General features: G+C 42.8%; 5 protein-coding genes across 14 annotated transcripts in view; 3 read left to right on the forward strand and 2 right to left on the reverse strand.

The window, feature by feature from the left end:
• Positions 1-2,949: 2,949 nt before the first annotated feature.
• Positions 2,950-16,804, forward strand: LOC111672164 (cortactin-binding protein 2; the record flags this gene model as incomplete). Its single annotated transcript, XM_023429492.1, has 13 exons — positions 2,950-3,045; positions 6,461-6,540; positions 7,943-8,029; positions 9,056-9,155; positions 9,268-9,444; positions 9,659-9,831; positions 10,216-10,394; positions 10,498-10,754; positions 10,910-11,101; positions 11,884-11,935; positions 12,122-12,221; positions 13,358-13,465; positions 15,172-16,804. Coding segments are annotated over 13 exons (1,964 nt in total), but the record flags the coding sequence as incomplete, so codon positions are not given.
• Positions 16,805-17,853: 1,049 nt separating this feature from the next.
• cftr (CF transmembrane conductance regulator) lies at positions 17,854-51,641 on the reverse strand. The gene is made up of 27 exons (XM_023429491.2): positions 51,303-51,641; positions 49,988-50,098; positions 46,943-47,054; positions 45,106-45,321; positions 44,231-44,320; positions 41,827-41,990; positions 41,499-41,624; positions 40,437-40,683; positions 40,226-40,318; positions 38,225-38,401; positions 37,925-38,116; positions 33,272-33,366; positions 32,049-32,135; positions 30,785-31,571; positions 30,521-30,649; positions 30,389-30,426; positions 29,178-29,464; positions 28,926-29,005; positions 28,657-28,807; positions 25,787-26,014; positions 24,851-24,951; positions 23,043-23,273; positions 21,950-22,105; positions 21,525-21,614; positions 21,062-21,234; positions 20,193-20,298; positions 17,854-19,767 (listed from the first exon to the last, which is right to left on the reverse strand). Exons 1-27 carry the CDS (start codon positions 51,353-51,355, stop codon positions 19,552-19,554), a joined length of 4,536 nt encoding a protein of 1,511 aa, XP_023285259.1. The 5' UTR covers positions 51,356-51,641; the 3' UTR covers positions 17,854-19,551.
• Positions 51,642-55,419: 3,778 nt separating this feature from the next.
• asz1 (ankyrin repeat, SAM and basic leucine zipper domain containing 1) lies at positions 55,420-78,343 on the forward strand. Of its 2 annotated transcripts, none has more exons than XM_087180171.1 (13): positions 55,420-55,527; positions 56,817-56,919; positions 57,482-57,604; positions 61,645-61,756; positions 67,284-67,395; positions 67,479-67,613; positions 67,764-67,876; positions 68,679-68,751; positions 69,295-69,351; positions 69,799-69,911; positions 73,187-73,328; positions 73,623-73,736; positions 77,962-78,343. In XM_087180171.1, the coding sequence occupies exons 1-13, from the start codon at positions 55,420-55,422 to the stop codon at positions 78,124-78,126; spliced, it is 1,470 nt and encodes a 489-aa protein (XP_087036297.1). In that variant the 3' UTR covers positions 78,127-78,343. The 2 variants fall into 2 exon arrangements, with proteins under 2 accessions (XP_087036297.1, XP_087036298.1); XM_087180172.1 differs by having other exon boundaries at positions 56,823-56,919; positions 73,226-73,328.
• A 1,938-nt stretch (positions 78,344-80,281) lies between these two features.
• On the forward strand, positions 80,282-94,586 carry wnt2 (wingless-type MMTV integration site family member 2). The gene is made up of 5 exons (XM_023429488.2): positions 80,282-80,765; positions 81,735-81,955; positions 86,152-86,429; positions 86,780-87,044; positions 92,547-94,586. The coding sequence occupies exons 1-5, from the start codon at positions 80,683-80,685 to the stop codon at positions 92,750-92,752; spliced, it is 1,053 nt and encodes a 350-aa protein (XP_023285256.1). The 5' UTR covers positions 80,282-80,682; the 3' UTR covers positions 92,753-94,586.
• The window catches only part of LOC111672158 (suppressor of tumorigenicity 7 protein homolog), a 49,990-nt gene continuing 43,445 nt past the window's right edge, over positions 94,399-100,943 (reverse strand). For 8 of the 9 annotated variants that reach the window (XM_023429484.2, XM_087180166.1, XM_087180165.1 and 5 more), the window contains 6 exons: positions 100,821-100,893; positions 100,035-100,137; positions 99,492-99,642; positions 99,294-99,386; positions 97,620-97,762; positions 94,399-95,089 (listed from right to left, as the gene is read on the reverse strand). In XM_023429484.2, coding sequence (XP_023285252.1) covers positions 94,994-95,089; positions 97,620-97,762; positions 99,294-99,386; positions 99,492-99,642; positions 100,035-100,137; positions 100,821-100,893 — 659 coding nt within the window. In that variant the 3' untranslated portion in view covers positions 94,399-94,993. The remainder of the gene's footprint in view (positions 95,090-97,619; positions 97,763-99,293; positions 99,387-99,491; positions 99,643-100,034; positions 100,138-100,820; positions 100,894-100,943) is intronic. The other variant, XM_087180164.1, reaches the window with a different exon arrangement.

Consider the following 100,943-nt stretch of genomic DNA (forward strand, 5'->3'; position numbering starts at 1 on the left):
TATGCCTTACTATACTATGACATTTTTATGCCTTACTATACTATGACGTTTTTATGCCTTACTATACTATGACTTTTTTGGACATTTTTGTGCCTTACTATAAAATGACGTTTTTATGCCTTACTATATTATGATGTTATTATGCCTTACTATACGATGACGTTTTTTGACATTTTTATGCCTTACTATACTATGACTTTTTATGCCTTACTATACTATGACTTTTTTTGACATTTTTATGCCTCACTATACTATGACGTTTTTATGCCTTACTATACTATGAATTTTTTTTGAAAATTTTTATGTCTTACTATATTATGTTTCACTTTTTATGCCTTACTATACTATGACGTTTTTATACCTTACTATACTATGACTTTTTTTTTTGACATTTTTAAGCCCAACTATACTATGACATTTTTATGCCTTACTATACTATGACGGATATTAACATTTTTATGTCTTACTATACTGTGACTTTAAGTCATCTGTCTTTGAGCCTGCCGCTGGACTGTCAGCCCCTCAGTTGAACTACCAAATTGCAGTTTCCCCAATGTTACCATCTCCAGAACAAAGATGACAAAGTTTTAATCTCTACTGTTCAACTTTTTCAAGTTCACTTGTTGTAGTTGTAACATTCTTCAAACAGTCATATTAACATAAAATCGTTTGAATAACCTGATCTGATCTGAGGCCTGTAGTGTGGTGCAACAAGTGTTCTAGATTTTAATGAAAATAAATGAAACAAACAGTTTTTTAAAACTTTTAATTTATTTACATTTTTCATAACATGAGAAAAACAGGCAAGAAACAAACAATTAACAAAAAGACAACAAAATGAACAGACAGGTCATGGGATGATCATCAAGTCAAGGCAAATTTGCCTAATTTGAAACAAAATATTTTACATTACATGCAATAATTATGAAAGATCTGTGTCATTGTGTCAACAAACGCACCATTTTCCCATTGTTTTTCTCCCAGTTCTTGATAGAGTAAGATATCTGTTTAGAAGATGTATGTGTTTCACACTATTAATAAAGAGGCCAGCAGTAGGACAGTTTTACTTTCTGCAAACATAGTCTTTAGGAGATAAGTATCATCTTTACTTACCCCGATCGGGAATATATCCAAGATAGAAGGATGTGAATGTTGTATTGATTTTAAAACCATTTTTATACCTTACTATACTATGACGTTTTTATGCCTTACTATAATATGACATTTTTTGACATTTTTATGGCTTACTATTATACTATGACGTTTTTATGCCTTACTATACTATGATATTTTTATGCCCTACTATACTATGACGTTTTTTCACATTTTTATGCCTTACTATACTATGACGTTTTTATGTCTTACTATACTATGACTTTTTGGGACATTTTTATGCCTTACTATTCTATGACGTTTTTATGCCTTACTATACTAGGACTTTTAATGCCTTACTATACTAGGACTTTTTTTGACATTTTTATGCCTTACTATACTATGACGTTTTTATGCCTTACTATACTATGACGTTTTTATGCCTTACTATACTATGAATTTTTTTTGAAAATGTTTATGTCTTACTATATTATGACTTTTTATGCCTTACTATACTATGACTTTTTTTTAACTTTTTTATGCCTTACTATACTATGACTTTTTATGCCTTACTATACTGTGACATTTTTATGCCTTACTATACTGTGACATTTTTATGCCTTACTATACTATGACGGATATTAACATTTTTATGTCTTACTATACTGTGACTTTAAGTCATCTGTCTTTGAGCCTGCCGCTGGACTATCAGCCTCTCAGTTGAACTACCAAATTGCAGTTTCCCCAATGTTACCATCTCCAGAACAAAGATGACAAAGTTTTAATCTCTACTGTTCAACTTTTTCAATTTCACTTGTTGTATACTGACGTTTTTATGCCTTACTATACTATGACTTTTTTTGACATTTTTATGCCTTACTATACTATGACGTTTTTATGCCTTACTATACTATGACTTTTTGGGACATTTTTATGCCTTACTATACTATGACGTTTTTATGCCTTACTATACTATGACTTTTTTTGAAATTTTTATGCCTTACTATGCTATGACTTTTTTAAAAATTTTTATGTCTTACTATACTATGACGTTTTTATGCCTTACTATACTATGACTTTTTATGCCTTACTATGCTATGACGTTTTTTGACATTTTTATGCCTTACTATACTATGACATTTTATGCCTTACTATACTATGACGTTTTTTGACATTTTTATGCCTTACTATACTATGACGTTTTTATGCCTTACTATACTATGACTTTTTTTGACATTTTTATGCCTTACTATACTATGACTTTTTTTGACATTTTTATGCCTGACTATACTATGACGTTTTTATACCTTACTATACTATGACATTTTTAGGCCCTACTATACTATGACGTTTTTATGCCTTACTATACTATGACTTTTTTTTGACATTTTTATGCCTTACTATACTATGACTTTTTATGCCTTACTATACTATGACGTTTTTATGCCTTACTATGCCATGACGTTTTTTGACATTTTTATGCCGTACTATACTATGACGTTTTTATGCCTTACTATACTATGACTTTTTTTGACATTTATATGCCTTGCTATACTATGACCATTTCAGGTGTAGTTCTGACAGCATGTGGACATTGATATGACCAAAATCACTCAATGCATAGACAGTATACTATTTTATATAAACTATAACAGCATCCTTTGATATTTCATAGTACTTGTTATGGTTTTTTTGTGTTTGTGTGAGTGTGTGAGTGTGCGTGTGTGTGTGTGTGTCTGTGTGTGTGTGTGTGTGTGTGTATGTGACCTTTGAACTAAATTACACTTTGTACAACAAGTGTGTGTGACCCAGTCTCTCTGTCCTAACGTGTCCCTTTCTCCTTCTTTGCTCCTCCAGGAGATACTGAGTGGTTGCCAGGTCAGGAGCTCCCTTTATCCCCCTGGGACCTGGTCAGAAAGCCCATCAGCCAGTGCATCACCATCCGCCTCAAAGGTACAAAATTGGCAACCCGTGTGTGTGTGTGTGTGTTCATTTTACAGCACTGAGCCAAACCCAGAATCAGAGCTACCATCACTGATGGAAAATGCCATTTGGTGGATGAAAGGGCCTTAACAAATCAGTTTGGATGCATTTGTAGCGTGGGCAGTCGAGTACCAGCCTCTGCCTACTGAGCCTCGCGGCATGACGGGAAATTCAGGCCAGGGCATCTCTACAGAAGAAGTATTTTGACTTAATAATGTTCTACATCTGAATCAATACATAATTGTTATTGATCATATTACAACAGCTATACCACTCTTGTGATATAGAGCAGGTCTGTCCTCAGGGTCAACATTTATTATATTATGGTATAATAAATAAATAAGTGAAATGCAGTTGAGGCTTAAAACATGTGCTGCAACAAAAACAGTGTCTCAAAAATAAAGTGCTGCACCAAAAAAATTATAAACTTCAAAATATATATATATATATATTTTATTTTTTTTGTCCACATGATTTAATGGCTGTGGAGGATTCGACTGTCACAACTGACTGACACGTAAAATCAGACTGACGTTGCTCCGTTCTGAGTTGGGGCCAGATTCCCTGTGGTTATTCTGATTTAGTTTTGTACAGTCAGCACCAGGCTGCTGTAAAATAGCCTAGTTAGCTAGTCCAGCTGTTGCAGTCACCTTCTTCTCTCCAATTTCTAGATACTGTCGGGGCCAAATATATCAGTTTATTGTTGTATTTTACTTTATTTTTAAATAATGCATAATTATATTATTGTATTAACTGTGCAAAATTGCAAAAAAAATTATATAATATGAAAATATATTATGAAAAATATTGCATATGGCAGGAGACCAGGTCGACCTGTGACTGCCAAACCAACATTAATGTGGAAGAGCAAAATAATGATCGTGTAATAACAGAATAATAACATTATTGGTAAAAAATGAATCCTGATGGGAAAAACATCTTCAAAACATGAATACAGGAGATTGTAATGTAGGAGTTCTGTAAGTTGACAACCTGCACAGCTGATACGCATCATGGCCGTAGATTTTGCTACCCACGAATAAAGAGGATGTTTCCGTTCCTAATCCGGTGTGGACAGCTCTGATGGGACAACAATGTCTCCAACCATGGGGAAACATTAAAACCATTAGCACATCAAATCAAATCATTGCAGCCACCGACTGCTATAATACACTGTAAGAATGATCTGTTATATGATATGATGGGTTTGAGTAATACTGGCACAGGAATGTTGAGTAGGTGTGTTTTTTTTTTAAATGATGAAATATCCAAACTGTGTCTAAATGAGAGTCATTTTTCTTAACCGGGGCCAGAAGACGACACAGCGCCAGAGCATTTTCTCACATAACAGTGTAAATGATTATGGATGAGTCACAGCCGCAGCCCTGAGCAGCAGACAGTCTCGGTCTACAGATATTGGAATAATCTTTCTTACTGTCGGCGGCTGCTTCTGTGTTGCTGCCTCCGTTCCTTCAATTGCTTTATCTACTGTATTTCTCGTCTCAGTGAGTGAGGTGGAAAGAAAAACAAGACTGAACAATAGTCTGGCAGCATGAAAATGAGGGTGAGCAGCAGCCAAGCTCTCCGTCTCCCTCCACCTCCTCCCTTCACTCCATCATCAATCAGTTTTCTCTCCTCCTGCCTCTGCCTCCGACTCGTTCTTACTCATTTTCTCTGCGTCTCAGCTTGTTTTCCCTCAGAAGACGTCTCATAAAGTGATCGAAGGTGCATCTCTATGCAGCCTGTGTGTGTTTGTGTATGTGTGTGTGTGTGAAGTCCTGACTCAAAGGTCCATATCGACCCTCCTGTCTATCCTCCCTGACGTCACTGTCGTTGGCGTCGAGCCAGGAAACATCCAGTGCTTCGGTTTTCACCCTTGGCTTGTTCAGCTGTCTAAAGTAACCTCGACTTTCACAAGAAGACACCTGTAAATATTCAAGTAATTCAATACTAACAATCGGAAAGATGGAGACAGTGTTCATAGTTAGTGCACAGCAGGTCAGCTGAACATGGAAAAATGATTAAAGGTCCCGTATCATATAAAGGTCTCTGTCCATGTGTAGTGTGATTATAGATCAGGTCTAACTTCTATATTAATACTGTGAAAGTATCAAAGCCTCAGTCCACAGAGAAATGCACACAGCCTGTATTCAGAAACTGAGCCTTAAAACCAGCCGTCAGGACTTCTGGAACTTTGTGATGTCACAACAAAGCAGTCACCAAGCCCCGCCCACCTGGACCCACCATCCAACCCTTGCAGGATTTAAATTCTCTGAGTGTTTTTACCTGAAATCTGAAAGGAGATGTAAAACTACACTGAGATGGTTTTTGGTTCTTAAAACCACAAATGTATCTTATGGATATCAAAGTGGAAATCAGGTGGACATAAAAAAAAATCAATATCTATCTACTCCAGTTAAAATGAAAATCAATAACTGCTTATAAACTCAACCAGGACTGTCATGGTATCACATTTCCACTACACGATTGTTGTGGCCAAAAGAATTCAGGATAACGATATTATTGTGATGTCTTTAGAAAATTTGATGATGATAATAATAATAATAATAATAATAATAATAGTAGTAGTAATAATAATAATAATAATGCTTTCAGTCAGATTCATCTTTAACTGTTTGATTAAAAAATGACGTGTAAAATAAAATGCTTAGTTACAGTTGCCAGAATGTGGTAAAATCTGGAGAGTTGACTGGGAAATAAAACGGTGGAGTATTCTGAGTGACAGGTTGACGTGCTTCAGCTCATGATGATGATGATGATGGCGGCGGCGGCGGCTGTCAACACTGTCGTAGGCGTGTGGTCTCGCATAGAAAACAATGGACGTTCCGACGCACATGAGACACCGCTGCTGTGTTTCCCTTTATACTTTATACTTGTCTCAAAAACAAGCAGAACTCTGGGAGTTTGACGTGTTTTCAGGAATCAGCGGGAAACTGTTCCCAGTGTCTGGACAATAAGATTAAACGTTATTTACATTTCAAGATGTTGGAAAATGTAGTTTACTTTAATGTATAAGTGATCAGATTAAAACCTTGTCACAGCTGTAATTCATCCTGCTCACTGATAGAAAGCATCAGCTGCTCAATGACACCGATCGCTCTGTTGGAATTAATTGTACGATATTAAGTCACTGCTTACATCTCCTATATTGTGAGCTGTTTTGAGAAGCGTCCGAGGACGTGCAGCTGTTGAGTGCCGCGCGCTCTGACCCTCTGGTGTGGAGGTGTGGTGTTTCTGGACGGTCGCACCACGAGGGCACCTTGAGGTTCGTCTTTCTGATGCGACTGTGGGTGTCGAAGCGTCTGGCGGCTGCTGACACCGAGCATGTAAAGCAGAGGATTTATTTCTGTGTGTCTTTTGACAGGTCTGTCTGAGGCGTGTCTCGATGAATTGGCTCTGGAGTCTCTCTTCCCCCTGCCGCTGCTGCACAACTACGTCCGCCTGGTACGATCACACACACACACACACACACACACACACACACACACACACACACACACAAACACAAAGGACTGCGAGGGATTGAAGGATTAGATGAGTAAGACGTTGAAAAACAGGGAGGAAACCAGAAGACTGCAGCAAAGAAGAGAGAGGAGGAGAGAGAGCGATGAGGTGATAGACAGATGAAAGGAAACGAGAGAGAGAGAGAGAGAGAGAGGATTAGAACGCTCACTACTCTCTAGCAGCTACACCGCCACCTGCTGGATGTGTCAGGTGGAGAAATGAGAAGAAAAGCTGAAGGAAAACAACCACAAATGTGTGTTTTTAAAAGAGTAAACACGATGACACACGTAGATAAAAAGTTATATCAATAACACCACACACTGAGACGCTGAGGGATCTCAGGGCTGAAACTGTAAACGTCTCAAATCCCACTTTTCAGGACGGATTCACGTTGTTGACAGAAAGATTGTGTCTGACGGTGAAATGTGTTTCACAGCTGAAGACTGCTGCTGTGGCAGGAAGTTTGTGCTGCAGCTGTTGTTTTATTAATGAATCCAGTTAATATTTAATATCCATTTAATATTTTCCATTTAATCTATTGAGATGTCACTAAATATACTTCACAAGTTAATGGAGCTGCGACAAAGTAGTCTTTAAAAAACGGATTAGTCTGATCCAAAAACCAAAAGCAGGAAATAAAGTCAGCAACAATTTGTGTTTGTGAAGCTGTGACCAATAACTTTGTAGCATCAGTGCCAATTTCTACAGAACAACTAATCAATTAATTAACTAATCATTGCGGGTTAGGACTGTGTTATCATGGCGTTAGCTAACCTGTTAAAGATACTATTTAGTATTGCCAATTAAGGGCTAATTTCTTCTTACATAATACCGCTCGTTACCTCCGCCAAGGAGATTATGTTTTCACTCGTGTCTATTTATTAAAAAGTACCGAACCGATCAGCATCAAACTCGTCAGAGGAGAAGGTCACGGTCCGCGGAGGAACCCATTACGCTTTGGGGCAGATTTTCTTCAGTGAAGTTTGGTGTATGTTGTTTGACACTGGCCTCGGCAGCGGTCTCATATAATCATCATATAATACTTTATTTCTTTTAAGTATTTAAATCATGCTTCTTGACCAGAGAGTACAGCAGTACATCATCTGTGCTGCGTAACCCCAGTTCTGAAAAGGTCAAAGGTCAAGGTGAGCGCAGTAAGTTTGTGATGATGTCAAACACTGAGGAAGTTCACAAGAAGGCGGAGCTTTTCGCTGTCACATTATTCTCATCATTCTCACTCTTATATGTCAGTTGATTTATTTATTCACCCACCTGTGTCTGTCTCTCTCTCTCTCTCTCTCTCTCTCTCTCTCTCTCTCTCTCTCTCTCTCCCTCTCTCCAGGTGGAACAGTATGGAAACCTCATCTTTCACGGGCTGGAGGGAAGCTGTCAGGAGTACATTGCCAACCTGGTTGCTCGCTGCATCAAGGTGAGTTCACCGCTGTACAAACACTGATCTGCTGATTTTGGGGGGGGAGACGCAGGTTGCTTACGATAGCTGACAGTTGATTGGTTTAAAGTTGTGTTGTTGTGGAGCCGTTACAGTCCAACGTCACACTGATGTCCAGTTGCGGCTGGGTTCAGTCGAGTAGAGGAATATTTCTCCACGTTGCATTGAGCCTTTTTTCTCTCCTCACTCGATGTAGTGAATTTAGAAACTGATTTTTGGAAATATTTTTATCAAGTGTTCCCAGGAAAATCCACCGCGAGCTTCCAAACTTGAAATCAAAGGCAAAAATAGCAGACCAGTGAGCGCTACGTTTATCCAATCAGGTGAAGTGGGTTTTTTTTCTCCGTCTCTGAGGTTTCTGAGATGAAGAAAGTTGGGAAGGAAAACTCCCCTGGACCCTCTTTAAAGAGAAGTTCAATTTACTGCTGTTGCACAGTGTGATGCAAGGAAACAGAAACTCCATGCAAATAGCAAAAACATTAGTCCATTATATCACTGGAACATGATGAAACATGCAGCTAAGACACTGCTCCGGTCCTGCTTCACTACACGGACGTTACAAGGATATCACCCTTTTTTACTTGTTGCTTTTTACACACGTGTGATGGATCATAATACCAGTGTATATACTGTGTACACTGTCGGGTTATCAGGTTCAGCTATTTAAAACCAGTGCTGCTAAAGTGATGATTCACCTGTTCATACATTATAACCTTCATGAAGGAGGATTTGTTGTATGAGACTGCGTTAGTTTTAAGCTAGGTGTTCCTAATAAAGTGACACCTGAGTGTAGAACCGTACAAGAAGCAAAGGAAAACGCTCTGCTGTCTTTACCAGCAGCAATCTGCCTGGAAAAGCCCTTCTGCTCATTCAAACTCTCATCTTGCTCCATTTCTCTCAGCGCACGGTAGTAGTAGTAGATTTCCTCTGTTTCCATGACAACGTGCTGCCTTCTTATCTCTCTGTCTTTTCACTCATCTCCCTTCCTCCTCCTCCATCTCTCAGTCCAAGCAGGAGGCAGGGGGGCTCGGCTGTGACGTGGTGAGGGTGGAGGTGGAGGAAAGCCTCACCAAAGAGCAGCTGCTGGAGACTTTCATCACCTGTGGTAAGAATACACACACACACACACACAGCAGCGGGATGTTTCTGTTGTGTCGTTTTAATCCAGAAGTTTGAATAATAATCTTCCCGTCGTCCCGCTCCTCTACCTGTGTCAGGTTTCCTGGTGCCGGCTGCGGGTCTGGGGGTCGGGGTGCCACCCGGTCACGCTGGCCGCTGTGTGGTGGTGCTCCTGGAGGGACTGGAGAAGGCTTCCTCTCTGACCGGCCTGCTGGGAGACCTCTGCCACAGTCTGGACAGCAGGGGCTCCGCTTCGCCGCTGGTCCTGAACACCGGTAAGACTGCAGCCCGAAACCTTTTGCTGTATGTACGGCTCCGTACCGTCATGTTCAGGCTGTATATACAGATATACAAGAACCGGACTCAGACGGTTCTTCTGCAACAGACGTGTGCTGCGAACAAGAGTCTCATCTAATGGAACCAGATAAATAGTTGACTAACAGACTAATAGAAGATTAATCATCATTTCACTATTCATTCATCGTTTAGGTCCCCACCATTTCTGCGAGGGCAGTTTCCTGATTGCCACGTTGTCGAAGCCCCGCCTCCAGGGATCCGAGCTCCGCCTCCAGCAGCACTTCCGCTGGGTGACTCTTCGCTGGGACCAGGAGCCGCTGCACGGCCTGCTGGGAAGGCACCTCCGCAGGAAGCTGCTACATAAGGTCAGTCGGGCGTTTTATCTGCCGCCGATGAGAGAGACGATGTTGAGAATCATTTTTTTAGTCCATGTTGTTTTCAAACCGTGAATGTCTTGATGTAGAAGATGTTATATCTATTTTAAGGACTGAAAGAAGAAGTTACAGCTGTTATGTATTTTATATTATTTCTCCGGGTTCATCCTTTCTTCAGTCTCTGTGAAAAGAATACGAATTAAAAAAAGATAGAAAGTATTTGCAACTTTGAAATGGAGCATTAACATTAACGAGAGGGGAAACTCGCAGAATACCTAACGAGCTGTTTGGTTTTATGTCGTCAGGCTGACGAGTTTTAATTGATCTCAGTGTTGTGAAATATTTCCTCCCTCCCTCTGCCCGTGTCTCCTCCAGATGGGGACTGGTGCGTGGACACCTGATGGCGTCGTGGAGCGCTCGGTGCTGTGGGTGAGCCAGGTTTGGCAGCAGCTCAATGCCTGTCTGTCCCGCCTCGGTACCCATGAGGCTTTGCTGGGCCCGCAGCTCTTCCTGTCTTGCCCTGTGGTGCCGAACAACGCGCAGGCAGTCGTCAGGTGTGTGGGTGTTTGTGTTGCTGCTAATGATGTATTAAACTACATGTTAGCATAGAATAAGGCTGATGTGTGTGTGTGTGTGTGTGTGTGTGTGTGTGTTCAGGTGGCTCGCTCGGCTCTGGAACGCCGTGGTCGTCCCCCGTGTGGAAGAAGCCATCATTTCCCGGGTAACAGCCAAGCGCTCCTCCTCCTCCTGTTCCTCCTCGAGCACTACCTCCTCTTCCTCCTCCTCCTCGTCATCGCAGCGACTGTCTCCTAGCAACTGTGGGCTGAGTGCCGGGCAGCAGGCTGTGGTGAAGGCAGCTCTCAGCATCCTGGTCAACAAGGCTGTTCTCCTGGGATGCCCTCTGCCTCGACACGGTGTGTGGGCGTCGCAGTCGATTCACGCGTTTCACCAGCTGCTGTTACAGTCAGGAATGAGTGACCATAGCAACAGGAGGGGGTGGGGGAGGGGGAGGGGGCAGATTTGATAGAAAAGATACTGATGTGTGTGTGTTTGTTTGTTTCCCACTCAGAAATTGACAGGTACCTGCTGGAGTTTCGTGGCGGGACCCTCCCTCTGTCAGCCGTCGGCTCCTATAAAGGAAACGGCGGCGGGGGAGGCAGGAAGGGGCGGGACGGCAGCAAGCTGAGACGATCCAACACCAGCCCCCGGAAGAAGGGAAGCCCCGCCTTAAACTGGAGCTGCGGCGGCTCCTTCAGAGAGGGTAAGATGGCTGCTCTGCCAGCACTGAGGAGCGGAGCGGCGTCCTTCAGATGACCTTAAATCACTCCGAACCTGTTGCTGCAAAGGAGACACTTGGTGATATTTCAAGATCAGTAACGGAGCAACTTTCAGGTGCCTTTGAATGGAGCAGGCTTTGTTCACCCGTAGTGAAAGTCCAGAGGTCTAGAAATGGTTTGTGTCAGTGTCCACAAGGTGACGCTGTTTAACAGGCTGAAACATTATTAATTACTTAGCAGCAATAGTGTTACATCAGATTTTGTATTTAAAACATGTAGAAACAGGAAACAAGACACTGCAGTTCTGCAGACCAGAGAGTCCAAACTAAATCCTCCATCAAACTCCCAGTGAGACGGAGAACGAGTCGACCACCAAATGTCAAAGTAACGGCGCTTTACTTCAGCATCTGTAACTGTAATGTAATCTCTTACACTTCACATCACCGCTCGGGATAATCCACAGATATCAGCGTGGACAGTTTACACCAGATTTTACCTTCCATGGAAAACAGTCCCTGATTGAAAGAAAGAAAAAAAGAAAGGTTTGTGGTTATCTTGAGTAACAGGGACGTTGTCTGTATAAAAGTCACGTCACTGTTTATGCATAAAATCAATGGTGTGACAGAATTACATTCACTTTCCTGCGGGTGGAGACAAGAATCTCAAACACTCTACAAATAAAGCCCACACTGTTAGATCTCAGCAGGAGAGAGGGTTTTGTGGTTTGAGTGATCCTGATCCTTTACGTTTGCTCTTGTGATTGCAGGGTCACTGTCCAACGCTGATGTCAGCTTCATCGCCAATGGCAAAGTCCAGAGGTTTGTGTTCTGTCCTTTTATTATTACTATAACGCAGTGTTGTTAGTAGCAGCGGTCACGCAGTCACACAAGCAGCACTCATGATGACGATGAGCACGTTAAGTTAAGCAGCTGGATTCATTAAAAGTGTGATGTAAGGTGAAATACGGCACTACGTCTGATCTTCTCGGGTCCGTGTGTTTTCAGGGAGCCCGTGGCTTTGTCCGTCTTCTCCGACGACGAGACGGATTTGATCAGAGAGCTGCAGACCATGTGCTCCAGCAGGTCCGAGCCGGACATCAGCAAGGTATCGTCACACTCTCCGACACGTGGACAGTGATGACAGCAGTGTGATACAGCCTTTTAAACCTTTAAAGATAAACACAGGATTCTCTCTTTCCCTCTATAAACCTTCATTAAGTGACTTTTTTAAAAACTAAACTACACAAATTTCCATGTTGTGATGTTATTATTATTATAAACCCATATAATTGTGGTACAGCAAATTAAATGGGAATAGATTCAGCACAAGTGAGCTGTACACACTTTGTAAGTTTTGTGTTTTGCTACATAGCTAACGTTAGCATTAACTTAGATTCAGCTGGGGCTAGCTGGTTAGTGTGCAAGCTTTAGTAGAAGGAAAGAAGTGATAGAAACGAGAGCTGATCATATTAGTGTTGCTGTCCCCTGCTGAGGACGATGAAAGAATAAAGTTTGATGTTGATACTCACACTGTCTCTTCTAGACTGGTAAGTGCACAGCTGTTAATGCTGCTTCTAGCTGTGTAGCAAAGAGCAAAACCTACAAATAGCTTCTTTAAAACGAAGGAAAAATAGAAAAAGATGGACCTGCGACTATCACTCTGTGTCATCCAGCAAAATACAGAATAAACGTCAGACGCCTCTCAGGTCTTAATTACACTGACAGCGTTTACGTCACATGTTTTGACTCATTCCTGCCTCTTTAATTCGTTGCTGTCATCCTTCCAAATATAGAGACCTTATGAGCGTCTGGGGTTTTACACTGGCATGGGAATGAGATTTCCCTTTAAGCAGCTCCTGTGCTGTTTGAGACGGAGGTCACACATATTCATCTGGCTGATTTTGGCCTCTGAGTTTTAAGCCACAAGATTTTTTTTTTTTCCACGTTGGGTGTGAGTCTTTAAAACCTGCACGAGTCCTGGTGGAAAACACTTGATCTGTTGGAGGTTTTTGAGGAATAGAAATACTTTCCTGACTAACCCCAAAAGATTCTGATTGGTATAAGCTCTGACCTTTAAAAACTGATTCCCTAATCTGAGACCGTAAACCATAACACCTTATCCACGGCCAGTAATGACAGCCCTCACCTGCTGTGAACTGACAGAAAACTGATGATGATTAAACTGTGTTTACTCACCTTCAGTCCAAGGTGTTCACCGCTGCTCTTGTTTACCTGCCACAGATCTCTCAGACCAAAGACGACCTGATCCTGTTCTCCAGCTCTCCCAGCAAAGTGTCGCCGTCCCACAAGGCCGAGCAGGAAACTGCCATCCAGCAGCGACCGCAGATGGTGAGAGCGCGGGGCGGGGTGGAGATCAATAACTGGAAGCTCAATGTCAAAATAAATATGAAAATAAAGTATGCCCTCTCCCCCAGCACACAACCATCTCAATGTGCAGAAGCTAAGTCAAAGGCAGCTTGACAGGCACACTTATCTGTAGCTACCTATAAGTACTCACCTGTCAGAGATCCCAGGATTACCCACAATGCATACATACAAACATCCGACAAACGCAGCCAGCCTTCGTCGATGGGATTCAGCCACGCCCACAAAAATGACAGAAGTGATGCATGTGTCGGCTGGACATCAAGCTAGCCTGCAGAGACAGTAACATACTGTGGCCACAAGAGGGCGGGAGAAGAAATAAATACTGAGAGCCATTCAAACAGTTCAGAGTATTTTAAATTCATTTAATTGATTTTTTTTTTTTAGTATTAATTCTTGAAACTGCATCTCTAAAAGCAATAAAACAAATGTACCCACACAGAAAGAAAACAAAACAAAAACACTTTCTACTAATCCCGTTTGTCATCATCACTCCACCGAGTGACCTCACTCGACCACAGACGGTGACTCAGATCTTAAAAGTGTGTGTGTGATTGTTTGGTGCAGCGTTTAATCATGTGTCTCCTGAGTGTTTGCTGTTACCTCACACATAATTGACCTGTGCAGTATTGGCAGTTTGAGGAAGCCGCTCTTCTCTACTGTGCATTACTGCAGGTTTGGTTGCAGCTGTAAGGTTTGTGCTTGATGTGCAGGAGCCTTTAAGCCTCTTTTAGCTCATTGTTTTGGTGTTGAGGGAATGATTCAGCCATTTTAAAATACCATCAGATGAATTTATGAATCGTTTAGATTGTAAATCTCAAATATGACTTTACCTTGGAAGGATGAAAATCACAGGACGTCGACCGTTAGAACAATGTTTCACCTGCAGGAGAATTATTTTATTTAGTGTTTTTCCTTTCTTATTCAAACCTGCACTTTGTGTTGTGTGTAGTGACCCCAGGATGAACTGAATGAGTGGAAAGCAAAGTTTAGTTTTCTTTGGAAGTTTCTTGTCAAACAAGCGTCTGAAACCTCCTCCGCCTCCTCCACCTCCCTCTGACGTCTGATTTGGAGAAGGTGGGGGTTAATCATCCAACCAGCCCAGGGTGATAAACATCTCAGAGAGCAGGAGTACAAATGATCAGCAGTACATCAAAAATATATCAAATGTACAAGTTAGAAAAAGGGAAACCTTAAATTGTTTCTTACAATGAATATATAAAACAATAGTCAATAGTGCAAATGTGATTTTAGGAGATCGGTACCGTCTAAATATCAAATATCCCGCTCTGATGGACCCTGAGAACTAGAATTGTCTCTCTTGAACTTGATCATCATTTAAAAAAGCAAACACATTCAAACTAAAACAAAAGCAAATGATAGAAAAAGTTCAGTAAATGATTAAAAAAAAAAATAAAGCTTGAGAGAGAAGTTTTCTAACCTGTCAGACACCTGGCCAATCACTGCGTAAAGTGGGCGTGGTCAGACGACGCATCTTCTGAGCTACTTCATTGATGTCAGTAGATCTGAGAAGACGACAAACATTTAAAATCTGGAACACGTATGTCTACAGCTACAGATCTAGAGCTGCTGATCTCACTTCCCCGTCCTTATGGTGCATAAAAAAAAAACTGGCTTCAACTCACCAAACTGTCCTTGTCGTCCCGCAGACCGCTGTCCGTCAGTCCAGCCGCAGCTCCAACCAGGCAGCCGTCCAGAGCAGCGACCGGCGCTCAGGCCCTCGCGCCAAATCGCAGCTCCCCGTCCCCAGCAGCAGGGGGCAGCAGACACGAGCGTCCACCGCTGCCACCAGCAGCAGCAGCAGCAGCAGCAGCAGCAGCCCCATCCGAACCCAGACGCCTCCCAGCCGCAGCAGAACCACAAACAGCAGCAGAACAAAGCAGGCTCCACCCAACAGCAGCAGCAGCAGCAGCAACTACAACTACTACCGCAACAACATCAACGACAACAACCAATCACAGGAGGACATCTGGATCCTCCACAGAGACCTGCATGAAAACAACAACAAGTAGAAATCTTCCTCTTCCTCCTCCTCCTCCTCCTCCCGATTCCGCTGTGAACCTCCCTCCATGATGTAAAGACTAGGTACCTGACGACCTTTGACTTTTAGTATTTGTACTTGTTATCCGTACTTGTTACACTGTACTACAGTTGTGTACTTGGGGACCATAGTTTTATTCTATTACAGTATTTGAAGTATTTGATCGTTCGGGAGATTAAGAAGAAGGTTTGGTAAGAATTTACATGGGGGGAGAAAATCCAACAGAAGGTAATGGAGCAGGTTACTTTACTGTTACCTTATTCCAGTGTTTCAACCTGCATATAATGGGACAGTATTCAGTCGACAAGACACAGTAAGAATTTACTGAAATAAGAGTTGAGATATAAAGTATTTGACTGGTGGAAACTGCCTCAAAAAACAGTCCTGGCACAGTATTTTTGTGTACTTTCAGTGAAATACTGTCCTTCTCCTGTGGTGTAAGGCCGGTGAACAGTAACTGAAAATACTTACAGGTGTTTCTTTTTAAGTGAGAAGTGTTTTCGGATCAAAGAAGAGAAACGAGCAGGTTTTTATTTTCTTTCTTTTGTTGTTTATTTTGTTTTTTTTGCTATTAAGTATCTTGAGATATTCAAGTGTTTTATCTTTAAATAGTTGCAAGGTTGGTTTAAATACTGTTGAAATTAATCAGGGTTTTACCAAATATATTTGTAAATAAGAATTAGTAAGTTTAAATGCTCTATAGATTGGTGTATGTGGTATGACGCTTGTACAGTGACGAAACCTTCAAGTAAAACTGCTGAAAACTAAACGAACAAAACAAGAAAAAAAGAAACTTGTACATAGTGTTTGTAAAGTGAGTTTGGTTCTGAACCCGTCACTTGTTTCAAAGTGACGGGGATGTGGCAATAAGTAATAGAACTGTATAAACACAGGATGTCCTCTTGTCAACTGTAAGCCATAATAAATATTTTAAATGCCCATCATTTCCCCCTGAGTCATGTTCAATTCACCCCAGCTGAGCCCTACAGTGTAATTCACACTTTCCTTTTCTTTTCTTTTGTTTTTGCTTTCCATTATCACTGTGTTTTTCCTGTGTTTTTATTTTTAAGGACAAGTTTTATTTTAAGCAGACAATGTTTATATAAATATATAAATATATCTATACATATGTACAGGAGAGATTTTAGTCAACCTATGATTTGGATCTGTACGATAGCTGTTTGAGGTTTAAAGAATTGTCTTTCAAGCACAAACATTAAAATGGCACTGTTAAAAATCCCCATCTGACTTATTCTGTTTTTATTTATTTATTTTAATTTTACTAAAACACAGCCGCCAAATAGGGATGTTTCTTTATCTTGCGTGCACAACGTTTGAGCCTTTGGGGCCTCCGTAGTTCCTGTTTTCACTCCCAGATTTATGCTCAACCTAATGCTCAGTTTTCTTTTTAATGTTTTCTGCGTTCCCACTTTTCTTTCAATCTATTCACACCGGTGTGTGTGATTCACGTTTAAAACATTTCAGACATTTCCCAGAATCTTTGTGGAAATTCTGGAACAGCAGTGACACAAAGGGAAAAACTACCATTGTAGCCATTGTGCTAACAATAGCTTTGCCTCAGTCACATACTAATAATAATTCTAAGAAGGCTCAGAGGATATATATATATATATATATATATATATATATATATATACACATATATATACACATATATAGTATACTACACTACTGTTCCACAATGCAATGCACAAAGGAAATCAAGGAGCTACTCACAGGTGGAAAATGAAAATAAATTACAGATGGTGGTGAGATTCTGACACGTATAAAGTAGATCTTGTTGGCAGCTGGTGTCGCTGGCAGAAACTGCTCTCTGCCTCCTATGATGAATTTCTTGCCGCGTCAACACCGCGCTTCAATTCTGACATCAGAACCCGATCAAAAATCAATCAAAGACATTTCCTGCTACCAAAACATTTGTGGACACACATGTCCAAATGTATGCAGACTCTCTTGTGCACACACTTCGGTCTGGATGTGTTGTTCATGGTTTGGGTTGGGCTGCAGTTATTAAGGGGAAATGACTGACTCCGATCACCTCCAACACCTTCGGGGAAGAACTGAGAAGATCAACTGAGAGCCAGGTCTCATCACCCAGTAACAAGTGTTGGACCTCAGGGAGGAAATCTTCTCTCCATGTCGTGTGTGTTGAAACAAAAGGTGGAATCAGTCACAAACGCCTCGTGAACAAAAACCAAATCATAAAACAGACTTTCCTGTAACGTGGTTGATGCTCACCGGCTTTTAACAAAGAAAGACAAACCCACAGTAAAATTCTCAAAATCTTTTACTGGAAATATAGTTGATTGAACAAATACATTTATACATTTTTTCAGGACATCTGCGTCCTTTTCCTATGTGTAAGAAACAGCATCGTTCTTAATTTACACTGTAAAAAAAAAAGAAGAAAAGAAATCTGTCGTCACAGTTATCACATCAAGGCATTTCTCCACGGTACCTTAATCTTCTGCATCACTGCTATACAAAACTATTATTCAGTAAGAAGGGAGCGACACTCTCTTCCCTCCAACCAAAGAAGAAAATATAACGATGTTACAGGTTTCCAGTTTCAGAGGGAAGCAACAGATGAGACAAAAAGAAGAAGAATTGCTAAATGTTTGTACAGCAGTGGCTCTGAAAAAATATAACTTTACTTCAAATAGAAAATTGTTTTGTTTTCTTCTTCTTCTCTCTGTAATTCATCAAGTAACAGAGGCGGAACAATGAAAGTAAAAAGAATCATTTGTCATCAAAGTAAATTCTACATCTACACTTCACTTCATGGAGGAAACAAAACAAAAACAAACTGTTGTACAACGTTCAGTCGTTGGACCGCTGAGTACCTCTGGGCGTCTCTAAAGTGCATACAGATAGAAAAATAAGGGTTTCTGAGTCATCACTCGTCAGGAGCTTCAGCCAACAGCGTCACTGTGTGTTGACAGCTGATCACTTCATATCTTATCAGAAATATTTAAATATTTTTTGCCCATTTTCATATTTTTTGATCCAGTTCTCATTAATCATTTATCCAATCCATATTTTATAAAAAATGTTTTTTAAACATTTATGCAAAAAAACAAAGCAATTGATGCAATTCATACTTTTTGAAAGCAAGTGGCCTCAGGAGAGAAGATGATGTTTGAGCGCTCGCAACAGCTGGTCCAGCACCAAAAGGCGCCGAAACCTACAAAGGTACTTGAAGTACTTCAACGACAAAGTGTCCGGTCGGTCGGGCTGAGGCCTCATGTTCAGGGTGTGTTGGTACGTGCTTCATTTTTACGTCGGTGGCACGTAACTTTTCCGCCATTTTGGTCCCCATTCACGTGGAGGATTTTATCTTCCACGCATCAGGAAATAAAAACTCTCCCTGCAGCACAAACACCTGCTGGTTTTACTATTAGTTTCTCTTATTTGGTGACAGATTTACACCAACAGCTTGGGATGGGGAGCCGACAGATTTCTGCAGCTGTCACACCGCCTGATTTTTAACGTTCAATTCAATCCCTTGACTTGTAGCTTTGTTGTACTGTGCTGATCAAGTTTCGCACACTTGTAATCTGAAGCTTTATCTCTGTAATCTCACACACCTGATTTTAGCATTCAAACATTCAAACCATTACAGACGTAATTCTTTTATTACGTGTGTGCAAAACTTCCTCTGTAAATAAATTAACCTCCTTCTGTGACAGCTGTATGTTAGAGAAGTTTCTATTTTGCACGTTACATCGTCTGTATATGCAAAGAACTGCATGTATTAGTCCTAATTATAGGTTTTGATTAACGAAATGTCGACTGTCAATATGATGGAAACCTGACTTCCTGTTTTTCTACACATTTCATTTTTAATTCAACTTCATTAGGATTTGGTGTTAGAAGTTTCAATGTCTCATCGTGGCTCAGAAACGTTTACTATCATCATCATCTCGTGTTCGTGCACGTGTGTGTGTGTGTTTGTGTGTCTGGCCGGTTAGAGTCGAGTGTCGTGGACATCGTCCTCAGCTTCCTCCGGCAGGGACGAGATCTTGGCGGTCTGCGGCGCCGCCCTCTTGCTGGAGTTGAGGCGGTGGAGTGTGGGGAAGAGGCGGAGCCTGTCTGCGGCGCTCATGGCCTGCTTCAGGTGGCTGGTCTCGTTCATGAGTTTCTGGATGGTGTCGTAGCTTTTCATGGAGCTGCCCTCGATCATCTGCATGGAAAGGAGGGAGGAGAACGTGGCTACAAGGTTTTGCTACATCGGGTTCAGGCTACAACCACCAGCCATCCGCACTCACACTCAGCTGATGTGTGTGTGCTACAGGAGGCACCAAGTTAAAATCTCTCTCTCTCTCTGGTCACAGTGACTTGCAAGTCAGTAGTAACACTGAGGTCACTTCCCTCATGTTATTGTCACACTATGTGCATTACTAACATCCAAACAAACACCTCAGCACACGTGTGCACACATGCTCCTGCACACATGCTCCTGCACACACCCACAATAAGGGAGAGTCAAACAGGGCAAAGCATTTTCATCAGCTCTGTCACCCCCGGGCGTTAAACTGTTGATAATAAAAAAAACTGTCCCGACTTTAATAGAGACTGAAAATCAGCACAAATGAATCCAGGACTCACCAGGAAGGACTGACACTCCAGCAGCGGCTCCACTCTGTGTTCTGACAGGATGACGGTGCAGCCGGAGAACGCCTGCTTCAGAGTCTTCCTCAGGACCTGTAACGTTCTGCTCAAACACACACACACACACACACACACACAGAACCATCTTCATCATCATCATCTTCATCATCATCATCAAAGGCCGTCTCTCTCCACTGCTATCACATTAGCTTAGCGTTCTGCTCCTGTTAAAGCTGACATGAAAGAGGAGGCAGCGCTGCCCTCAGGTTAAACTCGATTGCTCATTATAGGCTTCATTTACCATCATGACCCCCCAACCCCCCCCCCCCCTTCACATATGGCTACACACACACACACACACACACACACACACACACATATACAGCAGTTCAGAGTTACTGTAAGCACTCTAGATTGTCACCATATGCAGTGACAGGAACACTACACATGCTGGATTTGGGTGACTGATGCTGTGCAGTGATCTCACTTCACCGGACGCCACACACACACACACCCACACCCACACACACCCACACCCACACACACACACACACACACACACAGTGCAGTAGGAAGCTCCTCGCTTACAAACACTATTAAAGCTTCTGGTGTCTCACACAAAAAACGTCCACAGGGAGAAACAGACAAGCTTCATGGTGGCGAGGAAATGTGTTGTAGCTCATTGCTCAAATACAAACACCTACATTTACCCGACGCTGCAGGTGACATGAAATAGAAATAAGAGTGTAAACAGAGGCCTCATCTATCTGAGCCTGTCTGCAGCATTATCTTGTCTCACACACACACACACACACACACACACACACACACACACACACACACAGTGTTTCGGCGTCCATACTGACATGGGGTCGAGGTAGGCGGAGGGCTCGTCCAGCAGCAGGATGCGGGCCTTGCTGAGGATGGAGCGGGCGAGACACAGCAGCTGTTTGTGTCCGTTGCTCAACACGTTGCCGCCGTCCTCCAGCTGAAAGTCCAGCTTGTCGGGAAACTGCTCGATCACGGACTTCAGACCCACCTGAGGACACGCAGGACAGATTCTTGAGGACAGAGTCCGGCGATAAAGAGGCATTAAACTTCCTGCTGCTTCGTTTTAATAAGACGAGTCTGACCCTGCAGGACGTGGCTGGTGTCACAGCATCATATAAAATGCTTATTATACAGCAGAGCAGCAGGATGATGGTCCTGCCGTCAACTAGACAAACAATGAAAATAACCTGCGTGGTAAAAAAGTCTTCAACATCTTATTTCCCTGATATTCTAGCGGCATGAAAAGAGAAGGAACTGGAGAGGAAACTGGAGGCTCACCTCCTCGGCCACCCGCCACAGCTCCTCGTCGCTGTAACGTCCATGTGGGTCCAGGTTCATGCGGAACGTCCCCGTCAGTATAAAGACTCTCTGTTCGATAAGGAGAGAATCAGCAGACTGGGTTAGACAGGTTGCCTTAAATTAGCAACTAACTATTTTTTCGGGCATTTGATGCAATTTGATGTTTCACAGCTTCACAACCAACTGATGACGTTCATGTTTATTTGCTTTGGATATAAAAAAATTAAAAGAAAAGAACGGAGGTCTTAATAGACTGCCCCAGTTTCATCCAAAATGACACAGATTCAATTATAATTATATATATAGTTTTTGAATAACCCTTAATCTTAGGATGAGTGATCTCAGATTTAACTGCTCTGGTAACAACATAAACAAAGCGTTATCTGTCCAGACAGCGGATGTACCTGCGGCACCACCCCGAAGGCCTTCCTCCAGGTGTGCAGGGACACGGAGCTCCAGGAGACGCCGTCAATGGAGATTTCTCCATCCGTGGAGGCGAGGCGCAGCAGGGCGGAGAGCAGGGTGCTCTTCCCTGAACCCGTCCGACCCAGCAGACCCACCTGCACAGACACACCAACAGGACGCAGATATCTTAATCACCCACAGAGTATTGTATATGCTGCATGTACACACTGCTGCCTTGAGGTGTTCAGGAGTCTGTAAGTTCTCCATCCTCTTTGCTGCAGCCTCCAGGCAACTATTAGCCCATTTATCAGGAGGCCACAGAGCAGCTAATGGGACGGGGCTGAAGCACTGACACTTACCGAGCTCTGCTGGTCTCCAGGATTCATTATGCAGAGCTCATACTGACTATAATTACTGCCAGGAGCAGAGAGCAGAGAGCCGACAAGTTGTTTGGCCAGTAATGCCTGAGCTCCACTGCCCTAGACTCTGGCTCAAGGAATGTCAAATTTCAGATATTACAGATGTGAGTCTATTTGTTGCTGCTGTTTATAATAAGACCGTTCTTGCTCATTTAGTCATTGCAATCATTTGTTTTATTAACACAGCTCCCCTCGGGGTCTTGCTTATTTACCATTTGTTGATTGTTGTTGCCTCTGTTTGGCCCCAGAGAAAAATTTCATTTTTCTTCATTTGCACGTTGATAAATGACAGTAAACAAAAAACTTAATTACCTGCACAAATTCCTCTCATTTGTAACTTTAACTGCATTAACTGATTTTTTAAATAAGCAAAAAGACAAATATTATCAACAAACCGTTGCCTATTCACACATGCAGCAGGTAAAGAGCTGTTGTTGTTTTCATGTTCATTTGTATCGTATGTGACCTCTATGACCCTTTAATGTCGGCGCCCCCCCGCTGAGCCAAACACTGCTCTGATGTTTTAAGATCCAATAAAGCAGAGCTAACATACATCACTCTGCCATATTTCATTAAGATCCAGTCAAACACACACACACACACACACACACACACACACACACACACACACACACACACACACACACACACACACTCGTCACTCAGGACTTACGCTCTGCCCCCCCTCCACAGAGAAGGAGATGTCACTGAGGACGGCGCGTCCAGCCTTGGTGTATTTGACAGTGAGGCCCTGGACGTTCATCTGGCCGCGGTTGGGCCAACAGTCGTGGGCGTGGGGGTTGTCGATGACGAGGTCGGGGCTTCCTTTACCGCCGGATTTCCCCGGCAGCGGCTCCTCTGACGGCAGATCGATGAATTTGAACACCCGGTCCACCGAACGCATCTGAGAGGAGGGAGGGAGTTTTATGACATAAACCAGTCACAACTCTTCTACACCTGTAGACGACCTCTGCTCCTGGAGCGGGAGAATTAAATCAATCATCACTTACTGTTGCCGTCAGTATCCGGCTCTATGCTTTATTAAGATGGTTTCTCTTTGTACTAAACAACATGAAACCAGTTAGAAGAAAGGGGGAGAAGGATGAAGGATCTCTTGCTTCTTTAGCTGAATAAACAAAGTTAAAACCCACTGAAATATCAGAAATACATATTCTCATAAAGCTCAACACTGAATAAAAGTTTCAGGAAAGGAAAACTAAACCGAGTTTTTCTTCTTATTTTATCAGCTTCTCTTACCGTCGCTGGAAATGTTATCTTGTTGCTTTAATGATTTTCCTTCCCAGCTCACATTTGAATATCAGTCACACTGAAGAGCTCTGCCAACTCCCCCAAACACACACACACACACACACACACACACACCGTGTGTGTGTGTGTGTGTGTGCTGAACAAAATGTCCTGCACTGTGATAAGCTCTGTCAGCTTCACTAACCAACATGAAGGGAAAACAACCACAGGACGGGAACAAACAGGTTGAAAAGATGCCTCACGAGGTCTTCATGACTCTCTGAAGCACCTGCAGCTCGCCCTGCTCTTCCTTTGACCCTCTACAACAGCCTATGATGATGATGATGATGGGAAGAGGAGGTGATGCCACGTCGACTTCTGTTACTCAAAACAAGAAGAAAAATCAACCGGCGGACACTTTTTTAACCCAAGCACAGATGAGGAATCTGGTGACAGGAGGAGTCGCCTATCGACCATAAAATTAATGGTTAAACCGATTTAATTACTTAACATTTATGAAGGTCACTCTGATCGGATGGATTGGACACAAGGAAAAGAATTACAGGGTCGAGGTTTGGTGAAAAAACTTTTTCCATCACTTTAAAAGAAGCAGCTGGTGACATCCTGTCTGTCTGTATCCCCTCAAAAGACCAACGGTTGGATTAGCAGTGACAACACTACAGAGCGGGGGGGCGCGTTGGGTTTTCAGGTTATCTCAGCTGTTGCAGAGAAACGACTCACTGACCAACAGCAGAAAGTCTACAGATATTTTTCCAGCCAGATGTTATCAATAACTGCAGGTGCATCCTTTCCAAATAAACTACATAAATCGTATTCAGCGCCGCAGCACAAGCTCTCTAGACAAAGGCGTGCGGAGATCTCGTCTGAAAAGGCGGCGGTTGATGATTGGTGGCACTATGGTCTCCAATCATCCAGAGTGTAGGGGTGTGTGTGTGTGTGTGTGTGTGTGTGCAGGCAAACTTGAACAGGAAGTCAAAGAAATTAACAGATAAAATGGAGTGGTGTGGGAAAATCTGGGAAGGTTGAACGCCAGATGTGCAGAGCTGCAGACGCAGGTGCCACAAAACAAACTCATACATGTTCAGGTAGAACCTCTTCTAATGTGTGTGTGTGTGTGTGTGTGTATGTAACACTTCACACACACTCTCGACCGGCCACTGGCTGCACAGTATTTAGATGCGATGTGTGTGTGCGTCTGCGTGAAACACATACCAGTCCGTCTACCGTGATGCTGGTGATGACGGCCCATTGAAAAGTCCCCAGGATGAGCATGGCCAGGGCCACGATGATGCCAACCTCCCCTGGTTTGTCCTCTGTAGAGTACACACGCACACACACACACGCACACACACACACACAAACACACACACACACACACACACACACACACTAAGTCATTGGTATTGTCCAATCAAAGCTGCTCTCTCTGATGTCAGAGCGGCACTCAGGTGTTGCAGCTCGGCTCCTGGCTCTATTAGAATCTAATGAGCTGTGAAATGACCCTTTAATCTGCGCTCCACATAAACACAGGCTATGACGCAGCAACACGTGTTGAAGTGTGTGTGCGTGTACTTGTGTTTCCCATTCATTTAATCAAACAAACGCACGCTTCCTTTTTTGTACGTGATTTTATCCGGCCGCATTCCAACAGTTTTGATCAGACAAACTGTTCTGTAATGATCCTGGTATCTGACTCTGCACACTGTGACACGCAGATAACACTGAGGCTTCTCCACTTCACAAGCCCCAGTGGAAATAACAAGAAGTTCCTACTCACAGTGTCAGCTGCGCGACACTGGTTCGAAACCTCAACTGCAACAAAAACAAATGATGAAAAGATTCTCACGTCCAGTAGGAAGTGATCAGGAGACACCGGTAAGTGGAGCAACCAGATACCAGCCGAGCTCCTCCCAGACATCAGTCCTCAATATTATATATGCGATCCCTCGTATGAATAAGTTGTACTAATTTCTTTATTTATTTTTATTTTTATTTACCTTGTGCACACCGTGTCGTCTGTGCCGACTGATGACTCTTTTTTTTTTTACTGCAAACCAAATTTACCTGCAGGTGCAAATGAAGTAACCTAACTTATACTTTTAGGCTCAAACTCATTAAATCAGTTTTTCCAACCATCCCGTCACTCACGGTTGGTTCCCACGGCGATGAAGGCGGCAGCGCTGAAAAACAGGACGAAGATCATGTCGCAGCGGAAGAGGAACCAGCGCAGCGTCGTCAGGTAGTGGAACCAGGTGGCCGTGTGAGTGTTCAGCGCCTTGTGGAAGAGCATCTCGAAATAGGTCTGACGCCCAAACGCCCGAATGGTCCACAAGCCCTTGATGGAGATGATGAGGTGGGAGAAGATGGGGCTGCGAGCTGCAGGAGAGCACAGGAGAGAGGGCACATACAGTCTTTTAAAAAACAAAAAAAACAAAACAAAAAAAGGGTTTGACATTCTGCAAGTTGCTCAACAAAATATTAGTTTAGTCGGTCCTATCAATAAAGCAAATGAAGCGGCTCAGATTAGAGGTAATGAGAGGTCCGGTATGCGATGAAAGAAAAAGAACAAAAAGTAGAAGAAGCAGAACGTTTTCTTGTTACTGGGACAGACAACCTGCGTCAGACAGAAGCGAAGGGAAATGAGACAAAACCAATTTGGATGATTTTACTCAATCAATCATGGGATTTATAAGGAGGAAGGCAGATGAGGCATGACAGAAAATAAAGGATTGTTGGTAAAAAAAAAAGAAGAAGAAAAAGAAAAAATGTTGCTAATGAAGAGACTCTGAGGTTTTTGTCTGGAGCTCAATGAGCAGAGAGCAGCTCCATTCATTGCCCCCTGTGAACCTGCACGTAGTCCGAGGTCCTCCAGACAGGAAGCTGTTCTTATGTCGAGATGTGAGACTAAAGGGGGCGGAGCTTTTGCTGTCAGGGCGCCACAACTCTGGAACAACCTGCCCCCCGATTGGTTGAAAGGAATTGAGGAAGTAAGCATTTAAAGTTTGCATTCAGACAAGTCCCACTGCAGTATGTGTCCACAGCTCAAACTGTCCGATAGGTCGGGCGCGCTGTAAACACAGCCTGTTTAAGTAGCACGCTGTCTGTTGTACAGGCAATAGAGTCACAGGAATCCTGGTCAGATATCGACACAGATCTCTGAGTAACACAAACAGAACAATGGTGACAAAAAGCAAAATCATCCCGAATAAATACTTGAGTGACTAACACACATAACTTCCACTGCGTTTTCGTCCGACACGCTGCCACGTGACGTGAGCAGAGGGAGAGACACCAGGATGGGGACGGAGGAAATCCCGGCTCGGCTCATTTCTCTCTGACCCCGACGTGCTCTCAGCTGCTCCGGAAAGACCTCGCCACCGCCGTCACCCAAACACACATTCAAACGCCAGAACCAGAGGAGCAGAGCAGGATAGTGTTCGTCAGCAAGTCCAGTGACCCGCTTTTGTTTTTTTTTAAACTGGTGTGAAATGAGTTTAAATTGTATTAAAATAAATCTACATGCTCTAAAGTATATTGCTGTTTTTAAGTATCTTCTTGTGATGTATAAATATTTTCATGCACTGAAAAGGAGATCAAGTTACTTCACTGTTTTTGTCCAAAGCAACTTCTCAGTGAGTGTATTTACCTTTCATAACCACAACACCTGCATTATTCCCTATAAAAACAGCAGTTCAATTGTTCTCAGAGGGGAAAAGAAAAAGCGTTTCACGAGAGAGATGCTGACATGAAATGTTTTGGACGTCAGTTTCATCCAATTTCAGTTCACGCACCCGAATCATACAGAGCTGGAGATAGAAATATCTCCCAGACTTCTCTGTTTTCACGTCTAGTTGCCACTCGGTTCGTGAGAAAACGAGAACTAATACAATCTCTGTATTTATTGCATCTTATTTTTCAGTACTTCCCGTCTGTACGTAACAATATTTCCTAAATAAAATCAATGTCAACCTTCTGAAGCACAATGAACTTTTTTAGTTTAGTGTGTAACGCCTCTGCAAATGGACACAAAAAAAACATTTTATAATTTCTGTTACCAGCTTTGGCAAGAAAGAGAAAAAAAATATTGTAAATTAATTTTCAGACTTGTTAATAACTTGATGCTCTGTAAGACTTTGTGTCTGCAGGATACAAACACAGAGCGCTGGTGGAGGCGAATCTAATAAGAGTTAACTACATCCCCTAAAAGTAACACTGATCTCAGCAGTGAATAAAACCCCTGAGCATCTTATCACTTCACTGTTCAGCTTCGTTTCCTGTTCGGCAGATTTACTTCTGCAATAAAAGTTTTAAGATCAAAACAAGCCAAAACAAACTTTTTTAGAAACATCTTAATTCCTTTCACAGGGACACAAAACACGTGGTTAATTGGAGGATAAGATATTCTATTCACTCTGCCTCGCTTCCTTTACCAGCTCCCGCCCCTCTGAGGCAGTCCGTCCATCCTCTCCCTCAGCCCTTCCTCTTGTCATGTTTTTTGTTCTTCAGCGTGACCTTTTCCCCCGTTGGCCCTGGGCCGTCCACCATCTCCGTCTGCCGCTGGGCAGTTATGATGACTGTGGCGTTCGCTCCCCAGAGTCGCACTTCCTCTGTTCACTCTATCAGTTTTCATCATGTTTTCACTTGAACTCTTCCTGAATAGTTGTCATTTCATTACTGCCCCCCCCCCCCAACTCTCGCTGTCATTGTTTGATTTTTGCATTTAGAGACGAAATATATTCTGTGATCCCAACCTAAATTGGATTTCAAGAATATATATTATGTTTAAAATACAATTTTAAGCTGTTTTTGGAAGCTGTTTTATATATTTCACTAAATTTTGTTTGGATTTACATATTGCAAATGCACATTTTCCTTTTATATGAGAAGATCAGTCTCCCTAGTCTGTACTCTATGTCCCAGGCAAACAGATAAATAGATCTGTGCACCTGAACACACACTCTGATAAAACACATTCACATCCTGGTCACCTGGAAGTAAGTCACACTCCTGGCTCTCACCTTCAGCCTCCAGCAGTTTGAGTTGCTGTCCAGTTCGTAGGAAGTACTTCCTGAGGATGACAAAGATGACAGCCAATGGGATGGCAGCGATGAAGATGTACGGTCGCATGATGGACACCGTGAAGATGGCGCCCGAAACGATCAACGTCAGCTGGTGTGAAAGTAAAAATAAAAAGGTTAAAACACATTTAAAGAGCGAGTTTTTGTTGTTGGTCAGGTAAATACTATGCTGCGTAATGTTACGTCATCCATCGGTGCCGGTTAAATACCTGTATGAGGTCAAACAGCACCAGAGGCAGCATGTCATCTATGGTGGCCATGTCTTTGGTGAATCTGTTCATGATCCGACCTGGAAGCGGAAAAAATGACAACGTTAGTGCGACAGTGAACGTGGTTTAAACAGCTGTGGTTCTAACAAAAAATAAAATTAAATAAAAACAAAAATGGGTGAACACGAGCATTTATGATATTTACATTTTCCTCTAAAAGAAATACTGAGAAACTTAAAAAAGAAAAAGCACCCGTCTTCATCGTGTTGAGCACAGCCATGGGGGCTCGTAGCACGGCGCTAAGCATCTGCTCGTGCAGCCGTTTGGACACGGTGAGTAGCGTGTGCACAAGCGGGAGACCCCTGAAGAAGCCCAAGGCCAGCACGCTCTCCGACGTGGCCACGTAGATGTAGATGATGTAGTAAGCGCTGGTCGGCGTGACGATGACTGCCAGGTGGACGGGGGGCGACGAGGCGTTCGGGTGCTGCTCGCTGATGTAGTTGGGCGAGGAAGGGTTGGCGCCGTCCCTCCAGATGGTGCTGGTGGAATGAAACACAGACTAGATTTTTAGACTGGGAACAGAACAGAACACACTGGAGCCCTGACACTTAATAAAAGTATAAATAAGGTTAGAAATCTTGAATTTAACAAAACACAGGATGAATGATTGAGGAACACATGCAGAAATCTTTTTAGTTTATGATACTTTACACATAAAACGCAAATAAGGAATCTTCAACTCAGAAAGTCCAACATTCAAAAGCAAATTTGTAATTTACTTGAACATTTAAACCCTGTTTTAACATATGTTTCACATCTGTGACGTTCATATACTTACACAAATTGCATATTAGAGTCAGTTATAAGAGCCACTACAAAAGCATTGAACATATGATTCTACTAAAATGATCCTCATTAAACATCCTCATCTTGTGTGTTAAAAACTGCTTTAGCTAATAAATGATCATTTCTAGTATTTCTGCAGTGGGCAAATATTGCAACAGGCAGGGGAACAACAAAGCACCACTGTCTTCAGTTTTAGCCTCACTAACACACCTAACAGGGTTTTTGAGATTGTAGAAGAGCCGATCAGAAGAGGTGATCGTCCCAATAAATTACTTCAGAGACTTATTTTTTTTTAATTGATGCCTTGGTGTGTCCAGGTCTCAGTGAGGAAACAGATTTCACACCTTTCTTGTAAAATAGCTTACCCCCTATTTTTTTTCCTTTTTAAAAATGGTTGGCTTCATTTAATTGCTCACTTTTATTGAACATAATCATGATGGTAACTATTATCTTCTTGTCTGTGCTCTTAATGCCGGTGAGATCCGTCTATAAAAGGAATCTGGTTTTCCTTTCCTTTCCAACCACTGCCTGTTTTATTCCCTTTTTTTAAACTACATCCTTGTCTCTGTGCGAGTGAGTCTGAAGGAAGCACAGCAGCTTCCTTTGGTCACACTTACTCAGTAATGAGGAAAATACCAATGACTGAACCAGCAACCTGCAAAAAAAACACACAAACATTTATTGTTAATTAATTTTACATGACTTAAAAACAAGAGAAGAAAAAGACTTGACAGTGGTGGCAGTTTAACCTCGATGACGAAGACAAAGACGATGAAAATGAGGACGTAGACTAAGCTCTTGTTGGCGGTGATGTAGCGCAGGTAAGTGCTCCATGAGGTAGTTTCAAAGATGTTCTGACGTTCATCTGCGAAGCATTGCTGAGGAGAAACCCAGACACAGACACACGCAGCATCAGTTCTGATAAAATGTCCAGAAACCTTAACAGGAACATAAGAGGATCTTACTCGTGTGCTTCTAAATGAGCGTTGAAGAAGGTTCTCACAAACACCTACCTCCATGTCTTCTTCATCCACCTCCTCGCTAATGTCATAAACACTGTCCTTGGATAAGCGGCGGGCGTAGATGTCCAGCTCGGACACCAGGTCGCACTGCGGCGTGATGGACAGCTTCCTCCTGAAGGACGACTGTATCTGCTCTCGGCGCTCGTGGCCCTGAGCGTTGGTGATGAACGCCAGGACGGACTGGCGCCTCTGCCCGTTGAGATGCTGCAGCCCGTGGTGGTACAGGTTGCTCCTGGGGAGCACCTCCTCTACCTGATCGTCCTCAGGTACGACAGAGAACTTCCTCTCTGAAAGTTCGCGGACCCCGTCCTCTATCGTGGTGGACTGGGGCGTATTTGTCTGTTGCGAGTTCCCGATGAAGGAGAACTTGCGGGCGGCCGCCAGGGGATTGAGGATGAGGGACTGTTTGCGTTTTTCTGGGTAGCCATCGCCCACGGGATGGCTTTGAGAGCCAGAGTGGATTATGGGAGGCGGCTGCTGGCGAAACGACTGTCGGATCGGCTCTGGTCCTCGGAAGCCGGCGGTTTCGTCGATGGAGACCCTGCGGAGAGTTTCTGTGAGGATGGAGCTGCGTCGCTCCGCGTTCATGTTGTCGTAAGCCTCCAGGCCGAGGAGGAGGGAGCTGAAGTCGGGGCGCTGGGCCTGCAGCTCTGAGAAGGTGCCGTAGAAGTAGCAGTCGCCGTTGTGCAGCAGGAGGATTTTGTCCGCTCGCTTGAGATGCTCCAACTTGCTGGTGACCACAATCCGAGTCTTGGAGGCCATAAGTTTACAGATGCACCTGTGTAGGGATTCAGATAAATGGAGATATTCTTTTGTAAACCAAGCCAGACTATCAGAAAAAGGAGTAGCTGTTTATATAACAAGAACAAAGGAGAGCGAGGTGTCAGACCTTGAAAGAATGACCCACATTCAAATCTAACAAGCTACTGTCTGTTTATAACCATAACTGCAGTCAGGCACACCAGAACGCTCATTCAGCAGAGGGATTTTGGCGGCTTTTCCCCTTTGAAGGAATGCCAAAGTCAACACTTTAATATCATCAAAAGATACTTGTGTCTTTTCAGAAAAAAAAAAACAAAAAAAACAACATTTCCTGAGAATGTTACAGTGCGATGAAGCAGCCGTAACTCACCACAGGCGACCTGATTGTGGCTGAGACAACAAAAGAAACCTTGACCTTGAACTTAAACTTCAGCTCAACCACACCCACCCCACCACCCCCTCCACATGAAAGCCTCTCTGTTGGGATACACACTTCTCAAAGATCTCTTTCTCCGTCACGATGTCCAGGTGGGTGAAAGGTGCATCCAGCAGGTAGAGGTCGGCGTCTTTATACACGGCTCTGGGGTACAAAACACACACACACACACACACACACACACACACACACACACACATTCACAGTGAGTTAAGAGAGAAACATAGAGGAAAGGAAAACACTGGTGGGGGGTTAAGGTAAGAGAAAAACAGAATAATCAGAAAAAGATAAGAGAGGAAAACTGCACGGTGTAAATGAGGAAGTCAGATCCCTGCGCGGATAAATCAATACCCGTGAATATTCTCTGCAATGACGGAAGCCAAAACCCGATGAGTGGCTGCAAATTGATGCGAGGACACTAAAGCAATAAATAATGCACGTGAATACGAGGCGGCCTGACTGTAATCCACGCGGAGATTTAATGGAGTAATAAAGCCGAGCTTGAGGCCGTAGAAAGCACTCGTCATTTAAAAAGCCAGACAATAAAACACAGTTAGTTCAGTCAGACAGACACACAGATAAGAGCGATAGGTGATTGTTATCAGGTTATAATTACGTACAGCAGAGGCTCGGCTCTTTACAGCGCTGGGAACTAACACTGAAGCTCCGCCGGAGACAAATCAAATCCTACATATTTGTAAATAAAGATATTTTTATTGGCTTTCAGCGAATGGAGCCTCTTACTGTAGAAGTCGGTAGTACTGATAATATTGATAACAGTCATTTGTTTATGGCCCTGAAATTGAAATTCTCTATTTATTGATTTGTGAACCAAAGACATCTGATCATTGATAAAGGCTGGAGAAGTGAACACGTGTCGGTTTTTAAGAGAGAGAAGAAGAAAGAAAGTTGTTTGGTGAATTCTTCAGTCGGTTATTTTCCGTGAGGAGCTCCCTCTTTGATCCATGCACCGTGGAGCACCTGATATTTTGGCCCTTTGATTTCCCTCTTAAGAGGAATAAATGCCCATTTCTCAATTGAAACACAACACAACACAAGACTGTGGTGAAGAAACGGGAGATGTTGCTGTATTTGTCTTTTAAGAGCTCGGCATTGATCACAAGCGCGACTCCGGTATTTGACTTTTCTCTGAATCACGTCCTCTTTTTGTCCGTTGCAAAACAACACGGTTAAATAAAGCAGAGACAGTAATTATAACTAATCAGCAGAGGTGATCTGCAACGACAGACAGGGGGGTGGGGGGGTGAAACAGGAAGTACCTGGCTAGGCCGAGGCGAGCCCTTTGACCCCCGCTGAGCGTCACCCCTCCTTCGATGACGAGCGTCTTGTCTTTCTCAGGCAGCAAGGCGAAGTCCTAGAGAGGGAAACCAGGGGGTCAGTGGGGTAAACACACACACACACACACACACACGCACACACACGCATTTTATTGTCCGACAGTGCAGACGGTGAAACCAACTCTTCCATATCAGCCTCCACTGGCTTCACTGTGGTTGTCTATGGAGGTAAAACTGATCAGTTCTGCTTCTTCTTTCGGTTCCTATTTATTTCTTTTCTACATTTTTGGATTCTTTGCCCGCTGCACTGCCTCGGTACGTCAGTTAAATATGGAATAACCAGGGTGTCTGGCGTGCTACCGGTGAGCTAAATGGTGCAGTTACTGAAACTAGGTCAGTGGTTTGAAGACATACTGTAAACCTTTAACTGTATCCACTCACTGCTGATAACTCTGGAATGAAAACAACATCAACACTGGGCCACGAGGAGGAACGCTGACGGCTCTTAAGTGCGGAAGTTCAGCTGATGATAATGTTTTAAACCTTTATCTTATGTTTGCAATATGCAAGGCTGCAAAAGCTTTGTTTGTGTCTCCAGCTCCTGATGAGTTTTTAACCACTTGAATGGTGGAAATATTTTATTAGAACTTCCCCCTTTGCACTGTATGAGGGCTGGTTGTCCTTGCACAGTGTCCTTGTGTTGAGTTTTAACCTAAAAGAGACTCCAGCAAAAACTACTGCAGATCTTCTTTTCTTTTTTTTTTGTAGGAGTTTTATTCCATGAGGTGTTTGCGCAAATGTTTAGTTCATAGATGGAGTTTTGTGATCTAGTGACAGGCTGATTCTTTACAATGTGTTCTGGGTCAGGACGCTTGCAAGCGCTTTAAACAAATAACATTTTTACTGCTCTAACTCTTTATCTGCTAACATGCACAATAAATGTGTTATTTCACAGTTTAATGAAACTGTAACTGTATAAGAACTAAAAAATTGTTATTTTAATGGTAATTTATCTCAGCACTGTGTATCCAACCAAGTATAACACAGCACATTTTTTCTCTTTCTTTTCTCTCTGTTTCTCTCTCCCTCTCAATAAATCCAAATATATTTAAGTCAAATACAAAACTCTGCAACCCAAATATAAATCTATAGCAATAACGTTATATTATGTTATTTTCTTTGTCGTGCTTCAACCAAAATAAATAAATAAATAAAATAAAAACTACTCAGTATAACACCAAGACACCGTTTGTACACACACGACCTTTTACCTGGAAACCAGAGTCGTTTATGTTCAGATGATCACAGATCACAAAAGGCACAAACCACAGAGAGGAAAGAAAGGCGCATGAAGGATGTCACAAGTGGAGACACACAGTGTGTTTTTGGTGGCAGTTGATAATGACAAGAGACGCCCCACACCAATAAGGATGAAGTGACAGCACAAGTTTATCATCGTTAAAACTTCCTACCTTTTTAATTGTCAGCTTCCGCTGTCCTGACCGGAGCGGCGTAGGGGGATTCAAGTTAACAGGTTGTTTAACAGCTTGTAAAATAAGGCAGCACAGTAAAAAAAAAAAGACATGTTGTGTGTGTCGCTGTGAACAAAAAGCACCTGCCGGGTGCCAGCGGCTTCAGGAGGGAAGACCACCCATGGCAGTCTGTCTGGTGCTTTAGGGGGGCAACAATAGTGAGGAGTTACAGTCACAAGCCCTCGTCACTAACCGCCTCGTCTCTGTCTGGGCAAATCTGCTCCACCTGTCGCTCCCGTCTGTCAGGGTTGCCTTGGGGATTTTTTCCTACAGTAAAAGCGATTGAAGCGACTGGCGAGACAGAGGATTCATGTTTTCTGATTGGTGCTTTTAAAAGTTATTGGTAATTATCTTACGAAGTTATCCATTCATAACGAACCTTTAAATTCTTTTTCATTTTTGATCGCTTGAATATTCAGTTCTCACTTATATATCAGATCATATATAAATACATAAATAAATTTAGAAACTCAAGGTTTAAACCTGTCACTCTCAAACTGATTGACAGATTTTAAACAGAAAAAACTAAAAATACAACTAATAATCCTGTAAAAAAAAAAAAAAAAAGATTTTAATCTATTATGAGAGACAACCTTAAATGTATTTGATCAGATCGTGCCCTTAAATAAAAACCATTTACACTGGAAAATTGGTTTTCAAAATGGTGCTAATTAAACGCAGAAATAATTTTAAACTGCACCTGCTGTGATCTCAGACCAAGACAGAACAAGACGTGAGAAAATAGCACATTACAACCAACAATGCTCTGCCATCAACACTGTCGTTTCAGAGGCCGTTTGAACAGAAGCTCCAGAGGAGGAAATCGTCTCGTGTTTGTCGGCGTCGACACTCACAGAGCTCATAGGAAAACTTCATTTGCTCACAATGCTGCTTTTGTTATTTCAGTTTCATCGACGCCTCTCCTCAAAGACTAAATGGAGGCTGTTTTTTACACGGAGACGTCAATATCGCCCGTCAGCTTTGTTTGCTATGACAACATGTTGTGTTTTTGTCAAAACCACTGAGGCACTGTCAGTGTCACAGGAAATGGGACGTAGCGGTAAATAAATATGACAGCACGAGCTGCTGCTTTAATTTCAGTATACATAATACTAATAATGTGCATTTAAAATATCAACCATTTAAAAAAATGTCACTGTCATTTACACGTGTTTCAAGAATGGGATTTTGACCATTTTCATGTATTTGGCTATTACGTTACTCAGTGTTACATGTGTTTATATTCCCACAATAGATGAATGATTTCATTACAGGTCAAATGTGTCTAAGATGTCAACATTTCTGATACTGGGTCAAAAATCTATTTCTTTACATCATAAAACATTTATGTTATTTAGTATTATTTTTATGTGTACACTTGCTGAGCACTTTATTAGGAACACCTGCTTATTCGTTCAGTCAGTCCATTCAGGCAGCAGTGCGGTGCATGAAATCCTGCAGACAAGAGGTCAGCTGCTGATCTCCTGAGATTTTCATGCACAATAGTTTCTAGAGTTTTTACTCAGAATGGTGGGAAACACAAAAAAAAACTCAGACGGAAGCTCAGACGGAAACTCCTCGTTGATGAGGAGAATGCTCGGACTGGTTGGAGCTGACAGGAAGTCTGCAGTAACTCAGATAACCACCAACCAATCCATGGACCCAACCTGCTTCATGTGAATGACCAAAACTAATCAATAATCATTTGAATACTACAGCCTTTATAACTATTGTCGCCGACTATGTGCGTCCCCGTGTGGCCACAGTTTACCATCTTCTAATGTTTACTTCCAGCAGGACGATGCACCATGTCACAAAACAAAAGTCTGGTGTCAAGCTGGTTTTCACGCACGCGACGGTGAGTTCAGTGACCTTTAGTGACCTCCCCAGTCTCCAGATGTGAACCCAGTAGAACAGATCACCTGTGTGAGAAGTGATGTGATGCAGTCAAATCAACACGGAGCAGAATCTCCGAGGAAAGTTTCCAACATCTTGTGGAATCCATGACATTAGGTGTTCCTAATAAAGTGCTCAGGGGTTTCCCACAATAATAAACACCTTCACTTTAATATAAGCAGCATTTTTTTTTCTTTCATATCAACAATGTAAAACATATGCGATGATATAATTTTGTATTAAATCACAGGCCTGATCATCTACGCATATAGCTCGTCTGTGCTGCAACGTCCACCGCGGGGGGGGGGGGGGGGGGGGGGGGGACGACGACAACAAGCTCATATTCCATCCCAGTGAAATAACGTGAGATTTCCATGGCAACAGAGGAGACATTATTCTGCTGAGAGGCCGTCACTCAGCGCTGGGGCTCATAAGAGCGCCGAGTGCGTGTGTGCGCATCAGCATATGAGAAAGAATGTGTGAGCATGTGTGTCTTTGTGTGTGTGTGTGAGGGACATAATGGCTGTAAATGCGGACGGTGGAAACCTGAACCTCCTTGACGCTCTGCAGAGGCTCCGACAGAGCCGACCCAGGAAGCTGCCAAAGATGAATTTACTGCAGAAAATAAAACTGCTACGAAACGAAAAGTTCATCTGTAACTAAAGTAAGATTTTCTGACATTTATGTGTTTGAAGTTTCCTGAATATACTGGCTAAATTGCTTAGACGCTTAAATATGATAAAGCCATTGGATGTTAATTGTGCTAAGTTTATTATTGACTTCCAGACAGTGCATCCATTTAAACTCCAGCGGATATTTATTACTAATATTTATTATTGGAAACTGTATTTGTCGTTTATGCTGAATTGTATGTTTGTTTGTAGACACATTTCACATTTAAGCTCCTTTGAATAAAAGCCTCAAGGTCGTGCTAGCTTAGCGTTTAGAAATAACCTGGAAGTGTACCAACTTATCCCTCTCTGCTTCACCTATAATTGGTACAAAATAAAAATGGTTCGTTCCAGGAAACTTCTCAGGAGATTGGAAAAAAAGAAACGTTTGCAGACCTTTAAAATAAACCGTTGAAGCTGTTTCTTCTATAAATTATGTGGAGTTCTGAATAAACAGCAGGAGGATCTGCGCACTTACTGATGTGCAGAGGAAGGGAGAGAAAGAAAGAACGAACGATATGATAAAATGAACGCACCTCTTCCAGCTGGCAGGCTTTGATGATGGAGGTGTAGCGGTACTCGTCGTAGGTCAGGCCGAACAGGATGTTGTCACGGATCGTCCCCGGCATGATCCAGGAAGTCTGCGGTGAGAAGGAGATGCGACCGCTGTGTCTGATTTTACCCTCTGACGGCACCAACTCTCCGAGGATCATCATGAGCAGGGAACTCTGGAGGAAATTGGGGGGCGTTAATCTTGAGGCATTAAGCTGTTGCTCTCACATAGAGCAACCTGCGATGAGACCGAACCTCAACTAACTGGATGAGATGATTCCTACCTTCCCTGAGCCAGTGGATCCAGCCACCGCCAGCATCTTGCCCTTCTCCAGGTACAGGCTGATGTTTTTGAGGACAGGTGTGACGTAGAGGTTGGTGAAGAAGAGGCCGGCGTCGCCGTTCGGGTGTCCGTTCGCTTTGTTCTCCTGCTTGATCTTCTCGAACAGCTCACCGATGCCCTGCAGGGAAAGGTTAGAGGTTTTTTAGGTGTTTTTAGATGGCGGTTATACTGAACTATCTAAAGGCACATTGTTCTGTTTTTTTTATCAGATGTTCGATTAAAAATATCAACTGTTTATTAGAGAAGTTAAGTTGATATAAATTAGTGATCTGTGCTCAAACAGGTTACTGCATTTGAAAGTGAACAGCTCAGAATATGCTTCCAGTGACAATCGTCATTTCATAACGTTTCTCCCTAACATCAGCATTTGTTAATATTTTTTATGTTTTTAAGTTTTCACACACATCACACATCACGTAACGGCGGCGTCACAGCTGAGTGAGTGTGTCCGTCAAGACAGTGACATCAGTCCAAACTGCTCTGTGAGAAACAGGAGATTCTGCAAAGACAGAACCTTCACAATGGCCTTATTTCACCTCATCTGTCACCGTCTGTGTAAAGATTAACGGGTGACACATCTTGGAAAAAAAAAAAAAGGGGAACTCTGCTTGACTCCACGGCTTAATCATTGACCCCCGTGACATTTCATGGGTCAGCGTTCCTCTAATGCTGGGGCTTGCTGTGGTTTGTGTAGGTTTCGTCCGCGCGATTCTCATTCTAATGAGCTGACGTACATGCTGTCAGCAGTAAAGAAAAGGCAACACCCCCCCCATTCATCCGCGAGTGGCACATTCCAGGAAGAAGAGAAGGCAAGAGGAGAATCTGGGAATTAGGCGATGAACACAACTCTGAGTCTCAAAGGGAGATTCAGTGTTCCCAGCAAAGTTTGGTGACGACACCAGGGGTAATTAATTATGCAAAGTGATGGGGGCGCACGCACACACACACACAGTTGGATGTTGGTTTTCTCACGGTATTGGGTGGTCAATGAATCACACCTGTTAGACCAAGTTTACAGCCTCTGCCTATAGATAAGATTATACTACCCACTCCCAGTCATGATGGGAACTTAACATTTATACCTGTAATGCATGTGGTGGATTTAGGGTTTAGCTTCTTTAAACATGTCAGTAACACACACACACACACACACACACACACACACACACACACACACACACACAGTGAATGCACTACAGCCTGTTATCATCTAGAAATAAGAAAGTTTTTGTTTCCTCCCTCTGCTCTGTCTCGTGGTTTAGAAACAACTGATTATTGTTCTGCTCGGCTCTCCACTGTGTACACATCCATCTGCAACAAAAGCATCCATAAACCTTATCATTTCGGGATCATTACCTGGAACGATCTCACAAAACCGAGGACATTAATAATTAATCAGCATCAACAATTCTTCAGAGCGCAAGGTGTGTGAATGTCACAGATAAAAGCCAGTAAAACTTTTGCCTGTTGTCCACAGAGGCACAAAAACAAACAGTTATTTGACACAGCGATGGGTTTAAGTTTGTTTTAGTCACATGTTACGTAATCCAAAATAATCCTGAAAGTTGTCCAGGAATATTATTCAAAATCTAGAATTTTGTTTGGCTACTTGTTAAATAAATGTAATTTACTTTAATTTCCACTGATTCCCATTATGCCTAAACTTATTTACTTGATCTAGACAGTGTAATCAAAATACCAAATTTACTTGTGTTGTGCAGGAATAAAAAAATCCTGTGTCAGCTGTTAAAAAACAAAAGCTTTTTAATGGAGGAGATTTTGTGTTGAAGCATTTCATCATCAACCAGTTATCCCTCCTATAAAACAACACTTCCCCATCGTTTGACAGCACGTCACTAAATCAACGTTGTTTACACGTTAGATAAAGTTTATTTTCACCACATATCACTTTCAGTTCTGACACACAAGGACACGAACAAACCTCGTCCCAGGACGCAGACACATTGACCAGCTCCACTTCAGTCGTGGTCAGGTTGTACTCCAGCACTCTGTATTCTTCCTTCATCAAGAACTCCTGGGGAAACAAACAGAGGATCTCAACACCACGTGTCGATTTGGTGACGTAAAGGTATAAAAACTGATGCGGCGACTGACGACGCCCTTCAGGGCCCCACACCCCTCTCTGGACCCACCTCGATCTTCTGCACCAGTGCCAGCGTGTCGTACCACATCTGGATGGAGCCCGGCAGCTGGCGGGTCAACGTCATTCGCAGAACCATGCAGTAGGAGGCCGTGGTGAAGATCCGCCGCAGGATGATGCCTTTGCTGAGCGCGTGGGGCACGATGGCCGACACGATGACCAAGATGGCAGAGAAGAAGTACGAGGCGCTGTAGAAGTAACGCAGAGAGCCGATCTTCCTCGTCAGCGTCATCTCGTCCCTGAGGAGGGAGGGGAAAATGTTGAAGTAAATAAATATAATACTAGTCCAATAAAGCTCACAGTAGTTTCAGTTTATATTGAAGCTAGCGGAGGAACTTTCATGAACATCGCAACCGTGGTTACCAGTGCATCAGTTTTTCATGCTGCTATCTTCAGGTAAATGTGAAGTCTTGGTGTCTCTGTGTCAGCTCTGATACTAATCAACATTTTTTTCTTCACCATGACATCAAAACTCTTTCCCGTACATTTAATATACTTGCCAATTACAGTGATCCTGATCCTGGCACTGACGGGCGTCAGTGACGCCAGCGTGGTTCTGCAGGTTAAACCGCATGTTTTTAACATCTCTCTCTCACTTGTGGCACCAGGTCGACTCCATCTCTCTACAATCAAAGCCTTGCAGGTGTGATGTCGGCTGACTTCTCTGTGCTGCCTGCGTCTTTTTCCAGTTCAACTTATTACAGTATATCTACGACACATAATATACCGGACACGGAGTATAAAAAAGGATACCTGTAATATGATTAGGGGCCTCTATACTGTCTGTGAATTTATGAAAACAGATCTGGTTCAAATCTCCACGTTGCAAACAATGACACTAAAACTAAGCTGGGTTCCCTGAATCTGACACAAGTTGGTCCTAAACCTGCCGATACCTGACCTTAGGGTGTTTAAAATGATTAAAGAGCCTTTAAATCACAAAGAGTTTGAATGACCAGATGACACACTGCTGCAGTTGTGTGTGTGTGTGTGTGTTTGTGTGTGTGTGTGTGTGTGTGTGTGTGTGTGTGTGTGTGTGTGTGTGGTGTCTTACTGCCTGATATTCTTGATGATGGTTTCCATCACCTCCTCCCAGCCGTACGCCTTCACAGAGTGAATGTTTTCCACAATCTCCGAGGTGAGAGCCAGGCGGCGGCTGATCATCCCCGCTCGCTTCGCCCTGTCAGCAGGAGACAGATTTTTAAAGCAGCATCACACACGGAAGAAGATTTCTGCACGAATGCACAACCATGTGTGTGAACATGAATCCGTGCGTACATACAAGCATATGTGCATGATGTGTTCACGTGCACTGTTTTACATATGAAAATTATTATATATTATATTATACATATATATTATATGCGATAGTGTTTCCCCACCGGTGAGGTCCCATCTTCTGCGAGAGCCAGGCCTGGATGATGCCCAGCAGGGTCAGAGTCGCCAGAGCACAGAAGCCGTTCACCTCGATCAGCTCCCATATCAGACCCACACACAGTATACACTGCAGGGGGGTGATCCACACAAAGTGGGCCAGACCCAGACTCTGGAGGACACACACAACACACAGAGATGACACAAATGTACATAAAAAAAGGTGACTGGAAAGCTGTAAAGATATTTTTGCTCCTCCACGGAGAGGTCAGAGGTCGGAGGTTGGGTTCATGGAGTACTTCACTAAAAACCTGTTCCTATGCTTCTGTGTTTGAATTTCATACCCTCACTGCCTGCAGGTTTGAGCAGGAGGCTTAGAGAAGTTAAAGGCCAGGAGTTCTGAAGAGCTCGGATCAATATAAACAAAACGCAGCCCTGTGCAACAAAGAGTGAATAGCTAACTACGCTAGCTAGCAACAAACAGCAACTGTGTCTTCAGCTGTATTTTGGTAAAAACAAGAGGGTTTGGAACATGTAGTCCTGGGTGTACAGACAGAGAGTACAGGAAGAGGGTTATATTATGGTTTGTTATTATACAAAGTCGTAGAAGAAGAAAGAAGGAGTCTATTTAAATACATTTGTGGTTTTAAGGAGTGAAGGAGTGAATATGCATTACTCAAACATAATGCATGCTTCATATGACTTTATTACTTTAACCACGGTCGAGCCTTGATCCTGGTGTCATCCAACCAGTGAGGCATCGCCGGTGTCCACACCTTCATTTACCTCAGTGAGGTCAGAGTGCAGGGTTCACCGCAGGGCAGTGGATGAAAAGTTTGTGGGGCAACAGAATGAATGTGTGGGAAGAAGTGAGCGAGGAACAAAAGACACAAACAAAAACAGGAATGTATCAAACAAACAAAAGCAAACTTTGTTTTTTAAGGAATTCACTTTCATCCCAGTTAATGCTGCGCTGATGAATCTCAGCTGCAGCGGAGACGAGAAACTTTCTCAGCTCTCACCTCGACAAGCTCCGTCTTTATCTTCTCACCTGAGGGAATCAACTCTGCTGAATATCACAACTTCCCTTCTTTCATCAAACACACACACACACACACACACACACACACACACAGACACAACCAGACTGGGTAACCCCCACCAGCAGAGAGCGGTGCATTAGCCAGGCCACATCCAAGCCAGGTGATAATTGTCTCAAAGCAGGTGACAGAGTGTTTCCACATTCAGCGCCTCAGTGAGACTGAGGGCAAGACTCAGTTCAGCCCACACGCCCACACACACACACACGCCCACACACACACACACACACCCACAGATAAGAACACACACACTTGCCCTCCAGCTATGTCGTCTTGCCTAATCAGAAATTTGTGTCCCACGCCGATTCACAGTTAGAAAATACTTTGCTTCTGCACACACACACCTTTGTGTGTGTGTGTGTGTGTGTGTGTGTGTGTGTGTGTGTATTGATCCAGACCCTCAGCATGAAGAACACAAAGCTGAGTGTTTGGTTATGGATTCACTGAAGTCAGTGAGGGTCTCCCTCATGCTGCCCACAGCAACATAAACAGGTATTTATGAGTGGAAAACTACTATACTGCTCCAAGTTAAAAGAGCAGTCACTTGATTTCTGCACCCAAAGGTCAATTTCAAAGATTCTTCACATTGAAACTTTATTAAAATATCACTCTGTGTACTTCAGAAACCTCCATAACATGCACTGGTTTCTGGAAGTAAATGGTGCATTGAAATCTTAAGTTTGCAATTAATCTCTATATTATTTCTAAAAATATGATTTTGCGAACAAAATTTTTCAGTGAACTTCACGTATCATTAGTAGGAATTTCTACTTTATATTTTCATGCTATCCCAGTTATGTGTTGTACATGTAAACACCTTATCCTGGCCGGATACACCAGCTGAAGTACTCCAGGTGAAAACAGGACGCTGTGGCATGTAAGACCCTCATCCACGTTTCTTTCTTTCCCTGCCATGTTTGCAGCTGAAGTTATGTAGTAGTTAATCAGTAGTAGAAAAAAATACGATGCTTAAATGATGATCACGGGAAAGGGAAAGTCTGTAAATGCTCTGCACCGTCACTGGTGATGAGACGTGAAAACCAAATCCAACGGCGTAATAATGAGAGTCCAGACAGACAGACAGACACTTTGAGATGTTAAGGAATCAGGACACCTGCTCACACAGCTTCATACACCTGGAGCATTCCTTGCAGCAGTCACCTCAGCCAGCCAGTGTACGGCAGGTACTGTACATTTGGATTTGGAGCATCTAAATGACTCTGAGCAACAGTTGATGGGATGGAGGAATGGAGAGAAACACCTGCTCCAGTGTATATGTCATGTAACGACAACATTTGGGTTTTTCTCTCACCTCATCCAGCTTGTTGAGGTGGGCCGACATCAGACTGACCAGCTGACCGGTGCTGATCTTATCCAAGACTCGGCTGGAAAGCTTCAGGGTCTGAAAAGGTTGAAAGGTCACGGGTCAGGGATGAATTGGATGAGAGGAAGCCGGTGACACGTGACCAGGTTTTGACACCAGGCTGTCACCCCCCCACCCCACCCCGCCACCCCCCTTACAGCTTCCTGAGGATTGCCACTGCTGGACTTCCTCATGTGAGAAGCTTTCTGGGAACGTTCAGTCATGCATGCTAATAAACAAGGTGGAAGCATTTAGCTGATGAGGTAGCTCCTGAACGGCCTGACTCTTAAAAACAACATGAAGAAAAAAACAAAAATGTTGTTTCAGCTGACGAATGCTCATAAAAAAAAAACAAAAACAAATCTACTATCTAATCAGCTGGGTTGTATTGTCTTGTACCGACAACTACATGTTACAGCAGTAGTTTTAAGTAGCGACTGTTTGACAGTGTTATCAGGGGAAAAGCCCTCGGCGCCACTGGTTACACTTCAACTCCACAACATTTACCAACATCTAACCCTAACTCTACATGAAGTCACTTTCAATTGTGCAAATAATAATTAAAAGATCAGATCATCAAATTATGTGGTTTTCATTTATTTTTTTAAAAATGCATAAATTACATAATATCTTGTCTTGTATTAATTATTTTGGAAAACAGAATTAATGGGCATTAATTTTTAACTTCATGAAATCCAGTCCGAGCTCCATCACCTCCAGACACCACCTGATGCACATCCAGTTGAGTTTAAACATGAAAAAGGTACAAAACACAAAAAGAAAGAACAGAGTCTTCGTTCCAAAACAAGCCGCCCTCCTCTTACCTTCTTGTAAATGAGACTGAAGAGGGCGATGCGGATCTGCATGCCCAGGTGATGCAGGCCAAAGATGGCAGGCTGCAGCAGGAGGAAGCGGGCGATGAAGAGGAGGGTGAGGCCCAGGGCCAGGAAGTATCCCTGGCTCCGCTCTGGAGCGTGGAACGGGTCAAAGGAGGCGATGATGCGACCCAGAAGCTGAGGCTGCACCGTCTTGGAAGCCTCCTACAATAAGAGATGGGACAACGGGACAGAAAAGTTTATTTAATCTACTTCCTTTATTTACTTTTCTTTCTCGTTGAATGAACTCCTGTTTTTCAAAACAGAAATCACCTCTACCAAGGTGTATAATCTTCTTCTTCCTTTTTTAATATAAGTTTGATTAAAAGAAAAGAAATTAATGGATCCACAACTTGTCTATATAACAATTACATCAAGGTGCAACTGACCATAATATAATTGAGATTCTACTAAATATTTAAGAACATCCAACAACCACATTCTCCTCCGGCTTCCACTAAAAGCCTTTTCAAAAGCTTTTCCATTTTCCCCACACAGCCTCTTCAACACCTAACAGGCATTCTCGTCGTCGTGACAACCACCTCCAACTGTACTGACTTATGCAACGGCTGCTGTTGCCCCCTTCCCCATAAGCCCAGGACAGTGAGGCGGTTTGTGGCACTACGGTGCAACATGCTTGTGATGTTTGTACGTCACAGCACTGTCGTTCTGTTGGCCCTTTCCACTGGGACAGCACTGTTAACAGGTGAAACACACACACACACACACACACACACACACACACACACACACACACACACACACACACACACACACACGGAGCTGGCAATTGGATGGATGTAAACCCTGGGAATGTTTAAAACTATTGTTGAAAACTGTATTTTTGTGTTGTTTACTTAACGACAATCAGTGCCGTTAAAATTTTTGGCAATTTTTTAAGTAGAAGAAATTACAATTGAAAATATAAATGTCATTAGGAGGACAGTTGTCTGGATCAGTGTCTGACAGCATTTGGAAGACAGGACATTATTCAAAAAATAAAAATCAGTTGTATAGCCAACTACTGTAATATAGCATTATTATGTAATTATACAATAAGCCAATAAATATTAGTAAATCAACATAAAATGAATCTGATAATATGGAAAATTAAATAATCATTTAAGTCAAATACCAAACATTTTCTGGTAAACAATAAGTAAACAATGTATAAAAGACTTTTGGCTCCAGGAAGTATTGACTGTCATCATTTTCTATGCAAAACAGCAAATAAATAAAAACATAAATCAGAAACTATTCGCTGCAGGCTTGTCTGTACCGATGCTGACTGAAAAAAGGATGTTTAACTCAAACAATATTATAATTTAATTAATTCTTTTGAACCAGTCAGTTGAAGCCAAAAGCCGAAGCAAAGATACAGCCCCACCCATGGAAAACAGCTGTCAAATACAACAACAGGTTGTAAATTTTAAATTCCAACACAATAGCTACAAATGCTAATTTCATGTTTTCTGATGTGTGTTTAGTGGGTGATGGTGGTCGGGCTTTTGTTTTCTTCCATGAAGGTTATACAAGCCGTACAGGAAAGTGTGTTGTGGGACAACGCACCTTCATCACATTTCCCCAATGCGAAATGATATCAAGGTTATGATGTCACCAATTCCCCTCCACAATTTTATACAGTGTTGAGTTCAAACTAAAACTTTATTCACTCCACCAACAAATAAACGAACCTAACACCGAACAGTGCACAAGGAATGATGGGTGTTATATCTGAACTTGTGTCAGTGTTTCCTCCGTGCGGGTGACGGAGCGGCAGACTCACCCCGAGGTAGAGGAGGACACCGAAGAAGGCGAAGGGGCCGAAGAAGCAGCGGGCCAGCGCTCGCATCAGCTTGGGCTTGTTCTTGGCTGACACCACCTCTCTGTCCCATTCTCTGCAGGGAGGACAGAGTTACAACACAGTAAACAGCAGTGCAGGCAGGGGTGGGAGAATAACACATCCACCAGCCAAATGCCAGCAACGCTTGGCTGTTGCTATTCTATTTGTCTACTACTACGTTGGCAATAGACCAGCTGTCCAGTGTTTAATAGTCCTTTCTACAATTTTGGCTGGTGATTCAGCCACAGAATGAAAAGCTGCGGTGCATTTAAATTTATTTTCACAAACACAATAAACTTTTTATTTGTTTATTTCTCTGTTAAAGTTGCAGATTTGTCAGAAATCATCTTTATTTTTTATTTTGAAAGAAATTCATTGGGGCAAATGGACACCTTGTTGCAAGCTTGTCACAGTATTGTTGGATTAACTTCCCACAACCGCCCTGGCAGGCGGTTACAGCTACAGTAAGTAGCTGCATTGTTCTCCGGGCGTCATTTATAACCCGGGTGATCTGGCTGACCGGCTCAGCGCTGAGTGATGGCACAAGAAGTGGAGAATAGAAAGGATGAGCAAAGGAGGAGAAGGAAGGAGGGCAGACCAGTGAGGAAGAGAGAGATAAAAAACAGAGTAAGTGGACAAAGTTATCGTAGGTATTGATATCCTGAAGTTATATAACAATGGATTCTACCGAGCTCTAAAAGACAAACAGAAGTTGAAGTTTTCAACAGTGTATTCGTCTCAATTTGCAGATTAAACGTAACTGATCCCTGAGATCAGCAACAGCGTCGATACTGACCCTATTATATGGATCGAGTATCAGCCACGACATGACCGGTGCAAAGTAAATACAGTTTCTGCATCGATGCTGCTCGAAATCTGAAAGTGTTTCCTTTCACTGTTACAGTCATTCTGTCGCGGCCGGCTGCCCACGTTAACTTTTAGGGACCAGAGGAAACCCTGACCTCTGGTTATTACCTTCTACAAAAATGATCCCAATGAGTTCCAGTGTCATTTTACACACATGAAACACACTGCAGGATCCAAAGCCATCCCCTTTGCTTAAAGATTGCAAACTCAGCCACAATATTAGACCGACTCATTCATGTCCCGTCATTACCTCATTCATGCTCATCTCGAACGACATCAGAACTACTGTGACTCTTCATTCTCGGCCCGAGCGTGCTGCACGCTCATTTGCTCAATGACGCTGATGCGATTTTGCTCGTTAACTTCTTAGGTATCGAATGTGACGAGGGCGTTTTTTCGATTCCACCACAGTATCAAACCAATTTGGTCGGTTCTATATAAGTATCCTTGTTGGAGCCCTGCACATCCAAACAGAGCTTTTGGATTTAGAAGCTAGCTGCTTTTTTTTTTGTCTTTCTATCTCTTGTTTATATCTGATTTTGTAATTTGCAGCATAATGAAAAAAGTCAGCAGAGCTCGTAGAATCGAGTTGAGCCAAGCCGGGTGATGAAGGGGGCTGACGGTACACAGCGTGCTGCAATGGAAGTTAAAGTTCACATTCCCAGAAGCCCTCACTGTCGGCCTGATCGGAATAATGAAAGCAAAAAAAAAAAAAAAAGAAATCACCCACCGCTGCTCATTCATCACCCGGTGGGCTCTGGGCCCTTTTCTAAAAGGTCAACTTTTTTAACACCCATGTACATTAACTGGCTTGTTGGCACCATTAAGCGTGACGCGGGCCCCTGGGTGACCGAGAGGCAGGGGCCGGTTTGGGACACTGCTGCGGTTGTTAGGCAAGGTAAAAAAGTATTTAATCTTTGGGATAACATCTGACTCCTGAGAAAAGAAAGATCTGTCAAAGATGTGGCATTTGTTTAGCGCTGTAAAAAAGGAAGAGCGACGGCGCAGAACGGGAGAGGAATAGAAAAGAGTGACAATGATGGGGAAAAAAAGATTATGGGGCAAATACTGTGGAGTGCAACATGATTTAATGAGAGTAAAGAAAAGACACAAAATGAAGAAGAAAAAGAAGAGAGAAAGTAAAAAAAGGCAGAGAGAGAGAGAGAAATCCAGGACACCAAAGAAAAAGAGGGACAAATGAAACAAGACAAAACAGGAGAAAGAGAAATAAATATGGCAGCAGGTATAAGGGTCAGAGAGAGATGAAAATCACTGAAGAAGGGTGGAAAAAGAAGATTTGTACAAAGAGAAAAAAGACAAAGCAAGAGACAGAGAGTAGAGAAGGAAGAGTTAAACCGTGTCCATCGTCTGTTGTCTGCTTGTTTGTTTGGCACACACAGGTTTGGTTTATGTCTAGCCCCGTTTAAATGCCAGCCCATATTTTAACTTGACTCTGAGAGAAGGACGGCTGATGGTCTGATACTGTAAACACATGTAAAGGGCACGTACAGAAAAAACATCAAGCCTGCAGACTTCTGGGTTCTTGCTTCTCTGCGTCTCCAATGAATGTGTTTCTGTTGATATACACTGGTCATGCACACACCAGGCACAGTGTGTAATGTACCTGTTACATGCATTGGCTGTAGCTGACCTCGACATTTTCAGAGCAATTTTTTGTCCATTTGTAGATTTTATGGGTTTCCCAGAATGTCTCTCTACCGACAAGTAAGTTATCTGTGCAGCCAGATGACATTGCACGCACCGCATTGCATTCTGGTCTAATTTATGCCCCGTTTTCTGTGTGCAATGACTGAACATTAATGCAAAATGGCAGCTCTTCAAGGAAGCGTTTGGTGTTTGACTCTGAGGGACCAACATCATTCTTTTGAAAAGGATTTATAATGACATAACTTATCCCAGCAAGATGCGACATTACCTTAATAAGCCTACATGAAAACACTGTCCTATGGATAATTAAGAGTCGTCATACATTTTCCTCGCCATGCAAGCGTGTGGCACAGTTTGGACCAAAGGGAACCACGTAAATGATCCTTAAATTTCCACTTTCAGTCGGTCAAACCCACGAGTCGTGTACACAAGCTTACTGTAAACTGCACAAACCTTTCGAGTCGCTCAGAGAGGTTGTCTGCCAGATCAAACGAAGGAGCCTTGTACACATCTGACAGGTCCAACTTCTTTTTGAAGCCCTTCCTCAGCAGCGGTGTCATCCACCTGTAGAGAAAGCACAGATTAGACGGATTGTCGGGCAGCGGCTGATTGAAGCCAGCGAATGTGCACTTGAGCAGAAGCTAAGATGCAGAACATTTGGCTAGAACATCAACTGAGGTACAGGTACAGGTACATATGACACTACATCAACAACCACACTGAAGATACATTTTTGTCGATCAGGTGAAGATATCTGAAAGATGACACAGTATTTGTTTTTGTGTGGTCACAGGAAAAGCCTGCAGGGTTGGAGTGTCTGGAACTTTTAATGTAAACTGCTTTTTAGCTGTAATCTGAGTCATCCCTGAGGTTTCACAGTCAGACTAATGACAGAGAAGGGGAGATAAAGTCAGATGTTTGCCGGTCCCTGTGACTGAATCATTTAAAAGAAAGACTGTCCCAGCCAGGTGACACACAGCAGACTTGTGAGACCTCTCATTTGTGTGAGGAGAGAGAGGACATGATGCATCAATGGAACTTCAGTGCTGTATTAGAGGAAATTAAATGCCACAGGTCAAAGTACTAAAGCTCAGAAATCGAGATGAAAAACAACATTTAAAAAGTATTAATGTGTGCCATAGGTGCACTTTAAATCCCCACTGGTTATTATGGTTCATAATAATGTTGTGCGCAATGTGAGCATGCCTCATCAGAGCACAACTCAACATTTAGCGCAGTTTTAAACCGTCAGATGCGCATTTTTACGCCTGGAGGCAGCGACACAAATGCACTTCTATCATAAGGATCCATAAAGAGATCATTCTGCGGAGTCTCGCCGCCACTTAAAAACTGGTGTTATTTCTCTCAGAGGCAATAAAAGAGGATGAATGAAGATGGTCTCTGACAGTATGACGGCACTGTCTTGCGATTTTTTTTTTTATGCTTCGCAGTTACTTTTACTTTCCTCACCAAACAATCTGTGCCGGTCCAGCTCGGTGTTTCACATCTATTCAAAGTTCTTCAATCAAGCGTGCAAAACTGAGGTACGGAGCAAGTGTAGCACCTATTACTGGCAATGTTTGATTGATCAGTATCAGATTTTTTTCTCGCACGCGAGCGTGTGCAATATCAGTTATAGTGATTTTTGTTGTTGTTGTTGTTGTTGTTGTTGCACTTATCTTCACGGGGAGAGCTGCGTCTGCACCTTACCATCCAGAGACAAACCGCGGCTCCGCAGACACACGGGGGAAGAACAAACGTGCCTTACCAGAAGAAAAACTTGGAGAAGAAGTTTGCATCTTCCACAGGTGACTTCTGCATCCTAAGTGCGCCGCCAGTTTGGTTTCTCTGCACCTGAGTCGTGTCCGTGCGCGTCGCTCACATTTGCGTCCCCCCCTCTGAGTGGCTCCGTTCCCACAGGCAAGAGAAGAGGGTGCCCGCCTGTTCCTCGCCTCCACTTTGTGCCTCCAGTAAATATGATGTCACTGCTCAGTTATCTTCCTCCCCAAAAAAACCCTGGTAGACTGGTATCTCTATCCTCTGTTAGTCTCGCTCGGTCAGGTCCCACTCTCTCTCTCTCTCTCTCTCCTGGCTCGTGGTGTCCTGTTCTCTCTTCCCTCAGTGTGACAGTGAAGAGGACAGTCCATCCTTTATGGGCTCGCCAAAACTTGCGGAGACACACGTCATTTCCACACTGACGAGCACAGCTTGCATATTGTGGCAACAAGCTGAGGAGGCAAACCCCCCCCCAGCTGATCCGCCACCGAGGCCGCCTGAACAGATATTGATCCATATACAGTGCCAGGTAATGCAGGGAACAATACAGTCCAGGGGTCAGTGGCCCGTGGAATTATTTCCACTCCGTGTCTTTAATAATCTTTCTGATTTGTCTACATTTTGAGTTTCTAATTCCTTTTAAAGGTTAATGTCTGTTAAAGCACAGTGAAACTAGACTATGTACAGTATTGATTTGCACAAGGAAGGTTTCCTACATTTCCTCTGACACCAAAACCCCCTTTACAAAAAGTGTACAATTTTAAAATCACAACCATGAGTGCAAAAACAAAAAGCAGACAGAAACATAATTAAGAGCCTTATCTGTAAATTGAAACATGAAACGGTCAAATCAAAAGCAAAATAAGTCCCTACATTAGCTACTTCTCTCGTGCATTGTGCATCATACTTCTCATGTAAAACATAAATAAGACAAAGAAAAACAACAGAGACTAAAGTTATTCCAGACGCTGCTGCAGGTGGACTGATCTAAGCTGTGGCTTTTTATTTCACTCCACTCAGCTGCCTCCCTATCGTTCACCGAGTAGCAGAAACAGTTCCGGGACATCTAAAAAATCAACTTGAAACCGTGTTATCAGTGTCAGGTTACGCACAGTTTCAGGAGCAGGGAGGATCAAAACCTCCAGACATTTCATGTGGGAACAGAGATAAAAAATAAATAAAATGTGAGGATGCGGTAAGCCTTTGGTTCCTGAATATCTCAACACACAAAATGTGTCTTATCCTCTCTGTCAGCACTGCAGTCAAGAGTGAGCCACATGGTCAGTAAATCTCTTGGAACAAACACACACTCACCAAACACTTTATAACCTGTTCACCTGCTTATTCTTGCGATTATCCAATCAGCCAATCACGTGACAGTGGTGCAACGTAAAGGTCAGGAGCTTCAGTTAATGTTCACATCAAATATCGACAGCATGAAATCCATGAACTCAACCCGCCTTCTGGGCTCATGGTGCCACTTTCAGGCCCTTAATACCAATTGATCATCGTCTGAGAACCACAGCCTACCTGAGTTTTGTCACTGGCCAAGTCCATAACTTCATGGCCACAATTTACCATCTTCTTACTTCCATCTTGATAGTGCACCGTGTCAAGCTGGTTTCATGAAGATGACCGTGAGTTAAGTGAACTTCAGTAGCCTCCATTTCTGAATCCAGTAGATCACCTGTGGGAAGTGGTAGAGTCAGAGATTGGCAGCATGGGCTCTGTGGAGGAGGGGGTCCCTCCTCCCAATGTAGATAACAAGCTCTAAGCTAACAAAAACACTGATTCTTAGTTTCAGGTGACTGTACACTGATGAAAACATAACTATGAATATTATATTCCATTTCTGCCAGTAGACCCCCCTAAATCATACAAACTGGTCCTTTAAGCTCAACTTGGTCCCCATCAGTATTTGTGAAACAGCTGGGCAGCCTCCTGGCGATGGAGACTGTGCTATAGTTACACAGTCATGGGTTTGATTCCCTCCCCAGCTATGTGCTCATAAAATCTATATATATATATATATATATATATATATATATATATATATATAGATTTACTTTTGACAAGTAATGTAATAATCCAATTAGGTTTCCGTCTGCAGAATAGTTAATGGAGGCCAACATGATTATTTTTATTTAGGTTAATGTGACAAGTACAGCAAGAGTGTAGTTTTCATTTCAGCTTTCAGGTAGACACATATCAAAATCTGCTAAATGTGGAACATATATAATTAATTTAAACATGCAAGTCCAATTTGTAGTTGAAATGCATTTGTAAGTGGTTTTAAAGTTAAGATGGATAGAGGCTCTAGCTACAAAGGTGAAAGAAAGGTATTTTTTGCATGTTACTAAAGTAAACCATAAAATATGCTTCATTAAAATGTAACTGTGCTGATAAAGGAACCTGAACATACAGTATATTTGAGTCAAACAACTGAAAGGGGACAAATAATCTCTGCTATAATGCTGGATAGGACATGTTCTCCTCATCTCCCCAAAATCTGAGCAACATCTGGGCCGATGACGGACTGAACTAATTTTGGTTCCTGGTAATTGTGTGTGAGAGAGGGATAAAACAATAACCTGAGCTGTGTGATGACATTGAGGAAAACATCAAATGAAGCCAGATTTTTGGTTGCTTGGATATTTGCTGACCTTGGAGTCGTTATTGCTGAGGGGCAGAAAAGTTATTAGTCTTGTCCAGAGGAAGAGTGACCTCTACTGGACATTTACTTTCCCTTGCAGACAGATGAGATTCTATCCTAAAGTGTGGCATCTCATAAGACAGTGACACACTCAGTTATTAGGAACGCCTAATACTACAGTGCTGTTATAAATCCTACCTGCATGTTCAGTTTTTTGTTGACACGGTTTTAGAGAGGTGCCAAGAGTTGTTGCAGGACTGTTGTATTAGACTGAATTAGTTTTACCTACATATATACAGTTATAGATAATGATGGCTTATAGAATGTAATTCATTGATTGAGACAATTTATGCAGTAGCTTATAGCTTGCCAAGTGTGAAATCCTTAGATGCCCCTGCACATCTTCATAGGTTTACCACTTATTCTGGATGACTAGATGCCCGTTCAGTTTAAAGTTGGGAAAAGCTATGCTGGGAATGGCATGACGTCACGAAACTGCATAAGTAAGAGTGATGAGGGAAAAGTTGTCCCACCCAAACAGAGGCAATAAAACTTAAAATGAGTGTGAGGGAGATGTCAGTCGAGCAGTCAGTTCACACCCACACAGTCCTGAGATTAAATCTTTATCACCAAGTACATACTGTAGGTAAAAACACCTGTGTGGGTATAGGTGTGTAGAAGTTTTAAGAACACATTCATATTCTCACTCTGCATAAACACGAGGAAATCCATTAGTGGCAAATGTTTACACATTTTATTGAAACAAAAGGGCAGCCTACCACTCACCTGTCATATCAACAAGCTTAAAATCAACAGTAAAAGCCAGGATGGTCCCAGCTTCCCTTTCCAAAGCTGCCTCTGGACAAAAAAGAAAAAAGCATTAGAGATACGAGAGTTGAACCAACAGAAAAATAGATGCTAGGGCTAACTATGTAGTTAGCATAAAATAGCATGTAGGGGCATTAAATGTGCCTCTTAACTTCCAGTCTAGCGAGCCAGCTAAACACTAATATTAACTAAAGCTAATGTGAGAAACATATACTAGTGCATGTAAGCGTTCAGTGCTATGTTTTGAGATGTTTAAAAGCTACTGTTAGCTTACTTTAGCTAAACCGCTAACGCTAGTGTTTAAGCTAACCACATAGCGGCGATAGGGCTGGAGAGGGCAGACAAAAACCCACAGCATAAAAAGTGATTTATGTGGCCTTTTTGATACGGCAAATTTAACTCACCACTAGGGTGTAGTTAAACTTCATCCTTCCACCGGCCTCCATCATTTGTTGTCTTTCGCTTAAGATGGTTAAACTACTGGAGGTATTGGGCATTAATTACGCCGGTTGACGCAGCTGGACGTTATCACCGTCCACTCGAAACACCTTCTGCTTGTTGCCTGGCGACGCCCCTTCCCCTGCTACGGCTTCTCTCACGTCAGCTAACGGGCGGGCTAGTCGGAAATATGGGCAGCTTCATGGATTACGCCTTCCCAGCTGGAGATGAAAGCGACGCCAGCAATGAAGAGTGGGATCTCGGTTGCTGTTTGGATAAAAACTCTTCTCGCATCAAGGTTAATTTAGAAAACATGTTTCCTCAAACCGGTTTATGCCGCTAGAAATGGACAACGACGTTAGCTAGCAGCAACGAAATTAGGCTCGCTAGCTAACATAAGCTATTATTAGCTATATAAAATAATGGTAACAGTGGGAAACCAATAGGCTGGCAAAATAAGCTATGGTCATAAACTTAAATGGGAATTTATATACATACCTAATTTTAGTGATAATGGAGAGAGGGGTAAACCGCTCTTTTTCAACCTAAACTGTCATCAACACTAGCTGTTTGTGGCGCAGTAGCGAAAATGCGCACAGTAGAGTGCAAATTTAAGCGCTAAATTAATGCTTCAACACCGAATAAATCTTAATATTTCAGGTCATCTCTGGTACCTCTGTGAATGTGGAGGAATATAGTCTAAATCTCTGTCTTTTCTGCACGGTAAAAACAATTTATTTGATTTTAAACGTGCTACTAGTGGACACGCAACAGAAATTAAGTAGCTAATCACAGCTTAAAAGGTTGAAATAATTAGAAGTAATTGTACAGGCGATGAGACAACCTCAGAAAGATCTTGAAAAACAATATTGCATTTAGCTTTGTCCTCAGTTGTCCATTTCTTATATTTGTTGGTTTGGTTTGTTGTGGTTGTCAAGATTCAGGGTTCACTATATGAAATAAGGGTTAGTAGACCACTTCAGCATCTTGACACACCACCATGTGTGGTGATGGCTAAAGTTGAAATCTTTGCCATAGAGTATTCTTCCTTTTATCTACATGAAGAAAAGCCCAAAATAAATGGAAATTAATAAACAAAACCCACACAGTGAAAGTTGTTTCATTCAAAGAAGTGTGACCTGACTAGTAATCATAGTTAAATCTTTAGAAAAATTTTTTTGCTTTGTCCACAATAAGTTCATTTGTAAGTGGTGTTCCAAATATGCAGTTTAGTTGTTGCTTCTCTTGAGAGTACAAATTACTAAAGCATCAAATTACATATATTGTACTGTACACTTATTACAAAAACAGTATCAAGATTGGTATAGATTACCTACTCTATGGTATTAGTGTGTAGTATGGAACTGGGACACATCCTAGTCTGGGGACTGTTGTTATTGCACACACCTAATGGCAGGAATGATTTCTGCTAAATATTACTTGAAATTTTCCTACATTCATTAAAGGAATTTTGCTCCCTGGAATTCAGAGATTGTATCCACAAACAGATGTGTTTTCCAAATGGATCCTATTTTGGAGTAAAATTATTTTTGGTTAATTTACTCTGATTCTTCCCTGTTTTCACAGGCTCAGGATGCTGTTGTACCACACACAGAAGATAATGTGTCAGTGTTGAAAAGAGCCATCAGTAATGGAGACACTGGGACTGTGGAACAGCTGTTGGATAGTGGCAAGTGCTCTCTTCACCTGTGACACAACTTGACAGTTAGCTATGAATAATAAATTAATATAACAAATGAAGTCTAGCTGTAAATTTTCTATTAATTTCCATTGCTATGTGTGCTCTATCTTTGCTTTACTGTGACAATAGATGTAAAAGATGCATATATATATATATATATATATATATATATATATATATATTGAAAAAGGTGGGATTGTCTTATAATAATGGATGTAAAATCAGGCCAACATGGTAGATAAGGATGTCTGAATGAAAAAAAAAAAAATGGTGGAGAGGACTAGTCAGAGTTGGAATTATTTATCATTTGTCAAGTAGGTGGTTGTGATTTTTCACCTCAACGTAACAGTTTTGCATGAAATTGTTTTGCAGAATTCAAGAGGGATAGGAAAAACTAATATTTAAGCAAGGATGCTCAAAGAAACAGGGCTTGATTTTGTGTGTATGTACAATATGTATGTGTGAGCACCTAAGGGGGGGGGATTAGGCACAGATTTACTTTTTATGTAATCATTTCATTGCCTCTTTACTTAATTTGATCCTTTTGCAGGCATGGACGTGGAGACCAGGCTTGGCTTTGAATGGACTCCTCTCATGTGTGCTGTCAATGTGGCTAATTACGACCTGGCCAAACTGCTACTGGACCGAGGGGCCAGAGCCAACTTCAGCAAAGGTCAGACCAATATGGATCACTATTCTTTGTTTTCAAAACTAAAATTGGGCAGACAAATTCATACTATTTTGTATTGGTGGTTGATATACAAGCGTAGGAGGCTCCACTGACCTCTATGTGATCCCTCACCCACCACCTTTCAGAATAAATAAACTAGGGCATACAGTGTGATTAGGCAACACCATTACATCGCTGCCTTCCAGACCTGGTTATGAAACAGCCATACCTAATCCTCCTGATGGTCCCTGTTGCGTTGGTGTCGAGCGATTCTTCCCTGTGGCACCTTTTTTCAATTTCCTCACCTGCTACAGCCAAAGACTGGGGGACCAATTGGGCCTTCATCTGACATTACTTAATGGTGATGACGCCAAAGAGGAACTCGTGCAGAAACACACTTCTTATCCATTGAGTTGTTTTTAGTTCATGCACACTGAACCCTCGTCTCAAAGCGAGAAAAATTGAAGGCATCTGTTGGATCGAGGTCAGACTGGGTAAAACAAGCATGGGGGAAGAACTCTTCCTTGTTAAGAAGTCTGCAGTCATACACACATAAAAGCCATGAATCCTGTCGGAAAAAGTAGTCACAGGATCCCCCAGAAACATGAAACATTTGGTTGTTTGGCAGGAGTTAGTCCAGTATTGCACAATGTCGAATCTGTAGATGGGGATATGATGGTTTAATGACAGCTCCTCTCCATCTGAATCACTCTGAATGATCAGTCTGTGTCAAAGGAATATTGCAAGGGTACTGTAATTCTGATCTTTAAACTCTTGATAGATTGTAATGTTGTTAGTATTGGTATTGAAGCTCATTGTACTATTACAGTCTCTGTTACTATTCACTTAAATCAGCAGTAACAACAAGAGATTAAATGGCTGGTATTCTTTTTTTATTTCAAATGAGCGGAGCAACATCTGGAGAAACCAGCTCTTACAGTCCTGCGCAAACTGCTCGCTCAGTGGTCAGATAATGTCGGACACCAACTTTCTCCGCCCCTTTCAAATGTCACATAATAAGTGTGTCCAGCCATTTCTGTAACTTTCTGAGTGTGGCCATCCAGAACAGCTATAAACATTTTTAATTTGCAAGGTGGTCGGTGAGCACGTTTTACGAACTTCTTCTGAGAGACCATAAACTGACCCCTATGTCACAGATACAGAGATACTGTGGTTGGGCAGAGTTGAACTTCACGCAAATTAACAGTAAAGCTGTGAACAGTTGCTTATTGCAGGTTATACATTATCCGATCACATTATTTCCCAGGAGTGAGTTAGTGCTGAAACAATTCATTGATTAATCAGGTTGTTCATTGGGAGAAATTAATTGACAGCATTTTTTTATAGTGGACTAAATGTTTATACTGAACATTTTCAATGTGAGGAGTTGCTGCAGTTCTCTGTTTTATATAATTGTAAATGACTAAATGTCATTTTTGTTTGGAACATTTTACAGACCAAATGAGTTATCAATTATATAACAAGAAATAGACACATGAATGTATATTGATAGTGATTGTTAGCTGTGGCTTGATCTCCAGTAAGCTTCTGTCTGCCTTATTTTTCACTTGCAAAAGGAAAGAAAAACAGTTTGTAGCTGCTTTCTGCTGTATTTTACAGTGAAATCATTAAAATTAAATGTGTGGAGGAACGTTTCAGAAGCTGTAGGGATAGCTGGCATCGTTTAGTAAAATACACTGTGAGTTAGGGATGCTCATTTTAAGTTTTTTTTCCTGACCGATAGCAGACATCTGTTAACCAACCATTAACCAGTAAGATTAAATTGTACTATTTAGAATAGACGAGTCTGTAACCCATTAAACTCATCACACAGCTGCAGTGCTGTTATGAACAAAGTGAAACTAAACAACAAGCCTACATAAAGAATATTTAACTGAAATAAATGTTTAAGTAAATAACAAATAGTAGCTAGACTTTCTAATGAACAAAAGCAAATGAACAAAACGAAAACACACATTGGATCCTCCGGCACTGGGTGCGCTGTGTATAACCGGCATAACCTCTGCCGAGAAGGAAAATATTAAATCACTTATTAAGATAAATAGCAAATAGTAGCCAGACTTTCTAATGTATAAACAGATTAACAAAAACGCAAACACACATTGAATCCTCCACCGCCGAGAGCACTGAAACATAAACCTCATCCTCTTCCTCCTCCTTCGTCCTCAGCTGATTAATGATCAGAAACAGCCAACAGGTTAATAAAAAAAGATCTCAGAATTAAATAACACACAGGCCAGTCCTACCTCAGTCCTCAGCGCAGCGGGCAGCCTGTCTACTGGTTTTATTCTGAAATAGCAACATGTCGACTTGCTGTGGGGTTTAATGTTCAGTTGATAGAATTAATCGGTTAATTATAAACAACACTACTGCAAATTAGTGATGATTGTATTAGGCAAATAACGTGACGAAGAACATTGCATATAAATTCATGTATCTACAGGTGTCAACGATTTATAGTTGACAGTAGTTTGTGTGCTTCCTTAAAATTTCCACATCATGCATAGCAGCAGCCGCAGTAGACAATATACAATATACACAATATGTGTGCACTTGAAGTCTCTCAGGATGAGACTGTAACCATGATTTCTGGTCCGTAAAGTAATTTTTTGCCTTCCTCTCACTGTTTTCTGCTGCAGTAACAATACATTATTTTGAGACCACTGCATTCTTAGTTTTCCTGGGTATCCACTAGAAACCCTCCTGTGGCCCCTCAAAGTCCCCAGACCCCGGTTTGGAGCCATTGCACCAGTCATGCTGTTGATATCTGATGTCAATTAATTCTCAGTCCAGAATGTCGAGTTAAACTGTGTGTGTGTGACTGATTTCACATGGTCTCGGCATCTGATGCTGGAGGCAGATTAAGGAAACAATTAAACAGGAGGATGACGTGTGGTCACGTCCTGGTGGCGTTCGTCCAAGCAGCGAGGCCGAGCGGAGGAATGCGCGAGTGATTGATAACGGTCACCATGCTGCTGTCATACACTCTCACCAATTCTCAGGCCTCAGATTTATTTACTCCAGTCCTCTGTAGACGCAAACCAGGCAGTCTGGTTTACACCCACACACACATAATATAAACATACACACTTGCACACAGATATAGAGCCAAACATGCACAGCCACAAAGACACAGGAACCCACATGCAGATGTAGGGGGCCAAGGTGTACATGCACGCACACACACACACACACACACACACACACACACACACACACACACACACACACACACACACACACACACACACACACATACAGGAAAACATACAAATGCAGTTAGATACACACTGTGATACACGCTGGTTGGGGACTCGCTCATTGGCGGAACAAAACAGGAATTGAGACTATTGCCATGCGTCTCAATTTTATCAGGATAAGATAAGGAGACGACTCCTCTGAAGTCACTCTGTCCCATAAAGGCCGCCACACTTCCTGATGCCAGATAAGCAGCTATCCATCTCCATCACCAGGTCCCCGTCCAGGCTTTTTAAATTTTTTTATTATAGTGTGATGTATGACTTCATTGGGGTTAAAAATAAGACAATTCTCTTCCTTTAACTTGTTTTGCTAAATAATGAAATTACAATTAAAATGCTCCAATGAGGGAAATACATGATATATACCTGGGTATTTTCTGTGGAAGAAATGGGTTGTAACACAACATCAAACTATATCAAAATAAATGGTATTGTCTCATCCTACATCTCATTTTAAAACATTGATATACCTGCCTACACTGTTTCTCCATGCTACCTCTAGATTTTGACCATATATAGAAAGAGCTGCCCTCGTAGCCTTCACGGACTATGTGCAGTTGGTGGCCCAGCTATGATGCATCATCAGCTGCGAACTAAAACCTCTAAAACCTGCTTTTTATTGTTAATGGTCATTTATTTTTCTGTATCTAGCTTTGTTTTATTTAATTTTTTTTACTTTTAACAATTGATGCTAAATTTAATGTTAAGCGTTAAATTAAAGTATGATGATGCGCCTCCTCATTAATGCGTCCCTGTTCGCAGATCATTGGACCGTGCTCATGGCCAGCTGCACGGCGTCTGCCAGTGAAGACAGAATTGCTCGCTGTGTGGAGCTTCTGCTGTCCAGAAATGCTGATCCCAACATGGCGGACAGGTGAGGGGTGGGGGTGAGGGTAGGAATTGGGGGTACAGATGTGTTTCAAGTCAAAATGTTTATGGGATTTTCAACACAGTACGTGCTGTCACACCCGAATTGATGCAGGCCGAGTAAAAACACTCCAGACTTGACTTAAACAGGGGAGGGAGGAAACAACAAGAGGCGCTGGATCAAATTTCCTTTGATGGCTCTCGTTATGTTTAGCTGCCATGTGGTAGCATTATGCACCAGAGTGCTCCATACAGAGTATATTTGTGTGTTTTGTTTGGAACGTCCTGTTATGGCATGTGCATGTACAGACGGGTATCAGACAGACAGACAAACAAACACACAGTGTAAGGGCTGGGTGGGAGGATTTTAGAAGCTTTGGTACACACTGGGATGTAATCCAGTAAGCATGGTTTTGGTAATTTGTAGGTCTAAATGTCCAAAGGTGCTTAGGTTAAGAAACCAGGCTGAAATGTAGAATCTGTTTAACAGTGGTTTCAACAAATTTCAGTGAACGCATCGTTAGGATCTGTTACACGTTGAAATATATACGTTTTAAACTGGATGTCTAGTTGTCATTTGACTTGCACAGTATGTCCATGCTAAACCACTAGCATCGCCCTATCCGCCCAAAATCAAATAAGCTTTTGTTCGGGTACATTTGTCCATTAAATCCATAAACCAAAAAACGAGTATTTAGAGTATCGTCTCGCTTACAACACTGTCTAACCATCACTAACGGCAATAGAAACGTAAAAAAGAATCTGTGAAAAACCTAGCTCCCTATTAGATGTACATGTTACCCCAAATCACCCCAGACACATCGACACACGTTCATATACATGCTGTAGCTGCACTGAGGTGCCAAAATGAGAGCAGTCAGTGCCAAAACAGTGCCAACCTCATTAGTCTGAGTAACATCGGAAATATTAAGGAAAACTGACAGAAATAAATAAGTTTGTGCAGATTGTTACATTTGTAAGAATGAAAGTATATTTATTTTTGCGAGATAGGAAAGTGATGCTACAGAAACATTGGCAGTGGGAATATCGTGAACATATTTCCCCATAAATTAATAAAAGTGACTGGAGGAGTTTGGGACCCATCATGCATTGCAGCAGCTGGGTGTATAATCTGGTTTCCTGCCCTGGTGAAGAACATGAAAAATTCCATCTCGTGGAAAAGAATGAAGCGAGGTCACTCTTGAAGCATGTTTTACCATTACCATCTGTGGATTTCTGCTGTGTCAAAGTGAGGATGCGGCCCCCAGTGGCTTTCTTGTTTAGCTTTCCCCTAATCCCCTGCCACTCTGTCACCGCCAGGATGCCATTACACTCACGACACACACCGCCTGAGACCCCCCTGATGACACACATGGACACGCTATAGCGTTAGGAAATTGATTGGTTCCTTCCCAGACAAAATATTTGAAGCAAGGTAACAAGACGCAGAAGGATGCGGATGAGGGGAGGCGGTGAGGAGGAGGGACCGACAGCCCCCGACGTTCAGAGCAACAGACGAATATGGGGTTCATGTGGGTGCAGAGGATAAACCTCTTCCTCCTCCTCATCGCCTCTTACGTCTGAATATCAAACCAATGATTAACACCAGCTGCTCGTCCCTCTGTCTTAGTGTAAACAAGCATTCTCTGTCATCCCTCAAAGTCCTGCAGGAGCACGATGCGGGGTCCATTGCCTCCATGTGTCCCTTTCTTTTATTTATTTATTTTGTACCTTCACTGCACTGATCTGTGTCGGCCGCAGTCGTTTAAAGGCTGGAACATGCTTCTCCAGGCTGCACATACAGTAGGTGAATGTGCACTTTCAGACACATTTTTCTTTTATATTTGTACAGATTTCAGGTGTACTTTTACACGATTTGCTTCCAGACGGGAGATCACTGACATAATTTCGGCTTGAACTTCTGTAACCTTTTGTTTTTGGAAAACAGAAAGGCCCCGCCAACTGATAATAAGGGTATCAGTACACCTGATTTAACAGCTGTTCCTTTTCTATCCCTCTTTACTTTGAGTCTCTAATCCAAAAAAAAATAGAACCTGAACTGACACACACACATGCACACACACACACACACACACACACACACACACACACACACACACACACACACACACAGCTGTAGACATCCTAATGATGACTTGGAATTGACTTGGACTTGAGTGCTTTTAGACTTAACCTACTTGGGACCTGAATCCCTTTAGACTGAACTGGAGACTTGAAAGCAAAACTTTCCGAATCTGAAGCTGGAACGTCCCAAATCCTGAAAAGTACAAGGATCTGAAATAAGTGACAACCACACAGCTGCTAAGGCCTGTATTAAAAAAAGCTCTGACAGAAAAATGCATTCAGACAACCTGAAGACTTGAGACTTGATATTTACATCTCAAAATAGTTTTGGCAACAGGATCCACGTGCAACAAAACTGATCAGAATAATCATCGGTCCCTGTGGATGGAGCGATAGGTTATTATCAGTGCATGAAACCAGCCAATAACATGCCGTCTGTTTGCAAGCCTTCATATAAAAGTAGTCATTGTGACTTTTTTTTTTTTTTTTATGATTCACCGGAGGCCAGTGTGAGACGGAGTGTGTTTACCTTGGCACAGTGAGCCAGGTGGTTTTGGGAGTCATTCTTCTTGCGGTCCTGACACCAGGAAAGACGTTTGCCACTGAATTGTCGGCGCATCGATCAATCAGCTGTCTGTTTTGGAACCAGCCAAAACACACAGAGTCTGAAGGACACACACAGAAAGACACACAAGCAAACACACTGAAACACTGTGCGAGCGACCTTGGTGCCCGTCTCACAGTAAAACCAAACCCTTGGGAAAATATAGTAGCACAGGATGTGAACAGAAATGAATGATGCCACTAAACCTGTTCTCATGGGTCCAAGAGGAAGTGACTGATCGGTGGGCGGAGAGGAAATGTCATACATGTCATAACCATAGGTTCGTTTGTTTGAGTTCGCATAGAACATTAACTTTTTGATTTCTTGGAATTCACTTAAAAGAGAGATGTAGTTGTGTGTCCTTCTTAGTTGATGTTTAAAACCCACTGACGTCCCACACAGATTCACACCTGTTAAACAAACATCGCCTCTGTCTCGGAGGATTTTCAGATAAGGTAATTTATTGGTAGAAAAGTCAACACTTCTTTTGCCAACATTATAATACAGATAAAAGCGGTATATCTCGAGTCCGAATGACAAAGCAAAAACAAGGCGCTACTCTCCGTGGCATTTAGGGGTTGGGTCATATGACAAAAATTCATCAACAGCAAAAAAAAAAAAAAATCAAATCATGTGGCAGCAATGTTTTTAATATCCCTGGTTGTATTTGGGTCATACCTGGAAATCATTAAATAGGACTGTCATATGGATTTACAGGAAATTACAGGACAAGTATTTTTTGCTTTATTAGAGATTCAGTTCACTGGATTAGCACAGATGTTGCCTTCTGGTTGTCTGAAATGCTTTTGAATTGAGCTTTGAAAAGCATATTATATCATGATATCAGTATTGTGATGTATTGATACTCTGGTATGAGATTTAATCAATATCTCCAACTTCAATTGAGAATTAAAAGATTGATCTTAATTCACCTGCTTCTCAGTCCCTCTCTAAAAAAAAAAAAAAACAAACAAACCTTTTACTGCCTCCAGCCATCCAGTGGTAGGCCATGTATTAAAAGACCTGTCAAATCAATTTGAGAGTGATAACACATTCCCATTCTGTATTTCATTGGGCGATGCTTTTGTGACTGGAACTGTGACATGTGATTACCCCTCTCTGCCTCTTTCTGTCTCTCTCACCATTAAAAGTAATAGTAGTGATGAATTGCCTGTGGACTTTCCCACCTGTTTGGATTGATGTGTTTTTCTCAGCAGCTGTGTTTGAGTCAGAGGTGATAAGAGGTACTGTAGCAGAAGTTTTTTTTTTAGATAGATATATATATATATATATATCCAGTCCTTGTTCAGATGCAAGCAAACACATGAGCAACAGAGGTCAAAGTTGTCACAACCAGGTCTTTCATTTCAGAGTAGCGAGCGGTTGACGGACACATTCACCAAATGTGTGCTTGAGTGTGTGTCACCTTTTTAAAAGGATGCTCTGTCCGAAACCACTTCAGTACACTATCTAGCAAGTATCTTTATTATCGTGCTCAAAGGAATACTCTCTCTAGAATTAAAAACACGACTCTAACGTAAAAATGCAAAAGGGCAATTTGGGCAATCAAGCAGAAGGGCTGGTTTGAGTAATTGATTTGAAGGCTTAAATGCCAAAACACTGCAACGTAATCAGGTTGACAATCATTACATTCTCCGTCGCGACAATCACCAACAGTAGAATTAAAGATTCATGTTACGTTTTGTTAGCTATAAGGAGCCACAAAAATAATGCATTGAGCTCTGTTGTGGTGAGAGATACCAAACAAAGGGATTCACTGCTGGAATCCGGATTGTGCTTCAGGACTTGTTTTAAAAGCTTCTATAGTTCTGGATACTTTTATCTACCATTTATCAAATCGAGGCAAGTCAAATTTGAATCGTATAGCCCAAAATCACGTTTCCCTCAAAGGGCTAAACTATTTGTCCAGCCACCTCTGTCACTAGACCCTCGAATCTGACAAGGAAAACATGTAATGAAGAATATAATCTGGGAGGCCATCAAACAGCTTCAGGTGCCACCAGCAGATTGGACCTGAGCCCCATGACCTGGAAAGAGGACAGACCACACAAACATATGAGGCAAAACCAAGCACATCATTCACACGTCTAGGAGAAGGAAACAAACACACAGAGGGAGACAGCGACAAGGAGAAGGAGGAAGGAGGAGGAGGAGGAGGAAGGGACTCCTGGAGGACAAAGATCCAGATTCAAAACATCTGGAATGAGCCAAGAGAGGGAGAGAGGTCCCAGGAGGACCGGTGGTCCAGCACAGACAACCTGAGCACAGGGAGGAGAAAATGGCGGGGGGGCACACAACCTGGACGCTCACGAGCTGTAGGGAATAAACAAACAGATGGTCAGAGAGATGCAGTGGTTATAATGTCGGCAAGACAACATGCACTAATACTGCGCTGATGAGGTTTATGGATTCGCTGATTACTTCAGGCCGGGTGCCTGTTACCTTCAGTCTCAAAGAAGAAGCCACTAATTGAAAGTTATGGCATAAAGATGAGTTTTAATTTTTGGATTGGAACTGTTACAAGACCTTTTAAAACCTTGAGGTGTTGCCGTGACACAGTGTAAAGACTTGGTGCACGTCAAGAATGGGTTGTAATTGTTTTGTGTCGTGGCCAGTCGCAGTTGAGACAGTGAACCAGTTTTCCTGGATGCGTCTCAGATGATTATGTGGTGTTTGCTGCACCCTGGTGGTTTCTCTGTACCTCTGCCATCACTCCTGCTTCCCTCACATCTTTCATCTCCTTCATTTGTCATCATCCTTAATTTAACTTAATCTTTTTGTTGTCCTCTAACTTTATCTCTTTATCTCTGCTTTCTTCTTTCAGGTCACAGATGACCTGCCTGATGCTGGCAGCCAGAGACGGCTACAGTAAGGTCATCAACCTGCTGTTGTCCCATGGAGCAGACATCAATGTTCAGGATGGCAACGGATACACAGTGTGTCACAGTTAACATAGCAGGTCCCTCCAATTTATACATTTGACTTTGTGTATGGTAACTGATGCAATACTTTCTGTTAGGCTTTGTCTACAGCAGTGCAGTATGGCAGAGAGGAGGCAGTGCTGAAGCTCCTCCAGCTAGGAGCAGACAAAACCATAAGGACCAAGGATGGAAAAAGCCCAGCTGACCTGGCAGCGATCTTCAAACACACACAGGTACCTGAAGTCCTTTTTTTACCACAGGTCATAATAACGTATATTTATTGTTATTTGAGTAAGGAATATGTTTGGTGATTTTAAAGTATGTGTTGTGTTACTTGATTGGTGACCTTTGTGACTTAATGCCGTGCTGGTGTCTGTCCGCAGATAACAAGGATCCTGGCCTCTTCATCCCACATCTCCACTGTGCAGGCCTCCGTGGAGGAGACCTTGTCTAAGTTCTTCAAGACCAACTCTGAACCTCCATCTTCCAAGGAAAGGTAAGAGAGCACGAGACTTGCATTAAATAGCTTTAGGACTATACTATTTAGTGTGTGTATATGGATGTAACTTTTTTTGGAGCGTCATGATTATATGTCTGCTTCTCCACTTGTGTGCTTGTCGCCCCCTGTTGGACTTTCTGTGATCTATGCCTGTGCAGCAGGTGTTGTTGAACCATTGCTCAACCAGACATAAACAATAATAAACATCTTCCATGAATGTTTAGTTCATTTGGGCACAGTGGGGCAATTATCATCAGCCAGAAACATTGCTTTTGAGCATGTCTGGCACCAAGAATTACAACCTGTGAGCCTGTAAACATCATTGTTGTCTTTCTCTCATGTCAGTTACGGAGAAGTTAAAACCCTAATAGATGCATTTCACATATTTTGAACATTTGTAAAGCTCATCGTGTCAACAGTCAGGCTGAAGCTGCATTTACACTGCGGTTACTCTGATGTGTCTGAACTCAGTGACACTTTTGTTGCACTCACTTGATCCCCGATGTCTTTCGTTCTGCCCAACGTCCTCTACAGGGATGTCAGAGGTTCAGGTCAGGAACACTGGAGCTGAAAGGGATGTAGTTCGTTGCTCAAGGACACTTCAGTAGAGTAGATGTTAGCTGCTAGTGAGGTCTTAAACCTAGCTTCGCGCTTTGAGGACGAGCTCACTTTTCAGTGTGTTACTGATGCACTACTCAGGACGTTTCTGTTCAAACAGCTTTAGCGCAATTTTAGTTCCAGCCGGTTCATACTTGGGTTAATGGTGCAGGACTTAATGTGAACTCTCTGCCCTCCTCAGTGCACCCAAGCTTGACGACCTGGAGCTCCTCCTGCACGGCCTCGATCTCAGCTACCTCACTGACATCATGACTGTAAGTACTGACTGCGTGCTAGAATAGGATTTCAGTATAGCTTTTTTTTTTTACACAAATGTGTATATTTTTGTAGGCACGGTGCCTTGTTCTAATGTGAGAGAGACTTCTGTTGTCTTATCTCGCTGATGCCAAGGCAGTGAGCAGAGATACCATGCTGTTACACACAGTTCAATGCGGTATTAAATCTGTGGGTGAGATACAGTGATCCCAAATGTGTTGAACGCAGCTGCATTACTGACAGAATGACACCTCCTGGCTTGAGAACATGTCATGAGATAACTGGTTTACATATTTTACGCAGTGCTGAATAATGGATCCAGTGTGCTGGATTGGCTTGGCCTGAATTAAACTGAGGGTCAGCTCAGGTTTTAGTCCCTATCTGATATATGAGGACGGGGTTTTTGATGGGTGCAGGTAGGTTGTTGTCATTGTATGGCAAAGCCTCATGCAGGCACATCTGTTTGAGGCAGTGGGGTCGGAAGCAGCTGTAGAAGTTTTGATTCGGTGAATGCTGAGAGATGTTTTCTTTCACTTGCACAGGAAAATGACATCACCTGGAACTACCTGTTGACCATGGAGAAGGACGACCTGGAGAAGGTAGAGGATGACTGTAACATCTGTGTGTCTGTCAGCTCTGTTGCTCGCTGCCGGCCTTCAGGGTGACCCGGACAGAGACGAGGGTAGCTGCTGACGTCACGGCTTTTTAAGGCAACAAGTTCTGTAGAAAGAAGTTTAAGTAGAAGAGAAGGTTAAACTGACGAAGTGACCGGAGGCAGCAGTTTATCTGAGGATCACTCTTGAACTGTGTTTCTTTAAATTTCTATAAAACTCAGATCTGTCAGAGGTAAATAAAAGTACACCTGGTTTACATCACCTAACCCACATTTGGATCATTATTACAAAAGCATGTTGCATGTTTTCAGACGTGAAACATAAATGCATGATTATAGACGAAGAATACATGTGTCACATACTCATACAGTTTGAATATTTTATTTTTCAGAAGAGATTTGGATCAACAAAAGGTGTTTTTTAATTTGTCAGATTGGGATCACAGACCCGGAGCATCAGCAGAAGCTGCTGAGTGCTATGCAACAGATGCACCTGGACAAAGTGGACCTGGACACCATCAGCCAACTGGGAGCTACAGCCAATGGGTAGGGTGCTACACCTTAATGCCCAGCAGGCCTGTGCCAAGTCATGTGTGTGCTCAACAGATCATTCAGGTCGAAGGCCCACTAGAGGGCTCTCAGGGAAAACTGTGAGTTAGTCTGAGCATTACTCTATTTTTCAGAAAGCTTGTATTAATAGATTAGAGTGACTGATAATCTGATCAGAGGTCTCATTCTCTGTACTTTATTTTCTATCCACACTCCAGAGCAAAAAATCATTTTAAATTGTGGTTTCTATGGTAGAAAAGTTTGGGGGGGTTTGGGGTTTGAGAATGTTTCCAGTGTTTTAAAAATCTTAGTTTGTTTCAGTCTGCTGGGAACGTCTGATAAGATGTCAGTTGCAAAAAAGTATTCCACAAACGCTGTCCACAAAGCCAGAAACAAAGTTGACGGTAGTAGCAAAAATTTAAACACTTGTCAGCCACACACCTTAAACCCTTCCCAGCATCCAGCCCTCCTCCATCTATCTCGCCGTAATGCTCCGTCTGTCCTCCTCCACTGGAAGTCGTCCATCAGCCTTATGAGCATCTCACTGTCCTATCTCCGTATCCCCTCCCCCATCTCTGTAGCCAAGCCCTGAGCCAGGCCCTAATGGTTTAAGCGGAGCTGTAATGATTTGTAAGGTGAGAGGCGATGGGAGGTTGCAATGAGCAAAGGAGAGCCTGCGGCGTGGGCCAAACAGAGCCATCGCACCACACCCCATCACTTCATGAATCCTCCGCAGAACTGGGCCCGCTGGCTTCACCCGCCCTCGCCTGCCGGATGAGAGGCAGTCCAATAACGAGAGGGATGGAAAGCCAGACCTCCTTATGAGCTCCTTCAGGATCTTTACATCACACAGACAAATGGAAATTAGTCTTGAAATCATTTTGACATGTCAGGAACCTGTGAATAAAAACTTATGATGTTTAAATGCCACTTTTGCGGCAATTCAGTCTCTGTCACCTCATGGCAGAACACCTAATGGTGGTTCCTGTACCTGTAGAGCCTGGTCAGACTCTAAAACGAAGCCACTGCATTTTTATTGAATCCTAAGGGTCCATATACAAGCCCTCAGTTGTGGAGGCAGCTGGTTGGAAATCTGGCCAGACTGTGTATCAGGGCAGAAATACAAGAGCCTGTGGGTGAGGCGAAAGCTAAAGACGCAGCCTTTCTGGCCGTGGTTATCGTAGCGGGCAACAGACAGGTAATGGAAGTCCTAAAAGGAATTCAGCCACTAGGGGCCACAAAAGCAGAAATCTGTGTGTGGGACGGGTTTGGGGACTTTTGGTTGGTCTCAAAGGAAAATAGTGATAAAACTGCAATAAGTACAAGTAACACAGCTTTTGAAAAATGTGCATCTTAAACTGAAGTGTTTGATTTTAGAAAAAGCGTAGTATAAGTTTCCCTTTTTCTGAACAGTCTCATCTCTGCCCTTGGTAATGGGCAGAAATCAGATGGATTAATAAATGGAATGCAGTCAACCTTCATTTTGGCCATTTAATTCTGAGTCTAAATATCTTAAAGCGACCCTGTAATGTTTTTGACCACTAGTATCACTTCGAAGCAATGATTTTAAGAGTGGATCCTTATTCCCTTGCACGTGTATGCAGGTGCATTTGCACACGGTTGCTGCGATTCAGTCCTGCAAATGGTTTCACGCTCTTCCACGGATCAACAGTCGGTGGCGATAATGTGCCAACAAATGCAGGAAAGGAGGCTGCTGGGAAGCAGAAGGTGACGATATAAACAGTGAAGTTTTCAGATTCTTCCAAACGTTTTAAGAAGAAGGAAATGCATTCAAGTAATTTATTCGGCACACATGGGTACATTAGGTACACATATTGCCTTTTTGTGAGAAAACTGTAACTGTAAATATAACTAATCCACCTGTCACTTAAAGTAGTTATCCTGCATAGATAAGCTTGGATTGGCCAAGCGACCTTAACACTCACTGCCACCTCCAAAGGAAGTTGTGGAAGTGACGTGTGACTGAAATATTGCTGGTCTGAAACGGCCTCGGTGAAAGTAAATATGTATCTCTGTCCTGATCGAGCAAGGCACTGGCACTTGCTGCGCGCTGCTGGAAAAGAGCCCGACTGACTTTCCCTGAACGCATTCAGTTCACAACAAAGTGGCACACAAGCACCTTGTATCAGCATTTCCACATAACATAACGTCCTTTCCATCTGCAATCTCTTCAACAATCTTCCCACCGGGGGCCCATCATCACTCTCTGCTCCCTAGATAAACTAACAGCAGGGAGAAGGGAGGTGAGGGTGCAGCACAGGCTGACTGACAGTGTTTACTCGCCCCTCTGACAGAGTGTGAGGAGGGCCGGGACGGCTGGCTGCCCAGTCCCCTCGCCAAGGGAAATGTACCATTAAGATAAGAGCTATCAATATCCCACAGGACCAGGGGATGGGAAGAGAGGGACGGAAAGGTTGATGAATATAAATAACTAATTATTTAAGGTGGATGTTTTCAGGGAGGGATGACAGCATGGGTTAGCAGGGGGAGAAGGCTTGGCCACCTGCTCAGTTTTCTATAGTTTGGTTGAGGTGGTCTGCAGGAAAATGCATGGAGAATGTTAAAACAAAGTTTGGTCCAAACTATCAATCTGTCTGCCCTGTCATTGCCGGGCATTTTTAGTTGCCATTGCCTTGTGTTTTTTTTTTTTATGTGGGCATATCCTTAGTGCTCGCTTTTTAACAAGGTAAACCTCATGACCTCAGCTTTAAGGCAACTACAGCATTATCCACGTGTCTAAACAGAGCATGTGCCACTTTTCATCATGCATCACCCTTACGCAAATTACAGTGTATTTTACAGACTGGATTGAGCATTTGGATTTGTAATCACAATTTGAAAAATTCTAATAACTGATCTTTGGTTAGATTTAAAAAAAAAAATAAAAAATGCTGCAGCCAATTATAATAGATGAATTAGTCTGGTTATTATTCATACGATTAATTAATTAGTTGTTTGGTACGTCAGGAAAAAACTGAGCCTAGAATAACATAAAACATAAAATGCAGCAAACCCTCACCAGGAAAGGTTGGGCATTTCTTACTTGATAAATGCCTTAACTAATTATCAAAATGCTTGATTTAATTAATTTAAAATTTTAATTTAATTTGTTGTTAATCAGCCGAGCAATTATTATCACAAAAAACACACAGTGTGTCACAATAAATGTAAATTGTAGGTTTGAATTTATTTTCTTTAAGAAATAAATATACAGTGTATCTATTTTAATTTGTTTTGAATGTTTTAATCAGACCTTCTCCATTAATTGCTCGTATAATATTTTATAGGAGTGAGGAGCTGCATAACTTCCTGATAGGTGTGCGACAGCAGTGCTGCTACCTGACAGAGACAATTCATGATGTCATCAACCGTTTTCCTCGCCAAGCCTCTCAGGTACATGTCATCTGTAGAAGTGCAGCTGATTAGGGGTTGCTGGTTAATGCTAGTAGATGTGTTAAACTATAAGGCTTCATCTTGATCTTATAGAAAATATATTTTTCCATTAACGAGCTTATAGATAGTCAGTCACAATGTTCAGCGTCCCTTCCTGTCACCTCACGGGACTGAGGCCAGGTGACTTTGTGAGTGCATTCTCTGTCTGCTCTGTCTATCTCACCTGCCATCCAGGTAGATTTGTAAACTGGTACTCGTCTGTCTGTGTCTCTGTCTGTCTGGTCCTCCATGTAGCTGGTCTTCTCCCTGGACCCGAAGAAGGAGGCCCAGGTCGTCTGCAACCAGCTGGTGATCCAGACTAAAGATCTGCAGAAGGAAGTCACCTGCCTTCGCAATCTGATATGCCAGGTCAACGCACACACACACACACACGCACACACACACACACACACACACACACACACACACACACACACACAAATTACAAACACGCTATATGAAATATAGGCCCACTACCATTGCACACTTAACATATTTATATTTTTTCCAGCTTTGCAGTGATTCATTAGATTAAACGTCAGACTTTTTAAACAACTCGCCAGGCAAAATACCACAGCCTCTACTGCAGACCTCGCATGCAGAACGACTTTAAGTTCATTTCTGGCCTCACGTGGTTAAAAATGTTACATCTGAACATTAATGTTTATTATCAGTAATTCAACAGTAAGTGTTGAAGGAACGTAGATATAAATAATAATTACAACTAAAAATACAAAAGAAATGTTAAAATAAAAAGTAAATGTGAAAAAATAAACATTAAATATTCATATTTTCTGATTTAATTTTGCATCTGTGACACTGATATATCTGTCATAAACTGATAATCAGCTGTTAGTATTTTTCCCGCTGATGATATCGTTCAGACTCGAACACATTTCCTCACAATGGTGACTGTTCCACTGAGAGCTTTCCTCTTACTACTGAAGATTAAAAGCAACATGACCAGAACATGGTGTGTGTTCGATGTCGGTGTATATGAATTCTGACGAGCTCCAACAGGTATGTGTGGGGGTGCTTGTATGTGTGCACCTGACTCTGTGTGTGTGTGTGTGTGTGTGTGTGTTTGCATTTGTATTTCAAGAGGAGAGAGTCGTTCCTGACAGGGCAGAATCCTCACAGCCCATAAGTCAGCACCGCTGTGACATCGACCTGTCAGCACACAGACGATGAGGCGGAGGGATGAAGGGACTGATGGGAAGGCGAGGGTGGGGGCAGAAGGAAAGCGGGGAGAGGACACAGGTTGGCGGGGTGAGGGAGTTTAAGGGGGGAGAAAGGGCTGATGGGTAGAGGTGGGGGTATGAGGTGAGGAAAGGAGGTGGCTTAATAGGAGATAGAGGTGCGTGTGTTTCGATAGTGGTGGTGAGGAGGTCCTCAGTTGTGTCAGACAGGAATCTGACAACCAATGGAGTCCATTTGGACCCACTGGCTCACAGCCCCGATGGGAGGGGCCCATCACACATACACATATAAACAAAACACAAAATCTAATCTTATCTGTGGGAGCTCGTCCTTTGAAACACACATTACTACATAAACTGTGACACACACTTTTTGGCACTGCTTTGAAAACAAAATCGGTTCTTTTCTTGCAGTAACTCAAAGGAGCCATTTGTAAGTTTTGCCATGGCTACAAAGCTAACGTTAGCATTAACAGCTGTTTATTTACCAGTCTAGAAGAAACATTACAAGTTCAGTATCAAACTTCATTCAGCTACTCGCCCTCAGCTGCCTCCAGCAGCAGACCAAAACAACACCGAACATTTATACCACATCTTTTCTTCTACTTCTGAGTATGCTAACCCCAACCCTAATCAGCTAGCCCTGGTCCGGCTGACTGTCTTGTCACTTTCCGATACCGAGTCACTGTAGTTTCCAGTCTGCCCTGAAGAAGTAGCGCAGCTCAGAGGACGTATTGTCTTGTAAATGCATCAATGGCTGAAGCTTTTTGGCAAGACTGGTAAGTAAACAGCTGTCAGTGCTAATGTTGGCTATGTAGCATTAGCAAAACTTAAAAGTAGCTAAGACCAACATCTAAACCGTCTGGTGTTAAGTTTGAAAACTTTGCGATTCCTGTTAAAGTCGTAGGAAAATCAGAAGAGAAAGAAGAGCAACATTTAGACAGTTATTAAGTAATCTGACTTTTTATCAACATCTGTCTGTAACTGACAGAAACAGTGACACCAACCAGCCTCCAGCTGTGCTTACAGTGGTTATAATTTGTACATTTTCTCAGTGGTTATGATTGCGTACTGTACTCACTTTTTTACACACTTTAATGTGTTGTAGATTGAAATTTAAATTAAATAAATCGCTACTATTTGCTATGTTGGCCAAACAGTCTACACTCTGTAACCCATAGTAACAAGGTGAAAACATGTTTTCAGAAATTTCTGACAAATTTATTTAAAATCAAAAGCTGAATTTACATCTCATTTACGAAAGTATTTAATGTGGCACTCTAAATTGTTGTCAGGTGCAATCTTCTTTTCTGTAATTAGTTTTGAGAGGTGTCTAGAATTTGATTGTAAGCCTGAGGTGTTTTTCAAGTTGTTGTGAAGCTTTAAAAACTCTCTTCGGTAACAGTAAGGTAGAGTCATTGAACCAAATAAAAAACTTTCATGTGAAAACTTGGTCGATATAGTTTGAAAACCCCTGATCTACTTCCTGGAATGTGAATGTACAGAGCTTCAGCTTCCAATTGGCTGTCGGCAGTTTGACTGTGACCGACCTGTCAGGTGTGAACACACACTGGTTTCCCTCATGCAGGACTCTCAAGGCTCTAATGTCAGTCAGTGCAACAGTGCATGCTGTAATTCCCCAAAGCGCTATTCTTTGCAAAAAGCCCCGATCGCAAACTAATGAACCACAGAGCTCAATTGCCCGTAAACACCTGATGATGCTGGTTTTTCATTCACGTCATCAGCTTTGAAAATGTGACTTACGTATGCTGGTGCCTGAGATATGAAGCGCCGTCTTCGTCTTCGTCTTCTGTAGTTGAGCTGTTGAAATTAAGACGGAGTGGTCCAGTGGGTGGGAGGTCGTTCATCCAAGGACAGAACACAGGATGGAAAATTAGTTGTGAATTCCAGAACTGTCAGCACCTGATAAAATAGTAATTGTTTCAAAGTTATTGATCAACAACCACATCAGCAATATCTAAGAATACTATGGTCATTTATTGGGTTAGGACACTTAAAATGTTGCTCTTCTACTTAAATTTGTCTTGTGAGTTTACAGTGAGGCAGTGCATTATTTCTTGTCCTGCATGGTGTCAGCCAATCAGTTGGATCAACTTTTCCAGCAGTAACTCCAGCCGATTATTTTGCTACTACTCGAGGGGTCAGATTTGTTGTCCATGTTGCATCACATGACATCACAATCCCATTTTATAGCATCAATTAACAAAAGAAAACCAAACTTATCACTTGAACATAAATCAGCGAGATAAGAACGACCTAAAATGACAGAAACAATCTTTGGGAACAAATTATTTGATGTGTATTTATCTGGTTCTTTGTTAAAAAGTTGAAGGTACGAGCTCACGTGCATAAAACTACAAGGCAAGAAGTTAACTACAAATCCCAAGGTGCAATTTTTTGCAAGAAACATCCAATCACAGATTCAGATTCGGTTTTAAAGTCAGTTTCAGATGAATTCAGGAGCTATGGTGCTTACCAGTCTGGCCGGCTTCCTCTCCAGTAGCAGCCAGGCTCGAGGGGATTGTAGAAAATTTTAAGATGTCTGCCATACCAAAGTGACAAAATGGAAATGATTAAAATAAAACTGGTGACCATAACATTAACTCGAAAGGATTGCGACATCATCTGTGAGAGGGAAAAAAAATTTGAGACATGGATACAGAATGAGGAAAAAACATTTCTGGAACTAGCATCAGCATCCCCTCCCTTTTCACAACTCTATATTAATGTTGCATTTATGTCCTGCGGGAATAATGCCTTCCCGGTACTTACTAAAAACATTTCCTCATAAGTGATGTCAGAATCCAGGAAGTTGGTAGAAATGTGGGTTTACTGCCAAACCGCAAGTTCCCGAGCCACATTTTGCTAGAAGAGCTTGAACTCTTTGTATCATCCAACTCTCTCACATGACAGGAATCCAGTGTGACACTGTGTCACTCTCTGACTGGGGAGTTCAGGAACAGATTTATTCCTCTGTGACTTGACCGTGACCAAGACCCGGCTCTCCACTCGGCTGATGAATCCTCAAGGATTTGGCACAGGAAGTTTTGGTGACTCAGGTTTGCGAGTCATGCTGTGGTGGTACGATGGGACCAGACATGCCCTCACCCTCAAAAATGAGCTGGTCTCCGTTTGATTCCCATCCAGCAGTAACTGAGCCGATGTTTCCCACCCAGTCAAGCTTTAACTGGCCTGGAACTGTTTGATCAGTACGGTGCCATAATCCGGACTGGATTAGATAAAAATGACCTGCAACCCTTCTACTTCCTGCGCGAGGTCACGTTGCTCCGACCGCAGCGTTTGGTGTGTGTTTTCACATCCATGGTTTTGTGCGCGTTTCCCACGTGAATCTTTTCTTCGTCTTCCTCCCTCAGATGGACGAAGCCGGAGATTGCTGTCGGCTTCCCAGACCTGGTTCCCACGGCAACCGGAAGATGCGGTACCTGACCGGAGCGGCGCTTGGAGCCACGTTCCTCTTGCTCCTCTACAAAGCTGCTTGCGGGAAGGTTTACCTGCATACGTACAGGAATGTTTGCTAATCACCAGCAGTTAATGCGCTCATCGTAATATTTTGTGTTTTGATGACTGTAGGTGAGAAATTAGATTATGATTATGTTTATAAAATGGTTGATATGTTTTAGGACAGTGTTCGACAAGACAGGTAATTTTTTTATTTTTGCTGCAGCGTTTTGTTTCCCAGTTTGCTCTGACTTGTCTCCAAGTTTAGTTCTTAATTATTTTTTTAAGTTAATTTATGTTTTAAGGGTTTAAGTGGAAATTAAAGGTTTGTTTTGAGGAGCATTTTCTTGTACAGTCAAACTAAAAAGAGAGAATTTGACTTCAAAATGCAACTCCTTGAAAATTAATAATTTTTTTAAAGGAGAAATGATAATTTTCATACCTTGAAGTTAGGGATCAACATTTGTGCGAAACATGATTAACTTTTCCTTGAGAGATGAGACGATCAATATGAATCTCATCTCATCATCAAGTCTGTGCGTTGAATGTAGAGCTGGAACCAGGAGGCGATTGATTAATCTCAGCCTGGAGGCAGATGGAAACAGCCTGGCTCCTTCCACAGTTAAAAAGAAAGGAAAAAAAATGCCTACCAACGCCTCTGAAGCTCGTTATTAACACATTGAGTCCAGTGTGTTTAATCTGTGGTAAAGTAAAAACAACAATTTGTCATATTAGGGGAAGTTATGCAGAAGCAGTATGGTGTTGATATTGAGCAATCAACCATCAGTAAATTTCAGTTTTTGGTGCCTGTTAATCAAACAAGATACAACATGTCAATTAGTGAGCTTCAGATGGTGAGATTTAACATCTCATAGGTGCATTTTTTACACTCCTGGATTCAGGCTTTTAAATAGATAATGTCAGACAGTGTGGCCCCAAACTGACACTGCCTTTCCTAACAGTGACACAAAGAGTAAAGAGGCTCTAAAGATTCAGGAAGTAAGTAGTGGTAGCATTTCAGAAAACCTTTTCACTTCTGAAAACCGCCGTGACCTTCTGAAAAGATCACATCAGCCTAGTTCACCTTTTTATTATTCCTGAAGCTCCTGATTGTTTGTGGATGATCGGCTCAGCTGTTTGAGTGAATTTAGCTCAGATGACTTGCTGCACTTCAAACTTAATTCCAGGTGAATTAAAGTCACTATCCTGAGGCCGTGACCCCCCGACTCGGCTTAGCCCACTTCCTCTTCTTACAACACTGCAGTGCAAATACAGTGACCAACCCTTAATGCGATTTGGTAAAGGCAGTGAAATTACTCCAATTAAACTGGATTTATATTCCAGGAGTATTACAACTACCGCAGCAGCGAAAAAACAAAAAGTCGTGTTCGATGGGCTGAAAAGAGCCGCGAAGGGCGATCTAAATCTCCTTGTTGTTTTATGGGTTTTCTTCCACGGGGATCATGGGGGAAAAAAAAAAAATCCAATTTGGCCATTAATCTCATCTGGTCAGGGTCTCCGGACCTCCAGATACACCCGGGCTAGATCAAAGATGGAGGAAATGCCGTGTGACAGCGGTACAGATTTCCCCGAGAGACTTCAAAAAGACTGTGATAGATAATCCAATGGAAATGGACACATCACCTTTAGGTGCTGCTTTGGGAGAATCGGTGCAGTTTTTTTTTTTTTTTTTTTTTTTTTTGGACCATCATTCCTGAGTTATTAGTATGACTGAGTGATGGTTTGTATAAGCCTGTAAAATAACAATGCGTCATCCTTTGGGGATCAGAAATATTTAGCACCTGTGCGTCACTTACGTATGGCTTACCTTTTAAGTACACACGGACTTTGATCAGAAAAGCTAACCAATAGGCTATATGGGGAATTAAGGAAATTAATATGGGAACCGCAGGCTTATCATTCTGTGGTGTTTTATTATATCCATTATGTTATTAAATAAATCTCTGCGTCTTGATCCCGCGAAAGGGGACATTTCTCTGAAAATCTAAAAGAATTCAACTTCGAAGTCAACTTTCGGGACATAAACGTGATTGTCTGCCCCCTTTGATTTTGAATCTAAGCGGGTTTGCGCTCATTTTCCTGGTGACTGTCATTGGCTGAGGGCGCGGGACGAATCCTCCCTTCCCTGAACGCGTCGGTGCAGTTTGAGCGCGGAGCCCCATCAGCCCTGGACCACATCTCCAGGTCTGGACGCGGGCCAAGCCTGTCTGGTGTCAAACCAGCCTGAACAGATACTCTCAGACATCTCATTTCTTCACCTCATTCCTGAGACGGGACTCTGCCCACCCCTTGTGTAAAGCAATTTAAACCTGATAGCACATCATCTGCCTATCTCCACTGAGGATCTCTGCTGGACTATCAGACAGTCGCTCTTCACTTTTTTTTTTTTCTCCCCCCTCCTCATAAGCACTTTGCCACCGCGCAGCAGAGTCTGAGCCGGCCATGGCTTTTACGCGCAAAACTTCCGTCCACCAATTCTCCTCTGATCCATTTTTAATCCAAGCTTGATCTGCAGATTTGTACAAGTTCTGACTTCTTCTCTTGTGTTTTCATATTTTTCTCTCGTCCGTGGAAATGCTCCGTCCAGATCCATAAAGGACCAAAGATTGGTTAATATGAACTTATTGCCAAGTGGAATATGTTTTTATTTATCTGTAGCAATCTGCTGGCTGACGGCCGAGGTCGATGCGTCCTGGTGGTAAGTACTGCACCTTTTAATATTTACGTTTCCATTTAAATGCAGTTGCATAAAAAGCCTGTCCGATGAATATAAAGCTTTCTTGGTTTAACTAGACGCACAAAATGCGCACGTTTTAATTCATCTCGGCAGAAAAATAATCTTATAGTAAAATATAATTGGTGTGAAATAAATTTGTAGTAATTTTTTTCTCCCTTCATGTATAAAAATACCTGTAAAGCAGTTTCCGTTTTCCTTTGGTTAATGAGAAATTTCCCAGAGATTCAGAGACTAAATTCCCTCCTCGGCTTTCCTACCTGTATTTTTGCAGCTTGTTGAAGACTGAACATTTGGACAGATACGTTTCCAGGATAAAGTCATTTGATATAATTTAATTTCTCCTTATTTGCTGTCTTTCTCTTGAATCTTTATTGCATGTTTGCAAAGGTTCTGTTTCCAAATTCCAAACTTCACACTGCCTGTGATACTGAGATGCTGTTTAAACAGATAATTTCACTCAGCTCCTTTTTTTTTTTCTTTCTTGCTGCTCTGGTCTCTCTCTCTCTCTCCCTCTAATCGTTTAAGAGAATCCCTGCAGCCTGCTAGAGTTCAAATTCCCTCCCGGTCTTTCACCACCTTGTTCCGCAGGTACACGGGGAGTGTGGACTTGTTGGGAGAGAGTTTTTCTGCCTCGTTACTTCATCGTTTTCTCTGTTTGTAGAATTTAAGTGTCCAATCACTCTACAAAGGTTGAGTGTTTGTTCTTTATACTGCAGCCACCTGGAAGTGCAGGCATGCTTAGTTATTTACACTGTGGTTGTCAGAATATTTTCATTGAGAAAGTTCAGTGATCAAATTCTGCACCAGTCTTGCATTATTTCCTCCCTTGCAAATATTAGTTGTTGTTGTTGTTGTTGTTGTTGTTGTTGTTGTTGTTGTTGTTGTTGTAAATGTGTTCAGCTTCCTCTCGTCTTCTCCTCTTCCCCGCAGGTACATGGGCACCCTGGGCTCCCAGGTGATGTGCGACAACATCCCTGGTCTGGTGAACAAGCAGCGCCAGCTGTGCCGCCAGCACCCCAGAGTGATGCAGGCCATCGGGGCCGGGATGAAGGACTGGATCTCAGAGTGCCAGCATCAGTTCCGCAGCCACCGCTGGAACTGCAACACCACGGCCAGGGACCACAACCTGTTCGGACGCCTGCTGCTACGCAGTGAGTGGAGTGGGGGGGGGGGTTAAACTCATGCAGGTTTTTAAAAGTCATTATATTGGGAAATTTGGGGACAGTGGGGAGGGGCTGCTCCTCACCTGGAGGACCTCCGTGTTCAGCAAGCGTCCTACCTGCTGAAGTGTCCTCGACAAAGTCACTGAGCCTCTCTCAGTTCTGTCGACCTCTGATCCCTCTGCAGGATAAGCAAGAGCAAAGTGAAGGTTTGACACATTAGGTTTTAAGAATTAGCATTCAAGCTCTTATAATTAGAGCAAAGACCTAAAAAAATCATGTCCATCTTAATTCCCTGCTCCCTTTGTCTCAATGCATTTTGTCTGAAGACATCAGATTGATGTCACATTAAATTACGGCTGTTAAAAATTCGGGACTTCGCCGTCGTGGACTTCGGAGCATTCAAACCTGAACCTCTATTTGAAAATGAGACAATCATCTGACTCCGTGTCTTGGATATAACTTTAACATGTGATGTCTGAATAAAGGACGTCAGGTTTGAGATAATGCTGTAGATGATAACAGACGCAGGGACGAGGTGCAGACAGTGTGTAAATCATCTTATTCGTGATAACAGTGACTTCGGCAGGTTTGTCAGGTGCCTCAAACACTGCACACTAAGAATAGAAAGTCCCTGAGTAGATTGCCTGCTACTGTATATCCTGGCTTGGGTTTCCAGGTCATTGTGCGCTGCTGGCACCTTTTATTTTGGGGAAATGAATCGCTGCGTGATCATGTGTGTTGCAGCGCGCGCGCGCACACACACACACACACACACACACACACACACACACACACACACACACACACTCATGTTTGACCATATGCCTGAAGTTACTGCTGAAGTGTTGGAGTGAGGCTTTCTGGGAAAACAGATAGTTCCCTCGAAGATATGTTCTTTTCTTTTTTCCTTTTTCCTTTTTTTCCCTCTCAGGTCGGATCACATTCCACACCTCGTCTCACTTTACAATTGTACATCTATCATGTCGCTGCAGCCGGCTGGTTTCTCCGTCAGTCTGGTCTGGAGTCGGAGGCTAACATGTTACTCGGTGCTCGTTATACTGCTTTTGTTACAGTGATGTTGTGACTTCTGGTTTTTCAGTTTTTAGTCCTGAAGGGATTTGTCAGCGGGAGAAAAACTAATCGGCAACATTTTTGATGATTAATTAATCATTTAAGTCACGTATCAGTATAAATATCATAATAACATCATAAGATTTTACTGAATGTATTTGGGTTTTGCTCTGTTGTTTGTGTTGTTTGGACAAACCAATCCGATCTAAAGACATCACCTTCATCTCTGTATTTCCTGACATTTTATAGTTGAGACGATTAATCAGTTAATTGAAAGAAATAATCCATAGATGTTTCTGTAATAAAAAGGTTTGTACAGTTTATTCTTTCAGTATCGGTGACATAAAGATAAAGAGTTGATATTTAAATCAGTTTGATTCAGTTTTTATCATAGTGGTGTTTACGCCTCGGCTACTGTCTCAGCGAATTTCTCTCCACTCAGCTCGTTCAAGTGAGAAATGGTAAAAATGTTGAGTCTTTCTAAATACAGGTAATCCCCCACTTTTAAGATCCTCACCGGGTTGTTAGCACTGTTTATGCTCTCTGGTGATTTGCAGGAGAAGACACTTCATTTATTGAACATCTTAAAAAGCTGTAGGAGACACGGTCACAGATTTTTTTTTGGGGGGGGGGTTAGTTGAAAATAAAAGTTATAAAGAATGTGATAAATGACCCGAGCAGTAAAGTGCGAGTGGCATCATCAGGGATTGAAATGATTAACAAGAAACGAGCGACCTGTCACCGTCTGTGACGGATGAGACGTCGGGACAAAAGCGTTCTGTCAAATCAGAAGTGTCAGCGTCTCAGGAGCGAAAAAATCAGTCTGTATCCTCCCCCGCAACGACTCCTTATAACAAGTCATAATCTTTATTTACTGCTGCTGGAGGATCATCGAGACCTGGCGGCCTGATGTTCCTCTCCCATGCCCTGAGATTTAACCTGCGAGGCGGATCCTTCAACTTAGTCTGTTTCATGTTGGGGCCTCTAATCGGCCGTGTGGTATTCGGACCTCCCAGCCGGGCCCCGGCCGTGTCACACAACATTATCATGGCACATCGAGGCGCCGTCAGAAGCTCCTTATTGTCAATGTCAGCGGGCTAATTTCAGACAATTACACCAGAGTTTTTCTCTCAGCGTCCCCTTCATTAACCTCGTTATATACGCTCAACTTAGCTGCTGGACTGGGACACACACACACACACACACACACACACACACTGATATCTCTAAATATATGTATATCTTTGCCAGAACTTTGTATTTTTATTTTCTTTTAAGTTTTCAAAGTTTTTGCTGCCTTACACTGAGAAACATGTTTTTCTACAAAACTGTTTTTAACAAAAATGCAACAATAACAAAAAAAACAAAATTCTCAATGTTAAAGCCGTGCAAGAATTAAAATAAAATAGTGCAAGTAAAGATTACAAATCAGTGTCCGCTCTTGGTTCTTCAGTCGACACATTTGTATTCATGGGCCACACCCAACGCTAGTGTCCGTATTAATGTGTATTCCACTAAAATCATAAAAGGAGTCTAATCTAATATTTTAAAGTCATTTGTCAAACAAAAATATCAAATAGTTAATAATTTAAATTCTCTTAAAGTGAATATTTACAGCTTTTCACTTTGGTTTTATTATTATGAGGCAGGTTTGAGTTCAGATTGAAGTCCTGGGTCCTTTAATCAATAATGAACTAATTTATACATTTATATCGATCTAGAAAATAAGAAATGGTGAATTTATTATAGTTTCCATAATACCAAGAGTCTAACAAGAGAAATACTATAGTTTTTAAATTGTTGTTATTATGAACCTTTTTCTTTTAAAGTCACATTTATTTCAATTGGCAGAAACCTGATACTTAAAGTGACAGAGAATATAGCTGATGCATCTTTTCCATGAACAGAACTGAGGTTCCTTTTTAGAAAAATATTTTAGTTGCACATTGTTAAATAAAATACAAATTAAGAGGGTTTTTCCCCCCAGTGATAAAGAGGTTTTCTGGCCCTGAATCGTGTCTGCAGGTTTTCCTCTCAGCTCCCCGTGCATCCCGACTGCAGCCTGTTTGTAGTCTGATGCAAAACTAAGAGTACGACAAATTAAACAAGAGGGAAGTTCAGAGAGATTTGACACAGTTTGATTTTTATCTTTGATATTTTGTAGATAAAAACAATGTAAAATTATAGTTGCAGCTTTAAACGTCAACGTCTCACTGACGTCACTGTGTGTGTTTTCACATGTGTCATAGTTTCGTAGAAGAGGTTACAGACAGACACACACACACACACACACACACACACACACACACACACACACACACACACACACTCTCTTTCTGTGCCTCGGCCTTTGATCCCTCTCAGATCTCTCATCAGTTACATGTAGAGGGAGATAAGAGCAGATATCAGGGCATTGCTGGTAAACGTTTAGATGTTTATCCATCTTGGAGGTAGATGAAGCGTTTTTTTTGTGTGTTGTTTTTTTTAATTTCAGACCTTGCATGAAATAAAACCTTCTAACAGACGGCAACAAATACGGGTCATACAGGTAGCAGCGGAGGCCAAACATCAGACAGCCGGGGTCAGGCAACGCCAGATTCAAGATCAATGGAATAAAAGTTTTATGTTTGATTTACATTTCAGATCCATAGAATTTACTGATTTTTTTAAATCCTAAACTCTTGGTTTTTAGTATTTGGATGAAGAATATGTCGCTAGTCTCTGACGCCAGTGTTCAGCTCCATGTTTTTTCAGCCACACTAGCTGCACGGCTCTGGAGACGAGTCGTCGGGCTCAGACTGAACAGAACAGCCACTAGTTTCTAAAAACGTGGTACGCTCTCGTCAACACCACAGGATGAAGTGTAAACGTTGCTGATTTTTAAAATACCTGCAGAACTCAGTCACACGCTGCGTTTACTGCAAATTAGCGAATGCTAGCACGCTAACCTAAGAATTAGCTTAGGTAAAGATTCCTACTGCACATCTGTGTGTTGGTATTGTCATTTTGAGCATCATTAAGATTTTCAAACCGCTCAGATTCTCCCGTGTGTTACCCGCCTTCGTTTCTTCTGTGCGCTCTCTCGTTCACAACATCTCGTCCTCTCCGCACAGGCAGCCGCGAGGTGGCCTTCGTCTACGCCATCTCCTCAGCCGGCGTGGTTTACACGTTGGCGCGAGCCTGCAGCCAAGGCGAGCTGGACTCCTGCTCCTGCGATCCCACTAAGAAGGGCTCGTCGCGGGACGCCATGGGCTCCTTCGACTGGGGCGGCTGCAGCGACCACGTGGAGCACGCCATGCGCTTCAGCCAGGCCTTCGTGGACGCCAAGGAGAGGAAGGAGAGGGACGCCCGCGCACTCATGAACCTGCACAACAATCGAGCCGGCAGGAAGGTGAGGACGACCTGACAGCCGCACACCTGTAGAGATCACTGCAGCACTGATGAAAAGAAAAATGTTCGAATTTAGAAATAAAATGTTCAAATTTAAAGTTTGATTTAGTTACAAATTATAAGAATAAGAATATTACTCTCAGGTTTGAGAAACACAACCACAACAACAACTAAACTATTACACATCTTTTCTGTGTTGATAATGGATGATGTTTTGCAGCTTGTTGTGCCTCTTTAACGCTATGACATCACAGTTGAATAAGTTGGAGTTCAGAAGTAAATGTGCAGCTTGAACGCGGCGCTCTCGACACCTTGTGTTCCTCTGAAGTTATTTCCTGTTTCCTTCTCCAGGCAGTGAAGCGCTTCATGACCCTGGAGTGTAAGTGTCACGGCGTCAGCGGCTCGTGCAGCGTTCGGACCTGCTGGTTGGCCATGGCCGACTTCCGGCGCACCGGCGACCACCTGCGGAAGCGCTACAACGGCGCGGTGCAGGTCGCCGTTAACCAGTACGGCACCGGGTTCACTGCCGCGCACGCACACTTCAAACGACCCAGCAAGAACGACCTGGTGTACTTTGAGGACTCGCCAGACTACTGCATACGGGACCATGAGTCAGGTAAACAGCCCAGTCTTTCAACCGCAGGATCTGATGAGACGATCACCGTGCTGACTAATCAGATTACAACCTGTTACTGGAAATAAGGCGTTTAAACAGAAAAACATTGTCTTGTCCACCAGTTTGTACTAAAACAAGCCTCTGCAAGGCTTTCGCTCTCCTTCTAGAGGCCCCGGGACTTGAAACGTCAGCCATGTTGCTTTGGTTATTTGGTTCCACCTGAGCTCAAATGACTCTGTTCTCACCTGGCCAAATGAACCAAACCGAAGAAGTGAACTCCAGAGTTCAGCTGAGACGCCTCAGCGCGAGAGGGGGACGGGTGTGAACAGATTTGTCATGAGGGTTTTCAAACGCTTGATCAAAAACATTTGGTTGAATTACACAAACAAAACCTTAAATGTTCTTGGCATCTCAAACCGGCGTTTCAGTGATCACGTGTCAGAAGTGGAAATTAGCTGCAGGAGAAGCCGGTGGAATCACAAGTTCAGAGGATGAACTTGAATCTTTTGAATCTATTTTTACAATTGGATTTGATGTTGGCGGATTTCTTTGAGCGACAAATACTTTTTACTGTGTAATTATAGCGGCAGTGGGTTGGACTTGTGTTAAGAGCGTCTTTGCAGCGGTCTGGTCTCTCCGTGTTCTGCAGCGCTGAGCGTTTTGTTTGAGTCATGATCGGAGCCGCTGCATCGCTGGCGTCCTTTTTTCTTTTCCTGTGACAGGGTTAGGGACAGTGAGTGTGAGAAGGAAAATGTTTGTGTATGAAAACTGTGAGAGAGAGAGAGAGAAGATGATGAGTGTGTGTGTGTGTGTGTGTGTGTGTGTGTGTGTGTGTGTGTGTGTGTGTGTGTGTGTGTGTGTGTCAGAGGAGGTGGATGCCTGCCAGGCAGCAGATGATCCGTGGCGATCGGGTGTCGGCCAGTTTAAGAGCCATTACACACTTCTGTAGGCTGAAACCTTAGAGCACCACACATCACTATAAATCACCACCACTGGAAACACACACACACACACACACACACACACACACACACACACACACACACACACACACTAGAGGAGTTTACAGTGTGTTTCATGTCAAAGTGAGACTCTCCTCCAAAGCTGTGTCCTTCAACCCTCCCATTTCTCATTTGTAAGCACATCAACATTTAATAAATGGTTTATAACACATGATGATGTAGTTGTAAGGACATATAAGGAGCATTTATAAATGTAGAGCATTTGTCCGAGACTTATTTTATACTTTCACACCAGGGCTTTACTAACGCTGTGAAGTTGTTGACAAATACGACTGTTATAGTGTTTTATTAACGTTTATGAAACGATCATATATATTAAAGTGAAGTGTCACTATTTAAGGGAGATTGATAGTTCAATGCTTTGATTGGCACGTTGTTGTGTTTCAGTCACACGTGTTTGCACGAAGGTGAAACGTTTAAATGTCTCGCTCGAGGAACCTGATGGAACCTGGGACGTGTGTGTGTGTGTGTGTGTGTGTGTGTGTGTGTTGTATTCTGTGCGCAGTATATCAGGCAACGTCACACTCAGATGTGTGGGGTTTTGATTTAGAGCGCGAGACTGTTTCATGTTCAGAGATCCTGGAAGTTTATTCTTGATCTCTGGGATCAACATGTGTGACAAGATATATAAACTCAAAGGTTCACTTACTAGTTTGTCAGAGCTTTCAACACAGTTTCTTTTCAGTTTAAACAAAAATTTCACTTTTGGATAGAGACAGTTTAGATACAGAGAGGAAACACACTGAGAAGACCCTAAATCAATGAATCAATAGTAGATGGACAGTCTGTATCTAAACGGTCACTATCCGAAAAGCAAAATGACAAATGTTGTTGTTGTTGTTGTTGTTTACAAGAAAAAAATACCAAACATTCCCCGGTTGGAGCTTTTTAAGATTTGCTGCTTTTCATGAGAATAAACTAGATTTCTGTTTTTGGATCTGGACTGTTGATCAGATAAAGTGTCACCTTGGCTCAGAAACCGATTTGCGTTTGTCTCTATTTTCTGACATTTTATCGATCAAACACTCGTGTTGTTGAGATCAGCTGCGTCCCTAAATATTCTACTGAAACCACGTTCCCTCTAACCTCCTGATGGACCTCTGGAGGTCTCAGGGCCCCGTCTGGGAACAAGTAGAGGCTTCACAGCAGACAGGAAGGCCTCATGGGCTGTGTACATGTAAGCAGTGTGAGGTAACACACACACAAACACACACTGTGTCGGGCCTGGGCCTCTCATGAGAACCCAACTCACTCCCTCTCTAAAGACCAGCTCCTCTGGGACACACACACACACACACACAGACTCAGAAACATGACGCGCAATCTTTCTTGAAACACACACTTTGAGTTATTCACTCTTTTTCTTCCTCCCATCACGCACGCTGAAAAACCTCTCAAAGACATGCAAACTCACCGTCAATCACTCTGAAACACACACACACACACACACACACACACACACACACAGGCTCAGAGCCCACAGAGATAGTGAGACGGCCCCTCTGTGCCTCTTTAAAGTGTGAAATCAATTTCCCTCGGCCCCGGCGAGGCTCAGGTGCTAAACTCATCTCTCGGCGCCCCCTCATCTTAATTCAATAAGCAGACGCAGAGAGGCGAGGTCTGCGAGGAAGACTCTGGCCGTGATGTCACCCCTAGCAGCGCAGCATACCGCGGATGACGGGCGGGCTCGCTGCCAGAGAGGGGTGTGGCTTCAGGTCATGCCCAGACATATTACCTGGCGAGGGAATGGTGCAGAGACGGTGCGCACGCACGCACACACACACACACGCGCACACACACACACACAGAGTGAAGCACAATGTAAACACGAGCAAATTCCAGAACAATGTTCGAGATGGTACTTGAAGTCAGTGCATCACTTTTTTTCTAAAACCCTTTTTATTTATACAGGAGAAGTCAGCTGAACGAACACACACACACACACACACACACACACACACACATACACACACGTTCTCCTTCAGGAACACTTCACAGTCACACAGTAACATGTTCGTTCCTCCGCTGGCTGAACATCTGCACCACAGCAGCTCAGAGGTCGAGAGAAATGAATAGGAAATATCAGACCTGTAAGAAACAGAAATTACAGACCTTTATTTTCTTATTTTTAAAAACTACTTCCTTCCCTTATTTTTATCTTAATTTCATGAACAATTTCAGAAGCCCTCACAACTGTCAACAACTTCAGTCTGAAACAGGAAGTAACGCCTCGGAAACACATGGGTGCATGTGTGTTGTCGATAACGGCGCTCTGTCCAGCCGTCTGCGCTCGTGTCATGAACAGCTTCACTAGAGCTCGTTATTACACTTTTCAAAACTCTGTAGATGTAATCGCGCCCTGCGGCCTCGCCTGCAGACACTGTTGGCGGTTGCGAAGCTGAGAGTAGTGAGTTTTTGTTGAGACGTGTCGGAGAGGTTCTGATTCCTTCTTGTTTTGCATTTGTCTTAATTACGGAACGATCTTATCTTTTAATTCGACACACAACAGGATCCGACTTCTCGTGATCTGTGGGGAAATCTGGAGGTGATAACCCAAACGTTCTTCTCATGGCCATTAGACAAAAACGTGAGACTGTGATGTGGTGACGATCTGTAACCAACACTCGCTGTCTTGCTCGTATTTTTAACGTCAGCTGATGGAAGTTGCTGATATCACCTAAAACAAACAAAACAAAAAAATTCCCTAAAACATCCTGATGCTGTGTCAGCAGTTAGTTTAAATGTAAGAGTTAGTGACTCTCACACGGGAACATATCAGAGCTACACACACGTTTAAGTAAAGGCTGCATTAAACAAATATTCTCATTATCATTTGATTAAGAAAATAATCAGAAGAATAATCGGTTAACGATTTGGTCGAGAAATCCCCGTCGCTGTTTCCTTGAGTCAAAGGTGACGTCTTCAAAATCAGAGCCAATGAAAATCCACCTGGTGAAACTTGTTCCACAAAAAGAGATTCTTGATTCTTTTGTACCCTTTTTAATTTTATGTATTTATTTAGATTTACAGGTGTTTGTTCTGCTGGCTTGTTTCTGTTGTGTTGTTGTTGTTATTAGCAGCACGTTGATCAGCTGTTTGCTGTTTTCAAATGTGCTCTATAAATAGGTTTGATTTAATGTGATTTGAATATTCAGTCGAGTAACAGACGAGTTGTTTCATCTGTTTTTTTTTATGTACTAATTATTATTATTATTATTGTTTTTAAAAATATAGTTTGGGTTTGTTCAGATAATTCTGATGTGACGACAAGAAAACATAAACATAACAACAACCGTGACTTCTGCAGACGTCTGCAGTGAAGTGTGTGTGTGTGTGTGTGTGTGTGTGTGTGTGTGTGTGTGTGTCTCTCCTATAAAATGAACAGCTGATGAAGAGCGGGAGCGCGGCCCTGACGGCTCCTATCATCAATCTCTCATCTCTCCGTCGTCTTAACGTTCATCATCTTACCCAGCCCCCTCCTGTCTCATCCTCACTGCGCTCCCATTGGCTCCCGATGACCAATAAAACCGCTCTGATTGGGCAAATTGTGGCTCATATTCTCGCCGGGTCACATTCCTGATTGCACTTTTGGAAAGGGTCGCTTTACGGTGAAATGTCTGTGAAATCCCGAGTGATTTTCCCAGGATGCTTCTCGCCTGTTTAACCTGGAATAATTGTCAGTGTAGGAGTCAAACTGTCCCGACGTCGATCTGGAGGGAAACGACTGAAATGTGTTTTTACATTTACTGAATAAAACTAAAGTTGGATCAGTGGGAAAAAGTTCTTCCTGTCTCAGAAAGATTTTTAATGTCGTATGAAAGAAAAGTGGACGTGTATCATTTCTAGTGTTTTATGTACTTGGCTAATTGTTTTTTCCTTTGGTCACGATTGTCTTATTACGCAGTGGTTCTCAAAGTGAGGGTGCTTGAGCGGGTTCCCTGGGGTCCTACAGCAAAGAGGGTCAGTTTAGGGTCTTTGTGAAAGTTTGAGCCATCAGTGTGATAAATACCTCATTTAAATATCTTATATGAGAGAAGGCAGTTTGAATCTATGACAGAGAAATAATTAAACAAAAAATTGAGGGTGTGGACATTGATCTAAGGAGCGTTCAAAGACTTAAATTTGCATTTGGACTGATTTATATTTTGCACAAACTAGTGGAGGGAGATTGATCTTCTTTCTGTCCAACATTTCAGCTGATGAGAAAATAATTGGGATATTTTGGGATGTTTTCTTTAACAGAAGATCTGAGGTGTTAAATATTTCTTCCTGCTAAAAGATGCAAAGAGACAGTGATAGAAAGTCGAGACAGAAATTTGCAGTCTTTTCTTAAAAAGAGCAAGAAAATGGATTTACATTTTTTCCCTGTTATAATTTAAAGAGCCAGATGAAATAAGGAGTTTGAATATTTTATAAAAGCAAATACATTTTCTCTACACCAAACTGACCTCTCTCTCTCTCTCTCTCTCTCTGGCTCCAGGCTCGATGGGGACGGGGGGCCGGGTTTGTAACCGGACGTCCCGCGGCGTGGACGGCTGCGAGGTGATGTGCTGCGGTCGAGGGTATGACACGTCGCGGGTCAGCCGCACCACCAAGTGCGAGTGCAAGTTCCACTGGTGCTGCGCCGTGCACTGCCGCGACTGCCACCAGCAGGTCGACGTCCACACCTGCAAGGGCCAGACGTGACCTCGCCGCCGCCGCCGCCAAACACTACTGACCACTACTAAACCAGCAGTCACACTGGCTCCCATTACCACCGCTCTCCTGCTGGGCTGCAGACCCTCCCTCTGTCGTCACATTACAGGCAACACTCACAGGATATTTTTGTCAATCACACAGTAGGTATGTGGCTTCTCCGTGGAGGTCTGGCTCTGCAGGTGACTCCTCTTCACTCACGCCGTCTTTAGCTTCCAGATGATCAGTAGAAGCTTCATCCACCGGTTCACTAGTGAGCTGTGCATTTATTTTAAAGTATATCAATAGATAAAAACTCCTTCACACTGAAACCTGGTTTCTAAAAAGCTAAAATTCCTGTCCTGTGTCATCTAGCGACGCAGCAAATCCTCTATCCTCTCATTGTATTTATTTACTCTCAAGTCCGTAAAAAGTGTCTGAGGTTTATTTGTGTTGTGTCTAGAACCATCCGTGACACAGGACGACCAGAGTCTGTGAGCTGATAAAAATCTGAACTCCTCAGAATATCTCGCTCATCCTGCGTCCAGGTTTAAACACGAGAGTCTGAATTAGTCTGGAGTGTGGACACAGCTTGTTTATAGTCAGATCAGACAGGGCTTTGTTTGTGATTATGTAAATATGTGCTTGTGTAAATTAAAAATCAGATATATAGTGAATGGAAGCATTAACTGTCAGACTCCACTCCTCCTGCAACAAAACGAGTCTGTTTTGTTTTTGTTCGTTCAGCAGCTTCAAAGTGACGCATTAAAAGAAAAATTCTGCTGGTTTCTTGCAACTCTTTGATGATGATTCACATCAGCATTAGTGACATCACACTTCGCCATGGTAACCGCTGAGACTTGGGAATGTGGCCGCACACTGAAATTCTGCTTTGCTTGCTTTTCCTGTTTTACTTTTTTGCAGTTTTGTGACATTTTCCTAGATCACAGCAACTAAATCAGTGAGGATTTTATTTTATTTTTTTTAATAGTTTTTCCTACAAATCAAGAACACTGAACATCTTTACTGGTAATTTTCAAATTCACACTTTTGTTTTAGACTTTTGGACGATTTTTATCCTTCTGTCCCGACAGCAAAATCTATTATCACACTGATGAGACTTGTTTGAGCTGTGTGTGTTTTGTTTCTTTTGTTTAGTCTGTATTTATATTCATCACAATGACACGATCCTGAACGAACCTTTGATTAATATGAACCTGAAAACCAGCGTCTGTCTGAACCAGAAGGACAAAAATATGTTCAAGTTTCTAAAGTAGCGCAGCTTGTTCTGTAGTAAACATGTTCTGTAGTAAACACTGGTCCTCTCAGACACATTTCATCACGTTTGAGCTTTTGGTGTCTCAGAACCAGAACCCGGTTCGTCTCAGACTTGAGGTCAGTGCTGGTGAAAACGCTTCCTCTTCCTGTGGAGTGAGACGTTAGTTTGTGGATGAAAAACACGCGTCAGAAGATGAGAGAAACATGTGAAGGATGAACTGTTTAAAAACTTACCAGGGTTTTGTTTTACGCCGCTGTCCAACATGCAGATGACATGTCGAACACCCGGCGGCTCCGGCCGATGGTTCCGTCTGCTGATGGCGCTCGTTTTTTTTCTGCTGTTAAACTGTGTGTGAATCAAAATGGCGGGAAGAAGCTGCTTGCAGCAATACACAAAAAGTCCTTTATTGTATTTTTTTGTCTTTTCACTTTTTTTAATGATGGCAATTTATCACCTTTTTTTTTTTTCTTTTTTTTTTCTTTTTTTTTGAACAACAAAAAACAGCTTTAAATGATTGAAAACCCAAAAAATGCAAACATATCAAATAAAGTCAAAACCGATTCTGGATTCCTCTGTTTTGCTTTCTTTGTGTCTGACGCTTCCTCCTGTCGTCGCCGTCTATTCTGTGTGGTTTGGCAATTTATCACTTTCTTTTGAAAAACAAAAGAACAGCTTGAAATGATCGAAAAAAAAATAAAAAAACAGAAACAAAAAAAAATAAAAAAATGCAAACCTATCAAATAAAGTCAAAACCGATTCTGGATTCCTCTGTCGCTGTCTTTGCGTGTCGCGCCTCGTCCTGTCGCCTGTTCTCCGTTTGGTTTCAACTCTTGGCACAAAAGTGTGTCAGTTCAGTCCAATGCAGCGTTCTGGGTTTCAGTTCAGCTGTTTCTGTCTGGGTGGAGGTCGGCTCCCGGTTCTGGTTCTGGTTCTGGGTTCTGGTTCTCTGCTCCTGGGTGCGGTCGGAATCGGGGTCAGATGCGGGTGAGCTGGTGCCAGAGGCTGGACGGCAGGATGCTCTCCACCTTCTCCATGATGAAGTTGAGAGGAGCAAACAGCGTGCTGAGGAACTGCAGAGACACAGACACGACCAACAGTCAACAGGAAGTAACATCCAACACAAACTATAAAACAGTTCCACGAGTCGAGTCACTCTTCGTGAAACCTGAGCAGCTTTCTGTTCCTGGTGGCCCAACATCTTATTGATTTTTCCTTTAAATTTAGTCACCTGTCTGTAGTTGAAAGCTCAGGGACGAGAAGCTAGTAAGTGGACCTTGAAAAGCGACCGTTTCCCATGTTGGGAATGAACTTTCCCGCTTCACTCTCGAGCCAACGTGAAGGAGAAGTCGTCGAGGAGCTGCGGATAAAAACCTTTCATGGTGATCAACACACTCCATCTGCTGATGAAGACAGTGTGATGCGGTTGAAAGGCCTGGAAGAGTGAACTTGAAGTGGACTTTGGATTAGGATTGTTTTCTCGAAGATGAACTGGTTGTTGTCGATTAATTTCTGGTCACTTCTCTAATTGATTAATCAAACGTGAATATTGTTTATTATACTGCGTCGTCTCTTTAACACCAAAATAGATCTGGGGTTAAAAACGTTTCCACCGTTCCTGTGAGGACGGTGCAGCTCGCTGTCAGGCCTCAGTCTCTGCTTGGTGTTTTGGCAACAGCCAGCAAAGGGGGTGGGGGGATGATAGGGGCTCCACCAGAGCAACATGGAGGTCATGGAGGTTTCCCACTTTGTCCGACAGCAGATAAAAGCCACGACAGGGTCTGCGCCGCGCTCTCCTCCACCCGCATGCATCTGCTGGTCGTCGGTGGTTTGTGTGCTTGAAAAGCACAAAGACGCACGTCGTATCACAGCATCTGTGTTTCAGCTTCAAAGTGAAGGTGTGTGTTCTGTCTGTGTGTGTGTGTGTGTGTGAACAGTGTGTGTGGGCGAGCAGCGCAGAGACTGTCCATGAGGACAAACAGCAGGGAGGCCGTGTCCATACCAGACTTATTATTAGGCGGAACAGGGTGTGTTCATTTATTGAGACTAAAAACGTCTTAATTTGGCTCCAGTGGCTCTAAAACTGTGATTAGTAAATATTAAAATAGTATCGAATGTCTCACAATAAATAATAAAATGCTAAAGGAAACTTTCTGAACATTAACGCAATTATTTCCCTTTATGAATTTAAAACTTATTGGTGTAAACAGCAAAACTTATAATGAGGATAATGAATGAAGCTCCGTGAAGTTGGTTTTATTTCATGTTAAATTACGTGTCTCGGCTCATTCTGTAACCAACTTCTCTTTCATGCACCTGGCCCCAGGTCGGACACGTTTCCACTTCCAGATCGCACCTGTTGTCAGGTTAAGAGGTGGGCGGAGCCAGGCTGGGAACTACATGAGGTCACCTAACTGTGCACTCGTAACCGCTAGCTGTCATGTGATCACTTCAGGTAGAAGATGACGACCTGAACAGCAGCTACAAACACGGCAGCACGACACATGGTGTTTGCTGAGGAATCCACGGAGAAATGTTAAAAAGAGAAAAAAAAGTTTCAGATTGATTGATAAATTGATTGGTAGATACCTATATTCACACCTATAGTATGAATACACAGGCCTGTGTCTATATGTGTGTGTGTCTGAGCAGGTAGATGGTTGATGCTGATAGTGTCACATCAGGGGGGAGAGATGAGCTCACCCACATTCCAGGGGAGCAGCACAGCGCTGCAGGGAGGGGCAGGGGAGGCAGCGCCCTCCACTGGCTGCTGTGAAAACATGCAGCCGGAGGCGCTGCAGGAGGAGGCGCTGCAGCAGGAGGCGCTGCAGGAGGAGGCGCTGCAGCAGGAGGCGCTGCAGGAGGAGGCGCTGCAGCAGGAGGCGCTGCAGCAGGAGGCGCTGCAGGAGGAGGCGCTGCAGGAGGAGGCGCTGCAGGCGGCTCTGTGCTCAGCCCTGATGTTTCACTTGAAGCAGCTTCTGTAGAAATTAATTATCTAACAGCTTCCAAACTGAACTCAGCGCTCCTCTCCGGGTTGTAAAGCATGTGATGAAACGTCGGTTACTCCCCCCGCCGTGAGGCCGCAGCATGTCTTCTTGGCTTGGCGCAGCACAGCATGATAAAACTGGGCCTGCAGAACAATCTAAATGACTTTCAAATGTCGAGTCTGACCGAGCGGCTGCTGGCGCTGCAGGAAAGGTCACGGGGTCATTGGATTCAAATCAGTTTGGAGCAAACTTCATATTAATGCAGCTGTTGGGTTATGAGGTGGAAAACAGACATCCGTGGAGAGGTCAGAGGGCAACTAATTAATATTCATGCATCCGGCTGATGTTATGGAACTGATGCTGCTCCCTTGTCGTTGACCAAAGTGAAGGTTAAGAGGAAAGTTTCATGCTAGGGGAAAAGGTCAGAGGTCACCGACACCATTCAGAATTCATTCTCTGCTGAATAGACACAGAGCTGTGATGTCCTACAGCGACAAGTCTCATTTTCTCTGATTCTGAAACTTCAAGAGAAGGGAGGAGAAGTTACTGTGTGTGTGTGTGTGTGTGTGTGTGTGTGTGTGTGTGTGTGTGTCCATGTGTGTGTGTGTGTACTCACAGCTTTAGCAAACACTCCCATGAGCTCGGGGAACTGGTGTGTGAGCAGAGCCAACATGGCGGTGAAGGAGCAGAGACCGGCTGTGAAGAGGATGAAGAAGGGCAGCTCCTTCTTTGGGTAGACTGACACCTCGTGAAACACTGCTTCCACACACACGCGCAGACAAACACACACACACACACACACACACACACACACAAACACATGACATAATGTTAGTTTAGAGCAAACAATGACATCACACACATCCAAAAATGAACTTCATAACCATTTATTTAAAGTTTGGATTTCAGTTACAACATGTGCAGCAAATAGTTTATTTTACAGGATGTTTTTAACTAAATGCTTCAATTTTCAAAGTCTGCAACAAAATAAAGTTCCTGAATTTAAAGTTGCTGAAACTAAAAGCTGAAAATCCCCAGAACAGACGGTCATTCGGGGTTTAGAGGAGAAAGAACATCCAGAAGAAAAAAATAAAGTCTGGGTATCTCTCTGAGGTCAAACTTAAAAAAAATAAACCACACACTAAATAAGAGTCGACTTAAGAGGAAAAAACACAGAAACAAGCATTTTTCTGGTCGGGTGAGTCTCTAATAAGATTTGTGGGGGATGAACTTGTTTCATTCAAAGTGATTTAACAAGCTGCTCAGTGGAGTCGTATGTAAACAGACACGTCTGATCAGGTCACTGTAAACACACACACGGCTCCTGCTCGACACTGCAGCACCTCACACTCAGAGCTGTGGCCAAAAGCTTTAAAGAACTCTCTTCAGTCCTGCTGCAAAGGGTCAAGTCCAAGCGCCGAACCAAAACCTGCAGTTCCTCCAACGACCACTAGAGTCTGGCTCCAACAGAGAGTCAGTCCCCACAAAGTCTTAAAGTGTCCAACTTTACAGCAGAAATAAACATGTTTACAGCCTGGTGCAAAAACAGTTCTGGTCTCTGAAGTTAACTGTTTATATAACTCACCTGTTTACATTTTATTAAGGCTCAAAGTTCTGTATAAATGAGGGCGTGGCCGCTGTGAGTGACAGGTGAGTGAACGTCTGCTCGGCTCCACATTTTACAGAGATGTGGGAGAATCATTTCCCCTTTTCAAAATAAACTGGGGGTTTAAACTTGCAGCAGCGACGTGACGAAACAAGCGGTAAACAAACATCTACCCTGCCGCACACACACACACACACACACACAGTGTGTGTCGCTGCCGGTGGCCGGAGGCCAAATTAATCAGGAGCGGGTTTCTGTGTGAGGACAGACGAGCTGCCGTGCAGACAGCGGGACGACACACAGTCCACGTCAGCCAACGACCACACACACACACACACACACACACACACACACACACACACACACACACACACACAGCGCTCTCTTTAGGAATTTGTCTCGTCATCACAATTATTAATGACGAATCTAACCACCACATTTCTGTGCTAGACTTTGGAATTCACATAATTACTCAAAGTAAGAACAGTGAATAAAGCTGCTGTAACTGATCGTTACTTCTATATGAATTAATCTCATAAAACAAACTCCAACACAAACTTTTACTAATTAATTCTGTTTTTTTTTGCCTGCTACTGAATATATTACACTTTGTGTGTGTGTGTGTGTGTGTGTGTGTGTGTGTGTGTGTGTGTGTGTGTGTGTGTGTGTCAGGGCGTCTCTTACTGGGTAGCAGCTCTCTGTCGGCCGTCTCTGTGCAGATGGGGTAAGGGTAGAACAGGTGACCCTTCTCCAGAGGATACGGGATCATTCTGAACGCTACAAGACACACACACACAAACGAGGGACAGCTGATGAGACAGAAACTGTGTGTGTGTGTGTGTGTGTGTGTGTGTGTGTGTGTGTAGGTGTGTGTGTACTCACTGCCCTCCCAGGTGCAGTGCAGCAGGTTGAGCGCCCCCTCCACCCTTTTCCAGTGCTGCAAGTGGAAGAAGGCGTAGGCGATGGCCTCGCTGTCGCCTCTCTTCAAGATGTGTTCTGGAGGAAGAATCAGACTCTTCATCTCCAGCAGATACTGAGGAGGAGGAGGAGGAAGAGGAGGAGAGAGGAACAAAGACAGGTGATGATGATGATGATGATGATGAACAGGATAGGATCGTACGTCAAGTTGTAGGAAATATGTTTATCATTAACTAAAGCTGCATGGACGTCACCATCACAGACTCTGTAAGTTCATGTTGCGCTGTAACTCAGCTGATGAGTGACAAGAGGTTTCAGCCACAGAGGTCAAAGGTCATTTAGCGTCCGCACCGGCAAGAACAACTCTTCCTCGTAGCCAGTCGCGTGTCATGTCAGTGGCTGTGTGACACGGTGAGCTCGTGACGACAGCATGAGCTCAGCAGGTGTGTGTGTGTGTGTGTGTGTGTGTGTGTGTGTGTGTGTGTGTAGCATCCCTCCGAGACTCACTTTGGGGACGTGAGGGTTGAACTCCACCGCTCTGTGGATGGCTTCTACTGCGTTCATCTCTGCTGTGCTCAGCCCTCGCCTGGACGCTGCCTCTGGAGAGAACCTGCACACACACACACACACACACACACACACACACACACACACACACACACACACACACACACACACATCAGGACTCTCACTCGGTCACTACATGATCAGTGTGATTTTGAAAAGCGACTCCTGCAGCGCTGGATACCGACGCTACACAGCTGCATCACAACATCACGTAAATCTCTGACATGCTAAAGAGCTGAGGGTTCGTCTCGCACGTTTCTCCTCCTGCTCGCCGGGTCAATGACAGACGTCGATCGACCCCGTTCAGACCTCGGCGTCTCCAGCGTCTCCGCTTGTGATCGGCTCTCACTTCCCAGACTTCATATGCAAATAAACACGTATGCAATGTTGTTTTTAGAGAGAGAATAACGTTTTATACTGTTTGATTCAGAGGAGCTGATTGAGATGGATGCTAATACCAGGTCTGAACAGGGCCTTTGTCTGAGGGACAGTTGTCATGGTGACTGATGGACAGCGGTCTGTCACTGAGACTGTTTCATGATCTAAATGTAAAAACCCCCTGACAGTATTGTTTTGCCTGTGCACCACTAGTGTAACTGTATTATACCATCAGCTCTATTTTAAACTCACAAATAGCAGAACAGGTATGTCACCCCCCCCTCCAACCCCTCCAACCCCTCCCCCCTCCCCGTTTGAGCATTGTAGCTGAAGGAAAGCGATACTCACTTGTCCGATACCGCCCTCGCTTTGAGCAAGGCTGCTGTGTAGCATATTGTTGCAGATTTGGGTAAGCTAATATCTGTGGAGGAGACACAAAGCAGACATGGAGAGAGACAGAGGGGGGGAGAA

The sequence above is a fragment of the Seriola lalandi genome, unplaced genomic scaffold (assembly GCF_002814215.2).
Source record: "Seriola lalandi dorsalis isolate HSWRI2012SDOR001 ecotype SW California unplaced genomic scaffold, Sedor1 jcf7180002054894, whole genome shotgun sequence".
In the NCBI taxonomy this organism is placed as follows: domain Eukaryota; kingdom Metazoa; phylum Chordata; class Actinopteri; order Carangiformes; family Carangidae; genus Seriola; species Seriola lalandi.

Bases quoted from the DNA above. Each gene is read 5' to 3' on its own strand.
- cftr (XM_023429491.2), bottom strand. From the start codon at position 51,355: ATGCAGAAGTCACCTGTGGAAGATGCAAACTTCTTCTCCAAGTTTTTC. The intron at 47,055-49,987 runs GTTTGTGCAGTT...TCCTCCCTGCAG, and splicing joins CTCTCTGAGCGACTCGAAAG to AGAATGGGACAGAGAGGTGG. The intron at 28,808-28,925 runs GTATTTAACCGG...CTTTCACACCAG, and splicing joins TGCTGTTTGACCTCATACAG to CTGACGTTGATCGTTTCGGG.
- asz1 (XM_087180171.1), top strand. From the start codon at position 55,420: ATGGGCAGCTTCATGGATTACGCCTTCCCAGCTGGAGATGAAAGCGAC. The intron at 61,757-67,283 runs GTGAGGGGTGGG...TTCTTCTTTCAG, and splicing joins GATCCCAACATGGCGGACAG to GTCACAGATGACCTGCCTGA. The intron at 69,352-69,798 runs GTAGAGGATGAC...TTAATTTGTCAG, and splicing joins AGAAGGACGACCTGGAGAAG to ATTGGGATCACAGACCCGGA.
- wnt2 (XM_023429488.2), top strand. From the start codon at position 80,683: ATGAACTTATTGCCAAGTGGAATATGTTTTTATTTATCTGTAGCAATC. The intron at 86,430-86,779 runs GTGAGGACGACC...TTCCTTCTCCAG, and splicing joins ACAATCGAGCCGGCAGGAAG to GCAGTGAAGCGCTTCATGAC. The intron at 87,045-92,546 runs GTAAACAGCCCA...CTCTGGCTCCAG, and splicing joins CATACGGGACCATGAGTCAG to GCTCGATGGGGACGGGGGGC.